At 39.0% G+C, this 144179-nt stretch overlaps 1 long non-coding RNA gene across 3 annotated transcripts; it reads right to left on the minus strand.

Annotated features, from left to right (window-relative positions):
• Positions 1-26160: 26160 nt before the first annotated feature.
• Positions 26161-109182, minus strand: LOC140917278 (uncharacterized). 3 transcript variants are annotated; one of them, XR_012160770.1, is made up of 5 exons: positions 109004-109182; positions 56581-56729; positions 44419-44506; positions 35963-36079; positions 26161-27921 (listed from the first exon to the last, which is right to left on the minus strand). It is a non-coding gene; the product is annotated as an uncharacterized lncRNA (long non-coding RNA). The 3 variants fall into 3 exon arrangements; XR_012160771.1 differs by lacking the exon at positions 35963-36079 and having other exon boundaries at positions 26162-27921; positions 109004-109180; XR_012160772.1 differs by lacking the exon at positions 56581-56729 and having other exon boundaries at positions 26162-27921; positions 109004-109179.
• Positions 109183-144179: the final 34997 nt, after the last annotated feature.

The following is a 144179-nucleotide window of genomic DNA, read 5'->3' on the forward strand; positions in this document are numbered from 1 at the left end:
GTCATTCATCATCCATCTGTCCTTGGAACAATGAAATACCAACTCAGAGTCAAAGGAAAATTAGTTGTCTGTGCCAGGGACCTGCTCTGTCTCCTTAAGATGGTCAGTAAGCTGGACAGAGCTGGTCCCAACCTTATTACACAGGAGGGCCTTGTGTGGGCCAAATAGATTCTACATATTTTAATAAAATTTAAAGTCACCTTTGAAATTGCAGCTGACAGGAGAAACAACTCCTCCATGTGCTCGTATACACTGAGTCTCACGTGAAAAAATCAGGAAACATAAAATAAATCCTGTAGTGAGGCCAGGGGTCACAAGTTTTTTTGGTGTGAGGGTCTTAGACGCCTCACCTGACAACTATTTAAAGAGACATAATTACTCCATATGCAGAAAAATAATGTGGCATTATTCCCTTGATATTTAGTGTTGCTTTTCATTAGAGGCATACTTTTTGGAGATCATCTAAAAAGGATACAGCTAGTGGGTCAACTTAGAAAAGGATACAGATGAAATTAAACAGTTGGACACCTTGCAATTTCAAGTACTTTGAATTTTTTTTCCAGCCAAAAACCAAACTTGTTTAAAACAATTATTTGGGCTTGGGTTATGTTATTTCATTTTAGAAACAATTATGAAAAAAAGCTGCATGCACACGCACACACAGAGACCAAAAAGGAGACATCCTGTCTGTTTAAGAATTTCCCTGTAAGATATTCGATTCCAAGTTCTAACTCACTTCATAAACAAACTTGGTGAACATCAAAGACTAAAGCACACAGCATGCTGAGTCCAAACTATACACCTCAAAAGTAAATGTTACCTCAATGGAATATCTCCTGAAATTCTAAATAAAATAAAGGCTAAGATGTCCAAATGTTTTCTGATAAATGCAGACCATTATTAAAATTTATAATAGTTATATTATTAAAACAGGTGGTCCTTAATGAGAACAGAGTATTGCATGGAACATTGGAAATTTGTTTTAGAAATATCTTAGAACATATATAGCTAGCATTGCTTTTTGGTTCATGTTAGAGAAAGATAAGTCAAATTAATGTCAGTATATTTTTAATTGTTTTTAACAAGCTATCTTCAGTTACAATGAATCTTTTCTGGCCGTTGCTAGTGCCTTAAAGGAGAGATAGGGAGAGAGGCCGTAGAAATAAAAAACGTGCTGAACTCAGAGGAGCTACAGAGCTGTTTTATGCAAAAATAATTCTTTAAAAGCTGTGTAAATCCTTGGTAGATAAATAAACATTCTAAATGATCTCTATTTGACATTGTGAGTAAAAGGCTCATGTCAACAATTCTGTTAGTTCTTGTTTTTTATCTGAACCACAGATTTTCTCCTTAATATCTTAAGCAGATGCTGCAAAAAAGTATCATGTGCTATGGCTGTAAAATGAATTTAAATAATTACTGAATAAAGAAACACACACACTGAGCAGGTTTTTGAGTGGTCTCTAATTTCTTCAATACATTCTTGCTCACCCTTGAACCATTGCTTACACACACATTCCTGTCACATATGCTTCGACCCCCGCATATAATGGATACTGGATATAATAGACAAAGGGAAGCACAGATGTGCCTTTTATAACCACCAGCATGCATTATATTATTAAAATGTGTGGACATATGCAGTAATGTATTTCTGTATATTTCAGTATATTATACCAGGTGAAGACATGTTGTACTAGCTACTTGCAAATAAGTTACTAATGTACAAGGTTTTCTTACCCACTACTATAAATGATTTTTTTCTACCTTTGTCATCTAATCCTGTATTGATATAAAGGATAGCTCTGTTTTTCCTGTGTTCGTTTCAGACACAGAATGAGAGCTGAACTGAGGAACAGGGCCGTCCAAGGGATTGACAATGGGGTATCAAGCCTGTCACCTCTAGATTATTGGTTCGATTCTAGCCAGCTAAATAGTGACCAAAATAGTTAGCTGTGGGAAATGAGTCACACCTCACGAGTATAACCAGGCAATGTGTGATGCAGATAAAATGGTGCCTAATTTCACAAAGCATAATAATCCAACAAAGAACTTCATTGTAGCATATTTAATATACATATACTCCTATATTTTCTGTTTTGTTTTGTACCCTTCCTCAATATTTATTCTAAAATAAACTTTAACTTGTGGTTTGTTATTCTTTAATCCCATTTTACTCTTCACTTTTCTACTATATATTTTCTCTTGTGATTCTCCAGTTTCTCTAGTGTCTCTTACTTCTTTCCCTCTTTCACCCAAATACTGCCAATGTCTTTCTCCACTTCAGTGTTTTCACTTTAGATTTGTTCAATTTGCATTTATTTTTCTATACTCTAGTTTTCACTCCAGTACAGCAGCATAGTCCAACATTTTACCTATGGAAGGAGCAGGCGTAGATGGTGGAAACACTGAAAGGCTAGTATTTACTTTGTAAAACTTTCAGACTGAAAATAAGTCAATAACAATTGTAAATATCCTGATTTTAAACCATTCATGAAGGCACTTGCAATGTTCTTTAATGAGAGCATTGAGAACTGTCTTACGACAACAGCTGCCATATTAACATCCCTTTCTGTTGTAGCAAGCTGAAGAAGGTTATTGCACCTTGCACATATTGCAGCAAGCATTTCTGGGCCTTGGATGCTTCCTGCATCCAGAGCTGGAAGAGAAAAGCAGGTGAGTTCATAGCTGAGAGTGTAGGGCTGGAAGTACCAACTCATCTGCAGCTACAGACCTGGGCATAGGGAGGCAGAAGTGTAGCAGCACTGAACTTGCAGTATTTGCTGAGTCTCGGGAATTTTACAACAGAGGCCCAACAGTGTGAAAAAACTGGGAAGAGAGACCAGGACTGAGAATGCAAGCAACTGGCATCCTTTTCAAAGGGGATCAGCAACAGGATGGGTGGATAGTAAAATACTGGAAGGGACATATCCACCTCATCCATCCAGTCCTTGTTCCTATTAGTTTTTTAATGCATACATTGAAATTTAATAAGTGAATAATAGTGATTAATGGGCCAGATAAAATCAGTGGTGGTGATGAATGAGGCCTGAGCTCAGCTGGACCACATTGCTTTACACTATCTTTTTTCCTTCTTCTTGTTGATATCTCTCTTCCCCTGAATCTCACTTCTATTCTCTCCCCCAACCCTATATTAGAGGAGACAAGGAGCCCCTCTGACACTCATCTCCTCTATCTTTCTATCATGTTTCCCTTCCTGCTCTCCTCATGAATTTCCTTCGCCAGATCTTGATTCCACTGTTCTCAGGCCTTCCACTCATCCATCTCCATTATTTCCATATTTATCTATCTCTCAAAAGCAGCTTGAGCTCTGAGCTGGAGTAGTGGCTGTGGACAGACTGTATGTGGTGATTGTGTCAGTCAGTCACCTCATTACAAGTGTTTATATTATTTAGCCTCACAATCAACCCATCACACATGGGTGGCCACCTGTCCAGGAGTGTCCCTTTTTTGAGGAAAACTCTAAGGGTTCTCAGTACACACTACTAGCTGTCCAGTTTAATGATTTCAAGATCATGCCAGATGTCCTTTTTTTTTTGTACCTCAGAGGTGGCAACCCTAGTCACACACACCTACAGTCATCCCCTTGCATATATTGTCACACAATCAGGCAATGGTGGGAAGGGCCTGAATGTCAAAAATGGCTTCCCTGCTGGTTGAAGATAGAGGGGAACAGAGGTCTTAAGAGCAGCCATGTGGGATCTGCTGGTTGGTGAAGTGGAAAGGAGACCAAGGTCGGGAAGCCAGGAGTGGAACAGCTTCCTGTGCATGCTTATTCTGCAACAGAGTAAAAGGACATTCCTTCAGGGTCACCAAAGTGGATGCTGCTATGCTGAATTATGCTGTTTCACGTAGGATCTATTTCTGGTGCCATTTCTCCTTGTCTTCTCTACTTCTGCTGGGAGCTGCAGTCTGCACAAGTTGGCAGCTAGCGAATAGGAGAACAGCCTAGTCCTGCAGCCCATAAAGGGAGTTGGACAACTAACCAAATGTCTGTTAGTCCCGTGGCCCAGTCTGGTCCTAAACAGTAGGTGTATTTGTCTTTTCGTCTTGGAGCTTTGTGAATATATGTGTATTCTCTCAGTGCTTTTAAAGAAAGATGATACATACATTTTGTATTCTCTCTACTTGCAAACATATATAAAGCATGTCTTCTTGCCCAATCACAGCTATTTGGGTTACGGTAAACTTTTTAAATTAATAAATGTTTGCTGGAAGATGGCCAAATTTAAAATGGTGGGAGTAGATATCTTTGAATCTACGCTCAAAAAAATGGGGCTACTTCTAAATATGTAGCATGGTCACATTATATTAAGTGACTGGGAGAAACCTACCTAGGAATTCAGGCAGTGAAGTCATGGCAAGAGAAGCTACAGATGTTTGGCAGCTGGAACCAGTTGGAGGTCATTAAAAAGTAACAATAAGCTCCACCCACAACCCAAGCTTTGACCACTTGTGAAGCCGATAAAATGCCAGACTGAGACACCATTCACAGTAGAGTGTGCAGAGCTTCATAATGAATGTTTGTCTCCTTTTTTGCCTGCTTTGATTAGCAGTGTAATAGTTAATAAAATTGACATGTAAATTGTCTTTATTAGGCTTTGAAGTTAACACACCCCAGTGGGACAGGACAGCCGTTCATACTTCTCTCAGGATTGTTATTTCAGGCTGCCTGCACATTCTGGAAATTGACCATTTCATCAGTTGCAGTTGGCTCATATTTTAAAAGTTTTCTTCACTAACCTGAGGCTCAGTGAATTTTTTAATGAAAATTGAGATTCTGGAGCACAAGATGGCAACCACCAGGGAAAAGTTCCAGACTCAGTGTGACATGGTCCAATGCAAGGGTGAGAACTGATGTATGAGAAGCTACCTATCCGTCCTAGTTTCATTAGGCTCTGTGATGGTATTTTTTTATGATTAACCTTTTGTTCTGTCAGCTAAACAAAAACCAAAGTTTATTCCTAACTGGTAACTGAACATTGTGAATAACATTTATTCAATGTCTATTTGAATTCTTGTAAAACTCTCAAGTTTTGTGCTGGCTTAAAATCTCCCACAGCAATTCACAGTATCACCAGACTCAGAGCTGTTAGAATGTTGCTGTAATTTGCTTATTTCAAAGTTGCACTGTGAGAAGGAACTTTTGGGCTCACATTGTGCTGCTTGGACTTAACATGTTATTTTGCAGCAAAAAGATGCTTTTGTCACCTGGTGCCCATAAAAGTATGAGCATTATTACTATTACCAATTTTAAGAAATTCTCCTTCAGCTAGAGTGGAAAGGGACTACTTTTAGATCTGAAGCTTCCTGATCCAAGTCCCTGCGGGGGCACATTCCTCACAAAGTAAAATGCACTCAGCCCATTAAGGGAACTGATTTAATACTGCTATATGGATCACTAGTGTTCTGAGAGAGGAGTCACAAAATACTTCCCAGGCTTTCTCATCTATTACTATATGCCTTTTGTATCCTGCACCTGTACTTAAAGGACTAGCTAAAAGATACACCTTCATTAATGGTATTGGTTTGTGTGCTGCAGCGGGATATATCAAATATTTGTCATATGGTAACTCCATCCCCTCACAATCCTCGACAGGTGAGGAGGGCCCTGTATACAGTTGAACTGGTTTCTGTGAGCTGGGGCAAAGGATTCACTCACACATGGCCCTGCAGTGGTTCCCCTGGGAGCTGGTGGAGTTTCTCTGTATTAACATTAGTCCAACTAAAGTAATAATCTGCCTGAGTCTTTTTTCCATTCGGTAGAAACCTGTCATGTCTGGAAATGGACTTTTTAGCATTATGTGAAGGCCAAGTCTATAACAGGGTTCAAAAAAGAACTAGATAAGTTCATGGAGGATAGGTCCATCAATGGCTATTAGTCAGGATAGACAGGGATGGTGTTCCTAGCCTCTGTTTGCCAGAAGCTGGGAATGGGCGACAAGGGATGGATCACTTGATGGTTACCTGTTCTGTTCATTCCCTCTGGGGCACCTGGCATTGGCCACTGTCAGAAGACAGGATACTGGGCTAGATGGACCTTTGGTCTGACCCAGTATGGCTGTTCTTATGTGCCTTGCCCATGGGCTTACAATGATAAAACTGAGATCAGAGTCTGGCCTGTCCTCTTTTTCTCTCAATTGACTTATTTCTAGGGCTGGATGATACAACAATCAACACTGATCACAAATCAACAAATACAGTTGACAAAAGGATAGGAGACAGATATGAATAATGATATCAGGCACCTCAAGCTACCCAAAAATTTAATCAAAATAAACAGGCAAAAAGTCAATCAAGCAAACAAACAAACAAAAATCCAAACCAACACAAATATACATATTCAACCTCAGGAAAGGTAATATCACAGCAGGTGTTCAATTTCTCATCTGTTTTCTGTAAGTTCTGTAAGATTCCGTATTTCATGAAGTAAAGATCACTTTAGCAGCATTGCGCTACATGTTCAGTGTAAGATTATTAATGTGTACAAACACACTTTTAAAAGTTGTCATTGATATTGAAAAATATCCTTACTTAAGATGAAAGTCCTGGAATCGACTGTTTACTCCACTCTGCATGCAAATGTTGCTCGTGCACATCTTCATCTCGGAAGCACTGACATGTAGAGACATCCAGGCATATTGAGCCCAATAACAAGGGACAGAGGAAGCAGCTGAGCCTGGGAGGACGAGGAGGAGGAGGAGGAATACAGGGCAGACGTCTCAGGATGGCTGGGGACAGCTGGGAAGGGGATTGTTTGGTGGGGAGAGCTTTATTCTTCTAGAAAAGACTTCCACCATCTACTACTGCAATTCAACCCCAGAATGTTCAAATGGGTTGGAGATTTTGTGAAACAGATTCTCCCATTCCTATTGGACAGCATTAATAAAAATGGGTGTGAAAAACATAGTATCTTCTTTATACTGATACACAGTATTATGAAATGGATGTAGAGCTCAGGACACAAATTGAGCTTTTAGATTAGCTGTCAGCAATGTCATATCCATGTTAATAGTGCCTTCTAGATGCCTGGGGCAGACAATTTTCTTATTTTTATTCACAAATTTCATTTAATAACAGCAATAAGTCACTCCAGACAGTGCATTTTGAAGGGATTTTTGCACTTCTCAGGTGGTTAAAGTCACTTGACCTTTGGTCTCATGCCTTAAAAACTCCCTAAGAGATGTGCTAAATTGCCCGGAAATGCACTGCCTGTCATGTCTTGTTGGTTAATTAAGGGCCAGCCTAGATGACCTATAAGGACTGCCCTAAAGTAATTACTAATTGATCTTCTACTCAAGGAAAATGAATACATTCTGCAGCAGCCACACTGTCTCATGGCATTTACTCAACTTCATATTCCTCCAATAGAGAAGGAAGAGCACAGGAATAGCTAACTGAGCACATAAACATCTTCCAAGCAGCTAAGAAATATTCCACTATTTGTTATTCAGTATGGACAGTAGATAGCTGTAGGGCTGTAAAAATCTTTGATACCATAAAAAGCAAAGAGAATGAATTTTGGCATTCAAAGTTTGCAGATTCTAAGTAGTCTTCAGGAACTCCTCAGTTTCTTTCGGATTTACCTCGTTAGAAAGATGCTGTGAGAAAGCTCTGACTTTTGTTACAAACTTGTGATCCAGCCATCTCTGAGGCAATGAGAATAAACCAGCCACTAGCAAAAGAAATACAAATTAAAGATTGAAAAAAATCTAGAGTAAGTAGAAGTATAAAGTATTGTTATATTAAGTTTTTGGAGGAGTTGGTTTGAAATATCTCATTTCAAAGACAATCAAAAGTGTTTTTTCCAGATATTACTAAGCAATCTGACTCAGATTAATTGAGATAGATTTTACTCAGTTTGCTAAATCCTCCGCATAAAATCATATAGACCACAAAGGAGGGAAAATGTGTGTAGTAAAACACAGGGAGCCAGGAATAATGTGCTTAAATTACAAACTTACATTAATAGAAAGTCTTTGATTTGTATTTTTAACATTTAAGCTTTCTCTTTGGTGAGACAGTAAGGATGCTTTCTGTCTACATTAGAAATCATAAAACATTCATACGAAGAAAGATTTTGAACAATGAACGTTATGAAAATAGTGTCCTCAGAAAATGTAAGGATTGACTATTACTTGTTAACATTATGTCCCTTAGGACAGGAGTATTTATACTGAGAGGTGCAGTTGTTATGTATTGATTTCCCAACCTACCTGTAAATCAATGACCACAGACCACCTTAAATGATCTGGTGATCTAACAGCTGAAATACTTTCTGTGGGAGGCACAGGGTGAAACCTTGGCCCCATTGAAGTGAATGGGAGTTTTGCCACTGACTTCAGTGGAGCCAGGATTTCAAGCATAATACCCAGGAATGATATAAAACTATATGAAAACCCAGGGCCCCTTCTGCTACAAGGAAAAATACATGTGAATAGATCAAGTCTTATGCTATATTGTGAAGAGAGATGGATAGGCTCAACACTCGAAATACTCAACCCAATTCACCTCTCTTCTCTCCATTTTAAACTATATATATCATCTGAAGCTCTTTGGCTCATTTGTTAGTCAAAATAATTGTTAATATGCTGTGGTCAAATTCTGGTCCAATTGTGGACACTGGCAAACCTCCCATTGATGTCTATGGGGCCAGGATTTCACCTCTGGTTTGCAGACTATTTTAGAGGCATACTTCAAGCAAGCCAGTATAACTGAAACATTCTTCTGAATAGCATTCCTTTGTTTGTGGATGTTTCTTTGTGACATTGTGTGTTAAACATTACAGAAACAAATTATGATTTGTGTGCAAAGGAAGCCCATGCTGAAGGAAGAGCAATGCCTTGTAGTGATGACTGGGAAGCAGGAGGTCTGAGGTCTCTTTTTGAATGCTACTGTCACCGTAACAGACACTCAAATTGTATGATGATGGGAGCCATACAAGTAACTAGGCAGATAAACAGAGATAGACATAGCTAGTATTTATCTTATTTATCAGGAGTCTATTATTCTGGTATCCATATACCACATTTTCCCAACTTTTAAAATAGGGATTAACCTTCTCACCTTTGAAAAGTGCCAGGATATCCATGATTGGAAACTGCTAAATAAGTGCAAATCATCATTATTATTATTATATAGTAGTATGCTATTATTTGATGCGATCAGTATAGTGCCAATAATTTATATACTTTTCCTGGTATTGTCAATGAAAGATGCCATGTGCTAAACCACCATACCTTCAAATATAGGGTTGCACAACAAGTCAGAGTTACACAGCTAAGAGGAGACTGCCTGGCTCTCACCAAGGAAAGTCCTAGGGATTGAAAAGTATATTCACAGTGTTTTCCAAGAGCCAACATCTATTTTTGTCAATTCTTTTTGTGTATTTTAAACAAAACGACCTCTTGTCCCATTTCTGGAGTTGACACATCAGTACAAGCAGTTGGCTGTCAACAATATGTGTAATAATTGTTTAATCCATGGTAACATTTGATACGGCATTTTTTACAGCATTCCTCATGGGTAGCAGTATAAGAGGTGGACTAATGAGATTGTGTATTTCCAGGATTTTTCAGAACAAATAAAACTTTTGGCATCTCATCTATAGTATCATGTTAACATCATCTTAAACACAACTCAATATTCAGGCTTTATTCTAGGCATTTTATGGAAATATACACCTTTAAAAATGAGGAGCTGGTATACTGATATTTCAGATGCCTGGATGTGGCGAGGTTCTTCCAGCTGAAAATGCAGTTATCATATTCTGCAGTGATTTTGTGTGTTTATATAACATTTTTCTCCTTTCACATGTGGGTTTTATATTCTCTTCATCTTGGTATAGCATTTAGACTTATGTGGAATTTAGAGGATCTGAACTAAATGTAGCTAAAGGGAACTTTGGGATGAACTGTTTGGGATTTGTTCAGATCTGTTAAAGTAATGGGGAAAAGCACAAAAGGATAAAGAAAAGAAAGGCCTTAATCTTTGTTCCATGAGTGATAAAGCAGCATCACATGGGTGAAAATTGGCCTGACCTTCAACCACATGATGCTGCTTCTGCCTCAGCCACTGTTTCTTTGCTCTGATTAGGTGAAGATAGCCTCTTTCTCTGCAAGGAAAAGTCAAAGAACAAAAAGAAAAAAAAATCCTGTCTTAACTATAAAAGGTTTATTTTTTTAATCACAGTTGGGCTCATACAAGGCAGTTTCTAATCTTATTTTTTAAGGTAAAAAAGTGTCTTTTTAGAATTTCTTTGGCTCAATTTCTTTAACGCCCCTGAACCTCAGGGTCTAGATCTTAACTTGCTTCCCTTGGATGTGCTTTTTTGCTCATTCTCACTTTCACGCGATAGCTTTTTGACTTCAATGGGTTGTTCTCCAAAGGATTGCCCCTTGGGGAATGGAAAAACTGGAGGGAGGGGAGGAAAAGCACTACTCAGCTGGCTTAAATGGCATGTATAGTATATCTATTGGCAGGGTATTGCCAATGTTCTGAGGAAACTTCGAGTGCAGTTATATCTCAGCTTTTACCACTGGATGCCATATACCAACTGATACATGGTATTAAGTATCAGGCTATCCATGTTCATGTAGACAAGAGAGCTTTACTGTGACATTACTGTCAAACAACCGCCTGTGTGACTAATATTTTTAACAGCATGATATTTACAATTTGACAAGGATATAATAATTCATTCTTCAAGATACTCTGAGGGAAAGTACTGTCTTCAAAGTATGTTTCAAAACGGCCTACTAAAATTTCTCAGTGGAGTATAATTTTTTTGTGAAATAATTGCAACTACAATTTTGATTGGATGCTGACCTACTCAAAATCAGATTCAAAGTAATAATATAAAAGACCTAAAATGAACTGTTTTTAAGAGACTCAAGAAATCTGGCTGAGATCCAGTGAACTATTGGCTGAGCCCACTGGATAGTTTGCATTTCCACTGGTCATTTTTTCCCTCAGACTGCTGGAGCTAAGAATATATGATGCTGTGAAACCTAATGGACTGCTAGTGTCATGTGTAATGTCTGTTCTTGCATTACATATATGAGCGAGGGAATGAGAAAAGACTGAAAAGAGACCCAGAAAGTCTTACATACGACTTGCTCATTTTTAAAAGTGTCAAAGACTGAATAGAACATTTATATTAGTTTCAGATCTTGAAATCAGAAACAGTGGAACCAGTGCATACTGTTTAAGTCCAGTGCTCCTAGCTAGGGCCAATGAATTAGCATTAGAAATGGCAGAGTCCATTTCACTGTTTTAAAAATTGCGTAACTTTAATTTATGGGAATGCCCATATAGAATTTATTATGCAAAATAATATAGCTTCTTAGCTGGGATAAATGAGCATATTGAAAAGAACAATCCCCCTTGCTCTTTGGCAATAGTACTTTTAAATTAAATGCAAGCTCAAGATTTTCAGAAAAATCAACATGCATGTTTTCTGGGCTGTCAGAGGCATTTGTCAGCATGGATGTGTCTATGAATATGGGTATCAGTATGAGCTGTGGGTATACTCAGCATGGCTAGCCCATGCTACCACTCACCACTGCCCATGCTACCCTATCTATGCTATTGTTTTTAATGTGCTAGCTCAATGAAAGCTAGTGTGAATATGTCTATGGGAGCTGGGAATCATACCCACATAGCCTAAGTGTCTTGATCCAATTAGAATGAAAATTTCAAACCATGGCCTTTATTTGTGCTCACACAATCCCTTGCATGTGCAATTTTGCACCTTATTCCTGGTATACGCAAATAGTAGAACTTATATGCATAAGAACCCATTGTGCAGAGAAAGGGAACACAATAAGCCAACTCCCTAGCTAATGTAAATCATCTTCAATGAAGTTATACTAATTAGCACCAGGTGAGGATCTGGCCCAATATTTTTTCCTATGTGAACTCATTTGTGTGCAGAGGGAATAATGCACTAAAATTAAAGAGGACAATGATCAATTGTTTTCCACATTCGCAAAGGACAGGACAAGAAGTAATCAGATGAGTTTGCAGCAAGAGAGATTTAGGTCAGATAGGAAAAAACTTTCTAACTATAAGGATAGTTAAGCACTGGAACAGGTTATCTAGGGAGGTTATGGAATCCTGTCACTGAAGGTTTTTAAGAACAGGCTGGACAAATACCTGTCAGGGATGATCTAAGTATATTCAACCATGCCTCTGTTGTTGAGTATACTTAGACCATCCCTGGGGTGAGGGACTAGATAACCTTTTGAAGTCCCTTCCAGCCATACCTTTTTATTATTGTATGCTTCTGTGAACATTTTGTGTGAGTGAATTGTGCATGCAAAGATGTTTAGAAGGAAGATGGGTTATCTCCTTTGAAAATTTGGCCCTTAATGATGTTGATCCAAATTCTGGCTGGTATGCAACTTGAAAAAGGCACAACATCCATACAGATGAGCACACTAAAAGTGGTGAAAATCTCACTGCTTGCGTGTAATTAGTAATTGCTAAATAAAAATATATACTGTGACAGGGTTGGGCCAGATGGCTACAAGAGAGTGATAGAAGGCAGATATATTAGCTTCAGATTAAGCGGGTCCCTTTTCCCTGGGTAAGGTCACAGGAGCTGTTCCAGAACAATCAGGAACTTGCTGGAACCAATTAAGGCAAACAGGCTATTAGGATACCTGGAGCCAATTAAGAAGCTGCTAGAATCAATTAAGACAGGCAGGCTAATCAGGGCACCTGGTTTAAAAAGGACCTCACTTCAGTCAGTGAGAGGTGTGCAAGGAGCTGAGAGTGAGAGGGCGTGCTGCTGCTGGAGGTCTGAGGAGTACAAATGCTATCTGGAGTAAGGTTCTGTGGTGAGGATAAAGAAGGTGTTGGGAGGAGGCCATGGGGAAGTAGCCCACTGAGTTGTAGCTGTCACACAGCTGTTACAAGAAACACAGTAGACAGCTATGATCCACAGGGCCCTGGGCTGGAACCCGGAGTAGAGGAAGGGCCCGGGTTCCCCCCACTCCCCTTTCCCACTATTGGATATAAGAGGAATTGACCTGGACTGTGGGTCCCACCAGAGGGGAAGGTCCCTGGCCTGTCCCCTGACCCACTAGGTAGATCAGCAGAGACTGCGGGGATTGTTCTCCTTCCTTTTCCCCATGCTGGCCAGTGATGAGGTTAGCTGAGTGAATGGCAGGTTTGAGCCACTAGCAAAAGTGGCCAAACTGCCGTGAATCTCTGAGGCGAGGAAATCGGCTAATAAGCACAGGACCCACCAAAGCAGAGGAGAAACTTTGTCACAATACATATATGTATAAATCTTAGAAATAAAAATATTTACAGATAATTTACAGTGAATTATCATTGGGCCAAATTCTTCTCTGTGCTGCATTCATGCAAACTTGTTTTTAACTAGAGTATTTAACAAACCAAATGTTTTCAATGTCATAGCTTGAATCATTATTTCATTGATGAGAGTACAACATTTATGATGGCACATAAAACACTGACATAGCAGCTTGTGTCACACATCAGGACACAAGCTGCTATGTGGTTTAAAAAGATGGAATGTACTGAAACCAGCACTGGAAAAAAAAAACCTTTTCCTTTAAGCCACTATAAACACTTTCTAATATGTTTTTGGCTGAATTATCTGGTGCTCCCAAAGGGGCTATGTACTACAGCTATGCTGTGCCATAACCGCATTGAAGCTCTCTTTGGACAAACAGAGCATCGCCCCTGTAGGTAAATGTGCAGGTATCAAGCTACCCAGCCCACATCTGCTAGTTAACAGGCACCCCCTTTTCTAATTGGATTTTTTCTGCTAATTAGTCAGTAAAGTGGATTTTGTTTATCTGAAAAACATTTGAAACAGCCATCATATTTTATTGAAAATATACTGTTCTGCACATTATTTCATATGGATTTTTCAGTACAGGGCAGCTGCATTAAGACTAACTTGAAAGGATCCATTATGGTCTATTGATTCAAAATGTTTTGAAGTGCTTAGTTACAGTGAATTGGTAATACAATATCCATACGATAATATGCATATTGTGTACGACAAAAGCCAAATAATTTATAATCCCCATTTAGAATAAAAGCATAAATACCTACGATATTCAGCAGCTCCTAATTGCTATACCAGCATATAGTTAAACAATACTTAACATGATTATGTGAAAGACCACAATGGCTTGAGATTAGGTTACATATCTCATATAACTAATGCATGATTTATAACTTCCCTTGAATGATATTTTTGTTTATTCCCTGATCATTATTATTTTGTAATTACTGTTGAAATGTAGTCTGTGAAATTCACAGGGAACAAGCTCAGTCTGAATGATATTAGGAGGCACATGAGTAAAAATGCAGGCTAACGCATATCTTTTTCTCCAGTGTGACATATGTCAGCAATGGAGAGTCACCTGATCGTTAATACAGGGTCAATTTCTGATATTCTTACTCATGATAATTGTCCTTTACCTCTTGAATAGACCTGTGAAAATCACTAGGAACCACTTCAGGAGTAATGTACTCAATGGAAGGGTATCAGAAACTGGCCTTTGATCATTTTCTGGCTGTATTGTTGCTTCACAAATTTAATGCCACTCAGACATTCTTTACGGTCCATAAAAGCTTTGTAACATATTCTTTCACCATCCTTTATCTTCGTGCTTCTTTCATTAGGAAAAAAATACCCCAAGACAATGGCTGAGCTTTGGGAGGCACAAAGGAAGAAAGTCTGACATTACCACTAGACTTGCTATTCTGTGTGTCCTTCTAACAGTTCCACTTGCAAGAGATTCTGCTGCTGTTGCCATTGCTTCTCATTGGTTTTAATTTTCTTTGCTGATATCATTGTAATGAAGGTATATAAATATCAGCCCTTTTTAGATTAGGCTGCTGTAACTGGTGTTTCACATACAATACACTATGTATTCTTTCTTTCATCTGCAAAGCCTAAAGATATTGCTCATTATGTTTTATGTGCCAGGATGGATCAGAATTATTCCCAAAAGGATATATGTTTAAACAGGCAAACAAGAATGATTGACATCAAACATAAGTACTTTTGTCAAGGCTTAGGCATACTATTAGTTGGAAAAACTATTCTAATGAACAGTGTCCACATTTACCAGATGTTCTATCAAAGATATGCCAAATATTTTAAAACTTTGCTTTGTCCTAATGCCAGTTGCCTGAAATGGAACAAGTTAGGCTACAAAATATAGTTGTATAAAAAGTTGATCCTAAAGTTCAAACAATGTAAATACTTCCAAGCAGGAGCCTGGCCTCTGGATATATGCAGGAAAAAATGGACTATTGTCTCCTTGCTCAAACATTATGCCTTGTGCAGTTGTACCATCTCATTGCAGTAGAAGGCAGAATTAGGAGGCACTCAGTTTGAATTTAGGCACTGCCTTAATCGGATATAGAAGAACCAGTGCCATGAAACTATTCTGTTTTTCCTTTGAGTGCTGGATGGTGCCCCATTGAAGTCAATGAGTATAGGACCAATACCATAACTTAGTTTGGGTGCATGGACCCCATCCAAACCTGCTTCAAACCAAATTAAAAATAATTTTAACAATCAATTTAAAACAATTAGCATCTGTCAGATGCTATGGATTTGTGTTTGGGAATGTCTCTCCTTGACCGTCTGACAGATGGTCAGTGAGATATGTGGGACAGCAAAGGCAAAATATATCAGGTAAACCTACTGAGGAAGAATTTTGTCTACTTCGTCACTAAGCAAATTCTAAAAGAACGGTGTAGGGTTTATTTAGAAAGACCACCCATTCTCCAGCTACTGTGAAGACTATTCAATACTGCAGAACTTGGGCCGAATTCACCAGTGCACTATAGCCAGTTAAATAAAGTTTATGGCTGCTTTGCATAGGCAGAGTGAGGCAACGCAGTTGCAGTGGGGGAGGTTTAGATTGGATATTAGGAAAAACTTTTTCACTAAGAGGGTGGTGAAACACTGGAATGCGTTACCTAGGGAGGTGGTAGAATCTCCTTCCTTAGAGGTTTTTAAGGTCAGGCTTGACAAAGCCCTGGCTGGGATGATTTAACTGGGAATTGGTCCTGCTTCGAGCAGGGGGTTGGACTAGATGACCTTCTGGGGTCCCTTCTAACCCTGATATTCTATGATTCTATGAACGCAACCAAAACGTACTGGTGAATCTGGCCCCTTGCGCATAGTTAGCTTTCGCAGCTTTTCCACCCACCAACAGCAGGGCTTTTCCTACCCCAAATGCATACCACAACAGTGGTAAAAGCACTTTTATTTTTCCAGTGTTTAAAAAGATGCATTGTCCAGAATATCAAATTCAGGTTAGAATTTTCTTACATAGGGCTGAATTCTTTCCTTGGATGTGAACCACATATCTCCTGTTGGGACCAATGTGTGTGCATTCAACAGTGGAATATGTCCCTTAATTTTCTGTGATTGTTTGTTTCCTTGAATTATCCAGGGAGCAAATACTGCTGTTTGCAAAATGCACAAAACTGTGGTAACAAATGGAGTACATTTTTTTTTAATCATTTTCCCGAGAATCTGTAAAGTAGGGCTCAGAGTCATTTCATCTACTTAACAACATTTTTCTGATCTGATTTGCATTAATCTTCAAAACTTATAGATTTCAGATTCTTATTCACATGCTTTGGTGAAAACTAGCTCATTAAAATCTTTATGCTTTATTTTGCAGCATTTATTTACAGTGATTACTTCAACAAATTGTCGATCAAAAACTAAAACAAAGAGCCAGATCTCGGTCTTCACATGTACTCTTTGCCTGGCTCCAGCTGCACAAAGCAGTCATAAAACTGGTTTAAGAGATCACTCAACCGTTCGCCTGGCATAAGGGAATTTCCAGGTGGTATAGGTTCAATGTAGTATCTCCTGTATCATTCAACTATGATGTAGCTGTACATGTCTCGAAGCATTACGTATGATTCACTATAATGCTGTCCATGTGATCAATCTAGTGGAAAGAATTATTAAGTGGACAATGGAAAAATTGCTTCCCTGGAGCCAAATTCTTGACTTCTATTTGAGTAGCATGACACAGGGTTTTCTCCCAGGTATTCTTGCTATTAGCTATGGAGCACCAGCTGCCTATGGCTGTACGAACATCCAGGACTCCTGCACTTGCCCTGTGCAAGTGGTTTAAGCTAGTATATCCATAATTGTATGGTATCACTGGCCATGACCTTGACCTTCCCCAGCTATTCCCTCTGCATGGGATCTGCATCACTTGACCCCCTGCACAGCAGAACCATTCTGCTGACAGCCCTCCATGCCCATAGGATGACTGGATTTCACATTCTTCCATGACTCCTTTCACAGAATTACCCTGTGCACACTTTCAGAATTGAGAACCAGTGTTTTCAGAGTGGAATTAAATTAAACCCCTCAGAGTTTATTAACATGTATGCCAATATTAAAATTGACCCAGAGATAGATATGTATGTTGATCATATCTAGTTATGCATGAATTTAATTTACACAAGCAGATTTACATTATTTTAATGGCAGTGTCTGGAAATAACTATATAATTTCAATTGGATATTTGATATCTTTTTATGTTCGCTTGTTTGAAGATAGATTTCTATTCATTAGCTTTATCACTAATATGAAAAATTAATGGAGCTCTTATTAAGGTTAAAAGCACCTCAGAGAAGCCATCATTCTTTAGCTTTTCTTTTATTATTATTGCTGACAAAGTTGTATTGTTATCCCTGACAGAATAAGAAGAACTCTATTTTGCGTACCAGGAGGTTGCAGTTTGCTCTTCTGCTCCTACTTGCACAGCAGAATTACAGCAGTTTGGGCATAGGTGGCTAGCTCCCCCCCACACCTCCTTTAGGGTTAGACCAGGGATCGGCAACCTTTGGCTTGCAGCCTGTCAGGGAAATCCGCTGATGGGCCGGGACGGTTTGTTTAGCTGCAGCATCTGCAGGTTCGGCCGATCGCAGTTCCCACTGGCCGCAGTTTGCCATTCCAGGCCAATGGGGGCTGCAGGAAGCGGCAGCCTGCACATCCCTTAGCCCACGCCGCTTTCCGCAGCCCCCATTGGCCTGGAACGGCGAACCGCAGCCAGTGGGAGCTGTGATTGGTTGAACCTGCAGACGCTGCAGGTAAACAAACTGTCCCAGCCCGCCAGTGGATTTCCCTGACAGGCCACATGCCAAAAGTTGCCAATCCCTGGGTTAGACTGTGGCACTGAGAGAGTGTTTCAAAGCTGCTCCACTCCAGGGCAAACTCTGTGGCACAATTCCTCCCCCAGCTTCATGGCATGCAGAAGTGCTGCAATTGTACCATCTCTATGGATGGTGCATCGTGGTCTGACAGCACACCTGTGCAAACTATGTTCCCACCTCCTCCCTACCATTGCAATTGTTCCGAGCCCTTGTGTGAGAGATGACTGTAATACTGGGACCTCTTGCTGCCCTGAGTCCTATGTACTCATGGAAACCATCCCACTTCCATAAGTCATTGAAATGGGGTGTGGTGCTATTTCCCTTTGCAGGCCCAATCTTTCAGACCTAACTGTGGCAATTTCTTGTTGACTAACAGCAGTTTTTCCTTAATACAGACAGCAGAATCAGGTCCATTGATGGCACGCGTGGGGAACAGACTGCCCCATTTGGATGCCTGGAATAACACCCTAAAATCAGATGATGCATAAAGTGAATAGTGAGGAAAATATCCTTTACATTCCAACACCTTAGCCCTTCTGAGACTACTTCATACAGGTTTCAGAGTAGCAGCCGTGTTAGTCTGTATCCGCAAAAAGTAAAGGAGGACTTGTGGCACCTTAGAGACTAACAAATTTATTTGAACATAAGCTTTCGTGAGCTACAGTGTTTGCTAAGCAATAAACATCCTCAGAGATCCACAGACTCACTTTGGCTAATATGATTTAGAGGCAATGCCTTGGAAAAGTAAGAATAGGAGATCCTTTCACAGCTGTATCAACAATTTCCTCTCTCTAACATACCCACACACACACACATGCACACAAAGCAAGCAGCTGACATGGCATGTCAAGCATGACATATTTGGCCATGAAAGCAAAGTATAAGCCACACTGACCACTAGCATAGACTTGGAACAATGCCATTGAAAAGCTGCTCTGTAAACTGATGCTACCTTATTACTTGGATTCTAAGAAAGCTTTCTGGGACTTAATAGCACACCAGTATGATCACACTCCTGGTAGACATTTCTGTTCTTGATACATGAGATCCATGCATGAGTTGAAAAGAGCAAATGAACATCAGGTTTACATCACCCCTGATATGTGGATGATTGATCACCCATTAAATCATATATAGTACTAGTCACAGCACATTGCATAGTGTTAAAGAGAGATGTGTGATTTTTCTACATGTTTAAAGAATATGTTGGAATCGGTATTATAAATGTTGTTGCAGATTACAGACCCAAAGAAAGTGGGTTGGGTGAGGATAGTGTTATGCCACCTTTACATCACCCAACCCTTGGGCCACTGCGGGTTAGTACAGTACCTGGCACAACCTAGAGACACCTCAGGGCTGCTCTAAATTATACCACTTGGTAATGGTTCCCAAAGGGCTGTTATGCGCAGGGCTTGCTGGAATGTAAGGTACTCTGGCTATACCAACAGCCCACCACTTTCACTTAGAGTCATGGAGCAGGTGGTGTAAAGCTCTGTTTTCCAACCCCTTTTTGTCTCTAGAGCAGCGCAAAGGGGCCTGAATAAGGGCCTGATTCTAACCTCATATGTTTTATATTTAATTTCTAGGTAGCTTTAGTGCTGGATTGATGGACCTGGAGACTGAAGTTTTGGCATAACCCAGACCAAATACCAACCTGATTTCCTCCCTTCATCCTTATCGATATTCCACAGTCCTGGTCTAGAGGTGCTGGACCTGATTCTCTGCTCACTTATGCTGATTCTGCGTGTGGTGTGACTCTATTGACTACACAGGAGATAGTCCTGATTTACACATGTGTAAATTAAGGCGGGACTGGGTCCTCCCCCAAAAGTTAGTATGAAGTCATATTAGTCTCTATTCGCAAAAGAAAAGGAGTACTTGTGGAACCTTAGAGACTAACAAATTTATTTGAGCATAAGCTTTCGTGAGCTACAGCTCACTTCATCGGATGAAAGCTTATGCTCAAATAAATTTGTTAGTCTCTAAGGTGCCACAAGTACTCCTTTTCTTTTATGAAGTCATAGTTCAGGCTCATATTCTGTCTTTCATTTTCCTACTCAGGTAGCCAACACCAAATCAAGTCGAATTTTGAGAAGCCCACCTAAAGTGCACCCAAAATATGTCATAAGTATGCAACACTTTCACGTGTTGGTGCAAAATAGGTAACTTTGTGCATAAAACAAGAGTTTGAGTGTCTGTTTTCTGAGTTTCTCTGTCATGCAGCTAACTCTTTTTCTTGCTGGCTATTCTGCCACGTTTTCTTTGGAAGCATGTGAAAGCTTCTTATTGAACCCTGATGATCAACATGTTGTATGAGCAGGGACAGAGGAGATCTGCACAGCAATAAAACTTGCAAACTCTGCAAGAACCCTTCTGAAGGCTCAGGAAAAGGGTAACACAGCTCCAGGAGAATAGAGCAGGAGGGCTGCAATTAGATTGGCATGAGCTGCTTAACAAGACTGAGCCAAGAAAATAATATGGACTTTGGTTATTTTCCCATGAGCTCTTCAGAAGGCAGTGATTTTTTGACAAATTGTGCAAGTCCTAGAGATGGCTCTGTTGTTGTCAGGGCATTTTTCTATTACCATCTTATACACGGCTTCAGAACTCTTCCTATTTTAGCAATTCTAACAATAAAAAATCATCAGATTTTCTTTTGCTATTTTAAATGGCTATTGTTCTACTGTATTTAATCATTAAGGAACCAGAAGGGACATATTTTATTGAAAAATGTTCATTTGACCCTCTAGAAACAGCAACTTGAAGCTTTATAACAGGCTATCCAAACTGTTTGGACAGAAATAAAGCAGCATGTTGGAAGCACACGTTCATCTTGGATTGTTTGTGTTTATGGCCTAAGTTCTTTGCAGTGCACTGATATTTATGACAACTGAATGTAAAATATTTTTGATTCAACAGTGCTTTAGTTCTATAGCAGCTAACTGAAATCCATGGGAATAAAAAATTCAAAACTGAAGTAACTTGGCAGATTTAATTTAGGAGGTGGATTCCAGCAATCCTATTAGTGTGAAAGCAGAAGGGAGGGGGAATAAGGGGTAAAGAATAGATGAAGTAGGTAACTAAGGGTTACAAATTAAAAATGTCTAAGAAATCTGGGAAAGAATCTTGTTGATGGCATGGGAGATATAAGAAATTTCCAGAAGTCACTGAAGCCATGGGAAGACACTCCAGGAATCTGACCAAACAAAAAGGCAAGAATTTTGCATGCAGACAGTTTTTCCTAGTGAACTTACAGGAAAACATTGACACTTGCAACTCTTTTCTGTCATCTAAAACAAACATAGTTTAAAATATTTGCATGTAGTAAACAATTTCATTATATATATATATACACTGTTTTAAAAACACAAAAAGACCAAATTCTGCCTGGTGTAAGCCCAATGTAACGAGAAGTGGAATTTGCTACAGAATGCCTTTCAGCAACACAGCATGTGAATCTCAGCATTACTGTGAAAAAGAGAGACCCCCCAAACTGACAAGCACTACTCTAGTACTAAGGCTGAGGAAGTTCTGAGGGACAGAGAGAGCAAAAGCTTGCTGTGCATATGGGGGTGGAGGCGTAGGAGTGGGAGTTTGGGGAGCTACTGAGACTCTGGTGTGGGGAACCTGTTCCAGCTTGGGAAAGGGTGTTCTGACAATTCCTACAGCTGTTCCTTGGTATCTGGTGCCCAGTACTTGGGGCTCCCCTCTGCCCTCAGCAACTGGTGCCCTGTGTACTGACATCCCCCTCCCCCCTGTATCTCCTCCCAAACCTGGTCCCTCAACACCTGCTCCTGCCCCTCCTTCCAGCCATGTGTCTCCACCAGGAGCTGGGGTGGCTAGAAGGTGGGAAGAGGAGAGCAGCAGGCCCAATCTTGTGCACAGTGGCAGCCACTCCAGCCCCTCTGCCATGTCCTGCTGTAACCTCTATCAGATATTGTGGGGGCAGAAACATATTTCAGCCCTCCCAGGATTTCTCTTGTGGAGGTTGCAGCCTGCTTAGTTCCACCATCCCTGCTGGGTAACTTTATCACAGCATTCTACATTAAACTAGATTATGCCTAGCTATCAAGTATACTAAAGGATCCTGTAACCATTAGCAATATACAGTAAAATACTGTCTGCTTGGGAAACGGGTACAAAGTAAGGTGGGAGCAGGTTATGAGTAAATTTTTTTTTTTTTTTAAATAAAAGAAAGTGAGTTGAAAATGTCTGTTAGGCCAAAGGCCACTGCAGAAAGGGCAGCTGGGTTTCTGAGGAAAATGAGGGTCTAATTAGTCCAGGAAAACATAGGGAGAGAGAGAAAGCATTAGGACAGGGTAACAAATAATAAATATATCCAAAGGAGTTGAGAAAGGTGTTTTTAAATATGCTTCTGAGTTTTTTGTTTAATGTACTGAATATTTTGTCTCCAACTAGTTATAATATAAGGCCCTGATTCTGCAATCTGATCCACAAAAATGGACATCCAGCCATATGGAGCCCTAAGGACCTCAAAGGGACTCCTTATTAGTATGCATAGATCACATTGCAGGATTGGGGACCAACTGTCCAAGATAAGTGACTGATTGCATTGGGAGCAAGGCTGGCCCCTAATATTGTAGAGACTGTTATTAATTCCTTCGTGTGCTATACATATTTGCTTAAAGACCCTGCAACCTTCCTGTCTTTTGTATTCAAGGCAATACTCCAGTCATAGAAATACAACAGGATACTGCTTCATGTTGTACTACTATTATGTATTTTGAGGGAGCTTTTTATTTAGAGTGGATTAAACATCATGCGCTTGCCTTTGCTCTCCCTCCCCCCAAGAATTCAGCTCTCTGGTATTTAGTTCCTCTCAGGCTATTTTCCTTTCATTTGCCTTATTAGTAGGTAGGTCACTGGCTGATGCCACCTACTGTGGGCATCTAAAGGCTTTTTTCTTTTGTTTCTTTTTCTCCTGAAGCTTGAGAAGTTACCACTTTTTAGTAGTGATACACAAAAGGTATAAAAATAAGTTTAAAATCCTTTGATGAGAAAAACTTTATACTGCACCTTATTTTTAAAGCCATGTATAGGTTACATTAACCACTCATTCAAACAGCTTAAATTGACTGGAGATGGTGAAAAATCCAAATGTTTAACAGATATATGATATATTCATTTCCTCTCATTTTTTTACAGTTCTTTTCATCTAAAAAGGTTTGCTGTTTTCCATAGTGTGAAACCTCTGGAAGCTCTGGAACGTCAGAGCTCAGCTTTGCAGCTGAAGATGGAAGGGCAATTTGGTATAAATTCCTATTTTTCTGCATAACACTTCACTCATCCTTAATGAAGATATTCATATGAAGTTCACACATACAGACACACACACTTTTATCTCTCTGTAGCCAAAGTTTATCCATATACACAATAAAATCTTCCATAGTTCAAGTGATTGTTGGGGTATGTATGCTAGGGCTGGGGCCAAAGACAGACTTGGTATATGGAAGATTTTATGGTATTTATGGATCAAAAATTGGCTATAGAGAGGTGAAAGCATGTGTGTGTTTGTATGTGTGAATTTCATATGAATATCTTCATTGAGGATGAGTGAACTGTTATGCAAAAAATAGTAATATCCCTCTGTATAACATATACCTTCACCCATTTTTGGCATTCCTGCAACAGAACCTTTTCTGAGATTTTGGAATGGTCAGATAAGCTTTCCTGCTTTCTCCTAGTTTACTGGTTAAATATACCATAAGAAGAGTTCTCTCTCAATCTGCCATCCTTCCCTTTAATCCTCTCCCCTCCCACCACATCCTTTCCCTTCATCCTGTCACTGACTTTGAAGGTCCCTACTAATACTCTTTCTATGCTAGAGCTTGTCTTCTACTGGCTCCTGACTTCTAATTCTCCCTTCATGATACCCTCTCTGTGTTTAATTTCAACCTCTCCTTCCCAAACGGCTTCTTTTCCTTTTCCTTCCACCATGACATTATGCTCTTTTCTATAGAATTCCTCTGTCCTATACAATTGATCACTTCTGCCTCTCCAGCCATCACCCCTGACCTCCATTTCACACTTGAGCTCCTTAAATATTCTTTCTATTCCCAGAGCTACAGCTTACTGTCTAATGCCCTCTTGGATCCTCTGAAATCTGACTTCTGCCCATTCCACTTAACAGGACGGCCTTCTTTGACCAAGTCCCAGATTTCTTCTCCATTATCCTCTTCCATTGCACCTTCTCATCCACTTCTCTCTCTTCCCTGGATTTTGTGCTTCTGTACTCAATGGATTCTCCTTCTGCCTCACCAGTCCCTCCTGAGATGCCGCTTCCTCCCCCTTTCTTGCTTTTTGTCAGTGTTCCTTGGGGCTCCTTACTTGCCACCTCCTCCTCGACTGTATTCCTGGTAATCTTATTTGTTTTCATTGCTTCAATTACCACCACTGTTCTCACTATTCCCAAATATACCCTCCATTTATAGTTTCTGCTCCTTGGTCTAGTGGTGCATGAAAGCATGTATCCAAAATGTATCCTATATTTTCAGCTTAAATGCAACACAGCAAAAACAGAGATTACCTGCCTCACCCTGAAATCTCCCCTCTTTCTTCATTCTCTATTAACATCAATAATTCAGCCATCCTCTCCATCTTCCTGGCCTCCCTGATTCTCATGTTAAACTTCTTTAGTCTATCAAACATCTCCCCACCGAAATTACCTTCCTTATCTATCACTCCAACTGTATCACCACACTTCTCCTTGTCTCTTTATCACTTTCCAATCTCTTTATATATTGTATTCGAGCATCTTATCTTCATCTTCAACGCCATAAGTGGTTCCACCCCCAGCATTGGGAATTCAGCTTTCTTTGATGCTCCTTTCCTTATTGGTTTAACTTAACAAATCTTTTCTCATCACTTTGGGAACTACTATTTTTATACCTTTCATTAGTACTTCCAAAACCATGGAAAGCTCCTCTTTACATGCTGGTGAGAAGTGTTGATTTCTCCATCCATTACTTGCAGCTTGTATTACTGCTTGTCATGTTTTACTCTTAGGGGCTTCTCTTTCCAACTCATCCCATATTTCTGGTGATAGAGCAGGGGATGTGTTTATCACAGTCACATGCACTCTTATTCCTTGTTACAGATCATGTGTAAGTCTGATCATCTGGTTGTGTGTAATCAAGCATAGGACGTGCTCTTGACAGTGTGTCTGCAATTAGGAGGCAACATCTGATCTAGAATTTTGGGATCACATCATACTTTTGAACTTTCAAAGCTAACCCCTAGATCTAGAACTGGTCAGAAATCCTCTGACTGAACGTTTTTCCACTGGAAAATGCTGATTCACTGAAAACTAAATGCATCTTTGGTGTATTCCTCCAACTCTTTTCTTGTTTATTGCAATCTTTGGTATATGGGTGAGTTCTAGCTTTACAGCTACAACCGTAGAGCTACAACCTTGAAACTTTGGTCAGCCACATGCAAGGCCTGCCATCCTTTTTTTTTTTAGTTTGTGTGATTTGCTTTGCCGCTGTCAAAGCACTCACCTGCTACCAAACTGAAGCATCTACACAACAGATTTTAATATCCCATCATTTGAATAAGTGCTGCAAGTAGAGAAGTTTCTGTGTTAGGAGATCATTGCGAAGTCTGTGGAACCATGGAAGACATACTTGAAATAGCCAGGAAAAAGGGAAAGGTTTTTACTGATTGGACTTGTTTACACAGAAGATTCAAGACTGTTACATCCAGGGTTTTTTGGGGGGAGGGGGCAGGAGGTCAGGGGGGTTGTAATACAAATTACTGAACTTGGAAAGACTGGCATATGTTGCAGATATGATGTGTATGTTATGTTACCAATATGAGGATGTCAAATAGGTGGAAAGCAGAGGGTGAAAGATTTTTTGTACTTTTTTATGTTTATTGTTGTTCATATATATGAAAGGATAAATAAAGAGTCACAAAAAAGCAGAAAAACAATTATACAACCTTTAGCAAACAAGAAAATCTTTCAAAATTGATTAATTTGTAGACTGGGCTAAATACCATTTGTGAATTTTTAGTAATGATGTGACAATTACATTTTTAAAGTTAATCAGGTACAGAGGAAAATGTATCAGTATCCAGTGGAAACAGAATATGAATCCCCAGTACAGGTGGAAGTGTTGGAAGTAGATAGACATCAGGAAAAAGTTGAACAACTCATAGGTTGAAATGTATTTGAATAAACTATTTGGTAAATATTTGCTGTACAAATAATGAATATACAGTAGTACATATGTATGTCAAAATCAGGCTTGATTTGCCAGCAAAATAGGAGGCTACTATGAATGTTATTTACAGTGAATATTATTTCCAATGAAAAATTGAAGCTTTAGTAACTATGAAGTATAACCATCTCAACTGGATCTGGAGAGTATCTCTCTGTTATCAAAAAGAATGAGGAGTACTTGTGGCACCTTAGAAACTAACAAATTTATTTGAGCATAAACTGTCGTGGGCTAAAACCCACTTCATCAGATGCATGCAGTGGAAAATACAGTAGGAAGATACATGTATACAGAGAACACAAAAAAATGGGGGTTGCCATACCAACTCTAACGAGACTAATTAATTAAGGTGGGCTATTATCAGCAGGAGAAAAAAAACTTTTGCAGTGATAATCAGGATGGCCCATTTCAAAACAGTTGACAAGAAGGTGTGAGTAACAGTCGGGTGAAAATTAGCATGGGGAAATAAATTTTAGTTTGTGTAATGACCCATCCACTCCAGTCTTTATCCAAGCCTAATTTAATGGTGTCCAGTTTGTACATTAATTCCAGTTCTGCAGTTTCTCTGTTTTTGAAGATTTTTGTTGTTGAAGAATTGTGACTTTTAGGTCTGTAATTGAGTGTCCTCTGACTGGTTTTTGAATGTTATAATTCTTGATGTCTGATTTGTGTCCATTTATTCTTTTGCGTAGAGACTGTCCAGTTTGGCCAATGCACATGGCAGAGGGGCATTGCTGGCACATGCTGGCATATATCACGTTGGTAGATGTGCAGGTGAATGAGCCCCTGATGGTGAGGCTGATGTGATTAGGTCCTGTGATGGTGTCCCTTGAATAGCTATGTGGACAGAGTTGGCAACGGGCTATGTTGCAAGGATATGTTCCTTGGTTAGTGTTTTTGTTGTTTGGTGTGTGGTTGCTGGTGAGTATTTGCTTCAGGTTGGGGGCTGTTTGTAAGTGAGGACTGGCCTGTCTCCCAAGATCTGTGAGAGTGAGGGATCGTCCTTCAGGATAGGTTGTAGATCCTTGATGATGCGCTGGAGAGGTTTTAGTAGGGGGGCTGAAGGTGACGGTTAGTGGCATTCTGTTACTTTCTTTGTTGGGCCTGTCCTGTAGTGACTTCTGGATATTCTTCTGGCTCTGTCAATCTGTTTCTTCACTTCAGACCATGGGTACTGTACTCTTAAGAACGCTTGATAGAGATCATGATCAACGATACTTGCAGAGTATGATACAGACAGAGGATTTTGTACTGGGTTACAGGGAAGTAGGAAGGTTGTCTAGCTGATACACTGTGAAGGAAACAGCTTAAAAGCAACTTTAATGGTAATTCATAGTTTTCTGTTGGCTCATTAGCTCTCACAGTGCAGAATACTATACTGCCCTAATCAGTACAGCTGGTGTTTGGAATTGGGTTTCTTGACAGTTGTTACATCCAGAGCCTGCCTTCTTACATTGCCTTGGACCACTGGAAAAAATAACAACCACAGCATGTTTAATTTCACTGTCATAAATATAAGGAATGAATCACGTACAATTACTTCTGGATTCTCATTAATAAATTTAATAATCTCTTTAGAAGTCTTTGGCAAAACATCCAGTGAGAACTGAGGGATTACAGGCTTTAGATTTTAATGAGAATTGGTTGTTTGTGGTATTTCTCATTTTGTCACAATCCATTGTCAAAAGAACGTGCATTCAAATTTCTGTGCTTTGACTCCCAAAACTGAAGTATTTGCATCATTCATATTGTCTAATTCTGTGAATTGTACTAGTCATTTTACATGTGTACATTTGATTTCATTGGCCATTGTTTAATTTCTTTCCCTTGTTTATAGGCAGTACAGATTTTTAGGAAGGAATGCAATGCCCAGCTGTCCAAAATAAAAAATAATGAAAAGATCAAAGTAGTGCAGCTTGCCAATATATTACACAAACTATGTTAGGTATTTACATGTTTGATGCCTTATTCTCATGACAGAGAGTTGCAAGAACAGAAAGTGGCATAACATCAATCTAGTTTTGTTACAAATAGTAATAAAAAGGGGACTTGGTGCAAATGCATCTATTTTCATGACAATCTCAAGATAGTAATGTCTAGGTCCTCTTCAGATGCGATAGCAAAAGGACCTTTGAAATGCTAGTGTATTCTTCTATGAGTCACAAAGGTACCGTACACAGTAATTTGTTTCCTTCAGAGATGGCTATGCTATTAGGCCAACAGGAACTGATCACGAGGATACCACTATTGCTGAGATGGGGTCATGCAGAGTGGAAATATGAGCTCTATAACCCTTGATCGTCCCCTCCCCCTTTCCTCTTTATTTTGATTCCTTAACAATGCATGGTTGGCAGACAAAAACAATGGAAAGTTCCAATCTCTTTTGTTTGGCTTGGGAAAAACTCAAGACAGCTCAGTTTTGTTTTTACCTAAAACTATGTCTGGGTTTCAGTTAAAAGGAGCTACTTGAAGTTTGCTAGACTGTGAAACGCTATTTGAAAAAAAGCCATTGTTGCCCATCTATGATCGAAGCAACAATGAGCAGTCCAACTTCTCACCGTTTGTCATAATAAAACTAAGTCGTGTTTAATTTTAATAGGCTATGGATGGATGGATAATGGATTTTTCAAAAAAACTGTGTAGTATTTTATGTCTAATTATTATACAACTACTTTAAAAATCAAGATAATCATATATTAGAAGTCCTGTATCATGGAAATGACAGTAAGAGAAAGAATCACAGATTTCAGCGACAGTCATCTATGCAAACTTAGGTGCTTAGCAGTTCTGATGAATCCCTTGGCATCCTTTATGGAAGTGTTAATGTTTTACTGTGATGGGAAGTTGAATTACTTGTGAAATTAAAAGTAGTAAATTCAAGACTCCTAAAAACAGATAACTGGAATTTAAATATATACTATAAGTTAAGATTGGCAGAGTCAATTTCTATGTTTTACGTACACCTGAACGTGAACCAGTAGCAGATATCTGAACACCTCTCAGACTTTGAGGTGGTTTTAGAATCTGATCCTGGATCAAATTTAATATCTTGAAAAATACAGATAATTATACAATTGACTTCACTGGAGCAATACCAATTTATATCTGCTCACGAGCTGACCTTATCACTGTGGCTTTGTGAGAGTTGATGATTTTACTTCACATGAATTTTTGAAAATATTTTATTCAATTTCATTTGGGGACAATCTGCACACCTGAATTTCACTTTGAGACTTCAGGTTTGAAAGAAGTGAAAGCAAAACTCAGCTGAGGCTAGAATAGAAGTGGTTGTCTGTCAAAATTATGTTTTATGTTTAATCACAAATTATGAATCTTTCAGCACTATGTATATTAATTGACTCAAATTCACTCAAACAGGATTCATGTTTGCTCCAAACTTGGTCTGTTTTATCATGATCATTATTAATAATTTTTTTCACCACAGTAAAGAATGGCATGTATTGTAGAATGAAGGGAAGACATGGGACAAAATCCTGGCTCCACTCAAGTCCATGGCATAACTCCCTTGATGTCTGTAGGGCCAGGATTTCACCTGTGCCTTGTTCTTAAGAGTTTACAATCTTAGGTTATACTTCTGCAGTTCATCCCAAGTTGGACAGTTCCTTGCACATGTGCATAGCCTTTCTGACACATGGGACTCTTTGCAATAAAAGAGCCTGTCTGCATGAAGCAGATATTAGGGTAGGTGTTTAATTTTCGACACGATACAAACAGGTGAGGCCATCAAACACTAAAGAAGGGATGTGATGAGGAAGAATAAGTGTTAATGTAATATGACTGCACAGTACTCATTTAAGTCCTATAGTTCAATAGTTTGTGAAAATTAGCAAAACTTTCAACAATCTTCCTCTCAATTTTACATTTGTAACAAAACCCAGAACCAGGTTGAAGTCATTTGAGGCTTCCTTGCAACCATTAAGCACAGCTCTAAATATTGATTTAGCTACATAGAAAGACTAGACTCCAAATTTTAAATTATAAGCAGTTTTTTTTAAAAATGGTATGCCTGGGGAAAAATACTTTAGTCTGATTATCTTCATTTAACCCTAAAATGATTAGGCCTTATTACATCTGATGAGCTCTCATAGTTCAAGGGTTCTTTACATTTTGGTTGCAAGAACCCATGGGTATGCTGCTAAGAAGATAAAAAAAAATTCATAATACATAGCTCTGATGAAAAAGTTAGCTAATAGGATAGCTGTAGACTGAATTATGAGCTTTTCCCCTTTTTCTTTTCTATGCTTTCCCTTCTTTTAAAAGAAGAAGGACCAGAGATAAGGTTAGGAGTACTTGTGGCACCCTAGAGACTAACCAATTTATTTGAGCATGAGCTTTCGTGAGCTACAGCTCACTTCATCGGATGCATACCGTGGAAACTGCAGAAGACATTATATACACAGAGACCATGAAACAATACCTCCTCCCACCCCACTCTCCTGCTGGTAATAGCTTATCTAAAGTGATCATCAAGTTGGGCCATTTCCAGCACAAATCCAGGTTTTCTCACCCTCCGCCCCCCCCTCCCCACAAACTCACTCTCCTGCTGGTAATAGCCCATCCAAAGTGGTTCTTAGAGGGGACAAGAACACCAGCAAATAGAGAACACTGGCATATCAGTTTATGTCAGTTCTCAAACTTTTGTACCAGTGACCTCTTTCACATAGCAAGCCTCTGTGTGCGACCCCCTTTTAAATTAAAAACACTTTTTTACAAATTTAACACCATTATAAATGCTGGAGGCAAAGTGGGGTTTGGGGTGGAGGCTGACAGCTCATGATCCTCCCTTCTAATAACCTTGTGACCTCTGAGGGGGTCCCGACCCCCAGTTTGAGAATCCCTGGTTTATGTGAATGTTCATTGCAGGGCATCTTGACCTGGAGATTGAGAACAGTTGTTAGAAGGTCAGGACCATCCTGCCATTCCAGTATTTCTAAATGGCAACAATGTCTTGGCTAGCTCAGAGGATCTTACTGGGGGCTTCCCAGTGTGGAAAAGGTTGAGAACACATGGTTTATCGCCCATCGCATATTTTTATTTTTGAAAGCTGCGGAATGATGCCATATTCTGTCTTCTTTCAAAGCAGCAATAGGCATAGTTAGGGGAACCCCATTGGAGTGAGCCCTATGAGACTAGACAATTACAGGGAAGAATTGTCTTCCCCATCCTCGAACACAGCTGGGGAGGAGGAATGAGGTGTTCTTATGCAAGACTGGGTATAACTGGAGGAGGTGGTAGAAGTATCCATCTTCTTGGGGGGGAGCTGGAGAGGAACACTCTCCTTTATCTCATAGGAGACCTAGGAACAACAGCAGGAGGTTTTGGGGAGACTTCACATAGCAGCAGGTTGGGTGGGGGCAGTAGGACAGGAGGTGTCGAATTATACCATGCAGGAAGTAAGTTCTCCTTATAGCTTGTAGTGCTAGCAGCAGAAACACTGCTGACAGCATGCAGTGATTAGGGACATTCCCTATAAATTCATTTTTTCCTGCATTTGGAGACAGAAGTACTTTACACTGTTTTCTTCATTTTTGTATGATGATTTAAAAAGACTATGGGCCAAATTTTGCCATTGGATTTGAGCACCCTCTCTCATCAACTTCAATGGAAACTGCATGCATGCATCTGAGGATAGAATTTGGCCTGGTGCACAGTTTTTATTCACTGTCTCTCTTCTTTAATGTTGAAAAACCTTAAAGATTATTTGGATATAATACATGAAAGGAAAAACAATATCTGAAAAAGGATAGGGAACAATTATTCTCTGTTTCAAGAGTGAACTGCCTTAAGTGAGCAGAAATCAGTCACAGGAGGCTGGTTGCTTCACTTATTTTTCTAACTGCTCTAGGCAAATAAAGATTAAGCCATTCTTTTATCAGGCAGGCCCTTTCTCCACTATAAAGATATAATCAATCTAAACCAAAGGCAACTTGCAGATGTATAGAGGTTTTCTTGCAGGTTTCAATGCTACCTAAAGACAAATGTTTAGGGTTAATTTTGGTTTGGCCTTAACTACAACTTATTGAGCAAAAATGCAGGTAAAAGCCAAACACCTGAAATAAGCCAAACATTTTAATAATAATTTGCAAAACAGTTGATGAGTCATTTGTATAAATAACATATTTTGCAAAAAGCATGTTGAAAGTAATGCAGTATTGTAAAATGTTGGTATCTACTGTACAAGATAGTTTCTTTTGCTCAACAGACGATCAAAACGATGATGGATAAAATAAACCTTTTTCTCATTGAACCATTTCAGCCCTTTTTATGTTTAATCTTGAATCCTTTTTTTAACCAGATTATGGTTTAGAGATGTGCCAGAAAAGTTCAGGTATCCTAGGTTGCTTGTAGAGATTAGCAACGTTTATTCCAATATAAACTCTCGCCCCTTTGCTCCCCACTGACCTTTGATGTTTTAATAAAGTGGACCTTAAATCTGAACCAGTCTCCGGTTTTGTTCTGCAAAACATGATTGATTTTATATTTCACAACCCAGCTCGAAAATCACATGCACCTCAGTTTATCCATAATAGAGGGGACAAAAATAAAACCTTTTTTCTCGAACTCAGAAAAAAATCTGAGTGTCTTCAGTCTTTGGTGATCAGAATAAAAGGGAATGTAGACTCAAACGACCAATGGTTTGAGTTTAAAAAATGCAAAACTTGGCCTCTTTCCCCTCTCTAGCTACTTTTGTGGTTATTTAAGTGTTGCTAGACCTTAGCTGTGTACATTTTTTTAAAAGAAAGCTACATGAAGTCACAGAACCAGGAATGGTCCTGGAGTCCAGCGGAGGCTTTTCTTTAAATAAAAAAAGTTTACTTCAATTTTATATCAAGACCTGCTACCAACAAAGATGGTGCTGTTCAAAGCAAAGCAGTCATTAAAATGAATGAGACCATACGAGAAGTGGAGATATATCAGATCCTAGTACTTTTACTCTGGCATCAGGTTACCTCACTACCCTTGCTATACTTTCTACTTTGTGCTTCACAACTTTTTTTAACTTTTGCCCATTTTTTGCGGTTCTTACTTAGTTTTGAAGTTGGTGGGAGTTTGTCTGAGTGAGAGCTAGTAAAACTGGAGGGCCCACCTGAGCATGCAAGATCTGCACATAGCAGGAACATCACAATGTGCAAATATTTCCCTCCCATGCACAGGATTGGAAATGTTAACTACTTCCATAGTAGTGCTCTCCCTTTCCCCACAGAGCCATGGAAGGTTCATTCTAGTTGGACTGGGCTTCCTGGGAAGGAATGGGCAGGCTGGAGGTGGTAGGAGACAGAGGGACATAAATTGACCTCTGCCCCCCTGCCAGTAGCTCCATGCAGATTCCCCTAGAAATATGATATAGCCTGGGAACTGGATTTTCATGTACCCATCTTATGAAGAGGGGGGCCTCAAGGGCTGTTTCCAACTGGAGAAGTCATACTCCCAGGGAGCAGGGGTCTACCAGCAACACAGAGCCACCACAGAAGCCCAGAGCCTCTGCATGGATTTTCCTGTTTCATTTTGTCTTGGCATTTCCCAACTAATTCCAATTCCAAACATTTTAAAGGTGGTAGGAGCCTACAATTCCAGCTAATACTTTAAAAGAACCAAAAGCAAAAGCCACCTTTTTTCAAAGTTGAGATAAGGCCACAGTGGCCCACATCACTCCAGAGGTGGTGAAGGGGACACAGATCACAGCCCGATCCCCATCCATACTGGGATAGGAGGGAAGATGCACCCTGGGCAGAAGAGATGTTGGGGAAGAACTCTGTTTCCCTGAGGCACAATCCCGCCCAGTGATTCCCTGAAGGAGCAGCAGCTCTATACTGTTCCCAGCAGTGGCCTCTTGCCGTATTCACCCAGATCAAACCTATATGATAGCATTTGAACTAAGGCACAGGATCCCAAAGACTGGCAGTTTGGATACAATCTCATTGCATTTTAAGTTCAGTGTTTTCATTTTGTTTGGTATACACTGAACTCAATGTGCTGTACAAGTCGCACCTTGTTAAACATTTTAAATATTTAACTATATCTGATAGATATAAATATTACAGTTGAATTCGTAATTGGAACACTACTTTTAAAACTTTCTCTGTTTATTTTTGTTGTATGTTGGAGATCATCTTGTTAATGCTAAACCAAGGTAAAGCCAAAAGATCATGTGTTTCCTGCAGTGATTATAGCAATAGAGAGGTTTGGCTTTTCTTTTGTGGAAAATGCTGTGAATTATTAATTATTCCTCAAAAAATTTAAGTGAATTCAAACAGTTCTGGATAAGCTATTTTTCATTCAAAAAGGCTAGCATTCAGCAGCCCATATTCATTAACACACCAGCATTTTGTATTTAATTATTGCATTTCATTCACACAGCAGATAAAGATGGTAAATTAGTCAATTGCAGATGAGAACTCTGAGCCTACTAGACGCTGATTTGTCTGTCAGCATCCAGGAACTTGCAGCATAAGGCACAGCTGCCCTAACCGTACTTTGTCATGTAGAATAGAACATCAGTATACATATGTGTCAGTCGGCTGGAAAAATGCCCTTTCCCTCAGAGTGTCTCCCACTTTGCTTGCCTCAACCTTCTATGGTTACTTCAATTGCCAACATTTAAAGACAAATTGGCAATGCAGAAAGATGTGACCATGCAAAGACAATGCTTAATGGCAATGAGTTTTGAAAAGACTTGTAATATAGGGTCCAAAATCTAAGAGAAGAGGATATTCCCCTAGGATGTATGCAACTGGCAGGTGTGTAGTGGAGATCTGGGCTATCTTTCTTCCCAGTCACTGACTATATTTCCACCTAACTATGGGGAATATGGGGAATCTTTCTGGGAAAATTATGCTTTTAAGTGTGAGGCACCTGCTGAGTCCCTAACTTTATCCAGGAAGCGTAGGCATGTGCTTCTTATTGCCTATTGACTCAGTGAATGTGAGACAGAGACAGTGAACAAAAAAACACAAAGGGTAACTTAAAGGGGATATACCTTGGCCGTTAATTTAGGAAATCAAAAGGTAACTGTAGAAACACTGAGCTAGCAATCTTTGATGCTCTCATTATTTGAAGGTTTTTAATTTTATCCAGGTGGCTTGTATTCAACCTGACAAGTCATGTAGCGATTAAAAATTGGAATGCTGCAACAACAGTGTTAGAATTAGGATCAGTGACTAGTTTAACTCTCCCTGACAAGGAAAGCCTGGCAAATGACTCAGTTCCAGCCAGTAGGGAATCTTCAGCCTGACTGCACACTACCAATGAGTACTGACAAGTCCCATCAAGACAGCAAACGTGGGTCTAGCAGATGCACTTACAAAAGTTTCCGCTTCTTGCCTTCCTTGCTTCTCTGCAGTTTGTTGTTGGACCATGTAGGAAACTGGGTTTTGAAGCTTCAGGGTGTAGATTATAGGAAGATATTAGAGAATTTGAAAAAGTATCTTAAAAGAACCTATTATGGAAATAAATAAATTGATTTTTGAACAGGTTTCCCCCTACTCACCCCTATACTTGCAGAACAGATGTCTTTGACAGAAGTGTTTCAAACTTGTGCGGCTTAATATCTATGTTATCACAATGACTGATTTTCTGTATCCTTGGAAAGCATCTCACTAGACACCTAAGAGATAAAAACCATGTGACATTTTGAAATAAACAAGCTCTAGAGGTGGTACAATTAACACTCAATCTGTCATCCTGCATGTAAGGCAGAGCCTCAGACCAACAAAAGATATTTAAAATAAGGGGTCTACTGGTCCACAGCCTAAACCCAATGTTTTAGGTTCATAATGAAGAAACTAAGAGGCAAATAATACCCTCCTGCTGCTAAGGAGATTTCCCTGTGTGAAGGGAGGAGTGGAGGCAGAGTTTGGGCAGCCATGGCATGGGCTTTGTACTCCCTGTGCAAAATGCAGTTCGACTCTATGGCAGTTCACCACAAGCCATTGTGCTGCAATGTTTACGGCAAGTGGGGGAGACAGATCTTCCTATGCTCTCGCCACCCCTTTCTGGGGATGTGGAGGCTGTTTAAGTCTTCTGGCTAATGTGTTGGCCTCAGAGCAGCTCTGCTACAGCTCTATGTCTATTGGGGAAGGATTATTTTCCTCTGAGGACTGCTGCAGATCCCTTCTGCTCAGCCCACTTGCATGGCAATAAGATCTTAGCCTAGGCAGAACCAGGAAGCATGCACTGATAACGGATCCTAGTTAGAAAATATCAACAAAAGTGAAATTTTGACCAAAAAATGGAAACAAAATTGTGAGAAAATATGGGCCCTTTGTTGAAATATGCTCTGTCACATAAACGATAGCATGTTACAGATCTGTAAAAAAACTAAAAACAAAATGCTGAGTAAAGAGTACCCCATGAGGGGAGACAAAACCCTGTTAGCCAGTAATTTAAATGTTTTTGGATGGTCTGATGCATTGAAGCTCTAGTCTTCACATCCCTGTTTCTTAATGCCCTATGATTTCTGAGTAGGAAGCAACAGGACTGATGCAGAGGAGAACTGCAGGGGTGTCTCATGGAGTTTTAAATACAAATTAAGAAGCCAAAGGCCAGCTAACAGCTGCCGCTGAGCCAAGATGGGAGGAGAAGAGTCAAAGAAGAGATAGGAGAGGAGTGCTGGGACGGGGTCTCTTGGTGGGTGAGTATTATACAACTGAGGAGACAGGAGCATGGTAATGGTCCCCCTTGTGCTGGAAACAGAGCATGTGAAATTACTGGTAGGCTGCAATGTTGTGCTACTATGACCCTTCTCAGATTAGTTATATACCCTTTTAAAAACTCCTCACAGCTCAGAGCTCATAAATCGGCAGAGGCCAGTCTTAATGCATTAAAACAGCAGACTAGAAGAAGTCATTTATAGGTTGCCACCTCATATGACAGAAATGTGCAGGTCCCCACCAACCAATCTTCAGAGACTCACCCCGGAGCAAAAGAACATAAGGGAAACCCTGGGCACATGTAATCTGAATGCTGACCACAACAATAAATAAATAAAAATTAAGAAATTGTGGGGCAGGAGAGCTGGAATGAAACAAAAAGGTGTCCACAGATCTTCAAAACTCTAGGATTCAAATCACAACTCTGTAATCCCACTTCTAGCATTCATTGTTTGCTGAAATCCTTCATGTGAAAAACTCAGGAATGGTGAAGGAAGAAGTCTTGAAAGGCTTGAGAGCAAGTCTTAATATCCTTTCTCTTTCCCACTTCTATTTTATTATTGATTGAAACTGGCGAATAACGATGCCGTTATAGGGAGTTACAAGTATATGCAGAGTCTTAGGGCAAAGTTCTTCTGCCTTTGCTTAGGCTTAGCAGTACCCTCCTGTGTGAGCAGTCCTGCTGAAGTCAGCAGGACTACTTGCAGAGTGAAAATACTCCACCGTGGATACGATACGGCTCATAATTTAAAATGTAGAAAGTCTCAGCAAGTGAGGTTTTTACATACTGTTCTGCATGTTGCCCTTTTTTGTGTTCCATTTTCAGCTTATTTTAAAACTGAGCCAACTGAATTTTAAATATTCTCAATTATCATCGCAGCAATTCAGATTTCAGGAAAATGGCTAGAGTGTTAGAGGGGAATGGGGTATAAGAAGCCCTATTCAAAAGGCTTTGGCCTTGAATCTCATGTAGTAATTTAGACTGTGCAAAGTGGGCACAGCATTCTACCCTCCTCGTTAGATGGCATTTTTAATCATTTTCCACCACAGTGTAAGTCACTGCTACGGACAATCAGGCCCATTATTTCTATTGTTCCAGGCTAGGCCTAGGTAAAGTATTAAAAGTTTGCAGCCTTTCATTTAAGAACATTCATTTCAGGAGACTTATCATTATTATTTATATGTTCTCCAGAGCAAAGGCACTGATACGATGGGATGCCCTGGTTCAATCACAGAAGTGGAAAGGTTTCTTGCATCTGATCCTTCTGTGTGGCTGCATGAAGCCATTACAGTCTGGCCCTAGGAATTAATACTCTGAGCTGGCTTGTGCTTCATATACAGAACATTCTTCATGGTCTAATCTAATTTGGCCCTGAACCTTATGCGTGTATTTAACTGTAAGAATGTGAATAATCCTATGCTGGCCATATTTCTTTAGGAAGACAAATCCATTGCTATGTCATTTGTGGACTGCAGGAAAAAAATAATCATGATTTAGGTTTAGTGTAGGTTTGAAAGTACCATGAATGAAATCCTGGCTCTCTTTAAATTAATGGCAAAATTCCATTGAGTTCACTGGAACTAGGATTTCATCCCATATTTTTACCTAAGTATGAAAGACAAAATTACATAATTAATTGGCTGTAATTTGGGGGGTATGTTTTTAAAATTGTAAATATGAATTCAAATGTCCATTATGAAAGTGTCATATCTGAAAAGCATCTATAAAAGAAATCACCATGCACATTTTGGGGCAAGTCAAAGACTTTTTTCTTCAGTCAAGCACCGACCAATCAAGAAAGAGTTAAACAAAACTTTGGAAGGTATATTAGTCATAGCAGTAATCTCTTTATATATCAGTGGGTCAATAGTTCAGTAAAAGAAGGAACTATAACTTGAGTAGACACTAATTAAAAGAATCAATTCTTATCCTACTACATATGTCCAGTCATATTAACACATTTCTAGATTTCTTACTCAGTGGACTAGTCAAGATTAAAGGATTTGCTAATATGGATGAACTGAGTATGCTTCCAAACTGACTGAGCAGATTTGTGAACAAATTAGTTCATTTAAAATTGACAGTGAAAGATTGATTTTGCACAGACTGAGTTACCTAATGTATTCATCATTCCCTCTGCTTCCATGCACAAGACAGATCTGCTTCTTTTTCCTTCTGATTGTAGTAGGACTGCTTACTGGGCACCTTTATTTTACAGCCATGATCGCAGCCTGTCATTCTTTTCATTTAAATTTATTTTAGCCTCCATAGTAGGAGCTTCAGAAATAACTTCTTTAAAAGACTCAGCATAATGACTCATTACATGAGTTGCTCAATTCAACCATAGTACTTTAAATTAGAATGGAGGGTGGAAATTGCTAATTACACAGAAAAAGATCAAATTACTCTCGAGGACCATTTGATTCATTATTAAGATTGTTTGTGGGGATGTGGGTGTCTGTAAACATGGGGTTATGTCCCCACTTACAGTTATTTACATGTCCGCATTTGCCAAAAGTTATCATTGAATGAAATCTGAGACATCAGTGTTTTCACATACAGACTAGATGTAGATTCCCAAACTGTGATCTGTGGGCACTTTTTGGTGGTCCCTGGAGAACTGACTAATCAGATAGGGCTTGATTTCAGTTGCTAAATTCCTTTAAATTGCTAAAACAACACAAAATGCTTTCCTAATATTTCTTTTCCGTATCAACATTTCCTTGGATGTAATGTGAATGGAAAGAGAGCTGGATCATGGAGTCAGGAAGGATTGGGAAGGATGATCCATGAGATCACCTCTCTATTATTAAAACATGGTCCATTATTTAACCATTCTGTCATCTTGCTTTTGATTCACATGGATTCACACCCTGTGGTTTAGCTTGCAGTTTACAGTATGGGGGTGAATTAAACCCAAAGTATATGCCATAACAATCAAGTTTGGCCATGTGTTAAGTTTAAGCCATGTGAAGTTGCTGAGATTCACCTACTTTCAACTCAGAACCTAAAACCATTCCTGGACCCTATGGAGAAGGTGAAGTTTCATGCCACATATGGCCCATGTTCATTAGAAAATCAACAGGGTTCACTTGATAGGATCCAAAATCTCACTGAACCTGGCCCGAGTTTCACGTTTGTAGTGAAACCTGAAACCAGATAAACTTCACCTAGAAGCAGGAAGGTTTCCAAAAGACACAGGATAGTATGCCTTAACAATTTGTCCAGATGAAGGTGTTAACACTCGGTGTGAAATTAGATCAAATTTTGATTTAATTTTATTGGTGGAGCGGTTTATGCCAAAGCTAACAAAGAGGGAGAATAAAATACGGAAAAGATGGCAATTCTTCTGGCAGTTTATAGTTTGCAGCTATGCCATCAGTGAAGTGGAATAATTCTAAGAGCTCCCAATGATAATAGTTCTTTTTTACATTTAGAATCTGCTCACTGATTATGACATTTTTGAAGGACATTGTTAACTACTCCCGCATTGTGAGCATGTACATTTGTACACATAGCTCCATAACTGCGGACACAAATTTAGTAATTGCACATTTGCACTCACTGGCTTCCTATTTGTGCACATTTACCCCACTGGTGCACACAAATGCCAATCATTTGCTTGGGCATGTGAATAGTGACCTTCACAGATATTGTAAACACCAGTACCATTAAGGAGGCTTTTCAAAAATATGTCCCTTAGGGATTTCATGACGACCTCATGCCCTCTTTTCACATATATTATATCTATTATATATTAAATATATTATATTTCTTGGGTTTAGAATGAATAACAGGGAGCAAATAATTTGACACATTTAGCCTATTTTTTCTTCTCTGGATGCAACTTATGAACAAGCAGCTTATTTGTCTAATATATATTATTTGTAATTTGAAAATATTTGCTGAATAATTTGGGTGAATAATTCTACAACTGTAGCTTGCACATAAGTACATTGCTACAAATATTCAAAGCTAAAATTCAAACTGTGAGAGACATATTACATGATTTTGTTTCTTTTCTCCAAATAGATGAGGGGAACTTGTAAAATCAAGTTCCTGGGGCAAAGACTCAGCACAAGCTCTGTGTGAACATCCGGCAATATTTGCTTAATTAATATCACTCTCTCTGAGAGCATTCCTGCAAGTAAACCCATTGACTAGAATATTTGTGGAACAAAGACATAACATAACATGGGCATATTCAGAGCAAATTCACATAAAACTTCAACTAAATAGTTGCAGATTTTTTGGTAGCATTCATCTAATTCTATCTGTTTTAATCTGGTTATGTTACTGGTACAATCCATTAAACATATATTGCTTTCAGAACATGCACTCTTCTGCAGTCATATCCATCCTAGTCACCCTCAATCCCATATTTTGTATGATGTGTCAGCCACGGCATTTTCATTCCACGCCTTTTGTCAGTCTATGCCTCTCTATACTTCTCTATTATATTACCATCATTATCACTTAATTTACTGCATCTGTTCATTACTTCTTAATTCCAGTTCTCTTTTCTTTAACTCCACTTCATACCATTCATTGCTGTTTCTTTTCTGCTTGTATCAGAGTCTCCCTACTCAGTTCTGTTGAGCGTATATATTTTTATTCTACGGAACTTCTCGCTGTCAAGATGCTCAGTGTTGCAGTATTTGTAATGAATATTAATAGGTAGCTTAGGTTTTTTTAAATGTAGTAGGGGGAAGCAATGAGAATTCTCTGAACTTTGCTCTGTGGTTGTATGTGAGACCAAGACACAATGAAGATACTCTCCCCATTCACCTTTGGTGATTGTCTTTCACAGTTCGATTCTGCCATTTCACAAGCCTGTTGGCTCTAGTGTTATGTGCCCTGGAAAATTGTTGTCTGGCACCTGTTAATATATTTCCTCACTTATCTGATTGACGAATTCCCTGCCTTGATCATTGATTTGTATGGAGACACATGAATGTCTGATGAATTCAAACAGAACCCTTCAACACTTTCAGCTAGTTTATCCTGTAGGGGTTTATCTTCAGTGCGTTTTGAGAAGTAATCTACAGCTGTTACCAAATATTTGTATGTGTCAGGGTCAGCAGTGAGAAAACAAATATCACCATTAATTTGTGCTGTATATAGTGTTCATACCCTGATGACCCCTTAGTGGCACTCTTATTAATTTACTTGTACATGATCACACCCTCTAGATCACTTAGATTTTACACACTACCTCAGATTAGCATATAGCCAAATCCTGCAGTACTTACTCAGGCAAAACTCCAAGTGTATCTAGTACTGAATTCAGCAGCATCCATGGAATAGAGTTCATAGAAGCTGCAAGGGGAATTCAGCATCACAGCAAGCAAAGCAGATCCTAAGGTGGGGGAGCATTCTCCATGCAGGCCATATAGTGCTTTTGCAACAACCAAACTTCTGTCTCCTCCCACAGACTGCTCAGCCTAACTGTTGCATATGATAGTTGAACACTCTGAAGTGATGTCAGTGGAGCATCTGAACATGTACAGTGGCTCTCTGATGACCCAGTAAAAAGACAGTTTCTTCCATTGCTGACTGACATGGCCTTGGCCATTCCTTGCCATTTGGCTCTGGAATGCAGGTCAGCAGGGAGAAAAGCCAGTGTTTCTTGGGGCAAAGAACCCTACTTGCCCTAACCCATAATGCTTCGGGGGGGAGTGATTCCCTCTCATCTCCAGCAAGATACGCATATGTTCTTTTCCTTTGGAAAGAGAATGGGGACCGCTCTGTGGCCACAGCATTCCCTCTTGCTGGAGCTGTACAGGTGCTACGGAAGCCTTGAACACTCTGCAGTCCCAGAGGAAGTACAAGATTGACACATGCGCCTGTTTAAGACGGTGGAGCTTTTATTACTTGGGTTCTCTCTTTGTATCTACAACATCTATTCATAGAGTGGACTCATGAGTCATTGCTTGTGAGAAGTTCCTTGACTCAGTATCATACCAATATGTGATTTCCCCAAAACATAGTTCCCTTGGCATACTGGTTACTCCCAATTGTCCAGCCCAAGGTATGGCCTTAGGTTCCCGCCAGGAGTTCACAAAGAGCTGTGCTTCTCTCTGTCACCCCAATCTGGCCCTGCTTCTCCATTGGAAGGGCTACCTGAACAGCATGTGAGCCTAAAACAAGCCAGCTCCTGTCCAGTTTATAGCAAAATAATAGGGGACTAATTTAGATAATGACAAACTCTCCCCAGACCCAAACTTCAGTGCAGACTAACCAAAAATCCACCTGTTTACAAACATTTTCATGAAAAATAAAAATGTGTTCTCTTCAAACCAGCTGCCACTTCAGTGCAGATGCAAATTAGTGACTATTCTGTTCCATTCTCCCTTTCCCCCTATAGATGGCACCAAATATTTCTCACTGGCAGCCCTTCAGTAACAGGTTCTAAACACCTCACATAAAAGAGCTTTTAATGTCAGTTGAAACCACTGGCTGTCCTACTTTATCATTATAGAAACAGTTTTGATTTTATTGAGAGTGGAAGGGTACAGGAGTGGGAGTTGACGCTGCATAATGAATGGTGAAACAGCTTTCTGGTGTGATCACAGCCATGAAAATATCAGGGTCTTTTGCTTATTTGTTTTTTGCTTGGAGTGTTATTTCTATTTGGTGCTCATAGAAGAGAAGGACTTATAGCAGTGGTGGGCAACCTGTGGCCCATCAGGATAATCCGCTAGCGGGCCATGCGACAGTGTGTATGTTGACCATCCACCGGCACAGCCACCCGCAGCTCCCAGTGGCCGGGAATGGTGAACTGCGGCCACTGGGAGCTGCGGGCGGCTGTGCCTGCGGTGGGTCAATGTAAATGCTGTCTCATGGCCTGCTCGCGGATTACCCTGATGGGCCGCAGGTTGCTCACCACTGACTTATAGCAGGAACACTAGCTGAAGCCAAACATAGTGTGACAACTGGTGCTCTGCAAGATTTCCCACACTGCCCTGGCAACACTTTTCAGTGCTGATCTGAGTTACCTTGGTTCTTTCAGTCTTGGGCCTTTCTTCATCAGAGATTGCTAGTCAGGAGAAATTCCCTGGTGGCTTTGTGATTTGAAGAAACAGATACTATTCCCAGGTTTGCAATTTCAACCCAGCAATATATAATGGGCTTTTTAAAATATTCACCTGTCTTTTCATTCATTGGTTTAAGTCAGCCACAGATCCTTTTACAAAGAACCAAACTCAAGTTAAACAATATTACTGATGTTAAGAGTGGCACTTAAAACCTATAGACACTGTTTCTTTTCAGTAAATAACAAAAAATCCATACCCAGATCCAGGAAGAACACTTGTTGAAACCTCAACTCAAGATGGAACTTTCAATTCACTTGAAGTCTGCATACCAGATACTCATTCATCTGTAACAACAAATAGTCATATGTGATTGGAAAGGCAGGTATGATCCCTGCCATCACCCAGAGACATTTTTTGATATTCACTAGTTGATATTGCCAATGCATTTGAGCTGGGTCAATGGGAAAACTCATGAACGTACATTTCTGGCATGAGTATTCAACTACCTTTTTTCTGTTATTTGAATGGGCGGGGAAAAAGCCCACTAAGGCATCCTGCTAGTCATGTGGTATCATAGGATGATTGTATGCCCCAAACTGAATGGCCATTACAGGCCAGTTGAGGCTTCCTCAACTAGGCAAGTGAATGGTAAACAAATTGGCTACATTCTAAATTTCACAAGGCCATTGCTGTTGAAAGAAGACACTAGTATTCACACTTATCCTCTGCGAGTAGCAGCTGGGAAGTTAGAAATTTTACGTGCAACCCACTCTTTGTATTTATTTTAGAACATTGTTCATAATTGTATTTTAATAAAACTTGATTGTCTTGTGTTCCTCTTTGATACATTATACCTTGTGGGCTAGATCCTCAGTTGATATAAATCTCTTTAGTTATAATTCACAGTCGCTAAAGTGCTGGCTGGCCCTGACATTTTAAATTTAAGTTATGAAAAAGTGTTAAAAAATCTAAATATGTTGTACAGTGTTGCTCATGAACTCTAATTTTACAAGCTCCAAAGCATCTAAGCTTTGAAGTGGGAATAAAAACCTTGATATTGATTTAGTAAACCTCGAAGTCAAATTATATGAATATAAATATGCAGTGCATAGATTTCACGAACGTTTTCATTCTATGAGGTTTTTTCCATGTCAAGCAATCGCATCTGAAAGTTTGGCTCAATCCTGATCCTCTAAAATTCCGCCAGCTCTCAGATATTAGCATTTCTATACTTTCTGTTTATCACTATACTTAGAATCGTTGCAGTGTGATAGCATTATTTCTAAAGCCATAAGTAAGCCTCTTATCCACACGAATGAGGAAGCTAATACAGCGAATCTCTCCGAAATGCACAACCTTCGTATACAGTCAGTGTGTTTTTCTTTCATTCATTGTGTTTATTCCTTTGAAAGGGTTCCATAACATGTGCAGTCTTGCCGTCAATTGGCTCACTACTAGTTTATCCTTGTGACACAATTTTGTTTACCTGGTAAGGCAATCATTGTACACTGGCATTTGAGAAGTCGGACTTTATTAATTTAATAGCTTCATTCTCTCATCAGATATTCATTTAATTGGATTTCAGACTAGTATTCATCTAGGATTTGCATAAATGGGAGCATAGGTTTGAACATATGTATACCTTTAGCATATATTTACTTAAGTTGCCCCGCCTCCATCCACTACAGTGTGTATTTTCTCTACTTATGCATAACAGTAATGATTATCTTGCTCTGGGAAACCAGGTCCAGGCTACCAGGAAAGGGTCCTGGTGCTGATGTTACTGAACTATGAAGTTATTGGAATATGAAGTTAACATATTGTACAGGTTCCTGTCTGAGAGTCTATTAGACCGTTTCATTGTGAGACTTCTGTTTTCATAGATTCATAATTCTGGCAGAACAGTTAAATCTGGGATACATACAATTTACAGAGTAAATGTTTGGAAATAAAACAGTTTTCTTTATGAGTCAAAACCTTGTTTTTTATTATCATGTTTGTGTGTGATACTTGTGGGTAGCTAGATGACTCGGGTATTGCAATCATGGATTGCCCTTTTTCTCTAGTTTCAGTTTTTAACCTTTAAAACCTAAATTTAAGGTTATTATACATAGATGTGTGGCCAAAATCCACCTTTAGCTACACACGCACACCCCCACTGGTTTTTGTGACTCTTTAGCATCTGAGATGTCTTCCCATCTCTTTGCCCTTTGCATGTACTCAGCTGTGTTGGGATTTAAGATGAACAGCAACTAGCATAATTTATTTCTCTTTTTGGTGTCTCTTTTAATCAAATCTTTCTCCTTTACATACAGTTTTCTGTGTGTAACACTTATGTATGCATTTATTGTTATGAAAACTGAATAACATTTTAATGAAAAAAATTAGAAAGGAATTCAATTGCCAAAAAAATTATGAGCCAGGACTGAAATATTCAGCTCAAATAGTTATCCTTAGGACTCACAGAAACACAGACATACACACACATTACATATTAATAAGTGACTAGATACATATTATTTTAAAATTTGTCAACTCATAAATAAATTATCTGGGTGATTTTCAAAATATCAATTTCACCCAGGCTTTTTAAGTCAAATTTCAGCCAAGAGTAAAGTGTCTTGTCAAAATTTTAAACCTATAAAAATAGAGGGTTTTATTTTATTTTATTAATGTTGCATGATTGTCACTGAGGACAGAATTTGGCCCCATATGTTGAGGAAGGATTAGGTCTTCCATGGTTCTGGCTTCAATTAAAGCATCATTATTTAGCTGTACATCATGTTTATGAAGAAAAAACATGAAAGAAAGAGACTATGTTCTGAACATTAGGAAATAGAGGCAAATAGAAAGGTTAAAGAAATCTATTTCATAAAATGGCATACAAGCATGTGGAATATGTTACCAAAGACAAGAGAGGTAACTTAGAACATATGTTTATGAATCAGTATGTTCAAAAGAGAACAAGATGAGTTTTCTAGACAAAGAGAGAATAGAGTGTGAGGAATGCAGGAAATTAGAGATGGAAAAAACCCAAAAAGGTCAGTTTTATGAATTGATTAGTAGCTTTTTAACAGAGCAGGGCTGTGAGCAGGTGGAGATCCCACCCTGCTCTGAACAGTATATACATCAGCCAGCATGTAGTCCAAACTTACCTTGTTCCTGAGGTTTTGCTTTATTGGTAGTTGAAACAACAATAGCACAATACAAAATTCCTTTACTGTTCCTAGTGTTTCCCTGTCGAGATATCTATCCCATGTCCTAGGTACCCCTGCCCAGAAGGATGTTCCCATCTCCTTGATATCTTGCAGGAATGACCAACCAACCCCCAGTCAATAAGGAGATTTTACTCAACGAGCTTTATGGAGAGCCTAAGAGCTGCTAACAGGGTGGATCAATGGAAGAACCCTGACTTCCTGTTCCATTCCCCACCAAGCCAATACTAAGACATTGTTTTTTGTGTTTCCCTGTCCCTGTACAATCCATCCAGGACACCATTTCAAAGACTCTTATCATTGCCAGAGGCTCCACTTTCCTGCTGCCAAAGGCATTTCCTTTCTGTGCCACAAGCAAGTCTCACGATTTTGAGTGCTCCTAGACTAGAAGAGGGACTTAAAGTGTTCAGAGGCCATCCCCAAGACAATTGGCCAGGGTAAAGATCATAAACCCCCATGACAGGGGGATTACAGCCAAAGGATACGACTGGAAAACCTCCATCAACAATAATGACCTGAAAAAATGTTGCCACTCAAAGGAGATCACTTCTGACCAAACCCTCCACATTAATGTCAGGCTCCCTGCTAGCTGCCTGGGCTTAGTACACATCTGGGAGTTCTGGAGCTCATGGCCCTCTCCAGATACACAGATTTTTTCTTCATGCCCCTGTTAATGGCAAGCAAAAACAGGTGCAGGGAGAGGCTCAGTGTTCCTCTATGTTCTGTGTCCTTTAGGTCCTTCTTTGGAGTTTCTACATCCTTTAATTTTTCTCCACAATATTCCTTCTGACTCACTATCCATTGTAGAATACATATGTGGCCATTGTGGTGTTTCTGGCAATTCCACTTCCAGATACTACTCTGTTTGGTGTGCACCCTTGATCACTTTGGCCTATTTAATACCTTATTATGTGAACTACATTTACTAAAAATTATCACATTTATATAAACCAGACTTTTCTTAAAAAGAAAAGGAGTACTTGTGGCACCTTAGAGACTAACAAATTTATCTGAGCATAAGCTTTCGTGAGCTACATCCGATGAAGTGAGCTGTAGCTCATGAAAGCTTATGCTCAAATAAATTTGCTAGTCTCTAAGGTGCCACAAGTCCTCCTTTTCTTTTTGCGGATACAGACTAACACGGCTGCTACTCTGAGACTTTTCTTTGTCATTCCAAATGTTGTCCATAAATCAGAAACTGCCATTTTGCTTTCTAAACATGGAAATCTGCTTAAAGCAAATTCATGAAAATTTATGATTTTCCCTCACTCTGGAAATTTGATCATTTGCTTTGTAAAAGGAGTTTTATTCATCAGAGGCACAAATAGCAACATTTCATCCTGGATCAAAAATACTGAAGAAAATACCAGTTTTCACATATGACCACTCATAATTCATAGAAGTATACTTACATACATCAGCCAACTTCTGAGTAAGTATGCACTGTCCTTTATTCAGCTGGTGATGCAACACTGCCTATTAATGTGTAACTCTGAAGTACCACTCTCAGAGCATTACTGAGTACTGAGAATCCTGCAGGGTTGAGAAGGAATGACTGTTGTTCTGCCCATTCCCACCCCAGGCTTGGCCTCTTTTTTTCACTCAGGCTAATCCCTGCAGAGGGGCTTCTACACAGATGGGTGAAAAGGAGCATGCCATAAAGTCACACTCCCCATTCCACGATCCCTTTGCTAGCTCATTGCTTTTTGCTCTCCTGTATTTACCTGTGCAGAGGGAAGCAGTAAACCCCAGAATTATGTCCCTGCTATTGCAGCTGTTTAACTGTTCACTAGTGTTGTTGTTCAGTGGGAAACATACTTGATACATTTACCTACATTTGCTGCATTCCTTTAATTGTGTATTGTACCCTATGTATTAACAGTGCCTTTATACCTCTGTTTTGCTTTAGGAACTGTAAGATGGTATATGAGTGTGACTTTTCTTTCAGTGCTATTTCCTGTGTTGTTAAGTGACAGCAGATGGTCTCCCTGAAGTGATATGAGACCTGGCCATGGTCCTACTTGCAGGGGTCACAGCAGTCAGCTGTTCCCTGCATCAGAACGGTTTCTATCTGGGGAATTTACGGAAGATCAGGAATTAGATTTTCCAAAAAGCAGTCATATCATCTTCCCATCCCAACCGCTGCCAGAATCCACTAGCTATACAGGACCACCAGCTATACAGTATCACTGGCTATGCAGAACCACCACTCTGTCTGCTCCAGACAACCATGATGAGGGGACTCAGGGCTATTTAATGCCTTCTCACCCCCAGCACACTACTTTCATTACATTATGTTATTAAGAGTGTATGGTTTCCATTCTGGGGAGTTATTTTACTTTGTGCACATGTCCATTGTGGGTCACTTATGCACTAATTGCTCTCTATTATCTGTGAGGTGTTACTGCAGAGGTATGAATATAAGGTTTTTTATTTTATGTCTCTCTGCAATGCACTCTTTTTTCTCCAAGTTTCTCATTAAATATTTTCTACATTACCAGTCCTTAAAAACCCTATGATATTTAAGCCACTGCTTTTACATAGTACACACATTCATTCCCTGGATTGTGTCCATTCTTTTATAAAATACAGCACTAAACATAGAAGTCCCTCGCTGTATTTGGTTTCTAGCATCCTCATCATAGGCACTGTGTTCACACAAGCTGCTTTCATCTACAATTTCCTTCCAGATAATCCTGGTTTTACAGGTTCATCTCGGCTGCCTCAAGTTTATATATTCCAGTTTGCATGGCACTGCTATACCATATTCACCACGTAAGGAATATTTCATTGATCGTAATGAGGTAATATAATAATGTAACACCTGATTTATCTAGGAACCTGAAATGCATTATCAGGATGCTAAAGGTCCTCCCTTTAATTGATCAGATGAACTTGAGGATACTGTCATCAAGCCTTATAAGAGTTTGGGTTCATGCTCCTGGAGTCACTATGCAGGGTCTCAAAGGAAAGCTGTTGTCCCATTGATTATGATAGGATTAACTACATATGTATGTGTTCCATTGTGTTAGTTCTAAGAAACATTTGGAACTGGTAATATACATCTGCAGACACTTACCCAGTAGCCAACCTTTCTAGATCTTCTCAGTTTCAAAGAGATTTTTCCAGACCTGATTGTTTGAGTTACAGGGTCATGACAATACTCAGTGATGAGATACTACAGTGACAGAAGTGACAGGCACATGACAGAAGTAAATTAGAGAACTAGATTAGTCAGAAGGCCCTAAATAGTGGGTGGCTGCATCTGTGATTGTGCATCCCATCAATGCTGCTATCATGTTCATGGAATAGGTAGATTTCTGGACCTGTAAATAGTCTGATTTTCTGGTTTGGTGCCTCAGGGTGTGTGTGTGTGTGCATATGAAAAAGAGAGAGTGAGTGAGTGATACAGAATGATAGGTGTCACAAAACTTTCCCATGATTTGTTGTTGGTGCTGGCATTTCCTTGTAAATGTAATATACTGACTAGCTCTCCAGAAAGAAGAATTAAGATAGTGATCAATACATATCAGTACTGCTGATCAGTTAGAGAGACAGCTAGCTAACTGGCTAATATCATTGATGTCTTCAACTGTTCTCTGGAAGGATCTTGTGACAACACTTGCGAGGCAATAGTGATTTTGACTATGCTTCTCGATGGGGTAGATAAAAAATTAACTCAATACCTTTTCAAATGTTTTCTTCTTTGTAGATTGATCATGAAACTTCAAATTAAAGCTATGTTGTTTAGAAGTGATTGGTCAGATAAGTTGCCTGGTAATTGGCTCTGATCTCTGACTGAATTGAACCCACACACACATCTACCCCAATAACACTAAAATCCCTCATTATGTTCTGGCAGTCTTTAATTCCTGCTGATCAGCTCAGCAGAGACTATAGGGATAGATGAAGTCTTTCTACCACTCTCTATCTTGTACCAGCTTCACAGCTTTATTCATATTTAAACCTTATTGTTCTCCACCGTTCTTCACCAAGTCTATCCAAACAATCCTGAGTCTTCCTCTATTTCTACTTCATTGCAATCCGGTATGTATCGCTATGAATGGTATCCTTGATGGCTCCATTCTTGACATGTGTCCAAACCACCACAGTTGTCTTTCTTAAATCTTCTGTAACATCATTATTTCTTGTGCTATTTTCTTATCACTTCAGTTTTTTTTATTTTCTGCAGTCTTGAAACTCTTAGGATTCCCATCAGCTGGTTAATTTCTGCAGTCAATATCTTTCATTCACTGGCTTTTTCTCATACTCCAGTATTCTGACCCATACAGCAGTATTGGTGTGACAGTTGTCCCATATACATTGATTTTTGTTTTTATTGAAAATATCTTTAGCGTTTCAGATCTTGCAGCATTTTCTATATGCAGCAGTGGCTAGTCCAATTCTTCTTTTTTATTTATCTTCCCTATTCCCATTCTTTGATAGTAGTCCTCCAAGGAAAACACATTTTTCTGCTTGTTCTGGTTCTTTATATGCAACTTTGATCTTTATCTCTTCTTTTTCTCTTCAAATTGCCATATTTTTGTCTTCTCTGTGATAATCTTCCATCTGAATTTTCTCCTTTCCCAGTCTACCTTGTCAGTTATTTTCTGCAAAACCTCCTTGGTCAATGCTATGAGGTCAATATTGTCTGCAAATCTAATGTATTCACTGTCCTAGTCTAAGAGTTGAGTACAATAGGTTAACCAAAGAGATAAAACATAAAGAAAAGAGACAGAAACAACTGGATAAATGAAGAATGTAAAAAAGCTGAAGAATATGTAAAGAGTAATGTGACATGGGATTGTATTGCAAGATAAAAGAATGAAGTGTAAACAAGCAAAGAATAAGCAATGGGACGAATATTATGAAGAGCTGTTCAATGTGCAGAACACAGGAGATGAAATGGTCCTGAAAAAGCTTCCGAGTACAAATCAAGGAGAGCAGATGCCAGAACTCTTAAAAGAAAAAATAGAGATCTCAATAGAAAGTTTGAAAAAGGGAAAGGCACTGGGGAGAGACAACATAACTGCAGAGCTGCTGCATGAAGGCAAGGGACACTTGGTAAAGGCGATGTACAAGCTATTCAATAACATTTACAAACAAAAGCAAGTACTGAATAAAAAAACAATCTATGAAAGAGGAGATGAGAGAGAGTGGAATCAGCTTATTGAGTGTGTCAGGAAAAGCATTCATGAAGATGGAGGAGAATGAAGAGGTCTGTGGAAGTGGCACTTGCAGAGGAACAGGCTGGATTTAGACAGGACATAGTACAATAAATCAGGTATTTGTGATAAGACAGATATCAGAGAAGTATATTTAACACAACCAAACCTGCTACAATAATTTTATAGGCTTCAAACAGGCTTTTGATAGCATCGGACAGAAAGAGTTATGGGAAATTTTGAGAATGTGTGACATCCCCAAGAAACTGATCAAGCTGATACAAAACATCTATAGCAAGTCGATGAATGTGGTAAGAAGTTGATGGGATGGTTCTGGATGCTCCCAGGGGTGAGACAAGGATACATACTATTACCAGATTTGTTCAACTTGGTACTGCAAGCAGTAATGGCTGTACATGAAGAGGTGAAATGGAAGGGGTCATGTTACGTTCTGGCAATAATAATGCCGAATCAACTTGTGCTTGCAGATTAAAGCCGCGTTTTTTCATGAATACCTTTACATGCCTCTTTGAAATTTGCTTTCTGAAGACATTTGTGCCAATAAAACTCAATAGCTTGATTATTCACATAATGTAAATGCAGATGGGGAGTGAGCATTGTTGAAGTAAATTCATCTAAAAAAGGTGAACACATACTTGTGAGAAATATTGTTCAATATTCACATGACTCTTCCCCATCTGTTCCACAGTCCATGGAACACAGTGTCTACTTCCAGCTGTGGATGGGCAAAAGTTCAGATAAAAAATGAAGAGAATGAACCTTTTCCGGTTCAAAAAATATAGTGAATTTGTTTTGTTTGTTTTAATGTTATATTTATTTTGGTTTTGGTTATTTTTGTGTATATGTTTAGTTTCAGTTGGGTCTGGAAGCAGACATACTCCATGAAATGCTGTTTTTGTAATATTTCTGTCCAAGCTCAAGCCATGAGGTTGATTGAAACTTGAGAGAAAGTGTTTTCATGATACTTCAAGTAATATTTCCACCCAAGTTTACTCTGCAGCTCTTCATTTCCGGAAAGGCAGATCAGTGGTTGTTCTTGGAGACGGGTTGTTAAAAATTTCTTTCTAACTTGTGGCTTGACTAATTAATTAGTCTGCAAGACCAAACAAAGCAGTTATTTCTTCAACAATATACACAGGACTAAAAAAAAAGAGAGACAGAGAGATCACCGTTTGTCAAACCATTTGCTTAAGACTTCAGCAACAGGTAGTGCAGTAAAAATCACCAAATTTCCCCAAAACACCATTGTTACTCTGTGTTTGTATGTTTTGGAGTGGACAGAGAAACTATGTAAATCTTGAGTAGCTTGTTTGACTTGTGTGCAATTACTCTTGATTTACTTTAGTACTACTAAAACAACAAAGAGTCCCGTGGCACCTTAAAGACGAACAGATTTATTTGGGCATCAGCTTTCAGTACTACTGAGATCAAAAGTTGGCCCACTGTCTCACTACACTATTTCTTTCCAACAATACCAATTAACAATATTGACATCTTATTGATTTCTCCATTAGCTATATAGAGAAATACAACTGTAGCTCTTCTGAAAGGTTTCAGTTTGCAAACACAGACAGTATTCATCATCTGACAGCGCATTTCTAACCACATGTGACAGATGTTTGTCACTTCTCTTAATGCACCACTGGAAGCAGCTCAGATATTACAGTGATGAGGGTGGTTTAAGAACTTCTAAACAATAACATAAAATATATTTGTATCAGACATATTCATTAGATACCTACAGAACTTGTTTTGTACATATCTCTAGCAAAGTTAATGCACCTTTTTTTATTTTAGCAACCAAAGCCAAGGACCAAACTTGCTGTCTGAAACTTGCAGCTGACCTCTCAAGGGCATATATTTGTAAATGTGTGTGTTTTAGTAAATCATCAGTCTCCGAGTCATCGGCATCCACAAAGTCTGATTTTTCTTACTCTAGGGGGAATAAAACACTGTAAATGTATTTTGTTCCATATTCTCAGCAGGACAAAAATTCCAATCTCCAGCCCCAGTCAGCTTCCACTGAACAAGAAGGAATAGAAAATACAGATATAGGGGAGGCAGAGGAAGAAGGGTGGGCTTGTTCTCTTGTAAAAATTTGTCACTGAAGGACTGATCCTAAATCACCAAGGCATGAAACAAAGTCTGGGATGAAAGTAGCAGTTAAGAAACGTACATGGTTAATAGATAAATAAAGACACCCTCCCAAATCTCTTCCTGACAACACGACAGTTGTGTATTTCATTTTTCGATGCATTCTATTCCAAGACATTTCTGTAGTTTCCCAGAAATTAGAGATAAGGCCAAGCTATACAGGTCAGATCTGAATGCAAACTTCTATGAAATCTGGGGATATTTGTACTTCCTTCAGCCCATCAGAGAGAGAGGTCAGCTGCAAGTTTCAGATTCTGAACCAATTTCTAAACCAAAGTTTGAGGGTGCTTGAATCTGGAGTTTTAGTTCATGCCCATTTCTACTAGAAATCCAGCATCAGTATTGAAAATAAAACATGTGGCATTGACATACACGTAGTGACAGTGAAGTGAGGTGGAGGTATGTAGCACCACCATTATGCTGAGGCCTATAAACAGAGCTGTACTAGAAGTAGGTGACGCCATAGTTCTGTATATACTCCACAATCCAGCAAAGCAAGAATTACACCCCACAGAAAAGGCTGGAAAATGGGTCAAAATCTCTGATATGAGGCCACAGCAGAAAAGTCACTCATCTTGATCAGGCAGTACTAATGCCAAGGCTAATATTTCCTCATTGATATGAATAAAAACTTCTTATTTTGTACTCTCAGAATCAGTCAGCTCTCTCCAAAAGAGGCACCCATAAGTTGTTTAGGGCCATTTTACCCATCATGATGATTCTTGACACATAATTTGTGTTCCCCACACAGTGCACATAAGTTGAGTGGAAATGTGGGAACTCTGGACACTATGACTATGGAGCCTTACTTTCTTCAGAAAGTATGTGTATATATATATATATATATATATATATATATATATATATATATATAGTGACACACCTGCTGCTGAATGGTAGCATCGCTGGACTTGCACTATTAGAGAAAAGGGTAGGAAGAGAAGAATTCCTCTGGATTTGCATCACTCATTATTTTACCACAGTTCCATGTTAGAGGCACTGAGCATGAGCACTGTTACAAAAATGACTATTCCATCCACGTGTTACACATGATCACTCAAAAGCTTAACCAGGATAGGAAAACTCCAGTTTTCGTAGATGAGATTTTCCAGAAGAAGGCTATGTATTCCAGAAATCATCCTAACACGTAGTCTATAAACCAAAAAGTAGCAGAAATGCCTGACCTTTATTTACAGCCATACTCTAACATACAGTAAATTGGCTTCCAAAGGTTTTTTCAGCATACTGATCCCATGATGCTTCATACCAAGCATCCTTTTCTAGCATTTGCTATGGTTTGATTACAAAGAAAGACCTGCTCTAAGAAACACAAGAAGAGGGAAAGCATATATGTTACCACCGATATATAGATCAGATGACAAACAATTACATATCTTTCTCCTGTTGGGTTAATACTGAGCCTAAAAAAAGGGGTTTCTTATTTCTTTCAGAGCTTATCAGTCTATCATTGCTACCCTACATTACAAAGCAGAAGCACCAGTATTTACATACACTTCAGATAATGGCTATGGTGCAAATGGTATACTTCCCCCTCATGCACATACACTGAGAACATTTGAAATCATCTGCAATGTCTGGTTAGTGCTTGGATCACCTCAAAGCCTATTTCAGAGTCACCTTCTTTGTTGAAAACCATAATGGTCATATAACAAAAGAGATTTTGGGTTTATTCATTTGAACTTTGATTGTGACATTTCTTTGCACATGAGAGGCAGGTTCTGATCATGTTAATGGTGATGTGTAAAGGCTGAACCTACTTCAACCACTTGACAAAGTCTTGTGACTCCTTCACCCAAGCCCATCACATGCTTAGAGAGTACTAAAAATTGAATATGTCATTACCTTGCAATTCCCTTGTTGCGTCACTGGCTATTGTTCTCCATTTAACCTAATAGCCCATAAAAGAGCACCTCTATCTGACTCTGATTTTCCTTCTGATTGCCACCAAGAAAGTCTGTTCTGTAAAAGAAGTGTCAGGCCAACTCATCCAACTGAAAAATAAATGGGAGATAATGAGAGACAACTCATAATCCAGCCAGGATCAGTCTTATATCATATTATCTGCTTTCCTGATGGACAAATGGATGGTAGGAACAGATAAAAGTAATGGCTTTATGTTAGCTGTACTGTCAGATTCTTATTTAAGAGAGAGACATTTTCTCCTGACTTCCTCAAAATCACAAAAGGAGGAGTATAGTCAATTTTTTATAGATGAAGTTGATGCACTGATACTTAGAACAGACTTCTGTTTCCCTCTCTAGTCATTCTCCCATAAAGACAGGAGCCCGTGTATCAGTTTCATGATAGTTTATTTCTAAAGAAATGTAACTGAGTGTTAAAGGAGTTTTACTGCGTCTTAACTGGGTTGTTTGTAGCTGGCTGGTCCCAGGATCTTAGAGGGACAAGGTAGGTGAAATAATATATTTTATTGCACCACTGTCTGTTTTTGAAAGAGACAAGCTCCATATAAGCTCAAAAGCTTGTCTCTTCCATCAACAGAAGTTGGTCCAATAAAAGATATTACCTCTCCTCATCTCTTAATGGGGTCACACTCTGGGCTTGATCCTCACTTAAAAATGGATCACATCAGTGTAAGAGAGTGGAGAGTCAGGCCCTCTGGGTGAAATCCTGGCTCCGTTGAAGTCAATGAGAGTTTTGTCCCTGATTACAAAGGGGTCAGGATTTCACCCTCTGAATGTAAGATAACATAAGTGACATGTTGAGGGTGCTGGAAGAAAGTATAAGTTCCACCAGCTCCATGCAATCACCTCTGCATTTAACTCCTAAAATCACTATGTCACCAACAGTGTGCGTCCCCATGCAATATTACTTGGGAATCTGGTGCTTTCCAGTTGCATAGAGCTGTGGACTGTTTGGAAAAACTGATACTTCTCCCACCCATGATATACTACAGTAATTACAGCACTGATTTGGGGGCCATGGCCTCCTCTTAACTATAGGAGTCCCTAGATTAATTGGATCAAACAATGATGCCCACATAGTTTGTGCAGTAAACAGTGGCAACTATAATTGATCAAGGGTGTGGTGATACTTGAATGCTTTGAGCTGTGTGTAACTTGCTTGTCACTAACTTACTCAGAATATTAAAACAGTGGGGAACATCCTACTTCCACTCCATGCAGATACACATAAATAGAAGAATGTTCTCATCAACAAAAGCAAATCAACTCAAAACCTCATCCTTCTCCATTTCTCAGTCAGGAAACAACCAACTTTCATTTTCTTGTCACCACCCTCCATTTGTTTTCTTTCCCCATGTTTGTATGCTGTACTTTGTGAATAATTTTGATCCTTAATATTATTCCAGTCTATGCCGATATAGTTTAGATAAACTCCCAATCAGGTGAGTTTATCCTATTATAGTGTCACCTTTTGGTGGTATCTCCAAACATGCGCAAGTTCTGTTTTCGTACATCTGTACTTAAAAACCTGAAGTGGGTGTCTTCTAACCTGAGATCTTTCCTTTGGAGTTTTGCTGAATTAATTTCAAGTGCAGTCATTATAGTGTAGAAGGAGAGCACATCTCTCTAATCAATATCAAGATTGAACTGTTTTACTCAGCAGTCTGTCTTTGCATTTGGGCAGAAAAATGTGGACATACTCCTCCTACACAATACCTACGCATGCCATGCTGGGGTGCTGACAGATGGACATTCTGTATTTACCAACTCCCCCCATGGTTTCTTTGCTGTTGGATGTGACATTCTTCAGATGTCTGTTTTATGAATGTCAAAGACCACATGGCTATTATGCAACGAGTGGAATTGTTAAAACCAAGTCTTGGCCTCACTCCCTACTTTAGTCTTTTTTTTCCCCAAGTCCTATTATCAAAACCAGAGTAGATCCTCCCAAAAATGAACATTCACTGACAAGGTGGCATCTTTTAATTTCAACAATACATAAGGCAAGCAGTTTACTTTTTGTTCTGTTCCATATTTAATATAATCACCTGATCTAGTTTCTAGCATTACTGCCACAAACATCTAACTGAACAGTATACGGTTTTCCTTGATTTATCAAAATAATGAGTTAGTTTTATTGTAAGTGATTAAATGTGTTTTACTTTTTAAAGCACAAGAACTCAAAAGAAAAGCATTGTTACAATCTGAAAATAACTAGAAAGATAAGTTCATTAACTTCCCTACACTTGTGCATCATAAAAACCTTGTTAAAAATTACTCCCTAGCCTGTTGTATTAGCTTCTTTATGAGGTAATTTCTCCATACAGTAATAAGATTTTTCTTTTACTCTCCAGTGCATATTAAACCCACTAATCTTCTTTTATAAACTACAGTTTCAGCCACTTTCTCAATTTACTCACTTTAAAGATATCCTCCTATTAATATTAAAGGTAGCAAATGCAGATATGAACTTCGCAAAACATTCTTTCAGATTTATGGTACAATCTTTTAACAGTGTATTGCAATAGCACAAAGGGGACAAAGCAGTAAATGTCAAGTATGTCTCATGACAAACCAAACAATGTTAGTCCCCACAGAATTATTTTCCCATCCTGTTCATTATGCGAATGAACTGTGGGCATATTTTCTCCTCTTAGCACATAAATACAGATTCCAAACATTCAGTTCATTGAGAGAGATAAAATAAGATCTCCTACAGAATCTGCACAGATGTGAATAGGATACAGACTAAGGGTCTGTTTCATCACTGCTTCACTTCAATTTTACAACAGTGGAACTCCACTGCTCCCAGTAACATTGGAATAGTGCAGGGGTGAAAAAGGTCCTAAGGGCCTGATTCTGTTTCCATTTAAGTCTATGACAAAACTTCCATCGACTTTAATGGGAGCAGAATCATCAAATATATGCTAGGGAGAAAAGTACCTGGCCGATGTCTCTACCTCTGTAGCTATAAATTACCCTTTGCTTTGTTTCAGTTGTAAAATAAGACAGTCACAAAAAAGCATGTAATAATAATAATGAATTAACATTATGAGGAGATTATTTATTATTATTATTTATACTGTGGTAGTACCTAAGGCCCCCCCCATCATGGACCAGTATCCCATTCTGTTAGGTGCTGTACAACACTGAACAAAAGGACAGTCCCTACTCTGAAAAGCTTAAGAATCAAAGATTAGGCCCTTAAGAGAAGCCAGTTTACAAACAATGCCATTTTCAAAAAAGTATTCTTTTCTGAAAAAGTCCCAAGTTCCAGAGATATCAGTATCATTTACATAAAATATCGGGCCTGGGTCACATTGGACATGCCAGAGAGTCTGTGATTTTCATAGGTATGACACATCAGCACAGGCCTTCACAACATGTGAGGACAATCAACGATGCAACCTTGTGCAATTTAACTTAGTAAAATATTTGATTATGGGAAGAAGCTTTCAAACCAGGCAAGGAATGCATTCTTCCTTAATTCTTCCTGTATAATCAAAGCTCATTAGAATGCAGAGAAACATGGACAGTCTCTCCACTCTTAAAGGGCATGCTGAGTGCTCGCTCTGCAGCTAGGGCTTGGTCCTACAAGGTGCTGCTGAGCACATGGCACACATTGAAGTCAGCAGAAGTTGTGGGTGTTCAGCACTTTGCAGGGGTTGAGGTCCTAGCCAGCTCTGCTGCTTGATATGAAGGAGGCAGAGCCATAGCCCAATCTCTTCCCGTGTTCTCAGGGGTAGCACTGCTAGCCTGCACTATATTTTAACTCAGATAAGACCAGGTACTACAGTTGTGACCAGCCTTGGTGTGGGGGGCTCATAGTGGAGCAGGATCTCTGTGTCCTGCCCACTTCATGCACTTATATGCAACCTGTAGGAAGTTAGAAACAGATTATATTTGGCCCTACCTGGGTATACAAGTGGAGGGGAGTGCAGAAAGAGAGGTATTCATGGCAAGGGCAGTATTTTGTTACGCGCACTTGTAAATATAAATACAACACTATAATTTAATGCTGTTCCTGCAAATTTGAGATCATAACATCATAGAGATGCAGGCCTTTAATGCGTACAGAATAAATGCTTTTAATTTTTAGTCAGTAATCACACATAGCTAGAACCTCTGTGCTCACTGTTAAGTGTCAAAATGATAGAGACCACCAAAGCATTAGACTACAATAGAATGAGGTTACAGTTAGACTATTTCTAGGTTAATAAACTGACTTCCAGCGGGTGAGTGTCTGTATACACGACATTTCTAGTACTTTGAGCGGAAAGACTAGATCTCTGAACCTTACAATCCCCAGAAGTTCTACTGCTGTGAATGAATTCTTCCTAGAGTTACATGAAGCAGAAAGTAAATGGATTACTCTGCTACGTATGTCCTGGAAATTTTTCTAGGGCAGTACTCACATACATGGCGTCATCACAACAAAGCTACTAAGAAAACAGAAGGGTATTTTGTATTTTGTAGACACAGTTTTGTGTACTTAGAGCTACTGGGGACATTTCTGTATTATGCTTTATTTCTAACCCTTGGTTTTTATACATACCTCAGTCATTTGTTTGTGAAATCAGTGTTGAGTTGTTACATTGAAACATATGTAACAGACTACAAGAAGACTCTTGCAATTTGATACCTTATGGCTGAAATATTGGAAAAAAAAATGTGGCCTGTTGAAAAGCATTGCTTAAGGGTATCCTGGAGGGCTGGAGGCAGCTAGCTTGTTATATGAACATGCAAGTGCTTGCAGAAAAATTCAATGGATATGTTTGCTGTTTGATATTTTTGTGGGTAATTATTGCCTAGCTTTAATTGAAAATAGTGTGCAATTTCAGATACATACTGAGCACAACCAGATATTGGTAAAATAGAACCATAGAAATGCAGGGCTGGAAGAGACCTCAGGAAGTCATCAAGTCCAGCTCCCTGAGGTGGGAACAAGTAAATACAGACTATCCCTGACAAGTGGATGTCCAACCTGTTCTTATAAATCTCTAATGATGGGGATTCCACAACCTCCCTGAGAAGCCTATTCCAGAGCTTGACTATCCTTACAGTTACAAAGTTTTTCCTAATATCTAGCCTAAATTGCCCTTGTTGCGGATTAATCCCATTACTTCTTGTCTTACCTTCAGTGGGCATGGACAATTGATCACCATCCTCTCTATAACAGCTCTTAACATATCTGAAGACTGTTATGAGGTCCTCCCTCAGTCTTCTTTTCTCAAAACGAAACATGCTTATTTTTTAAACATTTCTAAACCTTTTATCATATTTGTTGCTCTCCTCTGGACTCTATCCTATTTGTCCATATCTTACCTAAAGCAGAGCACCCAGAATTGGACACAGCATTCCAGCTGAGACCTCACCAGGGCTGAGTACAGTGGAACAATTACTTCCTTTGTCTTACTGGACTCAGGACTAGCCCCGTGGGACCCCACTAGATATGCCCTCCCAGTTTCACTGCTAACCACTGATAACTACTCTTTGAATATGGTCATTTCCACCAGTTGTACACCCACTATATAGGAATTTCATCTAGACCGCATTTCCCTAGTTTGCTTATGAGGATGTCATGTGGGACTGTGTCAAAAGCCCTACTAAAATCAACATATATCACATCTACTTCTTCTCTCCATCCCCCTAGGCCAATATCCCTGTCAAAAAAGGAAATTAGATTGGCTTGGCATGATTTGTTTTTGACAAATTCATGCTGGTTATTCCTTATAACTCTATTTTCCTCCAAGTGCTTACAAACCGAGTGTTTAATAATTTGTTCCAGTATCTTTCCAGGTATTGAAGTTAGGCTGACTGGTCTATAATTCCCCAGGTCCTTTTTGTTCCCCTTTTTAAAATAAATACTATATTTGTCCTTCTGTAGTCCTCTGGGACCTCACCCTTCCTCTTTAGCACCTACAATTTCAGATCATCCATTGCACACAACCAGGTGTGAGTTATATAGCATCTGACAGATCTCTAATTTCCACTGGTTAGCATGTATGGAACTATACAGTAAACAGAAGTCTTGGGAGAACTTGGAAAAGATTTAAATTCCAGAAAATCTTAAGAACTTTGTTTGTATTAAATTATTTGTTACCCTCTCTGCTCCAGTAAAAATGCTTAGAATCCAATTCACCTTCAGTCTCATAAGTAAATTTCTCTCTTATGGTATGAAAAAAATCAAAATGATCTAGAACTGAAATCCCCATGCTGCCAAAAGAAATCCCCCAAATACCTTTGATTATGGTCAATACTGGGAGATAGAAAAGGGTTTTTGAGGGGGTGGGGGAGGGGTTAGCACGCCTAAGAATACTGCTTTTCACTAGCAATGCTTCTTAAGATAAGCCCTAGTAACGGTGTTATTGCCAGTAATACCACTGAGACTCAAATGTCTGGAAATGCAAATAGTCATTATTTAAATTTAAAGTTTTGGTAGCAAGCAATGTACACAAACTACTCACTTGTTTCGAATGTTTGAAGGTATTTTAAGACTGCCAAAGGATTTTGAGCCATCTAGCACACAGAAAATACTCAACTAAAAAGGACACACTTTATATCTCAAGTTGTGTGTAACTATCGACCCAAAATACATTACTTTATGATCCTGAAGGAACATCTGTGAGCATAATGTAGTGTACATGGTTTGCTCAATTTTTGAGCATGCTCAGGAAAATTTGGATCCAGCATTCCATAAAGGAGATTTGGGGTACATTTTTCAAAAGTACCTAAGTCCCATTTTCAAAAGCATCTAAGTGGCTTAGGAGCCTAAGTGCCTACATCAACGTTGGAAACTGGACTTAGGTGCTTTGGAAAAAATTACCATTGGTCTGGGCAAAGTTCTTTATTCAGTATGATCTCTCACAAGAGCAGAGTTTAAGAAAGAGAATAATGCTGCTTAATTTGCACCTTTTCAAGTCCACATATAGAGCTGAAGCAGATATTATTGTCAGCACAAAGTCCTTCAGGGGATTCTAGATACCTTCTGAATGTTCAGTTGATTAAAGAAATACAAGAAGTATGCCTGTTGATATTCAGACATGTGAAACTTCAAGAAGAGGCACTGTATTGTTACAATAAGTCAAAGAAATTCAGCATCATAAAAAAATGAAGCCAGAACATATCCATAATACACATCTGATCCATTCAGAGGTTGAGAGCCTACTCTCTGCTACCACAAGTGATCATTTATGCCTGTGCAAAATAACTAAGTTAAATTTCTGTTTTGGTGTCACATAGATGAATCTTCAAAATTTGCTGGTGCAATTAAGATGGAATTGAAAATTTGGACTTTTATTAAATGGGTTTAAATGTGGCCCTTTCTGTTCGAATAGATTTAACTTAAGTTAACTATGTCCTTCTACCAGCCCTTGTAAAAATTTTCTTATACTACATAAGGAAAAGGTCAGAAACTGATTACAGAAGACCAGATGCAGATGTTATAAGAAGCACTGTCTACTGTATGTAATACATAGGAATGCTGCAACTAGGCGGTAGCCTCTAGGAAAAGTAATAAGTATAGAAGAATGAAGTTAAAATTACATTCTATCTCCATTAACATTTTGTTTCTTCAGGCTTTGTTGAGAATACAGAATTTTTACAAATTACTCTAACAGATCAACAATGTGTCTCAGTGACCTGTAAGAAGTTAGCTGAGTTACATTAATGTGTGATGATCCTTCTTGACCTAAAACACAGATGTTACCCTTTTTCATACATTTAATGTCCTATAGCAACCTTTTCTAAAGGACCAAACAGTTCCAAACAGAATATTTGTACCAAACCTTTTAAGGTTCATCCACATCTATTTTCTTATATATTTTTTTCAACCTGAAAGGTCATTTCACAAAAGAGATCAAAAGACAACTCTTCCAGTCCTCCTCCGCAGGTGGTCAGCAGCAGATTAACTACTAACAGAGCCCTCAAAGTATAAATCTGTATGACTTACTTGTTTTACACAGTACTATAAAATAATGTTATTATCCTGCACTGTGTTTACATAAATGAAACAATTTCCTTCTAAAGTCTGCAATGAAATATTAAAAGTGATCCCAAGACAAGCTTCCCAGATGAGCTCCCCCAAAGTCTCTGCAACAAATCATCTGTGGGGAAAATGCCTTCTTATTTCACAATTTACAATAAAATACTGAGCTACCCTGACACTGAGTGTCTAAACCTACCCAAGAAACAGGATTTGTGCTGATGAGCTCCAATGGGAGCAAAACACGTGTCTAGTGTTTGCGGCCATTTGTTCCAGGCAGATGTTTGTGCATTTAATCCCTTTAGCACTTTCTCTAAATCAGAATGTGGTCAGCATTTGCAACAAAGTAGATACAAATGTGCTTTCCATGAGTTCTTGAACCAAACTGTTTGTAATAAATAAAGCCTTATTCAGCTGTCACAGGCTACATTCACACTTAAAACAATGCAGCCACACGTGGAGGAAAAAGAACACAGAGGCTTTTTTCTAGTTAAAAATATGCTTATTTTTTCCAGTTATTCTGCAATTCACTGAATCATTTTCAAGGACCACTTTTCTCTAATTGGGCAAGAGTTTCAGTAATGCCAGCTGTTACCACCAGGACTGAATAATGTTCATATTGCCCTTTGACAGGTGAAATTCAGAGTCTTCTTAGTTGTGTTGTCCCTTTCTTTTAAGGTAGATATTAGATGAAATAGATGGGGCTCCCTTTGGGGAATTTTTTTTTTTTAATTCTGAGAATGATTTGGGAAGAAATCAGCCTCTGCACAACCATTTGGCTTCAAAGCTATAAAAATAGGATGTTCTCTCTCTGACCCGAGTATGTAGGGCAGAGAATGAAAATCTGAATCTTTTTCACATTAAAGAGACTGCATAAGAAACTGATCTGCTGCCCTACAAGGCAGAGACTGATTATCAAAATGAAGAGATAACTTTCCCATTTGTTAGCCACCTAAAATTCATCTATCAAATGAAAGCTCTGGTCTCTTCCTGCCCTAAACATTTTAAATCTGATCTTCCCATCACACTGGCCCAGTACTGGAAATGCATCTGTAATACATCAGTCAGAATATATATTATCTTAGGATCTCTGGATATTTAGATAGTCCCATCCATATCTAGAGACATTTTCTAACTTTACAACACTACCATTTCCATTAAGAGTGATCCACTATTGTAGGGTGTACCTGCCTTGCCTGATTTTAAAAGCTTTGATTTTTTTAAGGAAGTCTTTTAACCATGTAATAAATGTTTCTGAGCCATATAAGTAGTATAAGACCTCTCATTTCAGAGTGTCAACATAAAATACTCCAAGGCAAGTTGGGTAAACTTCTCAGGAGAGACAATGTTTCCAGAAGATATTCTGATAGGATTGCAGAGACTATTACATGCACATAGTTAGCTATTACAGGCTAGATTCTGGGGCTCGCAGGTCGGAGAGACTAAGGAGCGCACCTCCATCTCCCCCCACTTTGAACTGTTTGTGTAAGTTCAACCAGACATGCAGCCTCTGCAATTGAGGGACTGTAGGGCTGCTTCCAAGGTGCTACCCACAGGGAACATGTTGCCCAAAAGGCTGTGTGTGTGTAGGGACAGGGATCAGGCAAGTAGTCCCACCGAGCGAGGTACTAGTCAGCTTGAGAAAGGCTGCCAGAATTGAGCTCTGTGGCTGATGCTTCATGCTCTGGCTTGTCACATAAGGCATGCTATGAACTAAACTGCTTACCTTTAGGACCAGATTGTGCCTGTCCCTTACAGCCGGGAGGACAGAGCAAGGAGACTTCTTCCACATTGTGACCCCCCTACAATTGCAGTCCCTGGGACCCTTGCTCCTCCCATGGTAGTATATGGCACTCCAATTAGTATGATTTAAAGTGCCAAGTCTTTCTTTTAATCATGAACAGGCCACCACCCTGATTCTATTTATTCTGTGTCTCTTACTTCTAATTATCAGTAATGATCATTGGTTTGGTCCAAAACTCACTGGTTAGTGAAAAGACACTTTGTAAAGGCTTTTATATGCTTTGGATCAGGCCCTATCTTCCTTTTCATTTCTTCAATGTGGGATTGTCTCACAGACATTTGGGAACTTCCAAACATGCTATGGATAAGGGATAAAATTGTCAAACTCACCTATTGACTTTCAGTGTGCCTTCGGCTCCTAAGTTACTTTTGAAAATGGGACTTGGGCTCATACGTCACTTAGGAATTTGTGAACATTTTACTCAAGATGGATAGTTTGTTATCCACATAGTAATGTACTTATGGGCATTCATAATGCTACAAAACTTTTAGAAAGTGGTGCTCCTTTGGAATGATATTATGATACCAGCCAGGCAAGTCAGTCCTGGAAATATCATCTTTTATTTTTGTACTTCCACAGATGATATCAAAATACATTTTTGGCTCAGTCCTGCTTGCCTTATTCATGCAAATACCACCACTGAGTCTACTAGTCTGCAAGCACAAGGAGCACATCTTTAGGTATTTGCTGGCACTGTCCATTTTCATTCTTACATTTATACTATGTAGTGTTTTGAGGTCATATGCCCTCAGTTAAGCCAGTTTTCTCTGGCATAACTGAAGATGCAGAGTCTGCTGGTAATAGAAAATGTACCAAGATAGCAGTTGACAGTGGCACACATTGTTCACTTGGGAACCCTGCAAACAGGCAGTATTGCCCCAACAGTGCATAGTGCTGGCTGGGGAGGGGATATGGACATAGCAGAAAGGGATCACACTGATTAGGTGCATGTAACAGTCTAGCGGCTGAGGAGCACTGACTGCCAATAAATGTTTTCTACTTCAGAAGAGACCCTGATTCACACTGTGATGAATAACATCCATAAACTATATTTCTCTATATCTCCATATTGCACTCATTATTACATGCTTAAGTTCAGTCACAGTCATAACTATTCCCATTGAAAGGGATACGAATTTGGACAGAAAATATTCAGCCCTATCAAAGAGTTTATAGGTCTGGTTTTACAGCATTCCCCAGATCTCTGTGTATTAAATGACTAAAGAATACCTGCGTGCTTCCTCTGCAAATAACATTTGGATTAAAGTAACATTAATAACAGCTAAAAATAGCACTTTAAGACAGAAAAAAAATGAGACAAATCCTTCTATTGCAGAATGCTCAATATTCTTATCCATTTCAGCAGCATCAGAGGAGGTATTGTATCTTACAAGAGATAGATTATTTTTAGAAAATATGGGCTCAGTCCGGGAGAGATAAAGGACAGGTATATGTGGAAAAGGCTTAGACTTATTAAGGAAAATGTTTAAGATGACAAACATGAAATTCATGTCTTGTATTTTAATATTTGGAGGTTTATATACATGCACACATATACTGTATCTCCTTATGTATATGTTACCACATGACTACTTCCATATATGGAATTAGACATGTGACATTCTGATGGCCCTGTAAATAATATGAGTTATTATATGAGTTAATATGAGTTAATATGAGCCGGTTTATTCCAGCTGAGAATCTGGCTCTATTTTTCAAAAGAACTCCTTTCTAAATTTTAAGTTCTGATTTAGAACTTTCTGATAGTTCATTTCTGTTCTTGCTCCAGCTCAAAATGGCATTCCAGGGCCAAGCAAAAAATTGCATTCATGAACATGTTTACCTCAGATCACACAAGTCAATATCCTCAGCAGATATGACACAGCATAGCTCAACTTAAACTGATCGAGCTACATTGATTTACTCCAGGCAAGGATCTGGCCCACCAAAATGCTTATACTGTATTTCTATTAATAAACTGTGGGCTGTTTGACAACATTTTAAGGCTTAGAAACAATAGCCACTCAGCCACAAAAAGGAAGTTCCTCCTTAGAGATTTGCAACAGATTTTGTTCTTCTATGTCAAAATGCCATGCACCGAAAAGGAAAAAAAGAATAGTGGGAGTAAAGTATGTTGGACATGCCAATAAATTAATGATAAATTATTAAAGCGTGATTGGAAATATTGCCATTTTTCACAGCTGTCAGTTTAAGTATAAAAGCATCAGCACATTAAACTAGTTACTGCTTTTTCATAATTGAGACTTTAGCTTCTAGCTGTGCCCTGAAGCTTTTCATTAATCACTAGAACTGAAGTTCAAGCACAATGACAGCTTAGAAGGCATTAAATGGGCAAAGTATTTTCCAGGTACAGCTAGTAAAGGCCTTTTAGTCCTATAATCCTTAGCTAATTGTTTTTCAAAGTCTCTAAACAAAATCTGCTCATGGCGTCTCCTAGTGACAGAATTAGCAGCAGACTGGTTTTCTTTTTATCTTCACATGCTTTCTCTCACTGAAATCTATTGAGTGCCTATTTGTTAGCTGCATATAACAGGTGCTAAAGGACTGAGATATGTAAAACTGTAACTGATACTTAACCAAGGAAACACTGATTAGATTGCCTGGGAACCAATACTTCCTGAATACTTACTCTAATCATACCATTTCATTTTTCATAAAAGGAACAAGATGTCATGGAAGTTTTTAAACGCGGTTAGTTTCTCTTCATCTAGAAGAGAAGGAAATGGGTGTACTTTTGTTTTAAGTTAAATTGAATTTGCATACTCACTTCCATGTACTAAACAGGGTTTTCCACATTCCTACTTGAACTTTAAGACTTCCATCCTAAGCTTCTGTTCTTCCTCGTTCACCTTCTCTCCTTGCAAAGTGTTGTACATCAGGGTTTAATGGATATGCCAAAACATTCTTTCTTTTGTGTAACAAATTATCAAGTGCATTGAGATTCATCAATTATGTCATCTAATTGGATTGAGGCAGGTGCAAAATACCTCAGATGAAGTGGTCACTGGCAGAAAGGCCTAAGCGCAAGTTTTTCTATTAGAAACCAGCATGTCTCCAGACTCCTGGAATTACTTTGTACTTATTGATTAATGGCCATAATTTATTACAGTGCAGAAGATCTTGCATTGAGTTAAATGTGTGATTAATCAATTTTCCATCAAATTATGAACAGCAGAACAGTTGCCAGAAAGAAAATACCAAGTGAATTTTTCCCATGGCGTAGGAGTATAAGGTATGAGGACTTCTGTTTTAGGAGAACTAATAACTGTCTATCACTTGTTTAATATTTCCTGCCACTCTGATAAATGCCATCCCTACAAATAGACCACAGGTAGCAATGATTGAAAGACCACCAAATATGTTTTATAGCTGCCTCTCTTATGTAATGAAATATTCCTTAAATCCATCTCAAAACAATTTATTAATGCAAAATGCATTTCTGCCTTCAGCCTGAAATACATCATTGTTAAGTCAACAATATTATATTAAACTGATAACTGATATTGCAAGGGAAAAGATCCCTAGGCAACACAGAGATGAATTTGAGATTTTTGTGTACAGGAGCTCATTTTTATTTTCCATCAAACCCACGGAAAAGTGACTAATTGATGTCACTTCTAATCGGCTAGTAATGCACATCACACGTATAGCATGGGAACACTTGGGGCCCAACTGAAAAAAGAAAAAAAAGATCCCATAGCACTTTCACATCTTTTATGCCAAAGAACTGACATGCTTGCTTTCTCCAGTTAAGCTGTGAGTGCAGCAATGTTTCATATAGCCTCTTGACTCCTCAAGGCCATACTGCACCATTGTACAGTTGAGGGTTGCACTCCCTCAAACATGGGATGGTGACAGACAAGAAGGGGCAATAGAACTTATTAGAATAGTATAAAAACAGCAGAAAAAAGTGAAAAGTTTAAAAAAATGTAAAAAGAGAGGAAACACTGAAGACTAGAAGAAGGAAGTACACAGGATGTAGTTTAAATCTGTCCAGTGGCAGTCTTAATTTATGTGTCATCAAAACCCATAGAGCCAAATTCATTCAGGGTGTAACTGCTGCAGAATGACTTGTAGGGCACAAATTTTCTCCCTTTCCCTTTCCAGTCATGGAATAGAAAATGCTCCACCAAGTCATGAAGATGTTACAGTGAGGCCAAGATTTTCAAAAGAGACTGGTGATTTTGAGTACTTTAATTTGCGAGTGCCCAACCTAAGACACTTTCAATTAGCCTGATTTTCAGAGCATGGGTGCTGAGCACTTTCTGAAAATTAGGCCATTTTAAAATGATCCAGCTCACTCACTACCATCTGATGGATGTTCCCTGACCTATTTTAAATGAGTTGAGGGCCTTAACTTTTAGTGGACAGGTGTTTACATCACAAAAACCCAATACATTTGACACGGGCATCAGTCAATAGGAAGACCAGTGACTGTATGTTGTTTCAATGCACGGGAGACAGAAAAGGAGAGTGAAATTTAAATCTGAGAATAGATATTATAGAATGAAATAAAAAAATAAAAGCCAACAACTCTGGCTATGTTTAGTCAATATGCCATTAACTGCTCCACTGAGAATGTGGTTTATATGTTGGGATTAGGATTAAAGACATGGGAAACCTTGTTTACTAAGCCTGCATCCTATTTCTAAAGACTTAGAGCCCTACTCATGAAAAAGCTTTGGCTTATTTCCATACAATTCGTGTTATCTTTACTCAAGGGAAATGTGGAACACTTTTTCCTATATACCTGTTTTTGTGTGACATTGATTAATATTGTGTTTCCACTCCCAAATGTGACTAATATAGTGAACTCTTCTTCACTTTTAAACTCCTAAGAGATGTACAACTCCAAAAGGGGAAGAAAGTTAGGATGCAAAATGGTCCTATCTAGCTCTAAGATGAATAATGGCCATATTCATCAAAAAGGCTTTGAACAAATCATAAAAAGGGGAGAGTACAAATTACTGCTGCCCTGAGAAAGTTGAAAATTGCATGCTGTCCACTTGAGTGAAAAATTGCTGAAACATACAGTAGGGCAGTATAAGCAGTACAGCAACTTAGCTGTGAAATGAAATATTTATACACACAGAAGTTTCTGTCTCAGAGTGAGTGTTTGTGTGTATATAACCACGCATAATTCAAGAAGTAAAAAGAGGATCGCAATAACTGAACATGTTTTTAAAAATGTTTAATACTTATTTTGTTTAAAATAGGGTTCGGTAGTGGTGGCTTTGGTTCAGGGTACAGTTCTTTCTTCTTTCCTAGCATCTTAAAAATGTCCAAACAAATCCAATCATATCGTATTTTGCAGACCCACATAATAATCTCCTTCACTGCACCGAGCTGACATTAACAATTAACACTTTAGTCCACCAGGGACCTAATAAAGCTAAGTGAATGGGTAACATAATGGCAGACAATGCAAAATTTTGATAAGGACTTGGATTTTGAATCACATCCAGCTGCCCACAAAATATGACATTAATTCAGATCTGGGTCTTTGGCTTGACCATTATAAAGACAGGGTCCCCATTTGAAAATTCAGACCTGGATCCAGGGTTCAGATTCTGGACTCCCACAGAGTTTGAGGTTATTTGGATGCAGGATTTCGGTTCAGGACAATCTCAAAGGATTGTGGATAGGTGGGAAGGTAGGAGGAACTGTTCTTATGTCCCATGACCTACAACTATACTCCTAATGTATATGACCAACTTTGTCATCTACTGTATATATTTAGCCTATTTCTATATTCAAATATTTATTTTCTTTAAGATTGAAATACTAATTTGGGCCCAATGTGCACCTTTACTTACCATGAGTCACACAAATGAACTCACTGTGAGTACTTGAATAAGGAAGTCCTGGTCGAGGTAAGACTCAGAGACTTCAAGGTCAGAAGGGACCATCATGATAATCTAGTCTGACCTCCTGCACATTGCAGGCCACAGAATCTCACCCACCCACTCCTGAAATAGACCCACAATCTCTGGATGAGTTACTGAGGTCCTCAAATCATGGTTTAAAGACTTCAAGTTACAGAAAATTCACCATTTACACTAGTTTAAACCTGCAAATGACCAATGCCCCATTTTGCAGAGGAAGGTGAAAAACCCTCAGGGTCTCTGCCAATCTGACCCAGGGAAAATTCCTTCCTGACTCCAAATATGGTGATCAGCTAGACCTTGAGCATGTGGAAAAGACCCACCAGCCACACATCGGGGGAAGAATTCTCTGTAGTAACTCAGAGCCCTCCCCATCTAGTGTCCGGTCTCCAACTGTTGGGGATTTTTGCTACTGGCAGTTGCTGATGGGCCACATGCCATCATAGGCAGTCCCATCATATCATCCCTGCCAAACTTAAACTTATCAAGCTTAGTCTTGAAACCAGTTAGTTTTTTGCTCCTGTTGGAAGGCTGTTCCAGAACTTCACTCCTTTGATGTTTAGAAACCTTTGGCTAATTTCGAGCCTAAACTTGTTGATGCCTAGTTTATATCCATTTGTTCTTGTGTCCACACTGGCACTTAAGTTAAATATCTCCTCTTCCTCCCTGGTGTTTATTCCTCTGATATATTTATAGTAGAGCTGTCAAGCGATTAAAAATATTAATCGAGATTAATTGCACTGTTAAACAATAATATTTATTTAAATATTTTTGGATGTTTTCTACATTTTCAAATGTATTATTTCAATTACAACACAGAATACAAAGTGTACAGTGCTCGCGTTATGTTTTTATTTATTTATTACAAATATTTGCACTGTAAAAAACAAAAGAAATAGTATTTCAATTCACTTAATACAATTACTATAGTGCAATCTCTTTATCATGAAAGTTGAACTTACAAACGTAGAATTATCTACAAAAACTGCATTCAAAAACAAAACAATATAAAACCTTACAGCCTACAAGTCCACTCAGTCTCACTTCTCGTTCAGCCAATTGCTCAGACAAACAAGTTTGTTTACATTTGCAGGAGATAATGCTGCCCTCTTCTTGCTTACAATGTCACCTGAAAGTGAAAACAGGCATTCTCATGGCACTGTTGTAGCTGGCATTGCAAGGTATTTACATGTCAAATGCGCTAAAGATTCATATGTCCCTTCATGCTTCAACCACCATTCCAGAGGACATGCTTCCATGCTGATGACGGATTCTGCTTGATAACAATCCAATGCAGTGCGGACAGACGCATGTTCATTTTCACTATCTGAGTCAGATGCCACCTGCAGAAGGTTGATTTTCTATTTTGGTGGTTTGGGTTCTGTAGTTTCCCCATCCGAGTGGTGCTCTTTTAAAACTTCTGAAAGCATGCTCCATACCTCATCCCTCTCAGATTTTGGAAGGCACTTCAGATTTTTAAACCTTGGATTTAGTGCTGTAGCTATGTTTAGAAATCTCACATTGGTACCTTCTTTGTGTTTTGTCAAATCTGCAGTGAAAGTGTTCTTAAAAGGAACAACATGTGCTAGGTCATCATCCGAGACTGCTATAACATGAAATATATGGCAGAAGGCAGGTAAAACAGAGCAGGAGATATACAATTCTTCCCCAAGGAGTTCGGTCACTAAGTAATTAATGCATTATTTTTTTAACAAGCATCATCAGCATGGAAGCATGTCCTCTGGAATGGTGGCCAAAGCATGAAGGGGCATACGAACATTTAGCATATCTGACATGTAAATACCTTGCAATGCTACAAAAGTGCCATGCAAATGTCTGTTCTCACTTTCTGGTGACATTGTAAATAAGAAGCAGGAGCATTATCTCTTGTAAATTTAAACAAACTTGTTTCTCTTAGCGATTGGCTGAACAAGAAGTAGGACTGAGTCGACTTGTAGGCTCCAAAGTTTTATATTGTTTTGTTTTTGAGTTCAGTTATCTAACAAAAAAAATCTACATTTGTAAATTGCACTTTCACAATAAAGAGATTGCACTACAGTACTTGTAGAAGGTGAATTGAAAAATGCTATTTCTTCTGTTACTTTTACAGTGCAAATATTTGTAATAAAATATAATAATATAAAGTGAGCACTTTGTATTCTGTATTTTAACTGAAATCAATATATTTAAAAATGTAGAAAAACATCCAACATATTTAATACATTTCAATTGGTATTTTACTGTTTAACAGTATGATTAAAACTGCGATTAATCACTATTAATTTTTTTAATTTAATTGAGTGAGTTAACTGCAATTAATCAACAGACCTAATTTATAGAGAGCAATCAAATCACCTCTGAGCCTTCCTTTGGTTAGGCTAAACACACCAAGCTCTTTGAGTCTCCTCTCATAAGGTAGGTTTTCCATTCTTCAGATAATCCTAGTAGCCTCTCCCTGCAGCAATTCCAGTTTGAATTCATTTTTCTTAAGCATGGGAGACCATAATTGTATACAGTATTCCAGATGAGGTCTCACCAGTGCCTTGTATAATGGTACTAACACTTCCCTGTGCCTACTGGAAGTACCACACCTGATGCATCCTAGGACTGCATTAGCATTTTTCACAGCTGTATCACATTGGCGGCTCATAGTCATCCTGTGATCAGCCAATACACCCAGGTCTTTCTCATCCTGTATTGCTTCTAAGTGAAAAGATCACATCTTATAGCAAAAATTCTTGTTGTTAGTCCCTAAATGCACGACCTTGCCCTATGCACTATTACATTTCATTCCAATTCTATTACTTCAGTTTTCAATGTCATCCAGATCTTCTTGTGTGATATTCCAGTCCTCTGCCATATTGGCTATACCTCCCAACTTTGTGTCATCTGCAAATTTTATTAGCACACTCCCACTTTTTGTGTCAAGATCAGTAATAAAACTGTTAAATAAGATTGGTCCCGAAACTGATCCTTGAGGATCTCCATTAGTAACCTCCCTCCAGCCTGACAGTTCACCTTTCAGTATGAACCATTGCAGGTTCCCCTTGAACTAGTTCCTTATTCACCTTGCAATTCTCATATTAATCCCCATTTTCTCCAATTTAACTAATAATTTACCATGTGGAACAGTATCATATGCCTTACTGAAATCCAGTAGGGATCTACTGCATTTCCTTTGTCTAAAAATCAGTTATCTTCTCAAAGATGGAGATGAGGTTGGTCTGGCATGATCTGCCTTTTGTAAAACCATGTTGTATTTTATCCCGATTACCATTCATCCCAAAGAGTTGCATAATTTGACCCTTTAATTTTGAAAATATGTGCATCCTTTTACACATTACCAGTATAGATCTTATTCACTCAGAAAGATATGGAAGGGAGAGCCAAAAATTTCCAAATGTCTTGTATGAACGCTGCCACCTCCTTTTTGCAAAGTTATGTCCTCTAATAAAAACAAGAGTCAGACACTGGTGCTACCAATTATTAATTTGGTGTCCTAGCACACTGTTTCATGGCTGTGGCTGGCAGTTGGGTCAAGTGACCAAATATCACGTGACGACAATCTGAAGGTGGTGTTTCCTTTAAGAGGGAGCCACCCTAGACAGGTGTGGGAGACACAAGGTCAGGGAAAGTACCTGGAAAGGGGCTTTCTGCACCAGAAGGCATGGCAGGAGATAAAGACAGGGAGTGGGAATAGAAGCCTCATCTGGAAGAAGAAGCTTTAGGAAAGGCCAAGCAGCAGTACCTGGGGATGGGAAGGAACAAGAAAGTCTATTGGGAAGATTTATGTTCTGTTGAGTCAAACTGTTTTGTTAAAAAGTCAGACCCCAAGAATGGAATGTACTTGAACCACAAGCATTCTATGGGAACTGAGTTGGGGAAACTGAAGCAGCAGACACATAATCGAATGGGGGAAGTGGACCCCGTTACATCAGGAAAAAACCCTTCCCTAGAAATGTAAAAAAATTACAATAATCAGGCAAAATTACTTCATCAAAGTCTTTTGAAATAAAACCTTTAAATAAATTTTAAAATTCATAATAAATGCAAAGTTTCTACTCAAAGTCATAGAAAAGATTAATCAAATAAAGTCTTGTCTGTAATTATGTGTGTGTGTCTCATAAATGCCAAAAGCTGGTACTTGTATACCAAAGAAAGCTGGAAAAAGTGGGCCACATCTCAGTTGGTGCAAATCAGCATAGTTTCAATTACGTCTATTGAACTATTTTGATTTATCCAAGCTAAGGATCAGTCTCAAGAAAAAAAAAACTAGTATTCCACCTGGTAAGTGTACATTATTGTCCATGTTAATAACAGTGAGAACCCTCTAAATCCTTTAAAAGAAGAAAGATGTACATTATCATATGCACAGAAATTGCTCCAGATCTTAATTTAAAGTACACAATTCCTTAAAGAGACATTATTGAAAGAATCCTTCAGTCATTTTGGATGGAAATTTTAGAATTTATCCTGAATTTCAGAATCATGAATACTACATTAATGAAATAGTTCCTTCTGGCAATTACCTTTCCATACTATTTATAAAACTATGTTATTTTGACTCTTTCATTATTGTTTGAGAGTAAATAACTTCAGGGTTTTTTTAAAAATGACAGGAATTAAAACGAGAAGCAAGAACAAATGACCTGTTGACATTTCTGAGTTAACATATTTATGCTGATATGTTTATGTTATATTTGTGTTAATATACTTTTCTCTGCTCAGGGCAAGATTGTGTGTAAGAGTGCAGGAAAGGGACAAAGCACCTTCCCAACCTTGTATTTACGTACAGTTGGCAGACACAACTTGAGTTCTTGTGTTCAGAGACAGCAAAGATAGCTAGCTGAAGGCTAGCAACAAGAGTGATACTAGAACCTTGCCTGCACCAGAGTCAGTCCTGTAGACTCCTGTAACTCCTATTAGGTGTAAGTAGCAATTCAGGTGCTCAGTATTCTCAGGATTTGGCCCTAAATATTCACACATGTGTCTGTGATGTACATCTACACCACTGGTTTCCCTTGTTGTTTACCAGTTGAATCAAAGTTGCTGCGAATTGGTTAAACCTCAAATTTGTCTAAACTGCAGGACAAGGGTTCTCCTCAAAGCGAGAGACAGGCAAAAGGGTCAGTTGGAATTGTGGACTGTTGGCCCCAGAAACATCATCACCTCTCAGAGTCTTCCTTTACACCTTAACATAAAACACTTGAATTGGAAAGGCTTTCATTTCGTGAGAAATAACAGAAGATAATTTCTGAGTACCGCTGGTTGGAACATGGTTTTTATACACTCCCACAATGGAAAATTTCAACTTTTTGTTGAAAAACTGAAAAGTTTTTGTGTTTTCAGGTTTGTTTGGTTTTTACAAAACATTGGAATTTTCAACAGAATATTTCACGTAGTTGAAAACCCAACTTTCTGCTCAAATTGAAAAAAATTCAACCAGCCCTATTGCTGAACTATGCAGGTTGAACAGGAGGTGTAACAAGACTGTGGCCATGGGTGCTTTCTTCCAATATGCGTGATGGGGGATTTTAATGACCTGGACAATAGAAGGTACTCCTGTGTAGTATCTTTTAGTTGGTACTGTGATATATTTCCAGCTTTGGTGTTGCTTCTGTTGAATTCATCCTCTAGCCTGGTACTTCTGCTTGATGCTATATAAACACACCACAAAAAGAAGGTTCCCGCTGCAAAGAGCTTACCATCAAAGTATAAGACAAGAGACAAGAGCTGGGGCAGTACCAATGGGGCAGTAAAAGGAAACAACGAGATAATTTTGGTCAGTATGATAGGCTGTGGACTCAGCAGACTAGCAGCCACTGTTGAGGTTTTTGTATCACTGCATCTGTCCTGCCCTCTCCCTGCTCCCACTTCCAGTCCTGCCTCATTCAATTTTGGGAATTCGTTGTGTGGCTCAGATTACTGGCAGAATGTGGCATGCAAGCGGATTGCGCCTCTATGACCTTGCTCCAAGCAGACTTACTGTCATCAGGGGCTTGCAACACAAAGCATGATTCTGGCCTTTCAGACATAACCCCCTCTTCTAATGATCAGTGTCGTATCATGCATGTTTCAGATTTTAAAAACCTAGAGTAGTCAGGTATTTATCTTTATGTGCATCACATTCATTCTCAAACACAGATGCATACAAACATACACTTGACCCTCTGTCCACAGCTCTGAAAATTGATCTAATAATTCAGCCAATTAAACTACAGCCTACTGCTATTTCTTAGCTAACCAATGCACAGACATCCAAACAGACTGCAGAAGTAGAGGGAACAAAAATAAATAGCATTTCCACTTCTTTTCACTGCTTTTTAGTTGCTACAAATGCTAAAAGAAAAGGAGGACTTGTGGCACCGAAGAGACTAACAAATTTATTTGAGCATAAGCTTTCGTGAGCTATAGCTCACTTCATTGGATGCACGCAGTGAGAGTTACTAATAATGAAGAATAGTGTTGGGAAAAAATGAGACACACAATGGGAGACTACCGTAAACCACAGAAATTAGATTTAAAACACAAATGTTTTTAAAACAAAAATGTAAGTGTGAGAAAGGATAATCTGTAAGGAAATTAATAAATAAGTAAATGTTTTTCTTATTTGAATTTTGTATGACTCACTACACACACAAAACACAGCACAGGATACTATTAATGAGGCTGTGTATGTCCTGGGGTCACAACAACAGCAGAAAATATTTTGCTTACTATAAACCCCTCTGCATAGAATTAGCTCATTTATTTGTACCATCCTTAACTCAATGGGGCCTAACATCCAGAGATGTTCCCTATATATCCCATGGAACAAACAGCTTGAGCACCAATTCTGGAGACTGATCGAAAACCCACTGAAGTCAACAGGAGTCTTTCTACTGAATTTGGTGGACTTTGGACCAGGCCATTGGTGAGAAAGCAGACTACCCAGTGAAGGAATGCCTGCTCCATAAGCTACACTGGATTGCATAGGGCTTGTTCATTATCTACTCTTCCCCTGTGTGCGTTGCCTTCTGCTACAGGTGCAATGGAAAAGGGGGACATGTTGGAGATAGAGGTGAAGCATGGCATGAACTGAGGCCACTTCCTTCCTCTTCTGGACAGGAATAGCTGCTTGGCAGCCATTTTGTGCATGTAGAGTTTCTTCGTCCCCTCACCAGGGATAATTCTCCTTATGCATATACTCTTGATGGTTAGATGATGTAATATATCTGTAGATGTATAAACATAGATACAGGTAAACCAACTCTCCAAGATATAACAACTGGTCCTGAAGCACTGTTTTTTTGTCTAAAATACTATTCATTTGTTTTAGCATTTACGTTTGATAGGTTACTCTGCTGCATTTAGCACACATTCTTCACCAAATGCTAGAAAATAATCCCAGATTTCAGGCCAGCTTGGTTTTGGCCCCACCTAGGTATTCAGTGAGAAGGCACAGGGAAACATACAAAGAGGCTTCCTGAAAACTTCACCCTTTACTCAGAGAAGATCCCAGGCATCTTGATTTTAAACTATTTTTCAAATTTTCCTCTAACCTACAGTAGCATTTAGGAAAAGTTATTTTTCCCCCTGCCTTCTCTGAGGGGTTCATTAATGCAAATAGTAGGAACCAAGTCTCCAAAAATATATTTGGATCTTAAGAAGAATAACATCAGCCCCTTTAAAGTTTGGACATCCATTTTAGAAGAAAAATGTGTGCGTTTAACTGTAGTTCTCATATTAAGTTTAGATGTCTGATACATTTTTTCATATGGTTAGTATCAGTCAAGCATGGCTGATATTCTAGTAGCCCAGTTTCATTATATTTTTATACAAAATATCCTCCTGAAGGTAAGTTAAATACTCCATAGTGCACAAACTAAAACTAAACTTTAGAAAAAGATTTTTCTTAATGGTCTACTGAGTTAAACTATATACGCTAAATGTTATTCCTGGCATGATGTGTGACCACATGCAACATAATTAATTTTCCCTCTACAGAGATTAGTAATTAAAAAAATAAAATATAAATCCTTAATACTGCTTCTCGCTGAAATAGCAAAAAGTTGGACTAGGCAAAAAAATCTGTGAAATATAGCTATTATAAAAGAGCTTGTAAATATAGTGGAGCTTAAATTGGCCCAGATCATCCCCTGTAATGGAAAAAAATCTGTGAAATGGGACTATGGGGTTTTTTCCTCTGCAAGCATTCACTCACAACACCATCACAGCACAGGGGGGTGGCTTGCTTCCTTGTGGAAAAGGCAGTCGGAGCTGGCTTCAACCCTAGAAGATGCTGGGGGAGCCACTAGAGGCCAGAACCATCTGAATGGAGGCACTGTGCCTCTGCACCAGCCGTAAGGGATCCAGGAGTCAGCCTCTCCCCCCAGGCTCCTGGCAGCACTGATCCATTGGAAATTTTCCTCAGGGACTCTCTAGCCGCAGCTGCCTCTGGCTCACCGAAGTTGGCTATACAGGAAAGATAAAGGAGTACCAGATTGCATTATCTTCTCTAATTTCCAAGTAGCCAGAGGTACCCTTTCACACATACACCCTGTCCTCCCATTACCTGCCCAGTCTCCACCTCTTCTCCAGCACACACCTCAGTCCACAGGTTCTGGGGAGAGAGGGTGCCCCAGTAGAGGCAGAGCCGCTGTTCCATTCACAATGGGTGATATCTGCGCACCTGGGGGTTCATCGATACATATAGCTAGGAGGCACTCGTCCATTGTGTGTTATGAATTATCAAGCAAAATTAGCTAAATTTTAGCTAGAACTACAACATAGTGATCTGGTTTTGACATAACCTCATGGATTTAGTACCTTGCATTTTTAAGACTAACTTAAAACTGCCTGTAAACCATATTTCATCACACCCTCGTCTAATACTTTGTGGTTATTCTCCAGGCCAGAACAAAGCAAAGATATTAATCATTAGCTAAATAAAGTTGTCAGCCTGCTCCACCATTTATTCTTTCTGAATAAAGATCAACTGGAATAGATTGAAATCTTCACCCTTTTAGGGAAAAAAGTAAAATGAAAGAACAGTAAATTATGGGCCAGAAAAATAACTTTTTGCAATGGATGTGGATATGGACACATCTAAGTCAGTAGGTTGTTGTTGTCATTGTTTATAGATAAAATGGGATGCTTTGTTTTCTTTCTATTATGCCTTATGGGAGGGGAAAAGAAAGCATCTGTGCTAAAGCAACCAATCTGTATTTCACTAATTCTGAGTCAGACAGCAATAGTGCTACCAAAAAAAGGGAGTCTCCTTTAAATCAATGTATTGTAATTGAAGTTGAATATCCTAACTTTTTGGTATTTCATCTACCTTTATTCATTAATGTATTTCTTCATGAAAATTATGTAGTTGAGTAAAGTTGAGATCTGCACAATTTGTGTTTTCCTGCAGGGTAATATAAGTATAAACCTGTTTCATATTTTTACTGTTTGTTGCACAGAATTTTGGCAAGGTCTAGACATTTGAAAGGCTGGAGTGGAAGTACCACTATTAGATTTTTCTGAGAAGATTTTCAAAAGTACTCTGATAGATTTAGCAGCAAAAGGCCCATTAACTTTCAGTGGGACTTGTGCAATTAAATCCCTTAGGTATTTTTTAAAAAGCTTCCACTTAAGTGTTTGCTTCTTAGCTCTCAATGCACAGAGAGTAAGATGGAACATTTTGTTCTTAATTTCTAGAATCTTGTCCCTAAATTCAAGGTCCTGCATAACTCTGTCCCTCCCTGCTTGCTCTTGTCTCTTACTATGTTACCTATTTCTCCTCAACTCAGCCAATAGTTCCATTCTCAGTGCCCCATTTGCTTCTCCCTCAAACACTTCCGCCTTTTCTTCCACATGCCCCTCTGTTCACAGAAAACCCTTCCTGAACTGGTCCACAACACCACTATCCTCTCTGTAATCAAATCCCATTTTAAGGCCCCTTTCTACTGTGATGCCTACAAGAAACTAACCATATGATTGCAGCTTGTTTTGGGGGGTACTTGGGCAACAGGAAAAGCTCTCAAAACATTGGGCTGGATCCTCCACTTAAGTCACTGCCCCAGCAGCTCAAATGAGACTTAAAACTGTCCTAAAGGGAAATCCCCTGGCACCTTAAGGAGTCTTAAAGCTGCCTGTCAAATATGGGAATTCCTTGGTGGTATCAGCGAGCATAGACAGCTCTGTGCCATCCGTTTCCCCACTTCATGTTGGATTTTTGTGGAGTGGCCTGGAGCTTGCTGGTGACCCTGGGCTGGCAGAACAGACCCTAGACTAGAGGACTGTTCCAGCTGTTGTCAGAGCAGCCCCGTAACTAATTTGTGTTGGGGACTGAAATGGCCCCCTGTCAGCCCCAGGAAAAGGAGCAGGGGGAACATGGTATAATGTCTCCTCTGCTCTTCTTTCAGGGGAGCTGACCATCTATCCCATTATGTTCTTAAAATGTTGTATTATAAAAAAAAAAAAGGCCAGTTACCACCTGGACACTTTACATTATTGTACCTCTTTTCCCTAATCTCTGTCTTTCTGTTTTGTCCATTTACAGTGCAGATGGTGCCATGGTAGAGATTGAGCCACTGTTCCGCCTGAGAGAGGCAGGGACCATGCCTCCTTTTGTATTTGTCCAGGGCTTACACATTGTGGGCAAATAAGTAATAAAGGAATAATAATTAAGAAATAAATTTAGGTCTTCTCAGAAAGGGTTAAATTCTGCCAGGTCTTGGATGGACGTTCTATGGGGAAAGGATGGGGGGACTTGTAGAGTTTTTGCCCACTCTGCCTGAGCCATGCAGGATCCAAAGAAGAAGGGTGATCTGGTACTCCACTGAGAACTAAGTGGAAGGGCCTGGCTAATGTGCCTGAAATACACACCTTGGTCCCAAAGTGGTTTGATGACATGGCCAAGGCCCCCAACAAACCCTGGCTACCTGCAGACACTCAGAAGCAGGCATTCGGGAGGTAATGTACGCTTTTCCTGCTTTGGACCTATCATAATGTGTAATACTGAGGGAGATGAAACCAGATCCTGTCCCCCCAAACCTTACCTATTAGGTCTACATCTTCCTAGACAAGCAGAATGGATCAGGGAAACAACACTTGACTGCAAAAATTCCACTCCCTCCTCAGAGTAACACTGGTAACCAAAAGCCAGAATTTAATCCTAATATTTAACTCCACAAAGTTCTAAAAGTAAATATATTTTCCATCCCGTTTCCTTAGGCACAAAAGCACCAAGGAAAATTATTTATCAAAGTGACTTACATCCAAAATCAGGCACAAAATAAATATTCATATCATCATTATTAGTTGGTTTTGACTGGTGTTCTCATGATGCCACAACCACCTAACTATGAATTACCTGGCATGGGCTTTTCATGGATGTTTGTTCTATTTTATGCTGTCAGTGATGTATAATCAGTTGCTGCTGCTTCATTTGTACTGCCTATGACACTAGGGAAAATTAGAATTAGCATATATAATTATAGCATTTAACCTTTCAGTATTAGCATGGAATAATATATAGGTGATAAAAAGGCAAAACTGCAGGGTAAAGGAATAATTTTCACAACACACCATTTGATAAACAAAAAAGCCAATGCAAATAAAATGAAAGAAGAAGAGTGTATGACATTAATTAATGTTACAGCATCTTAATGGAATCTTTACACTGTAATGTTTTTAAAATGAACTGAAAAACAAGATTATTAATCATGAGAGACATAAAGTGGGAAAACATTACACAGCTTCTTCCGCTACATGAAGAATTTACCAGGAACCCACCATACATGTGGTATTTCTCTCCCTTGAGCTACATGTCAAGAGGCAGCTTCAAAGGAGTTAAGGAATAATGTCCTTTTCTGCTGCTCTTTAGTCCTCATATTTAAAGCAAATGTTGGGACAGTGTTGGCCTTAATTAAAAATGTGTTTTGATGTTGCTTCTTAAGGCATGATGGGAAAGTTTGGATGAAGTAGTTATGATTTACTGCCTGGAACACACCTACCTTTCTGATGAGAGCAATGCACCATTTTTTCTTTGCAAGAGGTTTTACCATTTAAATAATATTTTTTGCTAAACTAATTCTTATTTCCACATATAAAATGAGGGAAACAATGCAGTTACATTTCCATAATTTTCCATAAAGTAAAAAAAGTAATGGAAAACCAGTATGAGTAATAAATACAAAATATCCTCAGATTCTCATGGTGTTTCATTCCTTTTTGTCAACATTTAAAGCAGATAAGATCTACAGCAAGAGATCTAACACCTATTTAACTCTGGAACATATAAAGGATGGCAATAAACCTAGAGAGAGATAGTAGATATATGGATATACAGACAGGATAACATTTTCAAGGTTTCTGGTGGAAGAGTCCTTACAACAGATGTATTTTTTAATTTAGGTTTTTTTACTACAAGCTTAGATCATTCATAATTATACCCTTAGACAAGAAGGGGGGTATAAATAAATTTGAATGGGAAGGAAACAGTCTGTACAATAAGCATTTTCTTTGGATCACAACAAGTTTGAATTTTTTAAAAAGAGGCTTTCCTTGAAGGATAAGGTGAAAAGCATTTAAAATATGGCAATCTTCCCCACTTTCTTCTTTGTTTGAGCAGATGGCTTGTGGCCAGCAAAGGTTGAATTTGAAAAATACTAATTTGTCAGGCAGATTCTAGCCCTCCTACATAAAATGAATGACCAAAGCAGGAATAATCACAGCAGAGGGAGGGAGAAAGAAGGACAGAGATGATCATGTCTCAGAGTTGTGGTGGTCCTACAGAAGAACTGAAAGAAACAAACCACTAAAGAACAGAAGATAGATTAGAAAAATAGCTCAGAAAAAGCAAACATATGATCTGCTACTCCTGATCCTTGTCAGATACAGGTTCCAGAACTTCCTTTGAGTTGCTAGAATAATAAGTTTAACACATAATAGAGGGAAAAGGGAGAGCCTGGATTCAGACCTCCTTGCTTGGGGCCCTGATAATCCAGAGACAAAAGTCAATAGTGAATTCCAGTACAGCAGCTTTGGTGTTTCCATCTGGGTACCAGAAAACATCTGAATGAATGAGAGGAATGATCTAACAATCAATAATTTTTTTCAAGCCATCACAAGAAGCCTTTGAACAATATCACAAGAAGGAATAAAGGAGAAAAACTGTTCTAATGGCGTGGGAAATGGACCCAGAAACACCACATACAGTGCAGTTCTGAAATAATAAAGGTAAAAAGCAAATTAGTCTGGAAACCGTAGCTTCAGCCCATAAGAAATATAGTTGAATCTGTTTGTAGCAAACTTGGTAGTAGTAAAATGTGACTTATGACAAAAAGGAAAGAACAGAGTAAATTGCTTCTGTTCATTCTAAGTGACTTCCATTCTTCTGATAGGGGTGCTTCACTGCTTATCATGAAGTTTCACCAGACTAAACTAAGTGGGTTACACCCTGCAGACAAGCGCTGGAGTTCAGTGCTACATTCCCAGGGGGCACACTTTGATCAGAGGAGGGAGATAAAATGAGAAGTTGCCTGTATCCTTTTTCAATTATTTATTATTAATTAATTATTATTATTGTGATTGCCTTTAAATAGACATTCAAGTCAAACCTATTAGTCTACATGTCTTAACCATTCAATAGCTGAGGGAAGGGCATTTTGCAAGTCAATGAGGGAACCAGGCAGCCCTTGCCAATGGATACAGCCTGCAAGTTATGATCTACATCTTCTAACTGGCCACAGCGACAAAGAGAAGAGTCACAGAGGCCCCACTATAATCATTTGCAGTACTTCTAATTACTCTATATCTGACGCGATTGAGCTTTACCCACACATAGCATGGAAGATCAAAACCAGGGGGCTGGACTGTTGGATCTGTCATGAGATAGTCAGTGCCTATGACTGAAGCTTATTCTTGCCATCTAGTATGCCATCTGGAGGTGATATGGAGGTTCTTTAACAAAATTGTCTAAATGAGGTGCTTTGAGCTAAGATGGAGGATCAGAAGATCATACACATCTTTAAATAGGGGTAGATGTAGGATGTATCCTTTAGGGGAAGGGGTAAGGAATAATCAGGGTCTTCTGAGTTTGCTGCAGCCACTCCCAGCAGGGATTAAAGAAAACCCCAAATAATCTTGCTATAGTTGCTGCTGACAAGGAGCAAAGTTATATTATGGCCTTCCAGAGCCTCCAAATGCACAAGGTGAAGAAAAGGGAATCTTGAGCCCACTAAACCCTTTCCTATTATATGAAAACTGCTTATAGAGAAGTTGTTGTAAAGAAACAAAATCTTTTTCCTTCTAACAGGGTTCCACAGTGCACCTACTAGGATCTGGAAATAAGAGTTGAGATCAGTTTGGATGTTAGAGGTTGAGCATAGTAACTTTATAATTTTCAAACAGCCAAAGTAGGATTAAAGAATTTTCCTGTTTTGGTCTGTTGGCAACCAGAAAAGCAGGAAACAAGTTCGTAAGCAAGAATAGCATTTAGGGTCCGATTTTAACATCGAGTCTGCACTTAGGTGTTATGGAAAGAGCCTATAGAATTTACTAGGTATAAATTGCAGCTGCTGGGGGATCCTGCAGGTTGCAACAAGTGCCCTCTTCCTCCTACCTCTCCCCCTCCCTTTCCCGCTCCCTTTCCCTTTCCCTTTTCCTTCCCCCTTCCCCTCAGTTTACAGCTGGGCTTTTAAATCCAGCGGTGTGATTGTATTCAGAGTCACCAGCCCTCTGACTGGCCAGTAGTACTGATGACCCTAGAACTGCAGCCAAGGTCTCTTCTGTCAAACTCCTTGCTGCTGCCTCCCTCGACTTCTTCCTACTCCTCCTTCTCAGCATTTCTTCCCTGTAATTTCCTTGGGTTGACCCTTCTTTCAAGGCTAGGATCCCAGGGCTTATTCTACCCCTTGGGTATCACCCTCCCCCCCACTCCCCCCCCCCCAGAGTATGACTTAAAACTCCCTACACACTCTCCTTGCTCTCACTTCCTGTTTTATAATCCTGTTTTAGTTCCTTCCCTAGCTAGGTTTCATTTATCAATCCCTGGTTCCCCTCCAGGTGCAGCATATAAGGTTAACCCGCTCTCAGGGCTTGTGTGGGGTGGGCACCCCTATTGCACTAGCCCTAAAGATTAAAGACAAAATCTCAAAAATATGAACCAGCCAAAGCAGTGTCTTCTGCCTGAGCCTTGGAGAGCCTGAAATACTAGCTCTAAGAATGCCTGTGGACTCTGCAGTGCTAGACTGTAATTTGGCATTTTTCCAAGGTACCATGGAATTCACCATTTTGCAGCAGGTAGGCACCAGCCGTTCTCCTTTCTCTCTCCCTGATATGCCAGGACCTGCCTGTAGCTGCCTCTGATTCCACAAGTCTCCACACAAGGAGGCATTAATTGGATTACTGTGCATCCCAACCCCGCACTATTCTAGGCAGCAGAATATTGTGGAACAAGAAATAAAGTCCAGCTTCCAGCAAATGGAGTTGCAGCCAGGGTGTAGGGGAGAAGTGTAGGCTGCTGAGCAAGGCCCACTGGAGATCAGTGGAGTAGCTGAGGCCTGGGTAAGCTGAGGAAGGTAAGTTACTGAAGCCAGCTGGGTCACCTGGACAACATCATGAAAGCTAAACCCTGAGGAGTGGAGCTGGGCTGCCTGGAGAGTATAATCTAAAACACGTTTGCAAATAATCCCACTTAAAATAATCATCCAAATAGGTTATGTCAAAGGGTATTTTCGACTAATAGCCACAGTTATGTACATTTTCATGGGGGTAGGGGTAAGGGAATGAAAGATGTTTCATAGCACTAGAATAAATTAATGTCGCCATGGAACATGGGGGTGCTGCTGCAGAATTTAGAAGCTGCTGCTGTGGAATTTTGTCCCTTTATACTGTGGAGTACCCAGGCCCTGGTTATTGCATACAAGCTTTAATACAAGCTCTCTCCCAAATTATTGTAAAGGGCTAAATTGGTAGCAGGGTTGGGTGAAACTAACTGCATTAAGCAAGTAAGATTTGATATGATTCATCTGAATTCTGGCACCTTGGAACGTACAAATAATTCCTTTCTTGAAAATAACAGAACTGAATAAAGGGGCTAATATTATTTAAAACTGGATGTCATTAGGTAATTCTGAAGCTCATCATGTGGGATGCTTCAATCTTTCCAAAACAGATCCAATTTTGGATGTGTAAATTATATGTTACCACTGAAGTATAATTCACACATTTAAGCCTCCATATATGTTTAATCAATAATGCTCTGAGTAAATGTGTTTTCAGAGTCTATGAACCATTATCCCTCAAAAGCTGTATGGTGGTGGCAGGAATTTTGTCATCTGCATGTGGAAACTCATCAACGTCTATTGACATCTCTCTGTTTAATTTCTATTTAAATCAGGGTGTAGTTCATTAGATCTTAAAATGGATTAAAACGCTCCATTAATTTTGTCGTTATATATGTGAAAAATCTTGTCTTATTCTATGGGCCATATATGGGCCTCAGTCTGTGAAGGGAACGCCTATTGACATCAGTGTGAGTTCTGCACATGGACTGAAGGCATGATACGGCCCATTATTCTCAATTTTCCATAATCCAATCTCTGAGATAACATCAAATGGAAATTGCTTATCTAGAAGACACAAATAAATATAGTCCAGGTTTATTGTATGGCTCAGATTTTTCTTCTCAGGATTCAAGGAATTCCAACATGTGTTCTATATCCACATTTCCATGCTTGTTGCTGAAAGATATTCCCTTCTTTAAGTTTTTCTTTTAGTTCACCAAATATAAAATGTATCTTTTAAAGATTAGATAGATAGATAGATAGATAGATAGATAGATAGATAGATAGATAGATATGTGTTAGCCACTGAATATGCCAGAAAGGGAATCAGCAAAGGATCTGAGTCTGCTCCAATTGGGTGTTGTGTTACTAATTTCAGCCAGAGCAGGAGCAAACCCTAAATTATTACACTGATCCATTTTCTTGTTCTGTTTCACAGTAGCAAGATTTAAAAATCTGAATATGTCTGGCTTGGCCAAATGGAGACTACAGGACATGTAGTCTGGGGGCTATGTACATTAATGGAGGAGAGTATCTGGGTGTAGTAAAAGTGAGGTATAATTAGGAATAATAGGATGAAAATAAGTAAAGGACAATTTAGACTGAATAGCAAGGAAAAAATCCTGCTAGTGAGGCCTATTAAATTATGGATTAGATTCCTAAAGAAGTAACATTACCACAAATGTGTTATGTAATGTGTGTTATACATGCTGGGGCACTAAATGTAGCATTATATAAACAGATGATATTTAGCTAATGATCTCTGACCCTGCGGCTTCCATGCCACATATCATGAATGAAATCAAAGTATTTAGAGCTCAGTTATGCCTTTAAGGCACAGCCGGCACTGGGGGTATTGCAATATTCCATCCCCAAACTCCCCAATGTGCAAGAAGTGAAGAGAAAACAGTTTTGCCCTGCTGCTGTGCCCTGTCCTACTCCACTGCACACTAGTGGGGTAGCAAGGCAAATTTCATTCAAAGCCAATTACACAAAATCTAAGCAGTAAGCTTTAAGGCAGAGTGTAGCTTTAAACCACAGTGAAGAAAGGCACTCTGCCCCAGAGGAAGCTGCAGAAGCCTTGTGCATGAGGCTCTGGGAGCTCATGAGGCTCTGGGAGCAGCAGATATTGCTATAGCCTTTTACAGGGGACAACGTTTGCCCCTCCACACTGCACACTAAGCAAAAGCAAAAGAGAAGAAGGAATTCCAGTGCCCTCCTCCCACTATCACATCTATGCAACTCAAACCAACAGTAACTTTCGATTAAAATCAGGAAAGAACAGTGTCAAATACATAGGAGAGAGAACTAAAGAGTCTTAAAAAATACTAGAAAAAAATCTGGCAAACTGGCAAAAACTCTTTGTCTCTTCAGTTGATAGATTCACCAGTATTACACCTATATTACAATGATTCTTGACCAAAAATACTTCTAAAATGTTTCCTATAAAGGTACCAGAGTGTCTCTAATCTAGCACAGTGCAGTCTATCTGAGGACATGAATGGCTCATGCTGAACTTGTTGTTGTCGATATGAAATGAGACTTTTGCCCATACTGCTCTGCGTTCCATAATTCATATCCGAAAAGCAAAGGCTACTGCAAATGGGCACACACTGGACATTACACTGCCACTCGAAGTAAGGAACAAGCTGAACGCAAAAGCAACAGTAGCTCTGCCTCCTCCCCCTTAAAACCTCTCCGAAAAACATGGATTTATCCTTTAGGAAATTAGATGGTCTCATCAAGGATTGCAAAAGCATGTAAAATGAGCAATTATTTTAAGCAATAACAAAGAAAAATGTGGACATCAACATTGTGATGAGTTATACCCCATCTGTTCAGTAGGTTATACGTTCAGTACTGGTGACTGGAACTATGTTTATATTTAAAGTTGGAATTGTTAATAAGTCTGGTATAAAATAGTTACTCGTGCATGGAGTGCGAGAGTTCTCTGAGTTATTGTAAAAGGTTTAAGTGAACATCCCTGATTGGCCAGTCACCAATCCCCTTTAAGGAAATACACAGGCCATCCTAATTGCTCAGACATTAAAGTACACAATATATTGAAAATAGTATTTCCAAGATGGAGGAGGTACCAAAATAGTTGAAATTAGTCATGCAGCAATTTCCTGCAACTTCATGGAACTTCTCCCACTACTACCGTTAAATTCACTTGGAAAGTGGAGTTCTTGAATATAGCCAGGGTATAAACTGTCCAGGGATTTAAAAATCAACAGTGCCAATTTAAAAACAATTTAATACTTTGGGCTCCATCTTTTGCAGAGCGTGTGTGGATGGTTGCACACATAAGCACAAAGTATAAAGTGACAAGCAGGATAGGAAATGCCAAGACACCTGATCATGTAATAGAGAATTTCTGGGTAACTTCTGAGTTACTCCTGCCTTGTAGGAGAGTTAGGCCAAACATAGGAGTGCAAACCTCTGACTCATTTGCAAGCGCAGGGTCAGATTTAAGCCTATCTCTCCTCAGACCTATACACACTCTATCCAAAGTTCAGCTCTTTTTTATCCTGCATTCTTGCGTTAAGGAAGTGGCCTTGAAGGTTAGTTCCTCTCAGCACCGAGAACATCACCTAGTGCTTAACTTGACTACTTGAGCCCACAAAGTCCCTATTCATTCTTTTCTCAAGGAGAAAAGAGTGGGGAAGTGGGGGGAGGGGGAGTGAGAAAAGGGAGGGCCCGGTTCTGCTTTTGCTTAGGTCAATGGCAAATTCCCATTGACTTATATGACAGCAGGAAGAATGTCATATATTCTGTCACAACTAGTCTGGTATGTCAGGTACCTTTCAACTGCAGTAGCAATCGCTGCAGTATAAGGATAGAGCGGCAGCCTTTTCTGTTCCAGTGTGTCTGTGATTAACGTGTACATACTGCCCCTAATCCAGGGCCATGAAGTTTCCTTTGACAATGGTACCATGGTTGTGCCACTGAACAGGATGGACTTGGGGTGCAAACCATCTGAACGGAGCAGAGATCATCCCTTTTGGGACTCCTTGTCCACTGGGATGGGATGGAAGATCTGTTATGCACACCCTCCCGTTCTCCCCCTGAAAAAGGGACCACATTAGGGTTACACCAGCTGTTGCAGCCCTTATAGGCTCTCTGTCCTGGCAAGAAAATATCTTCTCCCTCCCCATTCCACACATCACTCCATGGTTACGTACTCAGACAAGGACCTGGAGAGTGAATTTAGATCTGGATGAAGCAAAGGGGAAACAACAGTTATGGAAGTACTGGCAAAATAAAATTTTTAGACCGTAGCTATTGCACAGTATCCTGTAATCATTCTGTTAGCTGGAATATGGTTGGGGAAGTACTTCAGCATTGGTATTTTGCATTCACTTTTAGTGGAAGTTTTGTGTTGGCACGGTTAGGATGGACCTCAAATGAAGTGTCCTTTATGGGTAACATATAGACTAAGTGCAATCAGATAATACTTAGATGTATGATGGACTATAATTAGATGAGAATTTTGATTTTTTCATAAAGATTTCTGACTGATAGAATTGTTCATTGATTACTTCCACAGTCACTGAGTTTTCAAGGTAAAAATAAATAAACTAAGTCTTGTGATCCATGAAACAATAGAATGGTTAGTAATTTGTACACTTTACACACTATCTTTTTATACTGATTGAATAAATCTAATTATCACTGAAGAGGAACCATTGCAATTCTTGCTCTTTGATAAAGACAAAAAAAATTGGGGAAAGTAGGTCAAACAGGTATTGCTGTTATGTCCATGAACTGTGGGGTTTTTGTTTTATGTTTATTTGTTTGTTTGTTTTTTGTAAAGAACAATAATGATATTGTATTAAAGTGATGAGACCAGAATTAATTTAAATAATGTTGGGCTTGATTCATGAAAAAAAAACTCCGTACATAGTAGGATGTCATTATTTCTATAATTTTTCTATGCACAGGTCATGGTCGGCATTCAACAGCTCAGAAAGAGAAGTTTCAGATTTATATGGGTGGAGTTTTATCTAAACACTCAGTTCCATGGGAACAACAGAACAAGTATATGGAAAAAACTACGCTTTCTAGTTCAGAACTAAACTGATCAGAAACTGAAATTCAGACAGACTCTGATTCCAGGAAATTATTACTACAATTTTAGCAACCACCATATTGTTACAGTCAGATAAGAAGAAAAAAATGGGCACATAGAAGAATACTACTACATAAATCATATTAAAATAGCCCTTTGCCTTCTGCACATTAGCACAACTTCCATCCTCAGTTAAATATAAATTCATATTCTTTAAAAAAAATATGGAATCTAAACAAAACCAGAAATTACTATAAAATACTTATGTTGCTTTTAAAAGTAATAAATTCCTTCATTTGAATGCAATTAACAGATTGTGCTATACTTTTACAGTATGTATAAAATGTTTTGTTCAGTACACAACGTGGACATATTTATGCACACAATATTTCTAAGCAAAATATATCAGCACTGTAAATAAAATGATGCTTTCATTTTGTCCAATTAATTCAGCTGCCCCTCCCTCTATTTCTTCCCCCCCCCACACACACACACACCTTTAAAAAATAAAATGTGTACCTTGGAGAAATATGCCAGCAAGTGGAGAGAGTGATTTTTTGAACACTGATTTTGTAACTGGCATACGTTTCTGAAAAAAGCATTGGTTAAAGAAGGAATGACTGGGATTGTCCTATTGCTAAATTAGATTAGCATTGCCTGCTGTTTGGAACATTTTTGCAAAGGCCAAATAGTGTTAATATGTCTATCATTGCAAAAAAAATGTTGTTGTTTTTTTGTTTTTTGGGTTTTTTTACATTTTTCCTATTTCAATTTAAATTGGTGCTTGTTCAGTAAACAACTTTGACCCATAACCTCAAAGGACATTGTCAACTTAAAAAGCCCACTTTTGCCTGAAAATGCTTTGCCTAGTGTTGTAACAAGGAACATTTAAGACTACTGTAATGGAGAGACATTAGAAAAAAATTCTCTCTTCAGTTTGTTTTTACTGTGTGCATTTGACAATATTTTTGCATGAGCAGTGTTAGTGTTTCCTTTTTATAGTCAGTCACTTTCCTCTGGTGTTTGTGTGTGTCTTTTAGGCAGCAGCAGAGGAGACAAAAACATTTTTAAAATTAGATATATGTGATTGTAAAATCACAAAAATTGGCAGGAGGATTCGGGACAGGGGAAATACCTAAAACTACTTTTAATTCAGAGAGAGAGAGAGAGAGACTAGATCTCACGTTCTTGGTGATAACTTTAAACTTTAGTAGGGAAATAAAACCTACATAACACATTTATTTTTTTTTATTTCATTCTTAAAGTAACTTTCCAACCTCCACCCCCATTTTTAAATTATTTTCCACAGGGCAAATTCTTAGAGTAATCAGTGGAATTACTTTGAGTATAAGATATGTATCTGAGAACAGAATCTGACCCGATGATGTTTATAATTTTAAACAGCCCCTGGAAGTAAATCAATAAAGCTCAAGTGAGACAAATTTATAAGTGGATAAATTCCTTAGATGTATTTTATAAAATGTACCTTAATTAGTCTATATTCCTGTGTTGTGGCACAACTTCTTCACTCCTTACTTGAGTAAAATTCCTCTCTGAGTCAATGAGACTTTTGTTTGATTAAGGTTCGCAGGATCAGGCCCTTTGTGAACATAAGATATTTTCTTCTTAATTTACACTGTTTCAGGAGGATTATTTAAGACTCTTAAAGCCTCCTTGCAATCTCACTTAGACAAGTTTTATACTGATGTTACTTCTTGGACTTCAACAAACTTACTCCTGATTTACACCCTTGTGTTTGCAAGGTCCCAGTAAAGCCCAATAGGAATTCTTGGTGACTTTTTGTTACTATCTAATGAAATAGGTTTGTTTTTAAAACAATTTCGGGGAGAACTTTAGGCTGCTTCACAGAGATGTGATTCTCTTTTTGTGTATCTTTCTTCATTATGTTTTCTTTTTATACTTGTTTTATATTTGTCAATAACTTTAAAATATAATCTCAGAAATAAAATAATACCATTTACCCTATGAAAAAATCTTTGCATTAATACAAATGCAGCCATTTAATCACTCTTCTGGGGGTTTGTAGCTGTTTATGTCACTCCTCTCCCATTTTAGCATCATTCTTTAAAATGAAGGGAGAAAAAAATCAACTTGCAATTTAGACAGTTACCAAATTACCAAAACTAGTGCTGCAACTCTTAATAAGCAAAACCATTAACAATTTTCCTACTGCAGCCCCTGTTCAAATACCTTGGACACCTTGTTAGCACAGAATGAGGTGTTCAATCAAGAGACTGGGAATTGGAAGTACCAGGGCACAGTTTTGAGTGGTGATTACAAGGGCATGAGTGTGAGTGCCAAAGTAACAGTCTTCTACACTGCAGGAAGCTGAGAAACCTACAAGTCTACATTTGTAAATCAGCCTGGATGATTACAGCAGTCACAAGCAAAGAACATATGAAACAATTATTTGTACCATTCTTCCACTCTTTTAATTTGCTCTTAAACTGAACACAGTGATACTTAGAGCCCTTGGTGCTTTGTCTTTGTAAATTTAGTACATGGCTTCATATTTTTCAAAGTGGCAACCTAAATGGCATAAAAGTAGAACTATAACAAAAAACTACTGTTGCTTGATTTTTAAATCACTATAACTGCAATAATCTAAGCTTATATTAATACTCAGACATGTCTTTACATTCCTCTTACGTTTCTATGGCAGATCTGCAGAAATGTAATGATTTTAGACATTTCTAACTGTCCTAAATTGTTTAGCCAAAGAGACAGTTTTTCTTTTTTAAATTAGTAAATTTAAAGTGTAAGTTTTGTCTGTGTTAATACAACATCCCAAGCACTGATATTCTTACATTCCATTTACACACAAAAACCACACAACTTCAATTTTGTAAAGCTATTCCTTTGAAATATATTTTTCCAAGTAGTGCAATGTAAAAAGAATCCTGAGCACATTTAAATCTTGCTTTCTATGTGAAAGAGCTATTAGATGCTAATTGCATATTTAAAAGGAAGAATTATTTAGTTAAGCAAGACGTAATATAATGATAAAGAATTAAAGTATATCGGACTTTGAAGGGCTAAAAATACTATTGTTTTTAAATTAACTATCTCAACATGTTTTGCATTTATTTTTCTATATTTATGTATTACACTGTTAATAAAATGCACACTGCCATTAGCTTAAAGAAAATATTTTTTTCAGTTTGAAAATAACTAAAATAGCTACTTTAAAATTACACAACATCCCATACTTTTTACATTTATATACTCAGAGAGTACTAAGTTAATTAGCATCTCAATTATGCTAAATGACTATAGAGATAGTAGGATTTTTTTTTATTTTTTTGTTGATTAAGAAATACCATATAAAAACTTCTCACACAGGAAGAATGAGTGTATTTCTTTGTGTAGTGTTTATAACATGAAAATGCATTGTTCAAATGATGAAATTATCAATAGCATATACTTCCCTGGCTAATTGCACTTTGAGATCTGCAAAAATATTACAATTAGCTCCAAATTTAATTTCAGTCATTATGTGTAAAGATTCACATAGACATTCTTTTAGATCAGTCCCTGACTTTACTGCATATTCCGAGAATATCATAACTATATATCTAATCAACAAAGGAAATTAATACTTATGCTTCTAAATAAAATGTATCTTAATAGTAAAAATAACGTTAAAAGAATAGAGTGCAAATATTTTAAAAGCCAAACAATGCTGTGCAATATATTCCCTTTCAAAAAAGTTATACTGTGTATCTAAACTATGTTTTAGGGAATAGAAAAGTGTAACATAACATCTATTGTACACTTTATTATTTTTATTACTATACTAAGGGAACTCTTGTAACTCTAATTAAAACATGGTAATGTGTAATTTTATAATACTACATACCTCTTAGAAACACATCATAACACCCCTCGGCCCCCCAAAACAGCTGCTGCAACTGCCTACTATTGAATTAAAAAGGCTCCCTTTTGCAAGTAGTAAAATCTGTTTTTAATCATCATAGGGTTTCCAAATGTAGAGGGCGCTGTTGTTCATGTATTTTGCAAGCATTTCCTGATGAGGGGAAAAAATATTTGTTTAAAAGCTTGATGCTTCATATTTTTAGTTTCCCTTAAATATCAGTGGAATTGTTTACACAAATTCTACACTCCATTTTATGTGATGGAGTTTACTAAAGTAAACCCTGATGCAACAAATTAATATGGAGTGCCACCTAACATACCCAAACTTAAATGTTTTTCAGGGTTTTCATTATAACCCCCATTTGGGAAAGCTCTGTAATTCGGCTATAATGTTTCTTCCATCCTAAAACTTACATATCATTTAAAAAATAGATATAAGTATTGTAGGAACAATTTTTAATTGCAAGGATCAGAAGAAATTCAAATATACTATTTTGGGGCTCTTCTTCTGCATTTCCTTATCTCCAAAGTACTCGGACATTTACAGTGAAATATTACAGGTGTTTGCCCACAATTTTGACTAGAGATACACACAAACATACAGAACAAGAAAGATGCCTGGTGTTTACATTTTACAGCCAGCTAATGTGCAATAACTTTTCTTCAGAACTTTATATATGCATATCTTAACATTGTATCTTCACACTGAGTCACAGGAAAATGTAACTGCTAGAAAGGAGCCACTACTTCTTCCAAGTAAATAATGTCTCAAATGTCCATCATGTCCATCATAATGTACCACGTGTTATATATTTCCATTAAAAAATTGTTCTTGGGGTTTTTTTCCACCGTAGAAAGAACAAATTACAATCCTCAAAAGAGTAAAAAAAAAGTTGCACACACAATTGCTCACACAATTGCACCTATGTACTTTAGCTTGGAGGGAAGAGTGAGTGGGCATCCCACAATCCATGTCTGAAGTCAATGGGAGTTTTGCCTGAGTAAGAATTACAGGATCAGGCCTGGGATATCTCACATCTGTTAATGCCTTGAGTTCCCTGCACAACCTAAGCACTGCGGGGTGTGTTAAAGCCAAAGTAACAGGCTTAGTTCTGAATGTATTTGTGGATATAAATCAGACTCTAAATATTGCTTTAACATAGGTTTTTTTTGTGCATGTGTGTGATTTAATTCTTATTTGCCAATGTAATCTGACCTTCCCCAACAATTATTAGCTGAAAGCCAGGATTTGAAGAAAAGTATTCTAGAAGTACTTTTTTGTGTGTGCAATTCACTAACAACTCAGTTGATCCTAAAACATTCTGCAATACAACATATATACCACATCTGAGGCTTAAAACTAGGTTCCTAAATGTAAATATTAAGATAAATACATTTTCATGTGTTACTACAAGACGAGGCTTTCCCACTTTGTGAAATACTTTAAAATAAATTGTCTACTTCAAAGTAACAAACAAGCCCTAGGAGTACACCGCTCACCAAAACTACTCATAATTTGCTATGTGCATTTCATGCTAATCAAAACTTTGCCTTGTTAAAACTACATCTAAGTGCTAATAAAAATGACCATTGTTAGCTCTTTTCTGGAATCAAGGCTCATGCAAAAGTCTTCCACTTGATAAAGGCTTAAACATAACTGAAATAAGAGTTGCATTTTATGATTGGCAAGTTCTTTGGGACCAAGATACCCCCCAGCCTGACTGACTCGGACCCAGCAATGCATTTTGGCCCTGTCTCTATGTCAAGTCACTGCCATCAAAACAATGGCTAATATTACATGAAAATCTTGTGCAAATGAGCCATAATGGGAGAGAATGACAATCTCCTAAAACCATGCAGCAGGATTCTCCTTTGATCTGAAATACTGTTAATCTTTCTCAAACATAACACTAAGTATACTTGGCAAATCCTGTATGAGAAAGTCCCTATAGTGCAGGTTTGCAGATAGAAAGCCATAAGTGAAATACACACCAATAAAATGTTCCATATTGGCTGGAAATTTCTTTGCACTTATGGGCATTTTTGCAAACAAGTTAAACAATATGTTTAATTAATAAAGGACATTTCCTGCTGGATATGAAGTTCTTGTTCACAGTCTTATTTAATTAAGAAGCTGCAGTATTTAAGATATTAAAACAGTGTTTTGAGAAGGTTTAGCATTTTTAAAAACACAGCCTTTATTTAGAGAGGCTTTAGGAATCAGACTGACTCTAAATTATAGTTTTAATATGATGTTTCAGGGGAAGAAAAAAATCAAATCATATAAGACAAGATTTTTCATTGGTAACAAAAGTATGATATAGGAGTTTATACTTTATTAATGATGCTTAAAGCAAAGATCTGGAATGGTATGTCTCAAATGAGGTCATTTATCAACTTCAGGATAGTAAAAACTTCTCCTTGGTCTGTATTATAGCCAGATCGCACCTTTTTGTTGTGCAGCCAAATATTCAAGGCCTATGTAGACGAATGCAAACAGAGTAAATCATGTTGATTCAGTGCTAGTAGGAAATATGCCTCTTCAGTTGTGTGCTGCTTTTGAAGTACTGCCTAAAAATCAGCCTTCAGCTTCAAAGCAAGGGGATTATAGCCTTTATCCAGCAATTAATATGGCTGAAACTCAGAATGTCAGCACCTGATGACTATGCAGGCTGGACAGTAGCCTGGTGGGGGTCCAGTCCCCTGAAGAATTGGAATTCACTATAAAAATTAGTGAATAAATAGACTGAAATATTTGGGGAAAGGACATAAAATTTTAACTTCTAACGACCTTTCTATATTTTGACATGCAGGGGGAAAAATTGTGGTGTCCCTTGACCTTTAACCTGCCTTATCCACCTAGATCATTTTAATCTCCCACCAACTGTTAAGCAGAAAGGAGTGCTATTAAAGGGAAAGCTATTCCTTTTGCCTTCATACATAGATCAGATGACAACCTCTCCAAGTCCCTCCTCTCTGTCAGAGTTCAAGGGTTCAAAGATGGTCAGAATATCAAGCAACAGAAAGCCAGCAGGACTGCTGCAAAAAGAGTTTAAACACTTTATATTATGCAGAATAGTCAGAAAAAAAAGGGGGGGTGGTATTTTGAAGTTTTACTTCTCAATTGACTATTTTCTTAAGTGGTCTCTTTTGATAACAAGCACTCATAATCTTCTAATTTTAGGGAAAAAAGACTTGTTAGATGCAAAAATCCTAAATTATTCTAATTTGTACCCAAACTCAGTTACCTAATAGCCTTTTCAGTGCAAACGCTAAATATAGAATTATAAAAGAAACTTTGTGGAGATTGTCACAGAGACATTTATTTACCTAAACACTTATAAAGCATGAATACTTCATGATCTAGCTCTGACACTTCTAATCTATGTTGGAAGAAAAATATATAATAATAGGGATATGCAGCTAATTACTAGATAACACATGAGCTGGCATTTTAAACAGTGCAATATACATAGTACGTTGTAACCAGCTTTTTCTATTTCTAATTTTTAACCATACACAGTGGAAACATGTTTCTTCCCAGATTTTCCGTTTGCTTTGAAGAAAACACCCACAGCGTATCCATGCTTAAAGTACTTACAGAACAGTATCACTACAACATGACAAGCTAAACAATGTGTTTCATTAATAAAGAATGTTTGATATTAAATGCAGAGTTCTTATTTCAAAATGGCATAAAAACTGTATGAATGAGGCATGGAGGATAATAATTGCACAACATAGTATTAATAAAATTGTGTGTATGCTGAATGTAATTCATGTGCAACTTTCTAAATATGTCTAATACACACATATATACAGAGACATTAGAAATTAGAAGACTACATTAGATTTTGGAAGAAGAATGAGGAGTACTTGTGGCACCTTAGAGACTAACAAATTTATTTGAGCATAAGCTTTCGTGGGCTAAAACCCATGCATCTGATGCACCCGATGAAGTGGGTTTTAGCCCACGAAAGCTTAATGCTCAAATAAATTTGTTTGTCTCTAAGGTGCCACAAGTACTCCTGTTCTTTTTGCTGATACAGACTAACACAGCTACCACTCTGAAACCTGTCATTAGATTTTGGTTTTTCGATTTGGCCTTTCATACTCTGGGTACCCTAAAATGCTTGACAGTGTTTCCACTGGATTTAGCTAAATACAGTAGTAGTAGTGCAATAACAGCCATTAAGTGTTGTTAACAATAGCTCCTCCTCTGACTTGGAGATTAGAATCTGTTTTATTGAGACAGAGAATTTTGGCTGGGAAGTAGGCTTATCCTTACTCTTTTCACAAAGTGTCATGGAGATATTGCCTAGACAGGCAACAGGGACAGGCAAAAGGGATTTTGGATTAACATCTCATCTGCAGGTCCATATCTCAAACAGTTCAACACCTCTGTGGTGTTGCACTGCCATGTCAGAATTAAGAATCAACCCAAGTCCTTGTGTGAGACTTGAACCCATGACCTTGTAGCCAAGAGGTTAAAAGAAAAAAAAGGACTAGTAACTGAGCCACAGTCATTATTGATATGTGCTCACATCTATTGACATCAGTGTTGACTACAGTTTGACCTTGGAGCAGAAAACTGTTGCCCACAGATTTTAAAAGTAGCCAATATCTTTCAGCAAGCTTTGACATTTTTTCCCTATTGGAAGCCATTTTTCCTACCAGACAGCAGCAGTTTACAGCATAAACCTAATCTCTAAATATTAGTATCGTAAATACCTTAAAAGAATTTGGATACCTTTCAAATCTGTCAAGGTTCACAGTATTTAATTAGGTTGTTTTAAATTAGATTGGAACATACTAATTATCCCAGATTTTGATAACAAGGTACTTTTTTGTATGAATAGTAGCATATTGACAATAGTTTTCATTATAAATTTATTTATATTTTGTATAGTACTCAAAAGCCTTCTGGGCACTTCACAGACATGGAAGTCAACAGATTCTTGCCCCAAAGAATTTATCATCTCTGAACACAGAAAAAGATAAGGAGAGGAAGAGGTATATTGAACTGCTACAATGTCTGTGATGCAAACCAAAGGAAAACTGGTTGGGGGTATATTTTGCTGAGAGGAAATGTACATACATTTAGTTCTGATTTGATATGGGAGATATTCTCATGGCCTTGATCCCCCTCCTACTGAAGTTAATGTTGCTGAATTAGACATTTAATCAGTGTAGGACTGGACCTATTGACTTTGAAAACCCATTCAAATTTGACAGTAAAGCTAACTATATTTAGCCAAGTATTAAAATCTGAGCATCTGAGGACCATCCAGATTTGCATAAAGATGTCCTGAAAAAGCGATGTTCTGGATTCAGATTCAGTTTAGGTTGCAGTTTGATTCCAAAACCAATTCTTGTTTAGGGTTCAAGTCCGGTTATTTATTTATTTTGTATTTCTTTGCACTCAAGAATTTACAAAGGTGCCTGTATCCCAAGCTCTAGCCACCTGAGACATTAATTTCAAAACACAAATCATAGCAGACAGACCAATCCAGCAGCAAACTCTGCCACACACCAGCAATAACCAGACCAGCTAATCATTACAGCAAAACAGATAAAAGACTATTTCGGTCTCCTGTTATATCTCAAGGGATTCCCTACTCCCCAAAAGCCAGAGTGAAAAGATAAGATGATCTGATGGTGATGAAATTCTGTAACTTCTTTTAATCAGGTTTTGGCCCCAAATACGGGAAACCTTTCTAGAGCAGCAGGATTTAGGAGATTTTGGTTGCACCTCAATCAGAACAGGAAAATAGGCCTCATCTGCTACTCAATCCAAACTCTGAACCAAATCATCTGGTCTTGGAATCTATTAATCTCATTTTTCCATTGGAACTATTTGGACAGAGAACCTCAGAGCTCTCCATTTGGTGAGGATTCATAGAATTATTTATGAAGTTGTGGGCAAAGCACATCACTGAATACAACCCTTCTGCCACCACAGCATGTCCTGACTTGTAACTTGTAATGTATTGATTTGGTTTGCTCCTGTAAAGGGATTATCTAGCTATTCTTTCAGTCTGGGTGTAAATGAACAATTTAGATTATTAATAAAGATCTCTAATACAGATACATAATCAAGTTCAAGATTTGATGAGTTACTTCATAAATGCCTCACAAATGCCTTTTTTCTTGGTGACTGTTACAGGTCTTTCTTTGACTGAGGTAGGCATACATCTGGAATTAGTTGTTTTAAACTCTGAAGTGAATAGCAAGTAGATGGCCAGTTGCTGAATATTATTTCGCTCTGCTTATGAAGACCACTCACCCCAACCTTTACATTAATATTGTATTATATTTATACCAGTGATGGTGACCAAACGGCATCCCACACAACTTCATGGCTTTTGGTAGTTTTAGGGGCTCAGCCTAATGCAATCTCCCTCCTTCAACCCTTTTTCCTGTAGACGATACCACTCTCCCTTCCTGCCTCTCCTTTGATTGGTTGTGTGCTCTGGCACAAGAATTGTGGAGGGTATGAGTCTTAGATTTGGAGTATACCACATTCTATGATCACCAGAGTGGAGCTATCCAATTAGCAGTTGATACACTGAGACCCTTCATAGAGACAACTACATGTTGTAGGGAAGATGCCTAGGCCCCAGAAGCTAAGGGAAGCACCTCAAAGTAAATAGAGCCCCCACCCCAACTTTTCTGTACTTCCAGGCATTCAACTTTTCTGTACTTCCATTCTGTACTAAATGACAAGCCAACATCCTCCCAAGGGGGAAGGAGTGGCCCCTAGAGCAGTAGAATCCTAGAATATCAGGGTTGGAAGAGACCTCAGGAGGTCATCTAGTCCAACCCCCTGCTCAAAGCAGGACCAACCCCAGCTAAATCATCCCAGCCAGGGCTTTGTCAAGCCAGGTCTTAAAAACCTCTAAGGATGGAGATTCTACCACCTCCCTAGGTAACCCATTACAGTGCTTCACCACCCTCCTAGTGAAACAGTGTTTCCTAATATCCAACCTAGACTTCCCCCACTGCAACTTGAGAACATTGCTCCTTATTCTGTCATCTGCCACCACTGAGAACAGCCTACCTCCATCATGGTTCAGTAACCATGAACATGCAATATGGATGCCAGGCTTCATTGTAAAAGGCTCTGTTGACCACTGCCAGAGTGGGTACTGCAAGAATGAAGGTTCCTGAAACCTCCTGGCCTGAAATCTCTAGAGCTGTTGCCAGGAAGCACAACTCCCAAAAAGTTGAGTGGTGCTGGCAAGAGAGAAGGGGGTGGGCAGCACCTTAGGAGAAAGGGCTAGAATCAAAACCAGCCCATTCCCCACCTTCATGCAGAAGGTGAAGTAGCAAAGACTGAAGACTATGCCTTTACAAACATTAAATTTTACAAACTGAAAGCCCACATTGGGCTAGATTAAATTGCTGCACAGTGACACAAACTGTAGTTCCCTGAAACCAATGACTTAAAGACAGAGGGGATGATTGTGATCATCTAATCCAGGGACTGGCAACCTTTGGCACATGGCCCATCAGGGAAATCCACTGGCAGGCCAGGACAGTTTGTTTACTGCAGTGTCCGCAGGTTTGGCCAATCACAGCTCCCACTGGCTGCGGTTCACCGTTCCAGGCCAATGGGGGCTACGGGAAACAGCATGGGCTGAGGGATGTGCTGGCTGCCGCTTTCAGCAGCCCGTATTGGCCTGAAATGGCTAATAGCCATTGATGAACCTATCCTCCATGAATTTATCTAGTTCTTTTTTGAATCCTGTTATAGTCTTGGCCTTCACAACATCCTCTGGCAAGACAGTTCACAGGTTGACTGTGCGTTCTGTGAAAAAATATTTCCTTTTATTTGTTTTAAACCTGCTGCCTATTAATTTAATTTGGTGACCCCTAGTTCTTGTGTTATGAGAAGGAATAAAATAACACTTCCTTATTTATTTTCTCCACACCGATCATGATTTTATAGACCTCTACCATATCCCACTTAATTGTCTCTTTTCCAAACTGAAAAGTCCCAGTCTTATTAATTGCTCCTCATATGTAAGCCGTTACATGCCCCTAATCATTTTTGTTGCCCTTTTCTGCCCTTTTTGAGATGGGGAAACCACATCTGCATGCAGTATTCAGGGTGTGGGCATACCATAGAAATGCAGGAGATATGTTATGTGTTTTAGAAAGCATTACTGTTTTTCAGTGTAGCAGATCTCTGAAATACAGAAAAAGGATCGATTGATGTCTTAATGCCTATATTTAAAATAAAAAAACAAGGAACAATAAGAAAGAGGGAATTCACTGGCAATAATAGTCTCTGCCAATACCAAAATAGCTCCTTTTCCCTACCCTGAAACTTTAAGCAGTTACAGCCATGCCAGGGATTAGTGCTGTAACAGCCATTCATCGCACTTGGCATTGCTGACAATAAAAAGTAAAAAACCAAAATTGTTGCGATACTCTCCCACCCCTAAAGCAAACAGTCATAAGCTTGTTAAAAAAAGTTTACATTCTCCTGATAAGAGGGGCTTCTAAAGAAGTGTAAATACTACAGACAAATAGATTGGACAACTTGGACAACCCCTCCACAACACAAACCTAACCCCAAGTTGATAAAGACATTTAGAACAGAGCACATCCATTGCATTAATATATGCAATGTCACATGAACAAGTCGCTAATGACCTTCTAATACAGGGGAATAAATCCCTCCCAATGCTATATAGCCCATACGTATGTACCAGTGTTTCCTTATGGCAGCTTTATAGGATGTGAAAGTGTCTCTCAGCACACACAGATGTCACACAGATGTGTGCTCATATGACATCCCTGTTTTCCCCTGCCTGCTGGGAACCAGGACCAGTGTACAGTGTGGGTGGGATCAGGCTTCCTGTACAGAGTTTGAAAAATAGAGTTGTCGTCAGCCCACTAGGGACTGAAGCACTCCCCAGTACACTCATAAATGTTATGTAGTGCTCAGCAGGCGATGATTATATGCATGGTGTTTGCCACACTGGCATCCAGATGGGTGTGTAGGCAGCACCAACAAGCTTTCAGCCTACCAAACATGCTTTCTATGACCATTCTTCAATGAGCTTATATCTGGATTCCCTTTTTCCAGGGTCACTTATGTTGGCGTATGGTTTCGTGAGCCAAGGCAGGAGTAGGTATACGGGGTCCCCCAAAATGACAGTTGACCCAGACGCACTGTACAGAACCATATCATTTATGGTGAATAAAGTCCCTTCTCCCCCCTTCAGTTATAATCCTGATCACCTCAATACCCTGGCATCATAAACCTTTCCAGTATACATGAGCCTGCCTGTACGTTCCACTAAGCCTTGCAGAACAATTTAATAGTAACCTTTTCTGTTCACATACTCAGTTGCCCCTCATGGTGGGCAAAGTATTGAGATATGAGTGCTACCGATGGCCCCAGCACAGTTTTGAAACCCCTATTATTTCTGGAACTTTTTTTATGGCAACTGCCTAGGGGTAAATGACAGTGTTAACTGCCTCACAAACTTGCACAACCTTGACCCCAACAGTAAACTTTCCAACCCCAAAGTGCTTTGCAAAAGACCTATAGCTGTCTGGTGTAGCCAGTTTCCATAGGACAGTGGCTTACCTGAATTGACAGTTGTGGCTCTTGCCACATAGATCCTTGAAGGTAGGGTGACTATATGTCCTGTTTTGGCCGGGACAGTCTCTTAGCCTTGTCCTGGCCATCCCAACTTTTTGGCAAAAGTAGGCATTTGTCCCTTTTGCTCTTGTCAACTGATCAAGCAAGACAAGAGGAATGCCTTTTTAAAATACTTTTCAGAATACACCCCTTCTTCTTTTGGGTAACCTTTACTGGTTTAACAGCATCATCACTCCTATGAATAAGAATTATTTAGAAGAGCAAGGGTTGCAGGATCAGGCCTAGAAACTAGGATGAAGGCCTTCTCATTGACATCAGTGCAACCCAGTGAAATCAATAAGTTTGTGACGGTGTAACTGAGTTTGAATAACAGAGTTTGAATACAGAGGTTGAATAACAATTCATGCAAAACAAGTATTGCAGAGTTTGAATAACAATTTATACTAAAAATTATCCTTTGACAAGATACAAGTCAATATTTTTAAACTTTTAAAATTTCACTGATCAAATCTGAGTCTTGATTTTGTTTCTCGGAGCATAAATATTAGAAAAGATTTTAACCATATATTTGCACAGGTGATTTTGAAATGCTCAGCAAGATCTTGTGCCCAGATTTTTAGTATCTATTGATTCCTGCATTTAAATTTATGGTGCATTTCACACTGTTCCCTGCTGTGGTCATCTTAAGATCCTGGCTGCCAGGTCACTAGGAAATAAGCAATGAATGGCAGAAAACCCCCTGTGCCTGTTCTTATCTATAGAATGGCAAACATGAGCAGAGTTCTGTGCAAAGACTGCTATGCTGTCAAAAGTAAAATTACAAAGGGCTACACTCATATATATTTATTTATATATTTCAATATATTTCTAAATTTGCGAAAGTCTTTTACTTCACCACAATCGCATCATATCTGAAATTATTTTATGGCTAGGAGCAAGAGTTGGGAGGCCATCTGTTCTTTCATATTGACTGTCAGATGAGTATAACCATTTCATTCAGGGTTTTGAAAGTGCCAAAAATGAAACAAGTTCCACACATGTTAATGAGATTTTCCAAAAAACAAAACAAAAACAACTCTATTTAACCATTCCAAACAAAAAGTTTTCACTTTTCAAATATATTCAAGATGTATTTATTACTATTGTCACTAGAAAAAAACAATTAGATTCCAACTAGCAATAACAGGAAAAGTGGATGAAGGTCAAGACATATTCGGTAAACTACATCTAGCTTTTATACTTGCTATTTTTAAAAACAAACCTTTAATTTTGAAATTCACAGCCTATCCACCATTACAAGCCCCTTCAGGGCAATGATCTATCAAGTTCTGACTGTCTCAAACTGTTTGTGCTGGATTCAGCATCTATCACTCCTCAGACTTGCTGCACATTCAGCCATAGAGACAAGAAACAATAATTTTCAATTAAGAAACCTGGAGAAGACTTGGGGACTTGATTTATGGTGCATGACTAATTATTGAATAGCTAGCCTAATGAAAATTAAGCTGCTGGTTACTACAAAGATTTAACTTCATTTTCTTGAGGAGATGCTGATATGACCCGGAGTATAATTTATTGAAGTTTTATTATATATTTTAAAATAGACAAAGACATATAAATGATCTAATTGTCATTTTTAAAATATGGTATTTTTTTACATTCTATACCCTAATGGAGCTTGTACTTCATATAAATTTAGACTGAATTAAAGGCTTCTTGTTGCATGAAGTTAAAGTGTTTCCTTGTGGATGGTAATGAAAGAGAGAGAAATATGAAGGAGGACATAACAGAAATTGCTTTTTAAGGCTCAAAATATTTATAAGCAGAGGACTCAGTTTATCACAGAGTTGATACATAAAAATCAATTTGATACCCAATATTTTGTATGTAAAATTCTTCTTAAAATTTAAGTTGTAGGGAAAATAAACCAATGAAATTTGCAAATCTTTGGTAAACAACGATTATGTTGATTTGTTTGGGGTTTTTTCCCTCTTTAGGAACCTGATCCAAATCCCACTGAAATCAATAGAAGTCTGTCATAAATGACATTTGTTTCCTGCAAACAGCATATTTTCAAAGGCCCAATTCTGCAGCTCTTATTCATGTTGAGTAGTACTTACTCATCTGAGCAGTCTCATAAAATGACTTAATTGGAGGAAAGACTGCAGAATTAGCCTCTAAGTATGAAAGGTCCTGCAGTTTACTCAGTGAAGTCACATAAAAAATCAGAACACCATAAATTCTAGGACCCCAGTCACACAAATATTACACTGTATAAGCAGAAAAAGTTTACTCTTTGAAGTCTTACAATGTCTAATGCAAGCAAAACAATACAGTAGTTCATATTTCTTTCAACCCACATGCTCACAGTTTACCCATCTTCAGCTAGACTTCCTGAACCTATACAGACAAGAGAATATGAAACAGTACATTCTTGTAAGTCACATTCTTTTGCAGAAGGAAACTCAAATAAATGTTTCCAATGTACAAATGAATCCATTCCTACAGCAAGAAACCAACCTTAATTTGGTGCATGTCCCCTTAACCAGTTCTGCTTCTGCATTGAACTTCTGCACACAGCCACTCAGAGGCATCTCAGGATTCACAATATTGAGCATTTACAGGAAACAATGCAGAGGGAAATATCAAGGTGAAATGATGTAAGTGCTGGACTGGAGCAGCTGGCAAAAAGACTGCACAGGATTGTCACCAAAGATACTAGTCAAGGAGGGAAGACAAAAGGAAAGGAGGAAAGGAAAACTTGATTTATTCAGGAAACCACCTGTTTCTTCAGAAGGCCTTTATGAGGATCACTAGTTTATGGCTGGAAGGACAGCTGGCAGCCAGAAAGGGAACTGAATATAAATTAATTTCCTATCTGATCTTTTAGAAAAGTCTGGGCTCTGTTCAAGTCACCGGGTAGATATGGATTGACAATGAAACTAAGGGTTTTCCTCTAGCTCCCTGATTCTAAGCTGTATAATATCTGAGGAATCTGCATGAGCTCAAAGAAAGGCCTAAACAATGCAGCAACTTTCCAGCACTGCCAATATTGAGATATTTACTGGAGTCCTGGATAAATATCAGTATGAATAATAACATTCTGCCTACCTAATTTTTCCCAGCAGTTTCAACTGCATCCAATATTCTTCTTCTCTAAGTCCTGCCCCCTCCTTTGCAGGTACCAGGGTCTCACAGTGGGGTCAGTGCAGAGAGGAGCAAGGCTTTGGAGATGCTACATAAAGTGCTCTTTGCGCACTGCTGTGTAATGAATGTTCAGTGGCAGGAAGAGAGCCATAGGTTCCTTTATCCTCCAATTCTTCTTTGCCACAGATGGAAGTGACACAAGGGCCAAGGAGGCTACTTCAGCCATTTGGCCAAGTATTGATTGGCTGCTCTGTGGCCCAGGGTTCAGAATTTGTCCCTTCTTTCCCCAACGTGTTCAGGACCCAACCAAGTTACTAGCACAGGCATTGGGAGAGTAGTTTGCTCTTACTCTCCCAACCATTGTGCTGTGCCGCTGCATTCTGTTAAGCAGCTGCCATAATTCACCCCTGAGCTGGCTGTGTGTGAAGTGATTCAAACATGTATGGGCTGTAACCTTTGTGAAGCACTTCAGGATCCTTTGACATAAAAGGTTCTACTTCGCTTTAATTTATTGGATAGAGTGAATATATGACTGCTAACTACAATACCCTGTGTGGGTAAGGCAGCAGAGACTATTAGTTTGAAATGGTCTTGGAAAGATTATGCACAAATACAAATGTACACACTAAAACAGGGTTTCCCTAATTGTGGTCTTGGGACCACAAAGTACATGCTGATGATGACTCTTCCTCATTTCCAGCTTCTAAATCATATAAGGATATAGCAAACTATAGCCAACTATGCATGGAATGCTTTCCTAATATTACTTGTCGATGTAATGGAAGGAATTGCTGTACGTGTCACAGGAATGTTACAAGATTACAAATGGGAGGAAGGGTGATTGCAGTCATGAAGGGGAAGGGAGGGACTCCAAGCTATTGAGAACCTATATTCTAAGCTTCCTTTTGTCTCAGGATCCACCAACTTAGTCACATTTTCACTATCAAATACAGCAGCTTATAGCACACACTGTACTGTAAGAAAGTCTTGGTCTTTGTTTTTGACTAAACCAAAGACCACGACAATAAGGCCACAGTTCTAATCTCAAACACACTGGTACAATCTTGTTGATTGAATGGAACTGCACCAGTGTAAAGTAGAGCAAAATGGGGCCCAGGGTCAGTCTGTCAGTCTTTCTTGCTTTCATGCTTTCTCCATGCCAATTTAGAGTAATCTCAAAAAATCTGTTTGTTGTGAGATACAGCATGGCCAGAGGGCAGCAGGAGAGTTTTAGAAGGGAGCTTTATTCCCTGTAGAGGGAAGAAAGTTTGCTATAAATTAATTAAAGCACCTGAAGCCGAGTAAAGCACCGGAAGCCAGTCACATGATAAAACCCCCCTGCTTCAATCAGACAAGAGGAGGAGTTGGAGCAGAGTGGATTGGTGTTGGAGCAAAGAGCAGTTTAGAGGGAAGCAGAGGAGAGTTTGGAGAAGTGCTGCAGTGGGCTAAGAAGACCAAGACCCTAGGTAAAGGGCACCTGGTTTGTGCAGAGGGAGGGCAGGAAGCCCCACAAGCTGAAGGCAGGAGAGGGAAGTAGCCCAGGGGAAGGAACCACTAGTTCTAGTGGTTTACCGCTATCCCTAGGGCCCCTGGGCTGGGACCCGGAGTAGAGGGCGGGCCTGGGTCCCTTCTTCTCCACTCCCCTCTTCTAGGACACTAGTGGGGCAGTTAATACCCCAGTTCAGGGGCAAGAAATGGTGCCCTGAACCCCCACCCAAGAAGAGAAAGCGCGAGACCCATCATAGTAGTGCTGGCAATTTGCCACAGTTGGGTAAGAAATGCAATCTGCTACACCTGAGAAACAAATAATTATAGATATATATTATGTTTACCACTTGATTATTGTGCTAAACATGCTAGGTGTGTGATTTATTGTGATGTTACATGATGGGTTGGAAGTAGGGCTGTCAAGCGATTAAAGAAATTAATCGTGATTAATCACACTGTTAAGCAATAACAGAATAACATTCAAATATATTGATTTCAGTTACAACACAAAATACAAAGTGTACAGTGCTCATTTTATATTTATTTTTGATTATAAGTATTTGCACAGTAAAAAAACCAAAAGAAATAGTATTTTTCAATTCACCTAATACAAAGTACTGTAGTGCAATCTCTTTATCATGAAAGTTGAACTTACAAATGTAGAATTATGTACAAAAAATAACTTCATTCAAAAACAAAACAAGATAAATTTTAGAGCCTGCAAGTCCACTCAGTCCTACTTCTTATTCAGCCAATCACTCAGACAAACAAGTTTGTTTACATTTGCAGGGGATAATGCTGCCTGCTTCTTGTTTACAATGTCACCTGAAAGTGAGAACAGGTGTTCTCATGGCACTGTTGTAGCCGGCGTCACAAGTTATTTACATGCCAGATGTGATAAAGATTCATATGTCCCTTCATGCTTCAACCACCATTCCAGAGGACATGCGTCCATCCTGATGATGGGTTCTGCTCAATAACAATCCAAAGCAGTGCAGAACTACACATGTTCATTTTCATTATCTGAGTCAGATACCACCAGCAGAAGGCTGATTTTCTTTTTTTGGTGGTTTGTGTTCTGTAGTTTCTGCATCGGAGTATTGCTCTTTTAAGACTTCTGAAAGCATGCGCCACACCTCGTCTCTCTCAGATTTTGGAAGGCAGTTCAGATTCTTAAACCTTGGGTTGAGTACTTTAGCTATGTTTAGAAATCTCACATTGGTACCTTCTTTGTGTTTTGTCAAATCTGCAGTGAAAGTGTTCTTAAAAGGAACAACAAGTGTTGGGTCATCATCCGAGACTGCTATAACATGAAATATATGGCAGTTTTTTAGAAAGACATCTAACCTTGATTTAAAGAGTTCAAGTGGCAGAGAATCCCTAGGAAAAGTATTCCACTTAATTACCACCAATTGGCACTAGGAGCTTGAGTTAAATTGGCTATTTATCATGATCTTTAGGTTGGTTTCAATGTCACTGCTTTCTGAAATATAGTCAGCCCTCCTATAAGCGTGACTACATTTTTTGTCCTAGATGTGACCCTGTAATGAAATGCTTGCTGTTCAAATTAGACCAGTGTATCAAATGATCCAGAACACTCTGTAGAAATGTTGTGTCCATATCCCTATTTACCACTCCACCACTAATAAAGATATTAAATAGGATTGGGTCACAACTATATCCTGGTGGATCTCCACTAGAAACACTTCTATTAGATGACAATTCCCCATTTACAATTACATTTTGAGATCTGTAAATTACCCAGTTTTTAATCCATTTAATACAGCTGCCATTGGTTTTGCAAAGTGTTAGTTTCTTAATCAGAATGTCATGTGATCATGTTTTATATAAGTCAAAGTCTATTATGTCAATAAAGTTACCTTTATGAACCAAACTTTTAATCTCCTAAAAAATTGTATCACATTTTGTTTTTGTGTTGCTTCTATTACTCGCTCTGTGGCCATAGTGCTGAATTCCAATGTATAAATATTTGATCCATAACTGTTGTCATTTTAGAGCTACTGGATACCAATGCTTCACTTTCTCAAGGTCATAGAATATCAGGGTTGGAAGGAACCTCAGGAAATCATCTAGTCCAACCCCCTGCTCAAAGCAGGACCAAGCCCCAATTTTTGCCCCAGATCCCTAAATGGCCCCCTCAAGGATTGAACTCACAACCCTGGGTTTAGTTCTGGCCCTATTGTTTGAGCCATATTATGCTTTGTTAGATCCACAGAATTAGAGCTTTTTCATTATTCAACAGCTTTCTTTCCCTAAAAGACTTGGTTCCAAAATGTGCATGAATTCTTTAGGGCAGTTAGGTTCAAGTCCTGTTCACCTTATCCACACTTTGCTGCCTAGCATGCCTTCAGAGAAAGCCATTTTCACTTTCCAGTCTTCTGTACCGTAATGTTTAGCAATGAAGTGGAGGTTCTTTATGCCACCTTCTGTGAAGAAGCATGAGACAACTAAACTGGGAAAGAGGAGTTATCAGCAATAAATTCAGGATGGCTGGCAAGGTAAATAAATAAGCTGACTATGGAGTGGATGGAGCAGATGGCCAGTTTGAGAAGCCTAAATCCAATCAACCCTAAGCCAAACAGCCAACACAGAGCCAACCAGCCAGCCCCAAAATAGTCAGCCCCGATATTCCAAAACTAGAATAGGCAGCCCAGAACCAAACACCCACCAAAACAAAAAAATCTGACCATAATAAACAGTAAGACAGCCAGCTTAAAAAATAATAATAATAATTATTATTATTATTATTATTATATAATAAAAAGAAAACCCAGCAAGACAGTTAACTATCAGCTATCCAGGTAAAACAAAACCCAACTAAAAGCCCACCACACCATTCACCTCAAAGACCATCCATATCACAAATAGACCATCATATTTGTCCTTTAATTCCTGTGGTCTTCACAGATAAAAAGGTAAAAGAACTCTGGCTTAGCATATTTACATAGGATGGGACAGGCCTTAGGAAAATAAATTCAGCATCCTCAGACCTTCTCACCACAACTGGCAGAAACTGCTATTCTTGGTGGCTGCCTCAGCTAGACAGGCCAAGGATTGAATGGGCCCGATGAAGCTTGAACTCCTTTCTCTTAGTAATATTCTTTTATGTGAGGATTGAGAGGCTCATTGGTAAAACAGGGTGGGGAAGTTTGCATTTGCTGTGTCTCTACTGTGGCTAAAAAGAGGACTTCAGCACGCCAGCTAGCCCTTTTCATAAGCATCAAATCCATACCATTTCTTTCAAACCAGGTAGGTTTATGTAAAGGCGAAAATATGTTTTGAAGTGAATTCCCTTCGTCTCACATGCAAGATGTTAGGAGTGGCACTTTTTTCCCTTGCGCATGCCGTTGGAGTTCAAAGAAACTCCATGCAAAGTATGAAGTAAGATATTTGTTTTTCAATTTCAATGCTATCACTTAAGGTTCAGAATGAAATGTAGGAGATGAGTCTCTCTCTCTCTCTCTCTCGCTCTTGCAAAAAAGCAACCCATGCACTGAGAGAAGGCAGTTTGAATCATAGCTGTAAAAGTTTTTTGTTTTACTGAAATTTGTTTAACTTTCTAGAATATTTAAGTTTGTAAAACGTTTGATTACCCATTGGTTTATCTGTAGGTACTCTACATTACATTGTATAGGCTTAGATGGGAAGATATTATTAATTCCAGGTACATTTTGACTTAGCTACTGCTTTACAATATGAATACCACATTTTTTCCTAGCCTCCAGAGGAATGTACAAAGTGTGCTTTAGAAGACTGAAAAGGCTGTAACAAGTTGATGCAGGACTAAATATCAATGCCATACCTAGCACAAACTGCTGGTAGACTCTCAACAGATTTAGGCAGACAGAATTGTTACCAATGTGCTCCTATGGGAGTATCCTCTTTTAAGAGTTTTTCCTCCCTGCTTGTTGCTGCTTCCTGTTAGGAGATACATCTAAATAACCTTTAGGGCTTTACAGGAAGTGTAAAGTCTAACTGACCTTATGCACTGAGGCACATCAGTCCAAAAGGACTCATTTGGTTTTTCAGCTGTACCTACATACTTTGTATATTATGGATTTTATTCCACTTGTGATGCAAGGTACAAGTTAATTCTAAAAGCTTATATGTCCTTCGCTATTCAAGCAAAGTTTACTAAAAACAAAACAGTGTGAACAAAGTAAAAAAAATATCATAATAGCATCATAACTATAGAAAGCTGAATCATCTACAGTCTTCCTGTATTTGTCTGTGATTTTTCAAAGTGCTAAGTTTCTCTATTAAAAAGACATGGAGATCTAGTTTTACAGCATATTTGAAACACACAGAAAAATGTCACATGCTGGGCAATGAAATTGAATTTTTTTTTTACTCTTGAAAGAGGCCTACTCATTTCATTCAGTTCTGCCATATTTTTAAGTAAAAAAAAAAAACAATAGGAATCTATAAAAATATTTTGGTAAAATCTGTGGAAACCTGCAGGGGTTCTGGAACCTAGAGTGATATTTCTTCCAACCTTCACATGAATAACTCATCTGCTAGCCCTATTCTTATTTAGCTCAAATGAAATAATAACAAGGAGACGTAGAAAACTGATTCTCTGTTCTTACAATGTTTCATGTTTGTTATAGGGCTATTAATAAAAGTCAGGCACTTTGTGTGTTAAAGATTGGAGCGACAGAGCAGGTACATGCTCATGGCTAAATATTTACAAAAGACAATCTTTCTGCTGGAAAAGTTACTACAAATGGCTTCATCATGAAAAAGCGTAAATTACATCAAGACAGGTGGGCTATAAAAAGTCAAGTTCAGCAGTGAGGAAATTGGCCTGTACAATGATTTTGACCTTAAAAGTCCCACACTCTGACTGTCATCCAATGCATAACTGTACGTGAACGGAAAATTAACTGAAACCCATAAAGATAAACAACATGCATAATATTTTAACATACTATATTTTAATATATTTTTTAAATATTCCAAGAAAAAAATATGAGCTTCATATTCATAGTCTGTTACAAGTCAGATATTAAAAAGCATGGACACTTTTACTGCAGGTCCTCCACACCCAGCCCCCAAACACTGATTTCAATGGGAATGCAGTAATATAACAGAGGAGAATTTGGTCTCAACGTTAGTAATCTCACACAATTGAAACAAATTGCCTGCAGTAATTTTGACATTGCCTGAAGATTATCCAGAAAAGCTGGTATTATCCACACCTCTACATAAAATACTAGTCATCCTAGCAAACAAATGTGTCTATGAATATATCCATTACACATACATGTGAGTAAGGTCTGCTGAAAACAATTAGACTATTCCAGAAATAAGGTTCTCCAGGATGAGAAACAGTGGCAGGATCAGGCCTTATAGATTAAGCAAAAAGACATACTTGGGTAAAGTGATATTATCAAAATATTAGCCCTTGTAAAGTGGGTTGTGAGATAAAAGACCAAATATCTTATCATTTTGCAATATCTTTCACTATTGTGCGGGGTGATGATATTGCAAAATGTAAAAGCATCTTTATGTTTTACTGGTTTTAAAAAATAGTCTTGGTTAACCTCCATTACAAATAAACCTCCCCCCAACCTCCATTACAAATAAACTATTTAATGTGGGAGAACAGGACCCCTTGTGGCTATAAATAGTAATATATGATAATACTAACTATTCATGGACTATTCATAGGCCAAACAAATTCTGTTATCCTTGTTATTAGCATTTTATTAATTCAGGCTATAGGTAGTGTTGTAATGTTATTAAAAGAGGACACATTTACAAAAAGGGATTTTTAAAAAAATCACTGAAATACTTTTCTTTCTTTTGCTTTTTCGATTGGACAACCTAGTTCCCATGGTGACTTACTACCCTCTAATAGCATTCTTCAGCAACTTATCCCAGATAGGTGGGAGGAGCTCTTTTGTTGGCAGGGCCAGCTCTAGGTTTTTTGCTGCCCCAAGCAAAAAATTTGCCACCCCAAGCTCGGAGAGAGCAACTGCCCAAGCAAAAAGAAAAGGGGGGGAGCGGAATGCGACTCCTGGAATTTTGCTGCCCCAAGCCCGTGCACGTGCTTGCTTTGCTGGTGCCTAAAGCCAGTCCTGCTTGTTGGTTTTTGTAGTGTCTATCACAATACAGAAGTGGTATGACTCAAATATAGTAAACACAAAGTGTCTTCTTTACACAGGAAGCTAGACACACACATACCTTGTCCCTCTATGGCTCCTTAGCACATGGAGTGAAGAACCACTTTTGCAACCTCTTGTGATTTCATTGTGAGTCCCAATATTTGATGGTTTTTCCTTAAGCTCCAGCTCCTGGAGTCAAGGGATTATATGAAAGTCTCAGCTTTTTTTTTTTAAAGTAAGATTCTAGTCTGCATGGTTTGGAGGAAAAATCTTGAAAACATGAAGCCTAAAGGCTCAGAACTCGAAAGGCCAAAACCAAACAACCCAAGTTCATTCTTTTTTTTAAATCTCGTGATTTTTTTTTTTTTTAGCCAATCTCATGCTTTGTTGGGGTCTGAATCTGAATCATGATGTTTGAGTACTTAGGGCTGGTGATCCTGAGGAACACACAATGATTAGCACAAAGGGTAAATCCAGCCTCCATTGTAGGCTGCAGGCCCTAACCACTTGCTGATCCATACTGGAAGTGCAGAAATATCTCCTGTTGGGAAGAGTAGAATGGTCAGTGGCAGCATGAGTGCTGAAGCTGGCTGGGGCAGAGGGGAGGACTTGGTATTAGTGGCCAATGGGCAGTAATGTTGTGCAGCACTGTTAGCCACAGTCTGTGGCACCCATTTTAAGCATTCCCAGCCACTGCAAATGCAATGAGTTTGGGAGTAGAGAAGCCTCCTAAGATGGGTGGACTTCAGGAAATGGCCAACACAACCCACTAGGGCAGCGGGACGGTCACTGCTTCAGATCACAAGAAGAAAATGGAGGTATCATAGTTGCAGGGCCAGCTGCACCTCTGTCCCTTTCCTGGTTTCTCTGAGTGCACTTTGTCACGCATCAGGCCTAATGACTTCATCTCTCCTGTGTGGAATCACATGACTCTTCCACTCAGAAAGGGCCCTGGTATCAGCAGTGCTTACACAGACATGCTGACTGGGTTCATCACCTGCACTTCTTTCCTTCAGGCACCTGTGACCAATGGTATATAGTGATCAAACAGCCTTCTTAAACCAAAGAATTGTTTATTCTCACACTAGGAAAAAAGGATTTTGAGACAACAGTCTACATTCTTGTCTACTTCACCTAAAGCCCTACCATACTGTGACGGTGACCTATGCAGACCTAACTTCTTCAGACACCTCAATGGGTTCCTATGTCACTCAGCTTTCCTGAACAGATTCACAACAGCCTCCTCTCAGGAAAGAGAGTTTTTAACCTGGCCAGAGTCCCTGTTCTTCTCAGTTCCTGGGCTTTTGCCCTTCTGGCCCAGTCTGGGGACTATTAGCAGGACATCAAAACAGAATCCTCAGAGTCAATGGCTCTCCTATTGTCCCTCAAGTGTTTACCAGGAGGCGGCTTATCTTGAGCCATTGTTTCCTTCCTTCAGTTGTCCTTACAGACCCCTTTTAAACTAAACCAATAAATTCATACAGTAAACATCCCAGTAAACCAGTCAACATGCAGTATTCATACATTATTGCTGAGCAGCTCAAGTCCATCACAGGAGGTTCATCAAAGGAATGAGTGTGGACAAGACAAGCAAAGAATAGCTGATTCAGCACATGCTCCATGCAGCTTCTTTGAGCAGGGTTCCTATGTTGTCATAAGCAAAGTTGAAACCTATTCATTTGTGGCAGAACTTCAGGGGAAGGTGGCAGTAGACTTAAGCGAATAACGGGGGGGTTCGGTATGGTGGCATAGTTGCCACTGTAGGAGCTTATGGAATTTAAATATAATTTGAAAATATATTTATTTTATAGGGTCAATTTTTAAGAAATTACTGTTGTTCGATCAACAAAAGCTCTGCTCAGAGAATATCCTACTTACTCTTACTCTGACAAATGTTGGCCAGGGAAGAAAGATTTGCTGCTCTCTGCCTTCTGGAAAGGCAAAAGGGGAGTAAGGGAAACTCTACTGGATTGACACCTCATCTTTCACTCCCATTAAAGTGCCATCCATTGTACAGAGGCCCTGGAACACCTAAATCTGGCACTGGGCCATGAACTTTCATGAAAGGTAAACCTGTGGTCTCTGATTTGGAATCTTTGGCTTCCATGTGCCATATCCTGACTATTGAAAGTCAGCCTCTTTTTAGGTTCTCCCTTCCCTAATGTGTACAGTATGTATTTTATTTTTTAAAATCAATCCAGCCCAAAGCTGGTTTAATGATGTCACATTCTGTTAATTACATGGGCTCAACATTCAATGCTCCTGGCTGTGAAATCTGCCCAGCCTCAATATCTGCATTTGATGAACTTACTTGGTATTTTGGCTGCTGGCACTCACACCCATCTGTTTGGATGGCATTGTGCCCACTCATAAATTGGTTGGACCTTTTCATTACAAAATAGATCAGTTATAGGTTTGTTAGTTCTCCAACCAGCTATAGGCTAGCTAGCCATAGAATCCTTTGTGGACAGCAAAAGATGCACAAACACACCCAACCAACCTGCTCTGGGTTCATTCGAAATGAAGATAATACTTTCAGACTAGATCTGGTTCAGTGATTCATTGTAAACAATTTATCAGTTGAATGTAACCCTTTCTCCTGATTTTCAAAACATTCACAAAGACTGATTTTTTCTAACTTTTTCTCTATTCAATGAACAGTTTATAGAATTCAATCACCAGCTTTTACATTTCAACCAATGGGATTATTTGCATTCACAAATTTTTCACTTGGCTAGTTCACCATGCATTAGTATACTTAAAGTCACGTGGTATTGTTTCTACTCCCTGATTGGATGAATGAAACTTTTCAAATAATGAATGGCAAATAATGAGTAGCCAATTTTTAAAATAATCCTGCTTAGGCAAAAATGCCCTTGGTCATTTGTGAATTTGGACATTTATCTGAAACACAGTTGTTCCCCATCCACTCATGTAGGCAAAAGCCCCCGAGGGATTGTTCATACGTAAATCAAAAGAGGCAAGAACACAGTCAAACTCCACAGCCATTTGGAATTAGAATTAAAGTTTATGAATACCAGGTTGGTGTAAATTGGCATCTCTTCACTGAAGCTAATTTACACCATTTGAGGATCTGGCCCAGTGTTTTTGTTGTTGTTGTTTTTTACAGAATTCATCCAACTTTGTTTAAAATCATTCCCCTTCTTTTGAACTTGCAGATCAATGTTTTATGTCAGCATCAGACATTACACTGGATACCAAGCATTTTCTGCTAAATCACTAGTGATGTGAAATAAACAGCAGCAAATACAATGGGAACCAGGCCAAAGGAGAATATTATAGGAAATATGTCAGATGCTGCTGCTGTATTTTTAACAATATCATTCGAAAGCCTTTTAATAATCAATTCTTGTTTCTTCTTAGTCACCTGTCAAAAATAGTCCTTGTGGCACTTTAAAAGGAGTACAGCGAGAACAGCTCCTATGTTAGACACTGTTAAATGTTTAAAATATAACAAACCTATTTCAAAGAACAGACCCCTGCCCAGAGTTGCCAGAGGAAACAGCAGTGGATACAAAAGGTCATTAAATGTGGTTGTTTAAAAAAGACTTTCCCTGGTTTGCCAATAGCAGTATGTCAGCTTTTTGTTTGTTTGTTTTTGCATCAGTTAGTGCCTGATGTCACTCCTGATGTTCATGGAGGAATCCAGCTTAACAGCTCCCAGGTTGCTAAATAGCACTGGTTAGTTATAAAGTGCCAGATCTTTTTTGTATAGAACCTTTTTAATCATTTCAGCACGTTAGTAGAAAACTTTACACAACATTTTTGGACACATACTAATATAATGGGCTAAATAAATCCCAAGTATATGCACAAAGACAAGTACAGGAAACAACAATGTGTTCCCACATGCAACACCAGGTGCACGCAGTTCAATAGATATTATGTTGTGTAGTCTGCCATAACAGGGCAGAATGTCATGCAGGGCCAGTCCAATGTGCTGTGGGGTGCTCCTGACTTCAGCTTCTGTCGCATTTTGCCTTCTGCTATTGCTTTCATTTTGTATGGGTTCATTATAGCTGCAAATATTCTCACCAGACTTCTTGGTGTCCATGCCTCTTTCACAACCACAACCCTTGCCATGGATTTGTGCAGCCTGTGTAGAAACCCGTGCATGGGTGGTAGCACACTATTGTGAACAGAATTCCATACTTATCACCACATTGCAAGCTTGCATACGTCATTTGAGTAATGTACATCTGTTTTTTTTCCTTGTATACCAGTTTAGACACAGGTTGGATTTAATCCATTTTTTGACATTCCTCTTTAAGAGCTATGGCAAGATATACTGAGACTATTACATAAATCCAGGGGTATAGAATGATTTCATAGTTGTGAAACTAGAGTCCTGCAGCCAAGGTTATAGTTTGAGGAATACAGCCATAGAATTATGATTCCCTAATCAGAAAGCTGGTCTCAAAATGCCACAGAATTCCAGAAATTCAGATTTTGAGGAATAATCTGTTTAATACCTGTACTGCAGTACCTTCTCTTGTATTGAATGTTCCTTTTGCTGTGAGACTCCACTGAAAGATGAATTCTAAATTCTTGTTTACACTTAATCAAACTTGTTGACATTTACATGGCAAAATAAAATAAAATAAACCAAAATCTGAATACATGAATGATGAAGAAAAGAAAGATATAGAGTACACAGATACTCTATAGAAGCAAATCTTGCATGAAATTCTTGTCATTTATTTAATATCTTATGTCAAAAGTTTTACCACATTGCAATCTGGGAATCATGCCAACTTAGAAACTAAGACATAGATTTTCAGTCTAACTGTATATGTAAAGACTGAACATAGTCACAGCTGCAAATTAAATGAAGTCTTTTTATTATTTAAATACAGGACAGTAGACGGGATTTTTAAAGGATGCTCTATGTATGTATGTATGTATGTATATATATATATATATATATATATATATATATATATATATATATATATATATATATAAATAAACAACCTGCAAAAGGAACACATATCTATTCCATGAAGCTAATCATACAGAACTACAGTGCACTGTATACTGAATTACAGTGAAGCCCTTCTGAATGAACACCGAATCCAGGGGGAGAAAAAGGCCTAGGTGCTTTAAATAATTACTTACACTAGCCTTTCACCTTTGGAGACCTTGGACCAAATTTTGCTATTAGTTACACCAGCGTAATCGGAATTAGGTTGTGCAACCTTTTCTCGTGCTGATGAGCACTGTAAGTGCTCATCAATGTGAGTAGGGGTCCAAAACCTTAACCTTCATCTGAAGTAACTCTGTTGTCATCAGTGGCATTACTACAGGTTTCCAGTGGTGTAACTGGAGTAAAATCTGACCTTTGTGGTGAGGAATGTTCTTCTTCTAGAAAACATTTGTGTATATAACAAGGCCATCACACAATTTGGCACAACTAACAGTTAAGTTTAAAAAGAGTCCAAGGTACAGGCTAGCAGGAGAGATGCAAATCTATTCTCTCTCTCTCTCTCTCTCTCTGAATATAAATATAAATAGTTTGTATAAGTATGATTCATAATGCAGTAACACCTAGTCATGGACCGAGGCCCCATTGTGCTGGTGTTGTACAAACACAGACCAAATACAGTTCCTGCCCCAGAGAGTTTACCTGGCCTCATCACCACAGTAACCTAAGCACCTTCCAGTCATGCATTAAGTGACATAAATGTGCGAAAGCTTGAAAGCTTGTCTCTCTCACTCACAGAAGTTGATCCAGTAAAAAATATTACCTCACGCACCTTGCCCCATGAACAACATCTGTCAGGTGTGGTTCATACTCTCCCCTGTCCTCTCTCTAGGGAGAGAATTGTATGTCCACCATAGTGTTTTGTTTCAGTAGGGTTGGTTTGTTTTGTTTGTTTTAAATCAAGCCTAAGGTACATTGTTGTGTAGAAGGCTGTGGCCCCATTAGCTTCATTACAGCTAGCTGAAGCCTGCCATGCTATTATTTCCTATTCGTGCTAAATTCATCATATTAAACATAAATAAATAAATAAATAAAAATACAATGCCGTATATCGGTATTCCCACAGAAAAGCCCATAGAACAGAAAAAAATTGTGCAGGAAACTCTGTTTCAGTCTGCAGTATTCTCATCAAAGAAGGAAGTTTGAGCCAGTACATAGGGGCATAGTCCTTCAGCAGTAATTGTGTCCTGATTTCAATGCGCAAACCATTTTGATACCAGGGCATTTGTAGGCAGGACTGGGGCATGCACATGGACTGCCTGACCCTCCAGACTACTCCCTATCCCATCATTTCATGGCCCTCTCTCTGCCCTTCCCTGCCCTTAGTCGACTGCAGGAACATGGGACTGTATAGGAAAAACATTACTTTAAAATAACCAGTGCAAAATGGGAAAATGTATGAGGCATTATTAGGATTTGGGGCTTTTTGTTCTGTTTTTTGCTTAAGTAACATTATATAAAAGTATGAACATGAGTGTGGCGTGTGGATAACTTGTCTATGACTTGCAGGGTACGTTCTAGAAAAAATGCCATTGCTACAGTAACTATTTTTTTACGTCAGAGCAAGTATTCATACAAAGCCTTTCAACTTGAATTCAGAAAATTTACATTCTCAAAGGTTTTCAAGCAAAGTTTCTGACCCAAAAATAGTAGATCTTTGTCTTCCTGTCAGTCTAGATAGAAACCTCTTAAAATATCTTTCCTAACAAAGAGTTATTTTGATATAAAAAATGATCTAGTCTCACGGTTATATTTCGTGTACTTTGCAATGTCGTAACACAGTAAACCAAAGGGGATTTCTAGTTTTAAATACTGTAGTAGTGGTGGGTTGGTTTTTGTTTTGTTCTGTTTTTGTTAAAGGTGATTAATCACTCAAAGCCAGTGTGAACCATTCACTTAATGCATGGTGTGTAAGCTCAATCCTTTTTATCGTCTCAATTTTCAACACCCAACTGGCCAGTTTCACGCCACTGAACTAATGCAAGAGAAAAAAATCAGTGGCACACACTTTGGATAAATACCTCTGCACTGTACATTTGCCAACAGAGTCTCTGAGATCAGCTCTGTAAATGTCATGATCCTTAATGCTATTGTGGTATAAATGAGGAGCGTTCCTTGAGCCCATTTGGCTAGGCTGAGTAGCGCACTTTGTTTTTCCCAAGAGAAGAAAGCAGAGTAGTAAACCATTTTTGCAGAATGTCATTCTCCCACAACAGTTTATGAAAGAAACATCTGTGACAAGAATCTCTAATGCTTTTCTCAAAGCCATGGCTGACAGTAAAAGAGCATTGCTAAAAGTGGCAAATCAATCCTATTCCACTCCTTCTAGAGCATGACACCTAATTTGCTATGTATCGCATGTATTTTCTTCACATGTGCTGAGAGACTGTGACACTGATGTGGTGGCTCTTGTCCAAGCTTCAGTTGAATAAACAGTTTGGCCATATAGTGGGCAAGCTGGCATGTTTAGAAATATCTGCTGTCCAGCACATGTTTACTTCACCTCAGGGAAAGGTTTGTTTAAATTACAGATTGCAATTTGGGGTTTTACATGGAATCTTTGAAGGCTGTTTTGAAAACCCTAAATAATCTGATTCATATACAGCATACACTGCAGTTTTGGGGGATTTTTTAAAGCTTGTTTTGCTTGGTGTAATGTGGGTATCTTGTACTACCTGAAAACACAAGCGGATCAGACAGAAGGAAGTGAGTAACAGTAAATACAGTGCAGCTGCTAAAAATTATTCCATTACTGGATATGTGCTGATTGTGTTACAAAAAAAGGATCATTTAACTTAAAATGAATGACTCGAAGTATATCTGGATCAAACAGAATCATTTGTTCATTTAATTAGCTCTTGCAGTTAAAAAATTTGAAAGGTTTTACTAGTTATGGATAATTAATCAAAGCTGTAGTAAACAGTGTGCTGAGTACATCAAGGGCTATACAGGTAATCAGGACAATTTTTATAAATCACTTTTCATAAAAAATGTGTAGAGCTACTGAAAGATTCTATTCCCCTGCTCAAAACAAAATCCGCAAATCAACAATGAAATAATCTTCTGAGATTTAGCATTTTAAAATTAACTTTTATTTTGAAGCTTCTTAAAGATGAAGGGAAGGTAGAAAGAAAAGGACAGGTTCTGGTGTGGATCATATTAATTACTGCATTCCCCTTTCCCATGAAGAAGTTAAACATGATGCCTCTTTCAGTAAACATTACATTTGCCAACAAGAACATTTTAGTCAAGTCCTGCAATTTTTTCACTCTCCTGAATTTAGTGAGGGTTCTGACTGGGCAACGATGTAGCAAGTACAGATATAGATATAGGATTATTTTACACTTCTTAGTGCCTGACGCTGCTAAGTGTTGAATGCGCTCCACTTCAAGTGGTGGGTTGGCTGGGAGCAGCCATAATACCCAAAGAGCGATGGTGGTAAGGATTAAACCTGTTTTGTATAGAGGCAGGCATAATAACTTCAATGGAGCTGAGCAGTGCAAGCCAAGAGCTAAATGTTACTTTTAAGGTGCTGGCACATACTTGAGGTGGCTGCAGTAACTCCAAATTTACACTGGACCTGCTGAGTGCAGGATTTTGCCCTTTTGTGAGAAGACCTGTATTTCAGAGAAAGCATATGTATTATTTGTTCCATTAGTTGCCAAGGGTAATATTCTTTTTTACACATTTTACAGCAAAAGTTAGAGGAGGGGAACGGAGAGTTAGAATTGCTTCCATGCAGATGTAACGGCACCCCCACAACTGGCACAGTTAGTGCTGTTTTACTGGGGAAGCATGTTTGTCTTTCTCTTTGCCTGCAAACCCCTCAAGACTGTCAGTCAGTAAGCTGTGTCCAGAGTAGGAAGGCCTGGATGAACAGAAACACCATCAGCCATTGTTATTTATGTGTCCCACGCATTTGGTGGGTAACATACATCAACGTCCTAAATTGCCACTCACTGGTAAATCTAGAACTACAAAACAACATGTCTGCTCCTGGAAGATACTGAATGATCTCAGCTCCCTCTGAAGCCACTGGGAGTTGAAGCACCTCAAAACGCAAAGCTCAGAAGTCCCAATCTGGCACAGCGCTGAAAGGGCATGCTTAACTTTAAGCACATGAGTATTCCCAATGGACTTGTTTATACACTGCTCATGCACAGAGCTCTGGCAATGTGTGTGTGGCAGGGGAGGAGGGAGCAGGGCTACCTAAGCACTAATTGCAGGCCCCTGATTCTCAGCCACCCAGCTTAAAAGTTGCAGGGAGGCACCTTTAAACTATGCTGCCTGGGTAACTCGGGAACTTAATGAGTGATGAATTGGCCATAGCAAAGCTTCACTCTGTCATGCCCAATCCCCCCCCTGAAGCACCACCTCACCCGCTTCCCCCTCCTTCCCACTTGCCTCCCCATAGTCCATTCAGCTGAGTTTCAGCACAGCAAATGGTACGGTGGGTAGTGGAGTTGGTGGCAGATCCATCTCTGCTAGCTTTGTAACATCCACACAAGGGAAATTCTGAACCGCAGTTCTCCAGCCATGTCAGATTGGGAATTCCGCCCATTGATTTCAATGGGACTATTCACATGCTTAAAGCACGTGCTTAAGTGCTTCGCTATAGTGAACAATCCTCCATATGTCTGTGTGCATCCAACTGTTGTCCCTTGCCTTATACTTCATTTGTAAGCTCTTTGCAGAAGGGACCATATTTTTGTTCTGTGTTTGTATAGCATCTAATACAATGGGGTCCTGGTCCATGACTGGGATGTTACTACAAGGCACAAAATAAGAGAAAACAAGCAAAGAAACAAAAACCCTCCAGATTTACACCAGGACTTGAATTTGACCCAGTGCAATGTTAAACAGTTTGTTTGCATGTTATTTTAAAGGAAATGTGGTTCAATAGATTTTAAACCAAAATATTTCCCCCACTCTTTGTTTGCTATTGTTTGCTCTTGAAGCTGTTCAAGACAGTTCTTTTCAAAGTCCCTTTTATATTTTCTAAGAGAGTACACATGTACCTGGAGAGGAAACTGCATTTTCTGTGTAGTATCTAGCACGTCAACTTATCATTTAATTTTATTTTTCAAACCTCATTTTCTCACAGTGAAAGTGTTTTGTTATCAACAGCGAAGTGCTTATGTCCAACATTTTGACCCTCCATCCATTCTTTCCCATAGGCTGCAATTAAAGGGTTTTCTTTAAATAGCCATTTGGTGTGCTGGGTACTATGTTAACATACATATGAATTGCTGGTTTTCATAAGGCCTACAGCTGCTTTGTCCACAGCACCCAGTGATCCTTCCAACTACATTGGAAAGACTTTGCTAATACTGGGTATGCTTGGGAGGACTGATTATTTTCACAGAAGAAATAAAAAATAGAGAGATTGCTTTTAGGGGAAGACAGTGCCTATAAAGGACAACGAGGGCATGTGTTATGGGTCTGTCATTTCTGGCCCATCTTTTTGTTTCTATCATAGCAATACATCAAAATATTGGGTTCGAGTGAATAAGGCACTTATTCATGACTTGTAAATTCCATATGCAATTGTGTTAAAATATCTTTACATTTCCATTGCTCATACTAGATTTTTGTTTTCCCAGCCCTTCCTTGCATGTTGCTGTGTGGACACAGAAAGTGAAAGTTTTGTTTCTTAACTGGATTTGTTCAAAATAATTGGTATGCTGCTAGTCACATCTTGTATTACCCTCTCTGTTTATAACATTTCAGTTACTCAATCAGGGATTAGAAACAATACCATGTGACTCAGGTGACCAATGCGTAGGCAGAATTGAAACAAATACTTCCCAAGAAGTACTCAAAGTCAATGGAGCTACTCATATGAGTAATGCTAGCAGGATTTTGCCAAATGGCGTGCACTGATACCTACTATCCCCTGGTGCAGGAACCCATTCTATATATGTGTAAGAAAAATTTACACTTCAGAAATCTGCAACTGGCAATGTGACATTATTTTAAGATACTGTGCGTTTGCATTTAAATCAACCTAAAGGTATCGATAACACTTCTTAAAAATTATACCAAAGTATTTTTACATCAGAACATTGTGTTTTCAAGAAGATAATTCCCATTATTTTGTGATTAACCAATCACAATGAACATAAGTTTTTACTATAGGCCTAAACCAAAACTCTGGATTTAAAGCTTCCTGAGCTTTAGGGGGAATTTGAAACCCATGTCTAGCAGCTAATTTTAGGGCTGGGTCCTATTGGTTTTAACCAGAACTCTGAAACAGCTTCGACCCCACAGATTTTAGGAGAGGATTGAAATCCAGTACCAGATTTGGATCTGAATGTTGGTCCTGGGCTCATTTCTATTGTCAGTTAGTAGTTGCTCTTGTGATGTATCAAAAGGTAATGGCATATAGGCTGCTGTTTAGAGATGTACATAATGTAGCTTTAAATTTCAGTGGGAACCTAAACAAAACATCTGGCCCTAAGGCTGCATGTTCAAATACTACAGTCCCATAGCGCATTACACCAGTTAAGACTTCTTTTCAAATACCACCCGCATAACAATTAACCTCACTTCAACCTTGAGGTCTCTGATTAGTGATGGCCTATTGTTTAAGTTCCATTAACATAGCCCCTGTGTTGCCCTATTCTCACTCAAATGGACTAATCAAATCAGTCACCAAGGACTTAAACTCAGGGTTCAACCTCTTTAGTAAGCAGTGACTTTCAATTTTAGTAGAATCATGTATGTCATCAACACAATCACAATTAGTATAGATCTGAGATGGAAAACATTCCTAATGATCCCCAATTTGTGAAATATTAAGGTTCTCAGCAACCTATGATATGAGAATTTCTTTCTGCGTATACTAGAAAAATTACAATATCAATGGGTTAATCATTAATGCGTCACCTTGTAACTAAGCCTGTATCTGAAAGACAACAGTACCTCAGTTGGATTCCATTTAATTTCAGGATGCAAATGTTGTTTTGAACCACTGAAAAGAGAATATGTTAATCCATTTTTTCACTAACTATACCATATTTCTATGTAAAAATGAAAGCATTGTTTATTTTTCCAAATATAGTTAAATACAGAGGAGCTAATCTACCCATGACACTATTATAATTTGGATTGCACAAGTAAGTATGTTTCATATTATACAGTTCAGTAGGTTTTAGTGATTTGTAATTAAAATTGTGTAAGTATTTCTCGCTTTGGTTTTTAACATTGTTTCTAATTTCTCTCAAGGTAATGAATGTTTATACCATAACTGACTGGGATGTTAAAGCTGAAAAAACCATAAAAAACCAGAGTTCACTTGCAGTTAACCAATACCAGTTCCTGATAGGCACAAGAGATAAATTTTCACATGGGTATTTGTATATGTATTGATATGGTCAATAGACAGGGCCTCTTTATTGTTCTGAAGAAGCTGGGTTGTCCGCCCAAATTGTTGAACGTCATTCGTTCATTATATCAAGGTATGAGGGCAACTGTAGTGTATGAAAACAGAGAATCAAATGCCTTTGATATCAACAGTGGGTGAAATGGGTGTGTTTTAGCCCCCATACTTTTTAACATCTACTTTTCATTCCTGCTTTTTTATGCATTTAAGGACAACAATGATGGCATTTATCTTCAAACCAGACTAATGGAAGTTTGTTTAACTTTGCAAGGATTAACAAAATCCAAGGTGAAAAAGCTGGGGGTCTGAGAGATTTCCTGTTTGCAGCGGATGTGGCCTTGGTTGTTCATAATAAATATTCCCTGCAAAATCTCTTGGGTAGATTTCTGCACCAAGCAAGAGCTTTGGATTGACAGTTAGTTTCAAGAAGATTGTGATCATGTACCAATGGGTGGAAGAACTAATGCTTGACATCCCTCTGGAGGGTAAATCTCTTAGCGTCATTGATAGCTTTCGCTACTTGAGTTCTACAATCAGCAAGAATCTTGACATTCAGACTGAATTGACTAACAGAATTGGAAAAGCAGCTAAGAATTTTGGGCTATTACAGAAACGTGCATGGAGTAACAACAAACTATCAACTAAGATGAAGATACAAATTTACAAGACTTGTGTGCTGTCATCTCTGCTTTATGGTTCAGAAACTTGGACTACATACGCTATGCACTTAGTCCTGCACTTAGGACGGAAGAATCCCATGCTCCGCTACAGTCTGGGGACCGAATGGCTAAGTAGCAGTTCTGCAGAAAAGAACCTGGGGATTACAATGGATGAGAAGCTGGACATGAGTCAGCAGTGTGCCCTTGTTGCCAAGAAAGCTAACGGCATATTGGGCTGCATTACTAGGACCACTGTCAGCAGATCCAGGGAAGTGATTATGCCCCTCTATTTGGCACTGGTGAGGGCACTCCTGGAGTATTGCTTCCAGTTTTGGTGTCCCCACTACAGAAGGGATGTGGACAAATTGGAGAGAGTCCAGCAGAGGGCAATGAAAATGATCAGGGGGCTGGGGCACATGACTTACAAGGAGAGGCTGAGGGAACTGGGCTTGTTTAGTCTGCAGAAGAGAAGAGTGAGGAGGGATTTGATAGCAGCCTTCAACTACCTGAAGGTGGGGTTCCAAAGAGGATGGATCTAGACTGTTCTCAGTGGTGGCAGATGACAGAACAAGGAGTAATGGTCTCAAGTTGCAGTGGGGGAGGTCTAGGTTGGATATTAGGAAAAACTTTTTCACTAGGAGGGTGGTGAAGCACTGGAATGGGTAACCTAGGGAGGTGGTGGAATCTCCATCCTTAGAAGTTTTTAAGGTCAGGCTTGACAAAGCCCTGGCTGGGCTGATTTAGTGGGTGTTGGTCCTGCTTTGAGCAGGGGGTTGGACTAGGTGATCTCCTGAGGTCTCTTCCAACCCTAATCTTCTATGATATGTACATCAGGAGACTGAACTGTTCCCACATGAGATGCCTGCATAAGAGTCTGAAAATAAAGTGGGAAGACAAAATACCAAACACAGAAGTGCTGCAGCATGCAGGACTGACACTTAAAAATCACTATCAAGAAGAAGAGGTTGTGATGGCTCAGTCATGTCAGGAAAATGGGAGGAGACTGTATCCCCCAGAATATTTTGTACAGCGAGATTTGAGACGGCTCTAGAAAGCCTGGTCACCCTTTATGGCGGTACCACGACGTGCAAAAACGATACAAAGTCGTTCAACATCAATGTACAAAGCTGGGAGGAGTGCACAGAATCCCATCCAATCTGGGGGCAATATCTGGCACTGCATGCAGCTCAACATGTACTGACTTTGATCCAGAGGATGGAAGCAAAGTGAGAAAGGAGAAAGCAGCATGCTGTAATCTTGGACTCCAAGTCAGACAATTCATGTATCTGTGAAATCTGTAACAAGCTGTGTCTCTCTTGCATTGTGCTTGCCAGCCATAAGTGGATTTGTCGGGCACCTGAATAGACCTCTTTCCATGTACACCATGAACCAGTGGATCGACGATTGCCTATAGATTTGCATTTATAGTATGGGTTGTTGCCGGTTTATAAATGTAGTTACCTGTTTTGCACAGGCAAGGAACAATTTTTTACATGCAAGTACAAATGCACTGGGTGTAGCAAATGCATTTTTGCAAGGATACCAATTTCACCTTCCTTTGAAAACTTAGACAAAAATCAATATGGGAAACCATCATTCGTTTATGCAGAAGTTATTCATACTTGTTATCAAATTGGAGTCTATTTTGAGCTATTTTCAAAATATCTTTGTGAAATAAAAGAATTTGATCTATCTGTAATGTTGTAAATACATCTACCAGATAAAAAAGAGCTAATTTTCTTGCTTCTTGTTGCCTGGTTTTTCTGCCAATAACTTTCACAGTCAAAAGGTTTTCCACATACTAGATTTCAGTGGACTCAAGCTCTATCTTCTCTTCAGAATGTGTCGAAGTTTCTAGATGACATTCACACGTAGGCTTTCTTTTATGATCAATGAGAACATTGTGCATAGTTCAGAATAAACATCACCAGACACGACATGTTTTATTTCTGTATTGCAGAGAATTAAATTTGGCAGAAATAGTCCCTGATTTAAACCCTGTTTTTCTCTGCCTCATCACTTTACACTCCACGTAGTAAAAGAATTGGCTCCACATTGTTCCCATACCACCAGTCCATCTGACTTATAATAGATCCAATCTGCGTTACATGGACAATCTGAGCCGTCCACTCTGCTTCTCCATCACTGACAGCTGGAACTGGACTCGGGGTAAGTGCCAATGCAATTTGTATCATGATCCATTTGGAGCATGTATGCTGTAAATTCACCACTGATGCATCACTGCACAGTTACAAGACACAGGCCTGGTGTACATACACAAGTTACAGAGGTCTAATTAAAAACAAATTTAGTTAAACCAGTGCAAACTCTGTGTGGACACTCATATCAGTTTAAAGCCAGTTTATCTCAGTTGATCTGGCTTTGGTAAATTTACGGACACCAGCTAAAACAATATAAGGTAGCTTTAAGCAGAATTAAAAGTGGCCACACAGGGGTTTGCATCTTTTAACTAAACTGGTTTGAAAACACATCTTTAGTTAAATCAGTGCAGCTTTGTCTGCAGAGGGCCTGTAAAGATGGTTTGCTTCACTACTCATGCTGTCTATTCAGAATAGGAGGCAGATTCTGCTGTGGTCATTATTTCTTTGATTCTGACTTTCGTGTTACTAGACTCAGTCTCTTCCTTCTCTGTGGAGGAGCCCAGTTTGGAGTCCCAGGGCCACAGCTGGCACAGACACATCTGCAGAAGTCTGTGTGAGTTTCTGTGCTTTCAGAGCTTCAGTAAAGTTGTAGGGGATCTAGATTCTAGAGTGGGAAATGGGGCACATTCTCCTTCCCTTGTTTTTGTGACACTGCCTTCAGGCTGTGTCACCCCCTGCCTGCACTGCCTCCTGTTGCTCTTTTATTCAAGAGGAAAGTTGTCGTTTAGAGGCTGATTATTAGTTTTCTTTTCTCGTCTCCCCAAGTCCCCCCTTAAATGAATCATCACCAGTTTTAGAAGAGGTTTTTGGTTTCTAAAGGGAGCATAACCTCTTCTCAGTCCCTGTCAGAGCCCTCTTCTCTTCACCGTCAGCCATTTTCTCCCCAACAAGACAAAGGGGGAGGGAAAAACATTTTTTTCCAGTGACACAACAAAGAACACAAAATTAAAATTAGGCAGTTTAGTGGATTTTCCGCAGCTAACCTTTGACATGTTTTTGCAAATTTCCTCAAAGTTTCCTATGAGATGTCCCCATTGAAGCTTCAGCTCAGGAAAACTTGTCTCATGTGATGGTTATTTGCCCTTTTGCTTAACTTCTGTGTAATGCCTCTCAAGTTGCTTTAAGTGGCAAACATGCCTCTCTGATAATGGGGAAAGCTAGAGAAGCTACAGCAGGAGAAAATAATTCCTTTTTTACCTTTGGAACGGGGCGGGGGAACAGTGAGAATTCAAAATTTTCCAATTTGTACATAAACTTGAAAACATTTTGAGCCTGATTTTTGTTTACAGTGCTTCCTCCTTAGCACTGTAAAGGTGTATCAAAATGGGTGTAAATGTCATTTATTTACTAATGATTGACTAGAAGCCAAAAACAGTTGCCCAAATTCTGCTCTCTGTTCCATCCATGCAGCTCTTGTGCAAGTTGATTGCCTTGCTTTAAGAAGGGAGTTCTGAGAAGTAATGATTTTTCTCCCCACAAATATACTCTCATTCCAGTAAATCTGCATCAGATTAATCATCTGGAATGTATTCTGAGGATTCATAGTGTTGCACTGGACTGAGTCTGCAGCTGGTACCAATCATAACCAATGCTTGGAGCTAAATCTGAAGACCACTCAGAAACTTCAGCGAGTGCAGCTGTCTGCCTCCTTAGCAGCACTTCTCACAGGGAGCATATTACACCTGTACTCCAGAGACTCCACTTGCTTCCAATTCACTTCCAGGTGTAATTCAAGATGGCATTTTTGATACATAAAGCCCTCATGGCTTAGGGCCTGTATTTCTTAGAGACTGCCTCACTGTTTTAACATCATGTTTTAACCTGGCAGTTAAGATCAGCTAGGTTGCATGAGCTGTCAGTCTCTAGAATATCAGGTGTTCTCAGCGGATATACATACAGCGTGAGTAGCAGAAACAGAAGGGGTTCTAAAATGGGCAAGGAAAATAATTGGACATGGTGAAAAACTTCCAGAGAAACAGAGGATGAAATGATTGGAACTGGTTAATTTAGAGACAAGACAAATAAGAGAAGGTATAACACAGGAATACAAAATGATGGCACGGGGAAAGTAAATAAAGGTGTTCTTCTACATTCATTATCATAACACAGGAACCAAGGGGATACTCAGTGACATTAAAAAGCAGCACATTTAAAACAGTTAAAAAGAAATCATTTTTACATAATGCATAATTATCCTGAAGAACTCATTGCCACACGATATCACGGAGGGTCTATGGATTTTTAAAAGGATTAAACTTAAATATATATAATAACATACATAATGATAGGAGATGTGAACATTTCTTTAGAACAGGACTAGACTCATGTTTGAAGGCACAAAGAGGCTTCTAACTTGATTAGGAAGAAACTTTCCCCATTGGCATGTTTTTCCATAATTGTTTGCTACAGGGTTTCTTGCACTTCCTCTGCAGCACGTGCTACTGGCCTCTGTCAGAGAAAGGATTCTGGACTAGACAGATCACTAGGTCTCATTCAATATGGTGATCCCTTTCTGCCTAAGGTTCCTTAATTTTGGAACATGATGCCCACTTTGTTCCAGTAGCGTCTGAGTTGGTTGACCTAGCACAGTTTGTTTTTTTATCCAAACTATTTTCCATAATTAGTTAAGATGAGCTATTATCAGCAGGAGAAAAAAACTGAGCCCCTGCTATACCTGTGTTATATCTATCCTTGCAACAAAGCCTGTTGCCAACTCTGTCCACATATTTATTCAATTGACACCATCAGAGGACCTAATCACATTAGCCACGCCATCAGGGGCTCGTTCACCTGCACATCTACCAATGGGATATATGCCATCATGTGCCAGCAATGCCCCTCTGCCATGTACATTGGCCAAACCGGACAGTCTCTACACAAAAGAATAAATGGACACAAATCTGACATCAGGAATCATAACATTCAAAAACCGGTAGGAGAACACTTCAACCTCTCTGGCCACTCAGGAAAAGATTTAAGGGTGGCAATTTTGCCACAGAAAAGCTTCAGAAACAGACTCCAAGGAGAAACTGCTGAGCTTTAATTAATATGCAAACTAGATACCATTAACTTGGGTTTGAATAGAGACTGGGAGTGGCAGGGTCATTACACATATTGAATCTATTTCCCTATATTAAGTATCCTCACCCCTTCTTGTCAACTGTCTAAATGGGCCACCTTGATTATCGCTACAAAAGTGTTTTTCTGCTGCTGATAATAGCTCATCTTAACTAATTAGCCTCTCACAGTTTGTATGGCAACTTCAACTTATCTGTATGTATATAGATTTCTTCTTGCTATATGTTCCATTCTATGCAGCCAATGAAGTGGGCAGTAGCCCATGAAAGCTTATGCTCTAATAAATTTGTTAGTCTCGAAGGTGCCACAAGTCCTCCTGTTCTTTTTACCATGAGAGAGTTCTGTGCCTGCTGCTCCTTATTCTTCCACCTCTCTCTGCTGCCCTTTTTCTCCTCCTAGCCTCTCACTGCCTTTCCCAGCCTGTCCCAGAGCACAGAGCTGTTTGTTATTTGTTTTATAATGCTACATACAAAATACAGTTTTAATTATAAACATAGAGAGAAGTGGGGAGGGAACTAATGAATACAGAGGAGGGAACCCCAAATGAGTAAACTCCACAGGCAGCACTGGATGTGTTTAATCTTTCCTGGCATTTCTACATATTCTGCTAGCAATTTGCTCAACAGAGTAGGAGGTTATTCTTTAACTCAATGAGGGAACATGCCTAGAGCAGAGCACAGAAGCCAGAATTTAGCCCATTTTGCTAAATGACTGGAGGCACAGAAAAATTTCCATATGAAGAGAGAATGAAAAGATTGGGACTGTTTCATTTAGAGAGAAGAGTAAGAGGCAACATGATGGTTGTTTTTCATCAACAAAATTGCTTCTCTTTTTTGTTGAAAGTACCAAAAAGCTGGAGACAACCCCAACAAATATTTTGCATTCTTGCAAAACCACAAAAGTGATTGTTTGCATAAGTTGCTGGTTTTCCCAGCAGCAATTTATATACTTTCTTACTAAGTCTATTAGGATCCATATTGGTATAATTACATCTAGGGTGGATTTGGGAGGGCTACGAAAAAATATATAGCATAAATATGAAACATTTTGTAAGACCATGTTGCCAACATACGAAATGTTGTAAACAGATTGTGGAGGGACTAGGAAAGAACATCATTTAATAAAGGAATTGGCTTAATATATATGGTTTATAAAGCAGGGGTGGTGGCCATCCTGGCTCACAAGCCTCATACAGCTCTTTTAAAGTTAAAGTATGGCTTGCAGAGTCCCCCCACCCCCGAACCCTCCATTCTTCACCTGCCAGACTTGGGGAGTGAGCTTGGGACCTCTGCCTTGCAGCGGTGTGGTGGGGTAGGGGCTTCTGCCCAGCAGGGAGAAGGGTCTCAGGGCTTTAGCCCTGTCTCTCGAACTACTGAAGATTGTCATATGTGGCTCGGAGGGTCAGTAAATTTGGCCACCTCTGGTATAGAGTGGTGAGTGGCTCCACTTAAATGTTTATTGACTGAGGCTAGCCCTTTGGGCTGTTAGAAACTGCCTGCTTTAAGCCATTGTCATTGACATGAACTGTAGTCAAGGGGTTTGCTTGCATGTATTTGCAGGGGTCCTGAGATTTAGACTGGTTGCAGGAACCTAAAATATCCTCAAGAACTTAAGCCAAAAACAAAAAAACCCAACCAAAAAAACCCAACTCTTGTTTTGTATGATAAGTCAAAGAATTCAGCCTGTGCAACCTCTGAGGCCAGTTGCCATCAGCCAATATTCCACTTACATTTTCAGCCTTCCAATGACCTTCAACACACACACACACACACACTCACTCTCATGCTTGCACTTTTACAGATGCTAGTGACCATCCCTTGAACCATTTCTTCACCTGGGTCTGATCACTGCCCTTTCTTATCCTACAAAAGTCTTCTGAGGCTTTATCTAAACTATGAGAGGGGATGTTTGGGTTTTTTCGATGAGTTGCTCAACCAAGCTAGCGTAACTTGACTGAATACTACTTAATACCAGTGTAGGCACAGTTTAATATCTTTAGTTTGATTCTAGCAGCTGGAGTTATAGAGAAGGCAATGTTGCCAATTCATGATTTTATTGGGAGTGTCATGATATTTGCAAAAGAAAAGGAGTACTTGTGGCACCTTAGAGACTAACAAATTTATTATGCTCAAATAAATTTGTTAGTCTCTAATGTGCCACAAGTACTCCTTTTCTTTTGCGAATACAGACTAACAGGGCTGCTACTCTGAAACCTGTCATGCTATTTGGTGCTTTTCATGAAGTCCCAGGACTTGGAGTTACAAGGAGCTCAGTTTTTGTTTTGTTTTTTAAAAAGTACATTTATAGCTGTTGTGGTAGTGGGGAAAAAAAGCTTGAAAATGTGACTGAAGTGCACTCCAAAGGTTCAAAACCAGAAGGCAAATAATGAGAACTCTAAATTCCCCAAGTTTTATATGAAATATGATTTTTAAGACAATCCCTTGAGTTTGTGGGACCTAACTTACGATTTTTGAATGCTTGCTGCTGGTAAAACTGCCTAGGGCACTTCTTTGGCTATAAATTCAACATGCTAAAATCAGAATTCAATCTGGGTTCAGGGGTGTTTGGGGGAGATGAGTCAAGTTCAACTAGCTCAGTTGGAAACTGCACCTTTTCCCCAAGTGTAGACAAGATCTGAGTGGAAAAGGATGACACACTCCAGCCACAGGATAGAAAGCTGCCTGTTCTACAGCTGCCAGCTCCACTATCACCTAGGCACCTGAGAGATGCCCCGAGCCCCTCAGCAGCTGTTGCTAGGGAAACATTTTAGGGAATCTTTCCCATGAATTCATAGTAATCTCCATTTCTCACAAGTCAATGCTAACGACTCACCTTTTGATTTCAAAAGGGATTTACTACCACAGAATTGTTCAAAGCTAGATTGTATTTGTCGGCATTTGAAGACTTTCAGTGCATTGGTTACCACTGCTCCCCTCGAGTGCAGAGAAAATGTAGATATATGAATATTTGGCAGAATTTACTCTGAAATATTTCAGCTTTTTCCTCAAAGTTTCTGTACAGGAATGAATATGGGGCTTGCTTTATGCCTGGGTTAAGGCAGCAGACAATCCCTGGTGACAGAAAGTTTGTTCTAAGGTAGTCTGTGGCAGCACAAAATACCCACAATTCCCATCCCATCAATCCCTTCCCGCCCCCATTCCAACCCCTTCCCCAAAGTCCCCTCCCAACTCCGCCCCCTCCCTGCCCCTATTCTGACTCCTTCCCCAAATCCCTGCCCCGGCCCCGCCTCTTCCCCGCCTCCTCCCTGAGCACGCCATGTTTCCGCTCCTCCCCCTCCCTCCCAGAGTTTGCTACAACTGTTTGGCGGCGGCAAGCACTGGGACATAGGCAGAGGGAGGCAGTGCGCTCGGGGAGGAGGCAGAGGAGAAGGTGAGGTGGGGCAGAGTGGGGCAGGGAGCTTGGCTGCCAGTGGGCGCAGAGCACCCACTAATTTTTCCCCATGGGTGCTCCAGCCCCGGAGCACCCACAGAGTTGGCACCTATGATTTCCCTAATTATTCTCTAACCAAGTCTAATAAAGTAGGATTGCCATAAATTTGAGTCATGCATTTGGAATCTAACCTGAAATCGGACCTGCGGCCTGATTCTCTGCTACTTTTCATCTCATGAAGTCATTTACCATTTACATATATGTCAATGGGTGCAGTTTTGGAGATACCAATGTCATGGAATAGGACACAAACATTTTTCTTAAAGTATTTGATGGAACATCAACAACCCAAAATGACTTCAATTCAGGGGTGATGTCTATTGCCCTGAAAAGCAACAGATATTTAGGATAGGATTCTATCTCAGGAAATACAGACCTCACTGAAGATGGAGATAATTCTAAACTAAAAGCCTGTAGGCCAGAACTGAATTTAATAACAGATACAATCAAATTTAGAGCTTAAAAATTGAAAAGCGCTTCCAAGATTATTTTTTGGACCTAACAGCAAAGTCTCTCTATATTCTTTTGTAAAAGAATTCATTGAAACTTTCCTGGATTCGCATAACAAGTCAGTGGTGTCTTCTGGAAGACCTTTGTCACTGGGATTTCCTGAGATAGAAATGAGATCAGTGCAGATGATGTCACTGAAGAGAGATGAAACTCTGAATTTTATATATAGTATTACATTGTTATGAGACACTTTCTACAAAACAAAGGGAGAAGCTATTTAGGAATCTATTTGGGATAGGTATGGAAGAATACTTAATAGGTCCTTTTTCAGATGATCCCTGATCATTTTGGACACTAACTAAAACAGGGGAAATGGAGAAAACATTCATCCACTGCACTTTCTCCATCTAGGGAAAATGCAGCTCTCTCCTATGTTTTCTATCAAGCTGTCTCAAGACAGACAATTTTTCCTGCCTGCTGTGTCTGGTATGAACAAATCCACAAGTGGGGAGTCCCACTTTTTTGTCACTGTGTTCAGCCACATGCCCAGAATATATATATCCTCCCATAGGATACAAGTCCTGGAGAGGGACTACCTAATTTTTTCTTTCCTGGAATGTGAAATGTTGCCAGGAACCACTGGTTCTGATATGAGAACACTAGCATTTGTGGGGCTAGATTTGAAAGGTAATTCCTTACATTTTCTTTTGGTATAAATCAGCTTCTAATACTATGTTGTCAGACAGAACTTGTTCATATTGACCCTATAGTGCCCAAGGTGCTGAGATACTATAGAGGGTTTTTTGGTCAACTATCAGTTCTAGCCTGTTTATTATTTTCCAACTAGTAGCTATCCAAAACTAAGCTCAAAAACACTTAGCTCTCAAAGGAAGTTGCCTGGCATTGAGTGGAAACACTTGTCTGCAAAATGTGGGAGGAAGAAAATAAGTAAGTGGTTGTATGACCGTAATTTTTACCAGCTGGTGAAATTGCCATAACGCTCAAATTCTAGAAGAGCCACTAACCTCAGTTTTACATCCCCGTTCTAGTTCATAGGTCTTTCTTTGTAACAGTAACAGATACTGAAGGGTGCTGTTGCTGCTAGATAATGTGGCAAAAAACAAATGCTAAGGAAGTTATCATATTGTTAGTTGCCTCAATTTTTGTTATAATTCTTCCTTTAATTAAAATTTTCTCCCCTCTTTGTGGCAATAATCTTGACAATCTGACTTCAAGGGCCTGATTTTGTTTTAAATCAAGAACATCAATATGCCCACCTTTTCCACTTGTAACTAACACTATGGAATTACCACAACCATACGTGCACATTTTAAACATCCAAATTGTGACCTGTGGTTATTAGCTTGTGCAGTTACCTGATTTGTTTATGCACTTATAATAATTGTACCATCAGCACAGCCAAATAGCTGCATGCACACATTGGTGTGTGCAATGGGGCATTTAATTTTTAAAAATGTTAGGACTTCTGCTTTCAGTATAAAATGTAGATACAATCTCTGTGCAATGAGGATGGATTTTTTTCCCCACTTAGTGTATCTGAAACCCTAAGGATGTTGACAGGTGGATTGTCTAATTCAAATGAAGTTTTATTGCTTCCTGAGAAGAAGCAGCAATTAGAATATCATCTAAGTAGATTAACACTCTGATCCCTAGGCTTCTTGGAATGCCTACTATTAGGTGTACAAGCACAGTAAATGTTCGTGATGCCAAAAACAGGCCCAATATTATTAACTTTCCATAGATATTAACTCCTCATCCAACTGAACCAAGGGAGTTTCCTCTAATTTTGCCATGTGATATTCTGAAGGAAGCATTACTTTGATCACTGTGTCACTATACCTCTCCTCTGTAAATTCCCACACTTTTTGAGAAGCTAATTGCAAGACATTTGGCTATAGAAACATATTTAAAGATTCTAGATTTAATGCAGGTTAAAAACCATCTGAATATCTTAAGACTACAAAGAAACAATGTATCTGTAATGACAGGTTTCAGAGTAACAGCCGTGTTAGTCTGTATTCGCAAAAAGAAAAGGAGTACTTGTGGCACCTTAGAGACTAACCAATTTATTTGAGCATAAGCTTTCGTGAGCTACAGCTCACTTCATCGGAGAGCTCACGAAAGCTTATGCTCAAATAAATTGGTTAGTCTCTAAGGTGCCACAAGTACTCCTTTTCTTTTTGTGAATGTATCTGTAATGTCCCTCACAACAGAGAAGGAGATAGGACTTGATGCAGTAATAAATAGAAATGGGATTCTTTATTAAAGCCACTGGACACAGACAAGACTGTAGTTCTCTTTTCATCTCCAGCTCCCAGACTAACTGAACACAGCCTATACTTCCTAGTGTTCCTGCACAAATTCTCCCTAATCTTCAGGCACTGGTGCGCCTCGTTCCCTCCTGTTCTCTGCCTGTGGCATGTAATAGCCCTGTTGCCTTCTTGTGGGTTGTAATATACTTTGCTCTAATTTCAGTTGTTGGGGTTAGTGTGTGGGTGCTGGGTGGTGTTTGTAGCCTGTGATATACAGGAGGTCAGACTAGATAATCTGATGATCCCTTCTGGCCTTAAACTCTATGATTCTATGTCCTGGTCTATACTATCAGTTATGGAAGCGACTGCAGATAACATAAGCCAGTGGTTCTCAAATTTATTTTTTCGCAGACCACTTGAAAATTGCAGAGGATCTTGGCCGACCACTTAATGATCTTTCCAAATGTTGTTTGTACCGTTAGCTAATTATTGTAAAGCACTTTGGATAAAAGCACTATATTAAAAAAACCCTTAATAATAGTTAACATTTTTTGTTCTACAAATAAAAGCACACAACTCATATTTTAATATCAGTAGTCTTACATTTCTAATGCAATGGATGTGCCCTTTCTTCCCCGCCACAGCAGCCCCCGAGCTGGGGCTGGGAAAGAGGGGGGTCTCTCCCCTGCCACAGCGCTGAGGCTGGGAAGGATGGCCATCTCTCCTGGCAGCCACAGCCCGGGAGCTGGGGAAAGTTGCCTCTTTCTCTGGCCACTGCAGGCTTGAACATCCCAAATTCCCCCATCCCCTCTTCTCATCCCACTGCCCCCTCCCACCTACTCCCTATTCCCCCCAAGGCCACCACCTCACCTTGCATATGCATCTTCTCCAGGGTCCAGGCACCTAATTAGTGAAGCCACGCCTGCCCGGCTCCACTAATTAGGTGGGTGGCCCTTCATTTTCTCATGTGCAGCCGCCCAGATGAGCATCTTAGAGGGAACTATCCGCAGACCACCTGACTGGAGCTCTTGGACCACTGGTGATCCACAGACCACAGTTTGGGAACCTCTGACATAGGCCATAGAACTCCCCCAAAATAATTCCTGGTTGAACTAGAGTATATCCTTTAGAAAAAAATATCCATCACAACACTCAGTAAATTGCTCCAATTATTAATTACCTTTTCTGTTTAAAATGTATGCCTTAGTTCCAGACTGAATTTGTCTAGTTTCAGCTTCCAGCTATTGGAACTTTTATTCCTTTGTCTGCTAGATGAAAGATCCTATTAGCAAATATTTGTTCCTCATGTTGGTACTCAGACTGATCAAGTCATCCCTTAACCTTCTCCGTGTTAAGCTAAATATATTGAGTTCTTTGAGCCTACCACTGTCAGGCAAGTTTTCCAATCCTTTTATCTTGGGGCTCTTTCCTGAGCCCCCTCCAATTTATCAACATCTTTCTTAAATTATGGACACCAGAACTGAACAGAGTATTCCAATAGCGGTGACACCAGTGCCAAATACACACATAATATAATCTCTCTGCTGTACTCAGGGTTCCCCTGTTTTAAGCATTCATTCTCCCAAATCTAAGATGATTCTCCCTTTCTTTCTGCATCTGGTGCACCAATCACTTTTTCAATACGTGCAAATCCAACTATACTGGAGAAGTGGTATGGAGGCTGTGTAGGTTTTTGGTATATATATATATATAAAAGTATAAGAAGTGAGAAGTTGGTATTGCTGTCTTATTAATGCAGGGCTAATTTGAAGAAAGCCTATAATCATATAGAGGTCCCATATATAGTGAGTGGTATTGCATATGTAGTATGGCACAGTGCAATTAACATATATGTGCTTTATATTTCCTATGTTAAATATATACAGTGTGCAAGTAACATGTGTCCTGATTTTGAATGCAGGGTATTTGTAGAGTGGGGGCACATTTGCAGTACCTTAACTTTGTGTGTTTCTATAACTTCCAAATTCTATTTTTTAAGTTTTATCTTAACTTAAAAATGTCTGCTTTCCAATATTATAATGGGGTTTGGGTCCTTAAGATTTTATTCTGCTAAATTGTTGTTATATATTTACAACTAGCCAGCAGTTTCTGATTTGCACATTCCTCCCTCCTCCCATATTATTGTAGCACAGATCTGGAAATGTATAAATGTTACATGCAAGATGCAGTCTTACTGTTGCATCTTTATTCAACATCAGCTTCCAGATGGGAACTATTTTTCATGGTTCATAAAGCCAAATCCAGCTGCTACATTTGGACCTACGTAAGGAATCCACATTTTATTGCCTTAGCAGTGCTTATAAAGCAATTGCTGTTGTTTCTTTCACACTGGTGCACTTCACATTTCTCAATACATTTTAGGGATGTGAATTTTAAAAGCTGTATTTTTTATAGGTGCTCACTTAGCTGTGCTCTGTAAGAGGATACTGCTTTTACAACATTTTCTAG

The sequence above is a fragment of the Lepidochelys kempii genome, chromosome 9 (genome assembly GCF_965140265.1).
Source record: "Lepidochelys kempii isolate rLepKem1 chromosome 9, rLepKem1.hap2, whole genome shotgun sequence".
Taxonomy (NCBI): domain Eukaryota; kingdom Metazoa; phylum Chordata; order Testudines; family Cheloniidae; genus Lepidochelys; species Lepidochelys kempii.